Below are 123195 nucleotides of genomic sequence, written 5' to 3' on the forward strand. Positions count from 1 at the left end.
ACTGACAATCTCTAATTTCAAGGGGGGCTTTCTTGTTTTTTGCATTCCTAAAGCTTTGGAATGTATTTTTACAGATTGAAAAATAATTTTTTGAGTTTCTTTCCATCAGCTTACCGGCCACGTGAAAATGGCTACAAAACCAGACAGGACAGATTAAGAATAGATAGATAGATAGATAGATAGCATTTATTGTCATTGAACAGAATTCAACGAAATTTCCATTGCAGCTCCCGTGCAAAAGGTCAAATATATACAGTATAAATAAGCAAACACACAATAATAATAATAACAATATATACAACTAAATTAACTAAAGGCACTCAACCACACCAAAGAAGTAGCAGCAGGTCCAATTATGGCAAAGTACAGATAATGTGACAGTGCAAAGTGCAGAACAATATGGCCGTGTGGGGGTGGGGGATATGTATGTGTGACTGCGAGGTTATGATATGTGTGGGAGGGGGGGGCGGCAGGGAGTAATGGCTCTGACGGCTGTGGGGAAGAAACTGTTTCTCAGTCTATTTGTTGTAGTCCGTATATTCCTGTACCGCTTGCCTGATGGCAGCGGCACAAACAGTCTGTGGCCCGGGTGGCTGGGATCCATGGCTATGGATCCAGCTCTCTTCTTGACCCGGTCTGTGTAAATGGAGTCCAGGTCTGGGAGGGGGCATCCCACAATGCCTTGTGCTGTTCTCACCACCCGTGTCAGTTGTTTCCTCTCCAGTGCTGTGCAGCTGCCATACCACACAGTCATGTTGAGGCAGAGGATGCTCTCGATCATCGCCCTGTAAAAGTTCACGAGCAGCCGTGAGGAAAGTCCAGCCCGTCTCAGTTTCCTGAGGAAGAAGAGCCTTTGTTGTGCTTTCTTCACCAGGTGGGAGGTGTTTGTGTTCCAGGAGAGGTCAGAAGTGATGTGGAGGCCCAGGAACTTGATGTTGTCCACACGTTCCACCACTTCTCCATCTATGAGAAGGGGAGTGTGAGCCGTCCTCCTGGACCTTCTGTAATCCACAATGACCTCCTTGGTCTTCCCTGTGTTCAGCACCAAGTTGTTGGCTGAACACCACTGAGTGAGCTGCAGAATCTCCTCTCTGTAGTGGGTCTCGTTGTTGTCTGAAATGAGACCCACTACTGTTGTGTCGTCCGCGTACTTCACGACTGTGTTGGTGGGATGGATGGCCACGCAGTCGTGTGTAAACAGGGTGAAGAGAGCTGGGCTGAGCACACAGCCCTGCGGCGTGCCTGTGTTGAGGACCAGTGGGGACGATGTTGAGCCACTTATTCTCACCACCTGAGGCCTGTTGGTGAGGAAGTCTCTGATCCAGTGGCACAGTGAAGCGGGCAGCCCCACCTCGAGTAGCTTCAGCACCAGCTTGTCTGGGATGACGGTATTAAATGCTGAGCTGAAGTCTACAAATAGCATCCTGACGTAGGTGTTGGGATGCTGCAGATGGGTCAGGGCTGTGTGCAGAGTGATGGAGACAGCATCCTCTGTTGACCGGTTCGCTCTGTAGGCGAACTGAAGGCTGTCCAGGTTTGCGGGGATGAAGTCTCTGATGTACCTCAGAAGAATCCTCTCAAAGCACTTCATGATCACCGGGGTCAGAGCGACGGGCCGGTAATCGTTCAGGCTGGTGATGGACCTCTTCTTCGGTACAGGGATGATGGTGGAAGACTTGAGGCACTCAGGAACCATGGCGAGCTGCAGGGACAGATTGAAAATGTCCAGAAACACTCCTGCCAGCCAGAACAATGTCTTATTTACAACTAAGGCCAGGCAAATAGCACAGAGAAGGGAGACAAGTTAGCCCTGGTTAGCCCTTTTTTGGGGCTAACCAGTCTTCTGTTTCCTTTCCCACTTCCATGTATGTTTCTGAGTGTGGGTCATTTACTCAGCTCTGTATCAGATACTCTCTATCTCCATTTGATGGGCAGCTGGCGTACATTGAGGTGAGATAGCTCTGATCAATGTCTTCGATCTGAATGCACTGACAGGTACTAACACACTCACAGACATATCCGTCATGATTAACTGTTTTTCTTTGTTCCAAAAGAAAAGATAAACTTAGAGTGTCTCCCTGACCCACTCTGAATAAACCATCTGTCACAATTAATGCTTGGAGGATTAACTCTAAATGCCTGCCTTAATTCTTGACAAGCTATGAAAGTAGCCATAATTATAATTTATGACACTGTAATTAAAGGAGGTCTGAAATCTCTTCCACAGCCCTTTTTAGTGTTATGTTTTAGTGACATTCTTTTGATAGGACACATAAAGGTGTTGAATTCTTGGAGAAAACTGCAAATTGCAACCAATATTTTTCTGTTTCATGGCTCTCCTAATCAGATACCAGCTTGTTAACTGGCTGCTCTGATTTAGTAACATCATTACAAAGGCTGAACGTCTGCTTCACTGAGGACTTTGGCTTTATTTAGCTGTAAAACAAAAAAGTGATCTACTTATAACCACAATTTATGTTTTGGTGAAAGCAGAGGCACATGTTTTAGCCTCCATTTTACATGGAAATTTTGTTTTGTAAATTGTATGCCTGACTTTGTCTACTTTTATAACCAGATTTCACTGAACCATATAATAAAATATGTGCAGGTTCTTATATCACAGATTGTGAAGGATGGTTCTATTTTCTTTTTATATTTATGTCCATTTATGGAAAAAATTATTTTTGATACTTCTGTTCTTACAGAAACCTGCCCCCCTACCGTCACCTGTCCACTGAGAGCGGTCCATCTTCACTTCCTTGTGTGTATGTTCTAGTATCACTCACAGATCAAGGCTCTGATTTAGTGATGGTACCCCTTTTCAACAGCTGCTGTGGAAATTTGCTCAAGCCTCACAAGCATGTAAAGGTGCACATGTATTAAAAACACCAGCAATTTGCATTAGATGAGCATTTGTCAAATGCCTCCAGGGTGAGACCCTGAGAATATCAATCCACATAGAAAGACACTATTCCTCTTCACACACAAAAAGTGTCAGCCAAGAAAATAGGCAAAAAGCATAAAACTGTGAATCAAGAGCAAAAAAACCCCCAGAATGAACAACTATCCCAGTTAAATTCTGTACAGAAGATACAAATCACAAAATTCACAAAAAAGAACAAGGTCATGATCTGATATTTTTGGAATAATTTGTAAACAAAAGCTGCCACTAGTTGCTGAAATCCTGGTCCACTTCAAACACAAATGAGTTTTACTCACATTCTGCTGATGGTTTCTGTTGTGGGTTTCATGTGTTATAAAGTACCTTGTAAATGTTAAGCATGAAAATAACAAGACTGGAATTGTTAGATCAATACCTTGGTTCATAAGAATTATAAAGTGTTTCCTACAATTGAAGACATTGCTCTCATTATGAAATGTATTGTGGAAGTATTAGTGAATTCTGTAAAGCCTCTTACTTTTTGTTTCACTTAGTGGTATAAACAGGGTCTGCATCAGTAAACTATTTTCAAGTTTTGCTATGAGTTCTAATGAGTATGAAAATATTAATTTGTCTTGTTTTTATGATAACAAATTCTTCACTTGTACAACTTTCAAAGCAAAGTCATAAAAACAAATCTGCTTAAAAAAAGTCCTGGACACTCTTCAATGTCTCAGTAGGAACATTAATAACTTCAGGGCATTTATTAGCTTTAGTATTAAAGTGTTACCTTTGGAGAATAAAAACAAACTTTCAACTTTTATATCCTGATCAGACATAGAGGGAATAAGCGAATAGAAAATAGAGTTGAACAGGAACAATGGAAGGTCTCTAGATAAATCTCTTTGTCAGAAAAGCCTTTTTGCTGTTTATTGGGATAGGATGTTTCTTCTCCTGAAAAATGTTACTTCTCGATGCTACAGTTTATCAGACAACAGTGGTGCTGACTAATAGCATTTCTGTCAATGCCTGAGCTGGATCCTCTTTGTAGCTAATATAAGTACAGCTAGGCTTCTGGACTCACTAATAGGCCACCATTAAGTCAGCCAGTTTTGCTTTACAGTTTCAAAATCTTAGAATATCCTTGCTTTCTGTATCACACTCCTGTACCAAAGGAATGTATACTAGACTTATTCAAAACCAATTAATAAATTTACCAAAAGTCATGGTTTTTGTATATTTAACTGGGCTGTCTCTATAGATGGTCTTTCTCATCTTTTAGGAACCTGATTATGGTTGAAGGAAAAGTGAAATTTGTTACCATCCCACTTCTCAAGGTCAATTGCGCCAAGAGCACTTTGCTGTTGTCTTTCTCTCCAGTTTTGGCTCCGTCTAATACAATTTCTGGTTGCATTTTTGGATGCAGAGTTATACTGTGCTGAGAAATATTGCTTTTTCAAAGTACTCCCAAGTCCAAGTGAGTATTTTGATTTCATGTTGGTCAGAAACACTTGTATGATTTAGTTTAGTATTGGGAACGGTATCCTTCCTGATAAAAACTGAAGTACCAATCACTGACCATGTGTGACTCCACACAAGCAACAATGTTGTTACCTAGACATTCCAGTAAAAGAATACCATTCTGTAAACATCATACTTAATATGAAGCCCAGTTGTGAGATAAATTAATACAATTAAAGATAGCTTTACTAAAATCCTTTGACAGACTGTAGTGTTTCATCTTACCTGATGGACATTTTTTGAGGAATAAAATGCAGATGAAGATGGGATACACAAAAAAAAGAGGAAAAAAGAGAATTTCAGTTGCAAAGGGTTTATCTGACTCTTGGCCACAGAATGCAGAAGGCCGTTTGTTGCAAGCACATATTTTATCTACCCACCACACAAGTTTGATAAATTGTCATTTTGATTTCAAGAAGTTGAAAAGAATGTTGGGTCAGTTTCACTGATTTCAAAGAAAATTCTGACAGATATGCCTAACAGGTATGCCTAACTATTGCTGGAAAATGATTAAAACATGGGTTCTTCTTACTCAAGATAAATGACAAAACAGGAAGGGAAATGTTCTAGTGGGTCTTTTTAATGTAACAGATATCCGTCTGACATTGTGGCTATTTTTAACAGCCCTTTTTCTGGTCTTTTTAGTTGACACTCACCAGAACCGACTCCTTCCATTTACATCCAGGAAAACATGGAAAGAGAAGCTCTTCTACTTCATCTAGTCCATCAGAGCGAGACACTGAGACAGACTGGGCAGGAAATGTTTGAAAGCAAAGGAAAAACACTAAAAATTACTCCATCACCCATAACATCAGTCACTGCCCTCCTCACGCACAACCTAAAACATTCATGCAGCCATGCCTGTCTGTTGATGGCTCTGCTAGTAAATTATTTACCAATAGAAATGTCGAAAAGTTTAATTGCAGAGAAGCAAAGCTGCTGGGATGAAACTTTTTTTTTTTGCCCTTTTTAAAATGACTGCTACTTGATTGACATGTTCAGATTCTTCAGCTGTCTGCACCTATACAAAAAAACTGTAATATTAGCAACTTACATACAGCTGCGCTATAAGTGAATGACATTTTTGTGTGTATTTGTCAGGTACTCTATCTTCTGTGCAGTCTTGGGTAGTATGCAGAAAATGTTGTATGACTCTCGGTCAACATCTGGCCAATTAAAGCTGTTTCTGTTTTATACAAAAGTAGGACATATATTGACTGTAGCTTTCATACTCCCATACATGCAACTTCAAAGTCTTGTTATCCAAGGATGACTGGGAACAGAAAAAAATAAATCCAGACTGTTTTGTTACAAGGGTTTTAGTGACATTAGCCTCTATACAGACTCTTGTGAGTTAATTAGCTTGTTCTTTTGGTTGCATTTGCAGGGAGACCTAATTTCTGTTTCATTAGAAAAATAATAATAAAAAAAAAAGTTAAAAAATCTTTGGACAGAATCAGCGCATTTAGAGTTCATGCAAATAAGCAGAGCAAATGTTACTGACCTAAATGCTACATTCAGTGGGAAGCAGAGATAAGGGACTCATTATGCATTCCTGTGGCATCCTCCACTTAGTAATTGAACTTGTTGTTCTTGGTCAAGAATATTGATTCACACTCTGCTGTCTGTTTAAAGCTGTTTAGGCATTTGCATTTAATGAGCTATCTACATAGGGAAACATCTAATATTATTACCGAGCATAATAGCTTGGAAGTTGAGCTACACTGAAGTCATAATAGCAGTATGTATATCAAGAAAAGAAATAAACAGTTTGCACATGCTGCAGGATAGATGTCAGGAAAGGAACGTCATTGTCGCATCACAGGATGAGATTCCCTGTACGAAGCAGAAAAATCTCTCACTTACGCTGCACATCCACACATTCCCACTGTTATACACACATGCTGTCCTCCCTCCTTTGAAGTGCTGCATCACTAGGCTGTAATGGAATTCTATACCTGACTGCTGACTGGAGGCTTTGGAAAAGGGTGGATGGGGAAATGGACAAATGGAGAGAAAAATGTAAGAAGTGGTATGGAAAAAATGGGGGTAAAAGTGACAGTGTGTTAATACATATAAAGTAATTAACATCCGGCTTGCACTGGAGGTTTTGTGTGATTTTGTTTAATTGGCAATATACTCTTGATGTAACAACATTGGTTTAATTTGTGTCATGTATCACTACAAAGGTTTGTCTTTTTCTGATGTCTGTGTTAAAAAAAAACAAAAAACCCAGCTCACACCTTTCCAACAGCTCTCTGGGGTAAGACGCAAGTGAACGCAATTCATTCCTCCTTCTCAGGCCGTGTTTTATCTGAGACTAAAAAGGGTATTGTAAATTACCTTTTGATTCGTCCCCTTTTAATTATGCAAATAGACTTCATTAGCTGCACTGACTCTAAAGTGTTGTGAACTATATTCATTAGTTTGTGTAGATCTGTAAGAGTGTTCACTAAAGAGTACTCGTGTGTGCATGGTACATGTTTTTTTCATAGCTGTGAAAGTATAGAACTGATCAGCGATTTTGCACTTTTCAGAATATTGATTGATGATTGAGCCATGATGCATCAATAAAGACTACATGCTTTTAGCACAAATTTATCCAATGCATAACCAAAGGTATAGGCAACTATACAGAAGAGAAAATTGTGTGCTCTTTGCAGACATCGACACAATTTGTCAATGTATTAACAAGTCATTATGGAGAATAAAACAGGACAAAAAACCTTCTTCAGGTTATAAAAGCGGACTTTATAATTGATCTCTGCCTGTAATGCATGTTTGACATTGCTGCAACTGATTCCTAATCTTAAAACACAGTAAACTATAAGATATGATGTAAAATGCTGTTTTTACTTTTTCTTTTTTTATTGGAAAAAAATAATTCCTCTTTTGTAAACAGCTTCATTTTTAAAAATTGAGCAATCCAGCAGGGACACAATGTCCTTTCCTGGTCAAATCAAATACACATGCAAAGGATTTCCTGACCACTTGTACAAGACCTGTGCAGAAGTTATGCAGAAAAAAATAAAATAAATTATCTGACAGTATTACTCATTTTATTGCACGATATGTAGATGGTCTCTCTGCAATGATGTAGATTCACTCATTGCTGTATGCCAAATACTGTAGGAGGCTACCATGGCAGCGGATTGAACCTATTTCTGATTGTTTTACCTTGGAGCTATGTCACCCTAGATGGAATCCATAGACTGCATCATTCAGCCCAATATGGTGAGGTGATGGTTAAGATTTGAAAAAAAAAAAACAATAATTGAGACCATGATAACTCAGCAAAAGTAACTTACTGTACAAAAGCAGTATGTATGTAACGGCATCAGATAAACTACACATCATGTATTTACCAGAATCTGATCCTTCACAACATGTACTGAATTTCTTCAAACTCGCACCTATATAAAATGTTTTTCAAGTCCTATTTCAAAATAGGAAATAGTATGGCATCAGGTTTCCTGACATAGTGACATGTTTTTGTGATTTTAAGGAGTGTTTCCATACTTTATCTATGAGGACAAGGAGCTGTCTGAAAGGAAATATTTTTCACTTTCTCTCCCCTGCTTGTGTCAACTGTGATTGAGGTGGAAGGTCATATTCAGAATGCAAAGTGAGGACAACAATAAAAGAGTGCACATTTCTCATGGTAGAAAATCTTTATGGGCATGTTTGTGCTGGCATATGATTAGGATAATATGAGACGCTGAAATGGAGCATTTCCTGAGTTCAAATGATTTGCAAGTGATATGCAAGGACATAAGCTAACAGCAAGTCTACTGTCACGATCTTTTGAAATCACAACCCGAAGCTAAAGTTGAAGTAATTGAAATGCTACTATAAGTTTGCAGGCAATTAATACATTTTTAATTGATAAAAAAAAAATAATTGTGGGTGAAAAAATTCAAATAGTAAAACGAAATGAAATTCAGAGCCAAAGATTTTGCTTTTAATAAAATTTTGAAAAATGATACAAATTTAATGTCAGCTATGAACAAATAAGATGAAACTATATTACCTTTGCAGCTGTGTACACATTTCCTGTATGATTCTTCCTATGCTCAGATTCCTGCTGTGATAGTATTATTTCCTACCTAGCAATGCCTGCTGCCTGGCAGGGGACAGAGCTGGTCTGGTACTTTTGATCCAGGTGGTCCATCATGATTTCATCAGACAGATGATCCTCATAAATGTGTATGCCTACATTGGTAGTAAGATGATTAGCAATTTTCCAAAAAGCTAAATAAATAAATAAATGTATAACCATAAAAATTTTTTATGTACGTTAAGGAAAACTCCATTCCAGAAAAAAAGAAAATTTACAATTTGTTTGACTTATAATAATTGGCAATTAGTGTGTTTATTACATTCCTTGGCACCTAGCTCTATGCATTTAAAGTTGGCACCATTACTGATAAAATACTACACAGGGATTTTACTGTAAAAATGCTTGTGCTTAATACGAATAGTAAAAAAGAGTTATTAGCAAATAATGTAGTACAATTGTCACACAGTCAATGAATCCTGCAAGAGTCACTGTGCACTTGGACACAAGTATGGAGAATAGATCTGGTGTAGTAGATGAGATTAGATAGTTCACCGATCATCAGAGACCTAAGAGAAGAGAGAAATTTGCCAAGTTGAAACTTCAAATTAAGTTTAGCTAAGCTACTGTATTTCTTAAAATAAAAATTATCTGGCAGGGGCATCTACACAACAAGTAAAAAAAAGCTAAAGCAGAGCTGACTAGTTTTAGAAAGCCTTGGGTACAATATTAATACCTGCTCCTTTTCTCCATAAGCAAACCTTTAAAGCACAACAGTTCAAGTTAAAACCTCCTAGTCTGCCGTGTTCTTCTCTTAGACTGGAGAAAGCTATATTATTCTTAATATAAAACAACTTTTACAGATGACATGGCAATTCTTCTTTGTTAAAAAAATTCTTCATTCTCCACTGGAAAAAAAACATTAACTGTTTGTTGCATCTTCAATCTAACAAACCATTAAAATGCCACAGAATTACATACAGCTATAATTGAACATCACAAGCCTTTCTAAAAAGATGGTAATACCTCACCCACTGGTATTATTGAAAGTTCAAGAATAATCTCCCACGGGGGAACACAGGGTGAATTTTATGTAATTCCATTGGTTTGGAAAGAGAAATTTGCTACCTTAGTCATGTCAGTACAGAAATCAATCTCAGTTTAAAACAAATGTTTTTGAATCTGAAAGTGAAATCTAACTGAGAGCATTTTCAGAAGCTTGCAGATTTGAGCACTTTTAAGGCTCTGTTAAGTTGCCCCCATTTATGAAGGTTTTCTTGGAGAAGAAATATCTAGGAAAAGACCATTGAATGACAATGAAAGGGTTGTCTTGTAACAATGTCATTACGCTGTTTTATCCCATGGCAGTGGCTAGCTATTTGCTGTCGTGATAGGGAACACAGGCTTTTGCATTGAACAAAAACATCTGCATAAATTGCAGGCTGCATCTACAAAACATTACCCAGCTTGCTCTCATTTAAAACATACAAGATGAACAACAAGGCAGCATATCATTGGATTGGACACGTTGTCAAAACAATAATTCTTTTCACTCTGATGTTAAATTTAATTAAAAGCAGCATTTGTTGTTTTTGTTGTATTTTTTGTTAATAATCTGTAATCGACATTTAGATGTCAGACAATTTAGGTGTGAAAAAGTGCAAAGGGACAATCATCCCTTTTTCAAGTACATCAGTGAAATTCAGCTACTTGTCAATGTCAGCAAATTAGGTTTGAAACTTTAAAAGAATAAGTTGTGTCTGAAAGCTTAATTCTAATTAACTATACATTAGTCAGCATATTGCTGTATAAAGTCAATTTTGTTTAGTATTTTTCAATGTCTTTCCTGCTCTGTTTTTGTCAGAAGCAGACTTTCAAAAACTGCTGCTGTGCCTTTTCACGTATCTAAAATAAACCTTAGCAACGTCGGTCAGAGTAACTCCTGTGTGGTCCAGTGTGGTAATGCGTTTTTTTTTTCTTTTAGCATGTTGTTCTGTTGGTCTTTTTCTTTGGTTCACAAAGAAAAGTCCTACAAACTTGGGGTACTTTTTTGATGTCTGTATGTGGACTGGGATCTGGTTCAGAAGCTTTCCTTGAAGTTCAAAATATTTAGGTTGCTATATGTAGTCTTTGTCTCAAAGGGAGCAGTTTCAATCAGGACAGAAAAAGAACACTATTTCTTTTTTGTCAATGTACAGAATCCTAGAAGTAGCCATGGTTTTACTAATAAAACAGAAATGTGTTAACTGGCTCCTTTTTTGTACCCAAAACAGCTCAAAGTCATCTTAAAACCAACATTGGTCCCAAAGTAATAAATACCTAATTACAGCTAATACAACCAATCATATATGTTTAAATACCTGGTGGCTTCATGGTGCAATGAAATAACACAGTATTTCATTGCTACACAGTAACACAGTCCTTATTACAACTCACTCAATGATGAGAGTTGAGAATGCTGCAGTATCTGCTATTATTTTTCCAATTCTTCCTTTTCCAGACAGCAGCAGCCTATATGCAGCTCTGGTTCAAGTTACCACAGTTGAGAAAACGAGTGATGCTCTCACAATACATCACCTAAAATGCATATAGCTTTGTTGTTTGTTTCTCAACACACACTGCATATAATCTCATAATCAAGACTTTACTGCAGTCTTCAGTAAAGTTAAGCTTTTCTCCTCTTGCTAACAGTTTACTCTGTTTACAGCTGTGGCCTTTTTCCTAAGTGGTAAGATAACATTACTGTCTTTGCAGAATACTCTACTGTACAAATAATCTGACTTGTGCTATATTTCAGTTCAGTTTCACCTGTTCTACTGGTGTCTAAAAGGAAATTTAAACACAAGTAATAAGGTTTATTTAAAGGGAAATGTATTATTTTGTCAGATAGGTGGTATTCACAAGAATTAGGCCATGTAGATATCTGAATTTCATATTGTCTTTGTAACACATGTAGTGAGTTTATATCTCTGTGTCATAAACTCAGCTCTGTTTTGAGCTTATATTTACAGCAGAAAGTCTTATGAGTTTCCAGTACAAACTGCAGGTGACTGCAATTATGCAAATTAGGTCATTAAACTAATAAACAGCATCTGTAAACAACAACACAAAGACACGGCTTCCTCGTTTCCTCCCTTTGTTCTTTCTTTCTCTGTCTCAATTAACTTCCTCTGTCTTTCAGTCGATTACTTCTCTCCATCTATTTCATATTTCCAAATTTAACTCTGTGGTCTTTTGGTCTTCATGACAAGTGTCTGAATTTTAGAGAACCCTTTGAAATCAAAAGAAGAAAACATCCGCTTCATCGCAACAGCTAAATAAACAGCTGATGGTGCAGCATGGGAGCTGAATGAGTTTAATGAATAGACTCTGGCAACATGACCCAGATCTAGTTTCAAGACTGTCACCGTGCTGCTTGCAAAAAACCAAGCTGACAATAACAATCATCACCAACAAGTCCCATTAATTACAGCAGTGGCACTCCCGGTCTCCATTCTCAAAATCGACCCGAGCCAAGTCCCCTGTGTCTGCTGTGGGAGTGTGAGAGATATCAGCGTCTGTCTCCTGCTAAATCCCTTTCCTACTCCTATCTCCTTCATGTTCTGTAATGCTCTTACTCCAACTTGGCGTTGTCCCACCCTCACATCCTTATTGCGCCACACTAAATGTCAACAACTGAATATTCATCACGGTGCAAAAGCCCCTCACTTCTGCCACACTAAACCTAATCACAGACTGGGAAAAACAATTGTGTCATCCCCTTTTGCAGACAGATTAGTTGCAGATTTGAATATTACCAATTACCAACATTACACTAGTAATTTGCTAGTTCTTCGCCTTATTTTCAGCTCAGAGAGATTGGAAAGCATTTTTCTTTTGTAACTAAATAAGACTGACAGTTAAAAATGGAAACAATGGGGATGACTGATGAGAGAAACTGTAACAGAGATGTTCAAATAGACAAAACACTGCTTGTTTTAGCTATTTGATAAAACCAGTCTGTTTTAACAAGCAATCTTTTGTTATAGGATTCATAAGTGTGTTCTAAAAACTTCAGTACAATGGGAACATAGTAGCATGCATAGTTACACGGCAAAACAACATCAAGCAGGCTATAAAAATAAATACAGTTGGACTCAGCAGGTTTCTGTCGAAAAACAGAAGAAGCAGCGTTCTACAATGAGCTGCAGAGTCAAGAAAAGAAAAGCTAAACAAAGTAATTGGCTAAAATTGGAGTCAAAACAAATGACATTTTGTTTTATTGCATTACATAAATCATGGTTTATATTGAGAGTGAATAATCAGGACAGAAATACTTTAGTAGTATTAGAGTCTAATTTTTTTAAATAATACATGAGCAACACCATCAATATCACTGACCACAACACTAGCAACCCTACTTGCTTCATTATATGCCAATCTTTTAGTCATATCTCAAACAGCTCTGGAATGACTAGCCACCCCGCCCTCCATGACAGAGTGATGTATTACCTCAGCTTGTTGTTGAAAGCATTGAAGCTTCGCTAGTTCAGTCTCTGACTGGTACAGAAAGGGAATATTTGATTCTTATTACACAACAAAGTTTCAATTTGACTTTTCGTTATTCCCTATCATTTAATTCCATTGTTCTTATGTTGCCTGTTCTGACAGCTTGGATAAACATTATGGTGGGTCTGGTGTGTTACATTTGTTTTAACAGATTCACCTACAATCTGTAGGTCAACAATGACCCCATTACATAATACATTTCACTCAAAGGATATTAGTGCTTTGGAGTGACCACAATTTTAACTTGCATCTAGAAAATCTGTTTGGGGGACTAAATATCAGGGTAATGGCACGGGGTGGCTCCCAATCAAAAAGACTTGCAATCACTGGAAACATGCAAAAAATTGGTCAGGTGAAGGCAAAAGAATCAAGAGTTTGATTACTGTGATCACAATTAAAAGTTTTAAATATATAAATAACCTTTGATATGTTAAAAATTTAAATTTTATATATAAAACAATATTTTTTGTGTGCTTTTGAGAAATGCCTGTCCCATTTGCTATCAAAAGCAATCATGTTGGTTGAATGAAAATTGTTTTAAATCTAAATATGCCACTGGAATGAGTTATGTTTAATAAGTTAGCATATTGTTGAAAAGCTAATTTATTTTAGTAATTAATTTCACTAAGTACTGTTAATCATAATAATTTTCCACTTGCAACTAATAAACATGTAACCACTACTTAACCGAATGAGCAATGAGCTCAATATAAGTTGGGGTCAACTCAAGTTTATTTCCCACGACCCACCAAACACCAAAAATAAATAAACTCCAGGTAACACCAATTACCAACCAATAAATGGAAAAAACTTAAATAGTCCACCCTCATAGAAATAAAATTAATGTTCAAAATCAGGGTAGTTTTCTAACCTCTTAGCTTTACAGCTCATTTAAGCAATTGTTTTATTCAAGGAAAATGCAGATTCCAGTTAGTCCTTCAGTATAACAATTCAGTCAATCATCTCAGTCAATGAGCACATAAGTTGTCAGTCTTGAAAATATTCATGAACGAATAGTTTGTGAAATGAAAAAGTTTAAGGAATTGGGGGTCCCATTTTTTTTCCAATAAGCTTATCTGTTGACCAAGCAAAGCATCCAGCTTCAGCAGGACGAGACTCTCCTCCACCGGCTCGCTCAGGTATCGGCCATACAAAAACAACAACAAATAATAAAAATAAAACAAAACAAACAAAAAAAAAGTAAACAACTTGCATATTGAGCATTAATCAATCATGCGGGTACATGGGAATCAGTAAGACGTAAACCAAAAACGTCCACTATTAAATAACTTTTTTAATACAAGCAACCTCAAACATATACATTATGTATTCACAATACATACTGAACTAATAAAATAAAATGAAAAAACGAAAAAAAATACAAACGACCTAAAATGAATCAAGACTTTAGCAGAGCAACTAACATTAAAAAAAAAAATAAAGCATTTAACATTAGCAGAAATGGTTACAAACATCATTATTTCACCATCAAATAGTTTCGTTTCACTTAGCTAAGTTACTTACAGAACTACACATCATACTCCGGTTGTTTTTTGTTTGTTTGTTTTTGTTTTTAGTTCAACAAAAACTTAGCAACGTTAGCTCTGGCTAGGTAGCCATGCTACCTATGTAAACTGCTGAAATATAACAGCAGACTCACCGGAGAAAACCCAGAACAGACTGTACATTGTCCAGTTCAGCATAGGCGGGTTTCTTTCATATCACAGCAGCACTCATGATAAGTAATTCCAATAAAGCAAGCTTTTTCTACTGGGTTCTACTTGCAGAAAGGGCTCCTTCTACGGAGTCCGCTATTTCTTTTTCTTTAGTTCCTTCTGCCCTACATTTCTTCCCTGACCGACACAGGAGACGGTGGGTATAGTGAATCCTACAGGACATTTAAAGAACTAACAAAATTAGTCAAACTTACAGACACATCAGCACAGTTTAAAATACATGATGTTTAAGATTAGAATATTACATCAGATCAAAACAACTTAAGCAACAACTGTGTGCTTAAGTTTTTGCTTTTTTTAGTCAACTGGTTGGCAGTCTGCAGCAACAAGGTGTGGAGGGTAAGTAATGCATATTCTCCATATAGCTGTTAATATAGCCTTTGTTTTTAATTATAATTTTTCCACTGACAGCTAATACAAATATGACCTTTAAGATTAGAATACTAAATCATACCACTGAAGAAAAAAAACATATTTGCTGCAAAGCATTATTGTCAAAAAGTTATTTTAGTCTGACAAACAAGGCTAATTGAAATTCATAATATAATGTATTGAATATAACTGTACATGTAATTTTTGGCTTAGCTTTTAATACAATTAAGCAGTAAGATGTGCTGATTTGGAATCTGGGATTCCTACCCCCAACAATTAAAAAGCACTGCTTGACTTTGCCTCAGTGTGTGTGGACAGGATTTGCCTGAATTGCTTGCTTTTAGGTGTGGATTTAATGAAAATGAATATATCAAGACCACACGTCTCAGCTTCAATGGCAGGTATAGATTAGAGGTCATCTTGTCTCCGTGAGTCATCACCGCAACTTTAATCACTGTGACTCATATTTAATGCTCATTCAGGGGCGACTAGAATAGAAATGGAGGCAAGCACCTCCTTTTCAGGTTTCCAATGGCTTGACTGACACAGTCAGGGTTGGGGTTATCTGCCTTATTATGTGTGTGTGAGTGTGGTTAGCAGGAGGTGTGTTTGAGGAAAATGAAAGGTTGAGACTACCATGTAAAGACCCCTTGGGCTCGTGTGGCTTATCAGTCTCACACACACATTCTTTTCTTTTTCACACACCAGCTACCTCCCACACAGACCCACATACACAGTCCATAGAGTTATATGTCACTGTGGTCTTTTGAGTTCATCTGTAACCTGCTCCAGTCTGCTTTGTTCTCTGAGTTGCCACATTATTTTTAGGTCATTACTTTGTGTTAGGATCACAAAGCGCCTCCTCTCTAATTTCTTTCTTTATACTACATTCTCTCTGTTTTTCCCATCTTCTCATGTCAGGATGAGCATAGCAAAATGACATACCTTCAAAGTGCAATGACTGGATGTATAATACATAGCTGGAAGCTGGAAATAGGAAATGTTTCAGACATTACATAAATGTCAGTATGCAAAGGATGTAGCAAAGCACAAAATATTCTAAAGGACATCAGAACTTTATGGGTTCAGTTAAAATGTTAAGTTTTGATTTATGATTGTTAGTTGAATTTAAGCAATATTTACCAATGTCAACATTTAACAATTCAAATTCAAGCTGTTTCCACTTATGCACACATAAACATTAATGATATCATCGTTAATTCATATTGAACTGGACCTTTCTTTGAAGCTACTATAGCTTCAGCTTTTCTGGGAAGGCTCTACATAAAGTTTAGGAGAACACTTGAAAAATTATTTTAAGAAAGCATTTGTGAGGTCAGACACTAATGTTGAACGAAATGCTTGGCTTCCATTCTTTGTTCGGATCCATCATAATGTTGCTCTGTTGGTTCGGATCAGGGCTCTTTGTTGTTCAGTCAAGCTTATTTCATCCCAAGCTTATGAACTTGCTTTCTGAAATGTTGAACAGTTGTGTCGGATCTGAAGAGACCATTTCTTAGCATTTCAGTCAGAGTTAGGTGGTGCAGTACCTTTCACAAAAACTGAGGTCCTGAAAAACAATTCCATTGTAATTCTCTCTGCGTTGACTTTTGCACAAACATTGCAGTCAGGCAGGTTCCATTCTCTCACCAACTCACAAACCAAGACCTTAATGCAAGGCAGAGAGGATTTATTCATCACTCCAGAGAAGGATCTGTACTGCTCTGGAGTCCAGTTGCAGTATGCTTTACACCTCCTTAGCTGATGCTTTGCATCACACTTGTTGATGTGAGGCTTGGATGCATCTGGTCCATTTCATGAAGCTCTCTGGTTTTCTTGAACTAATCTGAGAGCCAAATGGCTCTTATTGACTACAAGTACTGTAGATGGCAATCTCTGCACCACTTGGGACGCACAGAAAAAGGGAACATTTGTGTGTAAATAGGCTCTGGACTATTCTGCATTCTTAGCTTTCTCTGGAGTTTGCTTTGAACATTTTTGGTAAATAAGTCACTCAATGAAACATTGCTGTCATTCCTACTTTGTTCAGAAGTTCAGAAAAGCATTTAAATAAATAGTATGAAATGTTCAATTTTGAAAGTCCCTCATATCTTCATCACCAGATGAAGAAACAGATGTTGGAAAATCCCATGGGATGATTGATAAGCCTGTGACTGACTTACATAAGCACTATATGGAGTTTACTCAAATACTACTAAAATGTTAGTCAACCCACAATGTATAATCTTGTGCTAGTCAGTCCTAACTGATAAAGATTCATTCACCTCGGCATGCACAATGCTTGCTGACAGCTTGTCAAAACATATAAGAAGCAGTGGTATTTCTTGAGTCACACCTTTTTAATCTGGGCAAAAGTGGTAAAGTGTTAGTTCACACACCATGAAGTGTTAATTTAAGAATAGGTCATTTTGATGTCTGATACTTCTATTACAACTGTTAGAAAAATTATTCTCTTGGTTCATTTACTTATGAGTTTATTTTACGAGTTATGTTTTCATATTATTCTTTTTATATTATTATTCTCATATTATTATTCTGTTTTATGTTTACTTAACTTCTCTCTTTTGTAGTACTTTATTAATCTTTTGTAGTACATTGTTAACTTTGCTTAGGATGTTTGCCTGGAAGCTAAAAACGTTAAAACATTCATGTGTTATTAGCTTCATGTGAAACTGATTAGTTGTGGTCAGCCACATGCCCTTGTAAGGGCATGTCCACAGAAGGTTCCACAACATAAAGATCGTTGGTCAATTTTCTGTGTGACTGTGTGAAGAAGCCCAGCCTCCTTTTTCTATACAATATAAAGAGGAATGCAAAGAAAGATCTGGCAGAGTTGATTCCAGACAGTGTTTGACAGCGATTTTTCGTGTCTGTTTTCAACTCTCCTCTTCTGCAGAAAGGTAATCTTTGTCTCTGGTTGATTCTTTGCAGGCTAGGACATAAAATAAACCTATCAACAACAAACTAAAGAATGAATTGTACTTCACCTACAATTTAGCCCAGTTTTTTCTAATGTAGGATGTAGGTTGTGAAAGGTTACAGAAGTCAAGCAATACCATTACAGAAATAGAACATGATTGTTACTCTTATGAGTTTTGTGCTTGTTGTGCTTACTTTTGACCAGGTCATCTTTTAATTGGAGCATTAAAAGAAAGCTCCCAAATGGAACATTCAGGGACAAATTCGTGAAGATATTTGCAATTGCAAAATGTGTGCAAGCCTGATTACTTTATTGATGAAATAGTGTGTCCCTGCGCTGACACAGTTTGTTCACAATTAAATGAGACATTGAGAATACACTCAGGAAAAAGACTTTCAGTAGTTATGCAAACGTGGCTAATTACAGCCAGAGCAAATTGCATTCTCAAAGACTAGAGTTGTTTGTGTTATGCAGACTGGATGGGAAAAGGTACTGCTGACAGCCTGGGGGAATTGTAACCTGCTGAGCTGTTGGCTTAATATGAGTCAACTCAAAACAGATATCATTCAAATATTTTTTTTTAATTCTGTGCATTGTATGTTTATTTAGAAACAGTTTTCTGACAGTTGAAATGAAAGAATTGTGACATAAATCCTTGAGTTAGATGTTTTCCTTTCCTGGAGGAATGCCTTCAACAGGCAAGATCTAAGTCCTCTGTTATTTTCAACAATAAAAAGTTACAATGCTGTGCTTGTGACTGAAGAGAGGACCTGATGGGATTATCCATTAAATTGTTTGTGAATAAAATGCAGAAATAAAGCAAAAACCATCAGCAAAACAGTAGTAAAAAAAAAAATGAAGAAGACTCCATTCTTCGCAATTGCTTTGCTGCTGCTTTTTGAGGCAGCTACTTGAACTCCCCGCTAAGTTTTCTTTCAGGGCTTTTCCAAAACTGTCATTGTCTGTTCAAACAATCTCTGCAGGCTGGGGGTTTGTAACAATTACGTAAGATGCAAGGATAGTTCCGCAAGTCATTCAGCTCTTGATTCATTACCTTCCCCTGGTCATTGTTCTTTCTGTAAGGCATCCAAATACTGTAGCAACTTATGGCTTTTGCCGGATGCAACATCTGCTCTGGCATCTGTTGTTAGCAGCGACTGTTTCATCACCCCTAACCAGAGAGCACACTCAGTAATTTGAACATCATGTTGATTTTTTGATGATAGTCACAGATGATTAAATTTATGCTCCACAATAGTGCTGATGACAGATTTGTTAGACTCCTACGACTGAGCTGCACCTGATGCCTCGCTTCAGCACTGGTGGTAAACGACTTTGTGTAACTTTATTCAGCACAGAGAGAAGCACACTGTTAGCGGTGCTGTGGAAGAATTTCAACAACACTCACATGTCTGAGTTGTGATTGAATTCATATACACCCTGAAAAACACCTTGTGAGCAGTTAACAGGAAAGCCTTAATGCTGAAGCTGTCATACTCTGATGTTAAATCCTTTTTGCATATTTTTCATTTTCTCGCTTTTATTTCTTCCCACCTGCATGTACATGTCTGAGAATCCCTATTTGGTGTTTATTTTTTAATCTTTTAGCCACAAATACTAATGATCTTTGTGTGATCTGTGAAAATTCACACAAAGACATCTGTTGCTATGCTCGTATCTCTATTTGACAATACCCTGCGGTAGCTAGTTTAAATGGTCAAGTTCTGTCATTTGACCATTTCTTTTGTTTTCTAGGCACTCCTTTGTGGTACTCTTCATCTCCCTTTATAGCTTAAGGTAGCAGCTAGCATACAAGCATTATCAGTGTAGGCTTTACCAGAAGCGATGTTGTGCAACATAAATAACCTTCCAGCTGACAGTGAGTGGAATAGTGTAACAATATTTATTATTACAGTAACAAAGGTTTGAAACAAATAATTTACCTCGAGGAATTTTTGTAATCGATTTGAGGAATTGTTTGTAATCAACTGAATAACTCAGCTTGCAAGCTTGTCATATTCTTGCTTTAACACTACAATAAGCTTATTGTAAATATAAATATAAAAAGCTTTTAAAGCCTCAGGAAAATCACCTGGAGTGTGAAGGCGATAATAACTATTAGAGTCTGAAGGCCTAAAGTGGATGCACCATGTTTTATATTTTAAATAATAATCTGGCCACACCTCTTTAACCACTCATATATTCAGCTCCATCTATTTTGCTGGCAAACATAAAACAACACCAAATTATTAGTCACTGTGAAAATGCCCTACTTGCTGCCTGTATTACTTTAAAAAAGAAAAATAAAATTCAGTCACAATCTCCAGCAGAAAGATATGTTTGCCAGCCTAATTAGTCTTTTGGGAATGTGCTGCAAACATTTTTTTTCTTCACCTGTTTGAAAAAAATCTGAACTTATAAGCACAGTTTATCTCTAAACAGACCAGTTCCAAGCTGCTAAAAATAAGTCGGTGATAAATGAGTTCTCAGTAACACATCACAAAATACCCCGGAGGAAAGAAATATTTCAGCTTGTTTGCAGCAACATGATGAAACTTATGAGGTTAACTATAAAGTAATTACCAGTTTAATTAGTGATTATGAGCTTTTTTTTTTTACTTCAGGTTTTCTACAGAAACAGATTTATTCAACACTACTGACATCAGCGATTAATCTATTGAAAAGAAACTGCAGCCGTGTGACACTGTAAGGGTGGAACAAAAATACAAATACTCCTTTTTTGAAAGGTTTTATTCATTTCATATAATACTGACACATGTACTCAATAGCAGTTAACAGGCGTTTTTAAAAACACAGATATTAAAATTATTAGAGCATAAATTTATTTCTAGCCCCATTAATTTCATTCATTCCATACTTTCTCTTTTGTTTTTTTTAATATGTTTACATGTTTCAATATACCATAACATCTAGTTTGTATTAGTCTAACCTCACCTCTGTAAAAATAAAAAGCAGAAAAAAGACAAACTGCGTTTTAAAAAATGGCATGTGGTAAGCCACAACCCGCTCATGGTATAATATTGTTACAGTGTAGAAAAAGAAAAGAATAAACAAGAAAAAAAAAGAGATCAAGGATTATTTTTGACAGCATTAAGCAGGTTGTATGTGGCACACGTAAATTTGAATATGTCACCAATACTACATGAGGCAAGTATTATGGATTAATAGCCATTTTTATGATGTTTTGTACTTAAGGGCTCTGTTAAAAGGATTCTTTATAGTTGTTCCAACAATGTATGATGAGTACAACTTACCCAGAAACATCAGATAAGCAACAGTAGCTTCTGGAAAGATGATCTATGTTTAAATCATAGAACTTGTTCATTTTTTCGTAGCATGAAAGGATTGTGGGTAACATAGTCCTTTGCTGTAGATGATCCAGGAAAGTCAGCCATGTTTAACGCGATGGCAAGCAGTGTTAGAGTCCTGTTTCTCCAGCCACTAGTTCCTGGCTGTCCTTGGAAAGATTAAGCAATTGCTGGTTCCACATAGAAATCCATCTGAGTGCACATCCTCAAAGGTTGACGAGTTCATTGTGCTGAGTAAATAACTTTGCCGAGTACTTTTCTTTTTGACTTGAGATGAGCAGGACTATCGGGTTACCTACAACAAGGAAAAAAGATGGAGGTAAAAATCACAATCAACAGTCTTCCTGAAAAACTGAATAACATGTGAAGATAAACATCTACAGATGGCGTGCACCTGCACTGATGTTCGACATATTGCAACTCAGGGAGAGTGGCACAATATTTAATATCATCCTACTAGTTTTTGTATTGGTGGTAAACTAAAATAATTTCATTATCAATTAATAGTATAGAACAAGTGGGCAACAGTGACTTAAGTCCTTACACAATTGAATCTTATCTGTTTCTAAGCTGAAAAAAAACAATTATACCCCAGTGAGGGTTGGCGGTTTCATCCTCCAGAAGAAAGTTATACATTTCTACTGTTGCCACATGTTCGCCTAGTATGCGTGACTGCTGCAAAGTCAGTCAACGTAGTGATCTGGGCAACAAACTCAGTTGTAGTATATCCAAGAATAAACTGGTGTTCAAGTTATTAAATTGTATTCCCTCTATGTGATTGATTTGATAATATATTTCTGAATCCAAATACTCTTAACATACAGCAAATGGACAAAATGTACTTAAATTCACCACTTAAAATGAGTTTCTCTGATTTCACTTTTTATAGGTAAATATGTGAGTAAAATTAATATTACTCTTCTGTTTTATGAACTACTAACATGTCTCCAAAATTCCAAGCAAAAATTGAGTATTTATTTGCAGAAATGGTCAAAATAACAAAAAAGATGCAGTTTTTTAAGACCTCAAATAATGTAAAGAAAACTAATTCATATTCATTTAGAAACAACAATATTAATATTTTAACGCAGGAAGAGTTCAGAAATTAATATTTGGTGGAATAACCAGGAGGTTTTCAGTGGGGTTCAGTGCAGTGGTCTCTTATTTTTTTTTCCAAAGCTGTAAATAAAAATACTAAATTTAAGAAAAAAAACCCCATAAATATTCATATATCTAGAGCAGTCATGACTGTAGCGAATCATGTGCACAAATGAATATGAATGTGAATGTGAATTGTGCAAAACAGATCAACTTGATTTGTGAGTTTGACTCAAGGCTTTCACTGCACGTTCACCACTTGCTATGAACTACAACAAACCAACTTGTGCTCTTTATTTGTTACAAGTTTGTAAAATTATACTGCGGATGTTTTGCTTAATCCCTTTGTACAGTAAAGTTTGTTGCACAAAATGTGTTAGTTTTTTGGGTTTTTATAAATTGCTCATTATATTCACATGAGATGGTGAGTTTTTTGGCACTCAAGCAAAACCTTGGCACATGAAATGTCAGGCCTTATTAATAACCTCAAATAATCTATATGATGACTGCAGTGAATAGGGATTGTTGGTGCCGCACTGATACTATAGCTTTTATAGTCTGTGTCTTCTGGCAAGAAACTAAACATGACGCAGCTTGAGATATGGCAGCCGGCCCAAGCTACCTCATTTTCAACACCTGGCCGTCTGCCACATCATTACGTCTATTTGTTGAGACGGCTGCCCTAATCACTCTGTCTCCTTATCTCATCTGACCATCTGTCCATTTTCTTGCTTCGTACTTTCACTTCTGGTCCATTTCAAGCAATTTGTTGCCAAACAAACACAGTTCACTGTGCTGGAGCAAGTAAGAGACCATCTCTGTGAGGATCTGAAAACTGCGTCTCTGTTTTGAGTTGCCCAGGCCCCTAGACCCCCTCACACCCTGGGTCTCAACACATGCTGTTCCCCTTTTGCTGCTTCTTGAGGGAGTCTCTCTTTTGTTCTGTCATCTAACCATGAGGCAGCTAACAAAGTGCAAGGACTTGCCTTTTCTGAGAGATCTCAGAGTCTGGCTTCCTTTGAGATGACAACTGAAAGTATTCTTCTGCTCTACATGGCTTCAGGCCACCTTTCCTGGGTCCATCGCCATTGCCTTCAGGCATCCACCCTGCACCTGATCAAAGAGTCTGCAGGAGTTTGTTGTCATGCCAGTTCACTGTGCAAGTACAATGCAGCATTTCTCTGCCTGCTATGTTTTACTGTGCAAAGTCATAACTCCGTTAGGTGGTCATTCATTGCCTTTAAAAAGCATGTCAGTTTTTGAGCCCTATAATAAAAAAGCACATTTAGGTGCTTACTTTTCAAAGCACAAAGAAGGTGCTTGACTGTCATTTAATGTTTTTTTTTTTGTTTTTTTTACCATCTTTTCTCTTGGCTGCATTTTAAAATCTTTTGTCCCTTACAATACGAGATGTTACATCTGTTCTGCTGCTTCACTTCACCTACGGGATCTGTTCTAATTGTAACTTTCACTGTTAATTTTCACAACCAACATATCTCTGACAAAAAATGTTTGCTGTGCCACTAGATCATAGGACACCTGATGAGAGAAGTCCAGCTGTAGTCCAGCTGTATCTGCAGCTCCACATGAATTTCTTAGGTGAAAGTTGTAGTATAATTTCTTTATATTTTAGTGATGGAGGGTCCCTTACCTCCATCACTCAGAGGAGTTTGAAGCTGCATATTTTCCTCCCTCAGCCTGTAGCATTTTAAACTTTACAAGAGCAGCTTAATGAACTTTACGTTAAAAGTTCTAAGTTGTGCCTTATTGCTATACATCTCCGGTTTGATGTCTCTGAGATATTGTGAATTATTTTAGCCATTTATTTTTTGTCGCCTGTTTCTTTTCAAAAATGTGATTCCGTGCTTTGGATTACATTTTCACAAGAGTTCATTGTTTGCCAGGTCTTATATTGCCACTAATGTTCTGGCTGAAGAGGCTAATGGTTTCATTATTTTCCCAAAAATAACAGAAAAAAAAAAAGACGTCCTGTAACATTTTTTGATTTGTTTGTTTGTCTGTGTTGTTTTGCACACCCTTGCCTTGCAATCTGAGACAACTTCGTGGTTTGGTAATGTGGCCATGTCTGCTTGTTCATCCATATGATATTATTTGGCATCGATCGAGCTGTCTCCTGTCTCCTCCTCTTACCCTCCTCTTCTCCACCTTTCCTTTGCTCCCGGCCAGGGACACAGGGACAAACACAGAGAGTTATCCCCCCATTTCTGTGGGGTGTTGAATAATGTTGTAAGCCTGCCATTGCCACTTATTTTTTCTTCACTTGTTATTTTACTCTCATTTGTCTCCAGGCTCCCTTTTTTTTCTCTCGCTGCAAACCACATCGTCCCCTTTTGCATTTTCCTCTGTCTTTCATTTATGTACCATCGTCAATTTCAATTTACGACCAGGTCTTAATAGGACTATAAGAGATCGTTCGATGCTATTGATCTGGATGCCAGCACATTTTGACCTCACCATACAAAAGCAAAGCAAAGGAGAAAGTCATAAAAAAAAAAAAATCACTGTTTTTGTCATCGGAGAAACACAACAGCTAACACTCTCAAATGAAGTAGACACAAATACAAAAAATACATCACAAATTACTGATCAAAGAGCCGAATTCAGGAGACTGCAAATATTTGTGCTCTTTTAGGCAATTGCAGCATCGACGATAAAGCAATGGCTGGTTCGGTTTTGATCTTGTTAGGGAATTATGAATGCACACCTTGGGGCGGACAGAACTGAATTCAAAGAAAATTAAGCAAATAAAAAAATGCCCTTTATAAAGCCAGAAATTATATCTGTTTTATATCTGGTCAGTAGATATTTGTCTCTTTTTGAGAACTGTTAAAAGATATACTACAAAACTATTCTTACCACATAAACCGTTCTGCATGTTGTCAATGTGAGCCTACCATGTACTTGATTTGGATTTGATCTCGTAGTTTAGCACAAATTAGTGCAGAAATGGGGGGAAAATAATTAACTAGATTTAGGTTTGTGAAAAGATTTGAAGCCTATGTTTCATTTTCTTTGTACCACACAGTTTTGTGTTACTATTTGTTTGTTTATAATAAAATCTTAGCAAAATATATTGAAGTTGGTAGCTGTATTATATCAAAATATAAAAAGGGCATGAAAACATTTTAAAAGAGTGCACACATTCCCTCTAGCTCTGTAATACTATTTAACTTGTCAAGTTTGTTCATCTTGTGCTCTCTGCAACGTAAAGTTGAAATCCGAGAAACTGCATGATCATAAAGAAAAGGATGGATGTTGATGTGGAGAAACTTCTTTTGAGTGAGATAATTTCCTTTGCTGGATGGAAAGTTGGCATAGAAAATAAAAGTATGACAACCCATCATAGGGTGCCCATATCTTCTGAGTGTTTTAGTGAAAGCCAGGACTGGAAAGAACGTGCAGATTGTGTATCTCAAGCTCTTCCAATCACTCTGTTTTGCCCAAAGAGACACATACCCGACCGCTCTTCTCTGACCACGCCTTCGATCAATTATTTAGGCAGAAAACAAAGGTCTGCACCCGGCCATTAATAATGGAGGCTAGCAAAGGCACCGAGAAGGATGGAGGTTAGAAACAGAAGCGTGAAGTTACAGGAGGTGAGAATCACACACATATTCTTCCTATGACAGAAGAAGGCTGCAGGAGGTGGATCGGGTCAGTGAAAGCCAGTGAAGCCAGTGAAATGGGGCAAAGAGGTGCAGACGGATGCTGGTGAACATATGTTCACACAGACACACAAAAAACAGACAGAAATTAGACCTAGAAAAGTCTTTGCACACATAAAACGTACCCTGGAAACACCATTCCAGGACATTCTGTGCTGTTGTGTATCCAATATGACAAGTCAGATGGCGTGCCAGAGCGGCGGGGGGGGGGGGGGGGTAGGGCAAGTGAGAGCGAGGGGATTTGTGATTTTCATGTTCAGCAAGTGTGTTGGATGCCCTATTCTTGATGAGCTTATTATTTTTTTATTAAAAATATCTAATGCTGGAGCAAAATGGGAAAAGTAGAGGCAAAAAATGAAAAGAGAGATCTTGGAATGAAAGAGGAGGAAGCGGTGAAGGCGTGGGAGAACAGGAACATGCTCTAAATTAATAAAGGTGTAAAAGTGTGAGGCTACGGGAAAAAAAAGCAGGTGTATATTTGAGGGAGAACACCCACCTTTGTGGTCTTGACTTTGTTGCCTGTGCTGCAGCTCCATCCTGTGAGGTCCGGTAGAACCTTGCACTCCTCACCTTCCATACACGGCTGCATCTGACACCACCACTTTTGGGCTACAATGGAGGCTGAAAGAAGAGAGAGGTGTGGAAAGTCTCAGAGGTTTTGTTTCTCAGTCATGTGCTTTCATGTGCACTTTTTTCTTCTTTCTTTCTTTTTTTTCTTTTGAGAGTGCATTTGTGAATTTTGACACAACACTCTCCTGAGCCCAGCTTCCTTATAATCTTCACAAAAGGAAAAGTGTTTCTAAAAAATAAACTTGCAATCCAACTCAGCAAGTTGAATTTTGGGCACACCAAGAGTTTGGGTTGATAAGATAAACACTTGGAGGCAAATTTTTTATTGATTAAAATAAGACCTTGCAGTTGAAAGTGCCACTGAAACCACAAATGAACCAGCTCAAATGTGAAGCACTGCATATGAAAAATTTAGTCATTGTGATTGCTTCTTATACTAATTAAAGACATTTTCTAGCACTTTCATCAAGAAAGAGAAATCTGACATGTCTTTTGTCGTTTGATATATTTTATCCCCTAATCCCCAGCATGTCGGCGCAGGTGGCAGTGTTGACATTTTCAGAGTAAAAATTTCATTATTATTACTATGCAGCCATTAGTTTTTTATACTAGTTATAGTAAGAAAAACAATATATATATATTGTTTTTTTGGTTTGCCACTGAGGAGGCAAACCTTCTCAGTGGGTCATTCCATTTGTTTGCCAGAGGATGGGGAAATTTGGTCTTCTTTAGTTTAATTTGACCATTTCTTTAATGTTTCTTATTTTTGGAAGTTAGTTCAGTTCTAATATTTATTTAATTTAAAAATTTAGTAATGTGTTGACCAGTATTTAAGTTCTTGTGTGTTTATTTACCCCCTTGTGTGTTAGCAGTGGTCTGATCATCCACTATTTAAGTTCCCCTCATGTCCTGTTTTGTTAGCTCAGTTTTGTGCTTGAGTTCTTTGTGCTACTACCTGAGTTGTAGTTTGTAATGTTGACCTCAGTTTTGGGCCCAATCCATCAACTTTTAACTATATTTGGACTTTTTGTAATAAATTAAGAATATTTTTAGGAATCCATTCAATGTCTCTCTGGCTGTTCTGTGTAAAACCCTCACAGATGGAGATAGCAGATCAAGTAACAAGAATCTGCATGTTATATGACTTAAAATCACAACAAAATTCCTTAGTCTTTGTATTTATTATTATTATTATTCTTTTATCATTTGATGTGTACTGATGACTGTGACGATAGCACTTGACAAAATGTAATGTCTGCTATTGGTTTCCACAAATGTTGACTACATGATGCTTTTGTTTTTGATGATTTTCACTACATAAAGCACTTTGAACTGTCATCTTGCTGAAATGTGCTATACAAATAAACTTTACCGATTGATTGAAAATAATGGATGCATTTTCTGTAACAATGTTATAGAAGAACTAGTTGTTTTTGGACAATTGCTTTAAATTTTCATTTTTATACAGAAAAACTGTACTGAAGGTTTTTGTACTATGAAAGCAGCATACCAGCTCAGGGCTAGTCTCCATGCAACTAAAATTACATAAGATTCAAGAAAAAAGGACAACATGAAAACCGAGATTTTGTCAAACAATCTTAAATACTTTTAGAAACAATTAAAAAAAAATGCAGGAATTAAGAAGTGGCTACATGTTAATCACAGAAAGGGCACATTCGAAAAATGTTTTCCGACATTCTTCAGACTCATTTTCTTTCATTAATCCTAACCACTATTAGTAACTTTATTGGTGTTTTTTAAAGATGTAAGTGTGTTTCCTAGGTGTTTTGTTCAACTAGAAAGTTTTCCAACTTTGTTGTTTACTGTCTGGAAACAGACACTGGCCCCTCCAACCCTCAGTGGAGTAAATTAGGCATAGCTAATGGATTAGTGGTGATGTGAAGTAAGTGCTTCTCTGAGAGTAAATCAGCATACAAACATGTTGGAAAAAAATCTTACTAAGCTGCATTTCACTCTTTGTTTTTAGTTATCTTAATAAAAATGATTTACTTGATGCGCTTTGGATGGACAGATAGATGAATGTTTTATAAACAGCATTATATGCCATAATTTCATAATTTCCATCTGTCCATTATCTTCCGTGGGGGGTTGTTCTTGAAGACAGCAGCCTAAGCAGAGTGATTTTCTTCACCGCAGCTCGTTTTGGGGGAATCCCAAGTCATTTCCAGGCCAGCCGAGAAACATAGACCCTCCAGCATATCCTGGAAGATCCAGGAATGTCTCCTCTTTGTGGGACATTCCAGGATTCATCCTAAGCAGATGCCACCTAAACTGATTTCTCTACATGTGGAGCTTTGAACATTTGAAAGTTGTCACAAGTTGGTGTCAGAAAGGTTTAAAAGGGAATCCAAACATGTCTGCGGGATGCGGGTCTCCTGCATTATAAAGGCTTTCTTCTTTCATGTCGTAGCAATACCTTGTTGCCAGTTAATGTTGTTAAGCTACAAAGAAATTTCTTTCTAAGAAATGTTATTTTATTCTTCTGTTGCCTCAACAGTGACAAGCTTGTCCCTTTTTTAGCTTGGCTGAAACATTTCCTTAAAAATGCTCCTTCAACAAACGAGTGCTCTCCTGACATAACAGAAGTTCTGCCTTGTCCTGCATTTGTGATCAAATGCTGACTTTGCAGGACTAACCTGCCAGTGGCAAAAAAAAAAAGAAGGTGCTTTATTCCGGTCTACATTTTGACATCATTCTGCTACAATAGGTAAAATAAAAATTTTCAGTATAGAAAATAATTGATAAAGTTTATATTTTTGTTTTATTTAAACACGTAAAGGACAGATTGTTAAGATCTATACTCAGTCTGGTCCTGGCCCTTTGGAGATCATATAATGTCCATTACTCATTGTAGGTATGATTAATAGGAATACCTATTAATCTCATGATTCTCATGGTTTATATCAAACATCAGATTACAGATAAAAATATTTAGAACTAAAACATGTTAAAAATATTGAACCGTTTACATTAAGCGTTCAAAAATTGTACAACCAGTCTCTAAAACACTGGCCTCTGTAGAACAATTTCAGTCAGGTTAGAAATCACCTAGATCTATTTCTCTCATTAACTTAAATCTATTTTTTATTATTTCAAATTTCAGGCACTATGACACATTATATTTAAAAAAAAAACTTGCTATGCGATTCCATCATACCATCACAAAATTGACCCTGGTTATGTGATAAATTGATCAATGTCAAAATGTTTTATATCTGCTATTGGCACTCATGACTGCAAAATAATGAGAAAACTTAATTGATTTGCATCACTTTGCATTAATGTACAACTATTTTCCTAACTCAATTCAGCTTTTATTTGTGGCGGATAAAGACAATAAAAAGTTTAATGAAGAATGGGAGCTGTGTTGCAAGAAAAACAAAAACACAGTTACATAAATTACGCGGCTGAAGTTCCAGAAAGCAATACTGAACACTAAAGTGGCACTAACTCCTCTGTAGCTTTACTGCCAACGCACACATGGGATGCATAAATAGACTGCTGGTAATGCAGGGTAAATGTCAGGCAGCACTGTATACATTAGTTCAGTATTTCTCCCAGACTGCAAGCTCGGCCTCTGTGCAGTGCAGTGAAATAACCAAACAGCAGCTCTGCTCCATCGTCACACCCAGAAAGTGGAAAAACGGTAAAAACCACAAACAGCATTTTTCTTCAGGACTCCTCAAACCATGTGTTCATCAGGCACACAGAATTCGCAGATTCATTAGAATATGCACAAACCTCACCATTTCGGTGCAACTTACCATCAACACAGGAGGGCATCGCCCGAGTGGTGCCGGCAACCTGGCCAGGGAAACAGGAGCACTTGACAGTTTGAGATCTCTCCTCAATCTTGTTCTTGTTGCAGCAGCGGTGGGCAGCAATTACCTCACATGTTCCTGCCTTTACGTGCACTGTGAGAAAAAAAAAAAGAAGGAAATTGTGAAAATAAGCTCTTTCCCTTTCAAATTTTAGCAACCCATAGTTATTAGGATAAAAATGCATGTGGATGGAAAATTGGACTGAATCAACTGCCTCGATTATACTGAATAATGAAATACATTTGGCAGATTGAAAAAGTCGACAACTGAGTCAGTCCAGCACAAACCATTATCTCAATTAATTCACACAAATACGGCAACAAGAAGATGGTGAAGGTAGCGCGTTCAGGTTTTAGAGATGTTCTCACTAAGCCGTACGGCCAAAAGGGTAATTTACTTTCTGAATCATCATATTCTGCAAATTAATAGATAAATATAAATACATGCACATATTTCTTATCAGTCTCATTTGTTTCCTGAGCAGCAACCAGGGCTTCAGTTAGTGAAGTCATAGTGAAAGCATAAATAAAGTCTTTTGCAGCTCTGCAAGATGCATGCAATATCTGCTAACATTTGCAGGGGATTAAAATGCTTTGTTTTAGTGTCACTCTTACATCTTTGCAGTACAAACACAGGTCGGATGTGAAAAGCCTCTTTACAGCTTTTGCGGCTGCCAATTTCTGTTTATATTTACGTGCGCACACATTTCAAACAGGCTGGCATGTGCTTAATTAACAACCAGACCAGCCCTGAGCACAAAAGTCCCTCGAGTCAGGCACAAGAGAGGGGAACAAAGAAAGGCACTCTATATTTGAAGATTTGTGATGTCAACATATGGCCCTTTCATATAAGCCTTTCATCAAATACATGAAAATGTCAAGGACAAACAATAAGGCCTGTCAGGAACTCTGTGTTTAAGTATGCAGTCTGTGTGTGTATGCCTTTACACTTGTGCAACAATTTGCACAGGCTACATACTGTAGCTTTCTTCTGTTGAGTTTCGTGTTCAGATGGGCTCGGGTTTGTATTTGTAGGCATATAACAAATGACAGTTAACATCTATGTTCAGGCTCGCTACTGTGAAAGTTCTAGCTATATGTAAGTTTTTACTTTTTCAAACAGTGGTTGGAAGTCACCGTCATTTCCATTACAAAGTATGTGCCCACGTTAGGACAAAGGGTGCATGCTGCAGTGAAAACTAAAACAAAGAAAGAAATGCCTTTGCTCTGTCTGAAAAGTATTTAACTGCAAAACATCCTCAACTGAAAGACCCCCATATGAATATGTCAAGCAGGCTAGCAAAGATTTGAAAAGTTTCCTAATTTGAACGGGTAATGGGGCAAAAGGCAAAGTAGCAGAAATGGCAAAATCCAGTCCAATTAAAGTCACAGTGGAAAGCTGTCTGTGACTGAATCTCACCCACAGTGTGTCTGCCTGACATTGTTCTGTTAGATTTTCCCTTTTGTTCCAAAGGCACCATGGCCAAAAGATGTATCTGTCCATCTGGATATCGATTCCAGCCAACACTTTGAAAAATAAAATAAAACTCTGACAGAAATTGAATATATATATATATATATATATATATATATATATATATATATATATATATATATATATATATAGCTCTGGATCAGTTTAAGAGACCACTTAACTTAAAATGATCAGTTTCTCTGATTTTACTTTTTATAGGTATATGTTTGAGTAAAATGAACATCTCTTTTTTATTCTATGAATTACTGACAAAATGTCTCAAATTAATGAAATAAAGAACAAACAAGACAAAATTTAACATAGGTTACACTAGTTTTAGATGTAATGTATGACTATTGTTGTTGTGTATCATTAGTAAGGTTTACCAGAAAATGGTAGCATGACAAACACAGAAATTAAAATTTAAGTTTTAAACAACAGATCTTAACCAACCGCTTTACAGTTTTGACAAAAAAGAACATGTTATCTATCGAACTACGGCGAGTCAATTTTGAGCTCTGGTTTCATTTTAAAGTGAAGCCCCTTTTCCTTTGTCCATTTTGTTTTAAAATGCATATGTAATAGAAAACACAGTTGACCAGCTCTTAGTCTTTACGCATACTGATGAGATAAGTTAAAGTAGTCTAAAATTAAGTGAAGGACACACTTTTAAGAGACACTAGAGTAGGAGAGTGTCCTAGTTTATGCTATTTCTTAAATGAGCTTGACAGCAGTATATGCATTTAGCACAGCTCGAAAAAATCAACACACACGGAGAAAACACCTTAATCGAGCCTCCCACAGACATACATATAGCCAACCCATTTTTAGGCTGAGCACCTGCAGTAGTAATTGACTTAATATTAGCAAAAGCAGCAGCACGCTGAGCTCAGCATGAGGAGGGCAGTAATGAAGAGGTGGGTTTTACTAGACGAATGATTTGATTACACATATTAGGGTTAATAGATGGCAGAATTTTCTTTCCAATATGGGCCATATGGTAAATTAACAGTGCGCTAAAGCTCCTTGACACAATGGCTGAGTAATTATTTTGGCACTTCTTTGCACAAGGAAGTTAAACAGTCTTTGTGTGTGGCAGAAAGGATGTAACTACAGTAGGCTGGAGAAAATCAGTGCATGCGATGGACAGACTGCATAGCTGAGAATTTAACCAGTTAACGTCTTGAATTGAGATAACAGTACTAATCACTGTAAGACTATATCCTGTGTCCAAAAGCCAGATTTCAGCTGACATGTAGAAAATAACAGCTGTGAGACTAAAACACTGATTCTTGTGATTGTTGCGAACACTTTATCAATTTCTTGCCTCCTCTCTGCTACGTCGCTTTCCTGCTGCACCCTTTTTGTTTCACCTCACCCTCCTGTTATTTCAAAAATGACCCCTTTTTTCTCTCTCAGCTAATATAGGACCCTATTTTTTTCCTCTGCTCTCGCTCTCGGCTGGGTGCAAAGCAGCTCAGCATGGTAGCAACCTATTATCCTCAATCAGAGTCCCTAAAATCTGAGACTTTTTACACTTTCTATAATGGCTCCTCTTATTCCGTACTGTGAGTATCTCTCTGCTTCGCTTAGTTTGATCCTAGTTTTTCTTCTTGGCACGATCACTTGTTTTCTGTGCCTCTCTTAACACAGCAGTGGCTGTTAACCCCATTTACTAAAGATGACATGAAACTGACAGACTGACAGATGGACACATCGCCTGAACAACCCAGAGGGGGTGAATGGGTGTGTGTGAGTCTCTGTGTGTGTAATAAATCACTTGATCCCAGCAGGGTGCTCTTTCAAATGCCATCCTTGCCACTGACGGCCTTTCTCTTACTTGCACACAGATAAATTTAAATACATGTAACTGTGAAGCAAGTAGATGGAAAACCGGATGCCTACAGGAAAAAGACAAAAAAAAACTGGACTAAAAATATTTTCAGTGATCGCTTCTTATTTTCAACTTCTATCTAATGATTGTTTTGTAAGAATATCATTATTAAAGTCTTGCTTTGTTGCTCCAAGAAAAAGGTTCCCTTCCAATCTTTTAAAGTGGCCATGATCAATCAAACTTTGGCATATTTTTAACTCATCTATGGAAATCCTTGTAGCAAATTACTTCTAGAGAAACCGGAAGAACTCAAAAATATGTACAGTAGAACAACAGTATATGGAAGACAGGCCTTAAGCTTCACAGGCAGTTTGGAAGTAGGTAAAAAACAAAAACACTTTATGGAAATTGTCAATTACTGGATTGAACATAACTGTAAAAGCAAAATATATAGAGAAAAATCATAAATGTACTCTAAAAAGCCAGACAAAAATTTTCTTGCAAATGTTAGTGCGCACAGTCTGATTGAAAAAGACATAAAACAAAAACGGGATGACTCAAGACTTTTGCACAATTCTGAATGTTCCTATTTTCCTTTTGTATGTCATTGTTATATGACTTTTATACTACAATAATAACACTTGATTTAAAAAAAAATAATTTTGACTACAACTACAAACTCAGCAGTAAGACACAGATCAGTTACAGTAATACTCTTGCAGCATCCACTTTCACTTTACAGGATATTCTCACTATTTTCTCAGATGTGAAATTAGAAGTCAGATGATACAATAATTGTGAACCTAAATAATTAGGTGTTTTCCAGTTGTTTTTAATGAGTGCCACTGACAATAAAGCTCTGTCAAGCCATATACCAGCAGAGCTCACAAAAAAACCTGGAAGCTGTCACATGTCATCAAGCTTCCAGCTGTGCATACCTGTAAGAACATGTTTTATGGGATGATTAGGATGAGTGTAATTGGGATGATCTAAACTTAAAGGTAGAGGAGTGCTCTATCCTTATCTATATCGTACATCCCTAAGTTCCTGCAGGGTGAAAATACAATGAGCCTCACATAAATCTGGCTTCCACTGGAAGAGGCAAAGTAAATAATTTTCTTTAAGTCATACAAAGAATAAAAGAAGGTCTTTTGTAAAACTCCACTTGGATCATGTAAGTTGGTAAGTCAAAAGCAATTTCTCACTCTTTTGGACAATACAGTCTTACTCTTTTACCTTTTCTTTTTATGGTATTATAGTTATTGTGTTATCACGTTTTAAAGTTTCTGATAGGAGGAGTCTTGTTAAAGCTCAAATGTCTCACAGGAATAATGAAAATACCTTTTAAAAAGTTGTTATAAATCTTCTTTTTTTGAAAGAGTTGAGCATGGTATGGTCCTGTTTTTATCCTACTAACACACCCGCAGTGGTTCTGAGTGGGATGAAGGTTTGGGGGAACGTGGGTCTCTGCCGGTACCAAGGGAGAGGGCCCGGTGGGGGGGTGTTGTTGTTTGTGTGAGTGCTCAGACCATGTCCTGGAGTGGTGAATTGAGTTGCTTTTGTGTGGCCTATGACTCTTGGGGATGTGTTGGACCAACTATGGGTAGATGTCATTAAGCAGGGCTCTGGTAAGAATCACTCCTTCCTGACCTTCCTCTGGCCTGCTCATATGCTCACCCACTCACAAACATACATAGACACACATTGATTCACCCATACACAAATAATTCAAGTTTTTGAAGATCATACAAATGCAGGTTACTATTCCACCAATGTAACCAGTCTACTTGCCAGAGGCACATAATCAGGATTTCATCTTTACATCCTTTTTGAAGAGAAAAACTGTTGTGGGACATGTCGGCCAAAAATCCCCAACATGGTGTGACTGAAATGCCAAGACAGATCACGTCAGAAAAGGAAAACTAAACAAAAAACGAATAACTCTAAATAAAACCAGTTAAAAATTATGCATATTTTTCTATTTACATATATGTAGTCTAAAATGTCTTGCTGACGTAATGGAATTGCCTTTGCCTTTGGTATATTGTTCCTACACAATTAATACAACTGGGAAAATTTCAGCCCACTCTTAAATTAAGCACTGAAGGATGTGGAAAAGAAGAATGGGAGGTATGAGCAATAGCAGGGAGTGAGATTTAGCTCTTATTGTGTATGGAAGGAACAGAAAGGGTATATAATCCTTCAAGTAGAGATTTTTCATCAACACAATTCAAAAGAAGTAGTATATTGTCATGTATTTAACTGTCACAGAAGCCAATGCAACGTCCTGTTCTGTGAAATTTGAAGCATTACCTTTGCTATCTATTTCAATCTTCACACAATAAATAAAAATGAACTACTAACAAACATATTAAGGAATATCACTGTTACAAAAAAATTTATCTAATCAGCAGTTTAATGCAATATGATGAATAATTTTAAGTGACAATACTGATTTTACTCAACAGGAAAAATAAATAATGTAAACGTTGAAAATAATTGACTTGCTTAGATTTTCTTTCTTTTTTCATTTTTGACCTCTTTCTCTTCTGCCATGGATCTGGCACTTCGTTCTTCTTTAAATAACTGACACAGAAATTACTACAAGTGAAACTAGTCTATACACCACAGTTGTTTATACACAGTCCACTTTTCACGGGTATAAATATTTAAGCATTTCCTTGAGCGGGATAGAAGAATATTCATAGAGAAAATTAGTACAGAGTGCATGCCAAGTTAATTGGATTACAATGTACATTTTCCAATGAATGTATGTGTGTCCATCATGGACTGCGTGTGTGCTAATTAGATTACATTGGCCTCTGAGATGGCACCACCATAAACAGAGCAAATTAAAATTCTGTTTCAGAATAGGCCAAGAAAATGAGCGTGGAGAGATATGGTGGAAAGTCCATTTGTCCACTTCCCTTTTCTGTCCTCTGTGTTGGTTTGCAGTCTCTGAAAGCTTTCTGCTTAAGCTGAACTCCAGCCTCCATATCTGCTACCATAGCCTCAATGTGCAGTGGTGCTTGTTAAAAGATTAAAAGAGGTGCATAACAAGCCCAAATGCAAAATATTTCTCAAGAAAATATAATTATCATTCAATTTAATCTGTTGCTAAGATTGGAAAATTTACCAATTGTAAAAATCCTGTGTCTAAGCACATAGCCAGTATTTCATCAGAGATTATGTTTTATAAACAATAACATTACTTGTTATTAATTTGTGTTAAGGGATGAGTGTTTTGTTTTCCTGGTAACAAACTGCCACAAAGTATGAATAGATTTTAACTTTTGTGTTGAATGTCAGTTTTATAATATATTTACCACCAAAGACAAAAAAAAACAACACATTTTCACTTTTCTGCAAAACTTACCAACTGCACAATTATTAAGTAGTCTAAAATAAGAATCAATTCAAAAGAGCAGAGGAAATCTTATGTTTTTTGAACAATATTTGTTGTTAATCTGTTGCTAAGAGATGAGCGTGTTTTCTGGTAACCAAGTGCCACGAAGTAATCATTTGAGTTTTACTTTGGCAAAATTTATCAAAAGTTTTCATAATTATATTAGTCGGACGTCGGTGATCTATGTTACCGTTACATTATTATTATTTTGAAAATCCAAATGGCTTTTCACTGAAGAATGCAAGACAAACACAGATATAATTAAGCCCGGTTAATGTATGTTGTATTGAAAGATTTTAATTATTCCTCACAAAATCATTTCGGTTCACATGTCATAGCCCTTAACTGCCATAAAAGCATGTTCATCGCTATATTTCAGTTAAGATATAACTGTAATGTCTTTACTGAGGGCTGAAGATTGTATTTGATAATGAATAAATCTCTTCCTTTATTCTTTGTTGTAGAACTGTCCTATACAATTTATAATATTGTATAGAAATTTTTTAAATTATTATTATTGAACAGCTTTCTCTACAGAACTCCATAAAGAGTTAACATTGAAATGTAAGTAAGTCTCAGTATAAAACAAAGCACTTCTGATATTTTGGTATTTTCACAGAAATACTTATCTACACATAAACCTGGTAGCCAAGAAGCGTACTTGTCAGTATCAATGTTACTCAAGACATGTCAATTTACACTAATTTGCCCATTTGTTTTAGGGACCAAGGAGCAGATGGGAAATTTAATCTCCCTCAGGGGTCAAAACAGCCACTTGTTCACAGGGGCCAAAAATTCTGCTACAGTAGCCTGGAGGTAAAATAACTTTCCAGTTTTATTTACCTCTATCCAGAAAACTGTGGCATTGTTTTCAAGATACCACTATTCTTCCTCTGGGAGTACCAGGATTTTCGACCTCTCCCCTGACGTACCGAAACAGGGTCAAAAGACCCTGAGTCCAAACTGACGACTCTGATGGCTCAAATTAGCATCCCTTCTTCAATTGTAAATGTGGCCATTGACCGTCAGGCCAGAAGGTAGGAGTGTGAGTAGTCCATGTTGGGGGTGGGTGCGATCTATGATGGTATCTATGATACCTACAGGAGATCAGATCTCCTGTAGTTTAGAAATAAACTAACCAAATTAATTGTGTTGATCCACCTCAAAAAAATAATGCAAAAAGTGTAAGCAAAAGAGATCTGGGAGACTTTGCACATGCAAATTTGCATGCAGCCTTTTGTGCTGTGGAGGATAAATAGGTGACTGCTTCACCTATTTAGTTCACAAGAACTAATGGCATTTATTTCAGTCATTATCTTGCGGGGGGTGACCAAGGTTCCATCACTATGTGACAGCTGGTCAGCAAACCTGGCAAGCATGATTGACATGGCAGCACTGAATGCACATGTGCTTTATCAGGCATGCATTGGGGTGCAGGAGAGACGGGTGGACTTCCTGGTTGAGCTTGCAAAAGAGTTCGGTAACTCTCATGTGAGTGAGAAGAAGGCACACAAGGAGAAACTGCTTCGGCAACAACCTTCCACACCCAGCTCAGGCAAAAGGGCGAAGTGTCAGGTCAACCATCGATGCAGGTTGCGTGTCCTGAGGCCGAAACATCATCAGTGACCCCTCACACCCCCACCATGGACTGTTCTCCCTGCTGCCCTCTGGAAAGAGGTTCCGCAGCATCCGGTGCAGGTCCACCTGGTTCCGAAACAGCTTTTTCCCACTTGCCATCAGACTGCTGAACTCTTAACTGGACTGCACTCAAAAACTGGTCTCCACTTTATACCTTGCACATATACATAGCTAAATAACTTCTATTTTACTGTCAGTCCTGCACTTTATATTTTATATTTAGATTTATATTCATATTTTATACTGTATTTTATTTTACTCTGGAGTAACCTCACAACATTGGAAGCTCAAACATTGTCCTGAGCCGTATGCAACGAAATTTCGTTCTGTATACACCCTGTGCATGCAAAATGACAATAAAGTCAGTCTAAGTCTAAGTCTAAGGAACAATTGTGCAACTGTGAGATGCGTTGAGGCCATTACCAGGGTAATTATAAGGTAATGGCCTTATTTACAGAACAAAAGCGCCTGCTAGCTAAAATCCTTCAGGTCAGTCGACCCATCTCTGGGCTCCAAAGGTAGAAATGTTAAATGACCTTTCTCTGGTATTGCGTGTGTTAGTAGTCATGTCAACAAATTAAGTTTACTTGACATGATACAACACCTAAGCATACTGTGCAATGTTTTGTGGCTTGCTCTGAAAAACTTTATTCCTTTCATGATTCAAATATTTTCTCTCTCTTTTTCTCTATGTGCTTGGTCTAGTCTAGAGACGATGGGCCTCCAGGATGTAGTAACACCTTCTCAGGCCAAAACAAAGAACGGATAACCTTAAAAAAATATAAAGTATGTAATATTTTATTGTCACAATTAATTGAACAAAAATCTAATAAGAGTTTAGTGTATTGCTGTATTTGTCAACTACTGTTTTCTCATTTATTCTTTACTGCTGCAAATATCCTGACTCAGGAGAGGGAGTGAAAGGGAACTCCACTGCTGCTACTTGGCCTTGGTTTGTCCAGATGGATGAGGTGTTTTGCAAAAAAAATGTGTAGACATAATTATTTTAAAAATGAAGTTCTTGAACACTTTTCCAGATTATGATTTTGTCTTTTAATAAACAAATTCATATGATTTACAATATAGATCTATAAAATTGGTTTCATTTTGAATAACAAGTACAAACATTTTAAATTGAATTACATTCAGTGAGGTTCAGTTCACTTTATGAAACAAATATTAAGTAATGCATATCAATGAAAGCTATTTACACTGAAAACTGCAAAATTAACCTCAGTGACCTCTTCCTGGAAAACTTATGACGAAAACAACAAAACAAAAAAACCCCCATAAAAACAGGAAGTCTTTGTCAGTGTGCCTAAATCTGTTAAGGCAAGATCAGAGACATGGATAGGGTGCTGCAACAGACACATGTGACTTTTCTTCTTCTGGATGGCAAGCGAAGCATTACACAGGGTGGCCTGCAGAGAGTTGTGACGCTTTCATCCACTGTCCACTCCATCGTCCAAGTGGGTTTACAGGGCTGGCTCAATCGACGACTGCTGCATCACTACATTGGAATCACAGTGAATCAAAATTAGGTAATGGTTCACATGAAATTAGTATTGCAATGTCATGCTGGTAATACTTTGGTGCAGATTATTAAAAATAATTATATTTACTCGCCTGCAAGTAGTCATGGTCTGGTGGAATCTCCTCCAGAGCAGACACCTGGGCAGAAAGTTGGTCCCACCAGAGAGCACCACTGACTGCCTCCAAACCAGCTTCCCCCTCATCCTCTTCCACAGCTTCTGCCTCATCCTCCGGTGCCATGACTTCACCGGCCCCGAGGCAGATGTTGTGAAGGATGGCGCGTGCTGTTATGACCTGAAAATAGTGAGAGAAGCAATATATATATATATATATATATATATGGGGGTGGGGAGGGTGCATATATGTATGTGATACACAGAGACACTGCACACACAGAAACACTAGGCCAGTACTTACATGTGGTACAGAGGTGTGGTGCACCTCCAACTCTTGTAAACATTTTTAAAGGAATTTTGCTTTCATATCTTGCTTTTCACTCTATAACAGAAGGTGCTTTTGAATGATGATTATTGAAGCGCTGGGCTCCGAAAAATGTAAAAAATGTAAAATCTGTTTAGTTTACACAACTAAAAACGTGTATATTTCAGTCAAATGTAGAATTAAGGTTATTATTATACACACGTTAATAACTTTTAACGTTATAAGTTTAATGTTAATAAACTGTTCGTTTTATTAGCTACACAATGTACAGGCTATGAATAGAGAAAAATAAATGTATTTTACCTGAACGTTTTCTTTCAACCGGAGATATAAAACATATCTGCGCCGACGAAACAAAATCATTAACTGTTCAAATATTATATAGGTGGACAGAAAACAGCAGATCACATCGTTCTCCGTCGCTTCAGTTCAGTGCAGCTGAAAACGTGATTTCAACCCTGTCATGGTTACCAGGAGACATAAGTTATGCTGAGGTGGGGGTGGGGACAGTTGGTGAAGTAGGCCTGTACGGATTCACAATTTGTTTTCTTCTGGTCTTAGTTTATTCCCGGTCTGCGAAGAACCCGTCCTAGGTAGACCGATCCTTCGAAGGATGCAAACTCTGAATTCGGACACAGCTATTAAGTCCATGTTACTCAACATGCTTGTGATTCTCCACATGCTATTGAGTACATTGTAGCTTACTTTAGCATTCATGCTCATTTTTATCATCAGAACGCTGGGTTCCCGTTTAAATTTCTTCAGAAATCTTCTATTTTCTTACTAATATTTGAAAGAGAGATATAAGTGGTTGTGCCAGTTCACACACAGAAAGACCCAGCAACACTTATTTTCTAGTTGTCTGTAATTTCTGCAAAGGCAGACAAAAGGCGGTCAAGATGGAGCTTAAAAGAATAGAAGCTCTGAAAACAAATATTGCTTATACAAGAGGTTTTGAAATCACCTGTCTTAGTAAAATAAGCTTCTAATACTCCGTAAGGCCCTGAAGAACTGCCTCCTCTTATAAACCAGCGTGTGTCCACCTTCTGCAAGAAGCAAGCTTAACAGGTTAAGACAAAAAGAAACATAGGTTAAGACATATGTGCAGAATTAAGCTAATTCTTCCCTTAAAGCTGAATGCCTTTTTATTGTATACTCTCAGTGAATTGTCCTGCAAAACCACAGTTTTGATGTTACAAGAAGCTATGACTCGCATACAAGAGATCATTGGTAAAGATCCAAGTGACAAGTAAAATGAAACAAAAGCCAGGCTTGTGCAGATATACATCTCATTATGCATATCACATGGATTTACAGAAAGCTTTTCTAAGTAGGAGAAAATGCTTCTACACACACAAAATCTTTTTTTCCTTCTCTGCTTCAGGCTCAAAACAGAACTTGAAAGTTTGATCTATTTTCTGTTTGAATACTTTCTACTTAATTGTTACCATGTCATGCCATGTTATTTTAAAAGCACTTCAAGAACAAGTATAGCAGCTGACCAAAATGCTGTACAAAAAATATGAGAGAGAACAAGAATAGATCATAAAAACAGCTCATAGTTACCACACAGCAATATAAAATTTTAAATATAAGAGGAGCCTAAGTTACCAAAACTGCAAATGCTCTCTCTCTTCCCTGACATAAACACTTTTTCTCAGAATATACAGTTCTGAAAAAAGTTAAGAAACGACTTAAAATTGTCAATTTCTCTGATTTGCTTTTCAACTTAAAACTGGACTCCAAGGATGCTTTTCATGAACTTCTGGATGATCAACCTGTTAAATACCGCTCCCTCCCAAATCAAACAAATATCTGTGATAGTCCTGCTAATGGACGTATGACCACCTTGTGCCAGATTGTTTTTCACACAGCAATATTGGGCTCCTGATTCCTCTGCACAGATTTCCTTCACTCCTATTGCCGCTTAGACACAAGAACTATATCTCCACACCAGCAGCATGGCTAATGTCCTGCTAAATCACAGAGGATATTAGTTCATGCGACAGGGTGAGCCTGGTGACACATGGCATGTCCTGACTTATTAGCAAGCCCATCAGCACTGCCGCTGCTACCCCATAGCAGACGATTTGTACTAATTTGTGCTGCAGGCAAGATATTAGGGCGGTGAATTGGATATAAATTGTTAATATGTTCAGATGAATTAACATAGCATTACCACTCAACCATTAACCTGAAGCAGTGTGTGTGAGGGCTGTAAACCCTGTGTTCATTTTTTCCTTGCTGACTAATGGTGTCTTTTCAGAAGCACACCTACATTTCCTCCCTCATCCGTATTTCCACGTTATCTTATTTGGTGTCTCTTCACCCTCCCAGTTCGCCTCACAGGTTGGAAGTTTGTAGAGTACAGGAATATTTGCATCCTTTTTTTCACACACCAGTTGCCCTTTTTTCTCTTTACATTGTGGTTAGCCATAAGCTATTTTTGTCACTTTCATACTGGTGTCTCCTTTCTTTCTCTGCTTTCTCCAGCTTGTCCTTCTGTGGAATACTGGCAGATCAGCAGAGAAAGACATACATGATTGTATTGAGTCCAAACACCCCCTCCTGGGTTTTTCTCTTTGTCAGTCAGGGAACAGAGATGGATCTATACCACAGCAGCTTTGTTGATGAGGATTTCATTCTGTCTGAATTCTGCCCCTGTCAAAGGAATAAAGATGGACACTCGTAAACGTCAAGCTGTGTATTTCACTTTCAGTTTGTACGTGCACGTGTGTGCGAGAGCGCAGACACTGAGTTATGATTGTTGGGTATACGGCTCTGAAGCAGTGTCATTTCACAGATCGTGACAAATGGCTTGCTATCAACCTATTTACTTGCACCGAGGAGACTGGACAATCCCATAATTTGCAGCATACCCTGCCCAAAGTCAAAGCACACAATGCTGCATGTCTCCTGAATCCAAGATTATGGATTGTTGCATTGCTTTTAGAACTTAAGTTTTAGGGAGAGTACAGCAAGTCGTCACTCAAAGTAGTGCAGCAGCAAGCAAGTCCAACACGACAAAGCTTTTTTGTTATCTAGATCAGACATTAGATACTAAGCTTCTACTTGTCCCTCATACTATCGATACATTTTCCTTTTTTTCAACTCTCATCTTTATTTTAAATCTCCAAATAAATCATTTCATACCTATGCAATTACACAATGGCATACAAATGTTTTGCATTATGACTTATGTGTTGTTCAGATAAAGTTCTGAAAAAAAAGTTCAATGTGTCATTGAATTTAACTACACATAATATCAGAAAACTCTGATTTCGATTTATTTTTCTTCTGATCCCTAAAGAGGGTCTTACTCTCTTTAGAGAGCAAGACCTAAAGAGAGTCTTGGTTACTTAGTAACCAAAATAACTAAGTAACTTCTTGCTGACAAACTGTCCAATGAGAGCAAATGTACAGCATAAGCAAAAATAAATCATCTCTAAATTGTAAAACAATGTACAATTTACTTTACGTACATTATTTTAGACCTGCCAAAAAAAAAAAAAAGATAATCCAAGGACATTTGGTTCCTTAGCGAAGAAGCAAACCAGCAGAAAGAAATAAAATAGATGTTTTAGATTCATGCCAAAAAATAAAAATAAAAATACCTGCAGAAGAACCTGCTTTTAATACAGAATTTACACTTTTTGGTCAAGACATTCTTTTGAGTACTTTTTAAAGACTCCATCATCCAGGAAACTAATTTGAGTTCCTTTTGCTGCAAATGTTGTCTTTTTTATCCCCCTTTCACAAAGAAACTACCTGACATTATGATGACTACCCTTGACACCTTGACAGCTACACAAACACATCTGAAGCTTCATTCAAATGATGCTGGAACATAATGACACAATGGATGTCTCGGATTAAAGTGTTTTATTCATAATTCAAACACTTCCATTGGCTGTTGGACATTGACAGGTCATCTGATGAGCTCTGTGATTGGTGCGTTGAGCTCATCTGCTCCAAACACTTCCCTTCTGTTGTGTCAGCACTTTCTCTCAAACCGCATTCATCAGGACAGATCATTACATCCCTCCTCTCCTTGGGTCTCTTGCTTCTTTCTGTCTCTCATCCTATCCCTCACTACGAAATGAAAGGGAAACCCTGGTGTGTATGAGCCAGGCTCGCAGCAGAGCCAGAGGTGGAAAGATGAGAGGAGTGAGAGAGAGGAGAGATGAAGGCAAAGAAAAGGGAATAGAAAAGACAGGCAGATGAGAAAAAGCACAGCCTGCACAGACTGTAAATGCTGTGAGGGACAGAGAGAGTTTGTGTTGGAGGGCAGATTGGTCTCTGTTAGAACTCCATGGGGAAGAAATTGAAGAACCAGCAATGCTGGGTTATTAATGCAATGAAATTAAAGCCTATAGACATGCCTTGTCTTGCAGACACACTAGGTGAGTTCTTTTTAAAGAGGATGAAAGAGGTGCATTTCATACGTGACAGACATTTCTTCTTCATTCATTATACAAAACAAAAAATAATGAAGTGAATCCACCCAGCCTATATGTCCACTTAATTCTTGAAAGACTGAGAGACACGGTTGCCCATTGTCAGTGGTCAAAGAGTGGGACACGGGATACACATCCATGTGATGGACGTTTCACCAGTCCATCACATGAACAATGCCACACACTGAGACCAAAGTAGCCTGGTAAAATCCAGCCCCTTGTTCTATGGTGTCAAACTGCATTCCTCGAGGGCTAGAGTGCCGTAACTTTTAGACATATCCCTTGTCCCAAACACTTGACTGCTTGGCTGCATCGTTTAAAGTACTGGAAATGCAAAAGTGTTTGTGTTGTCTGTGTGTTCAGGTTCACTGTCAATGTTTGCAGGGTTGCAAAAAGAAAACCGATCAATTTCCTTAATGCCATTTGTTTTCTTGTTGTTGTGAGGAAATCATAATATCCTCAGTTAAAGAGTTTCAACTATTGACCACTTAGATACCTTTAGACAAACCAGGGTTGACTTTCCCTCCCATTGCGCATTGTTGTGCAATGGCTGCAAACATTTGCTAAGGAAAGTCAAACATTGCACAGGAGGAGTGACATTAACAACATCGGTCCCTGCTGGACTGCTGCACTGTTATGGTTTATTAAGGCACTTTGCTAATGCAACTCTCGGCAACAAAGTTGACTTAAGCTGTTCTTTTGTTGCTGTGAAAAGACAAGAACAGTTTAACTCACCCGGTCACATTACCGAGTTGAAGAATGGACAACAACAAAACTTCGCAAACATGTCATTTTCCACATAGCTCCATTCAGCTCTGGCAGGGGTCTAATTAGCTAGGGGAAGTGAAAACACCTGAGTGGGTGAACAGGCCATTAAAAGGCCCTCAGTGTCGTCTCTACACCCACGCTGGTGTTTTCACCTACCTTTGCCAGAGGTAGCCACAGATCTTTCTCAGGACTGTGTGGGCACATGCAGACAGACACCTTCCTGACTCACCTTTTGTGTTTTAACGAGAAACATCTTTAATTTCAGCTCAGCTCTGCCCATTTGGAGCAGGAGGCTAATCAGCAAAATAACTGCAAACGCACCTGTGTGGGTGAGAGCACAAGCTTGGACTAAAATAAAAGAAAAAAAGACAATCATGCTTTTTTTTTTTTACTGCACCCTTTCTGTGTGTTCAGTTCTCTTACTTTACACTTTGGTAATATCCACCATTTTTTGTTGAAGGGAATAATATCCCAGCTACTGCTGCAGAGCAAATATGCAGTATTTGCTTTTGGGCTGCTTGTATGTCTCTCCTCAAACACACCTGGGGAGACATTAAAGAGCTCAGCTGCAAAAACCTTGCTGAAAATGAGGAGTAGGGATCTTTATGCATATTTCATCATTTCCACAGATTAATTACAAACCCCATTGTAATATTTTCAGAGCAGTTGAAGGACCCGGGAAAATATTAGGATATGAGTGAGCACATTGAAGTGGAGGCTATGTATTTCTCTTAATTTCTGCTCCCTACCCATAGAAAAAAGGTTTTAGAAGGCCACAGTATTGTTTGGCACCTTGTTGGTGCAACATGACCTTTTACAGAGAAATCTTGTTGTTTTCCTTATGCACAAAAAATAGTTGATGTACAATTTAATTTTATTTTTTAAAAGGACATCCGTTGTTAAATTACATTCAAATTCTGTAAGGGAAACACTTGAACTCTTTTACTTAACATTCAGTAAAATTATATACAAACTGATAAAGATAAATGTAAGCATACCTGTTTTTATGAAAAATAAATTCTCAGAGGAGAGTAATAAAAAGACACAGCACAAAGACAAACATCTTATTTTGTGATATCTTGGGAAAGATGGAAAGGAGCTGTGACATGAATTTGTGGAGATGAGTGATGCATATTATATTGGATGTAAAACATAACATGAAGAAATGTATGTCTTTGACATGCAGCACTCATTGCAGATGTGCCTTATCCAAACTTGAATTAATATTTATTAAAAGGGGCCTAATGGATGTGCTGCAATGGTGCAGGGGTAAAGCACAAACCATGCATGGGGGCCTTAGTCCTAGGTGCAGCTGTCACATGTTAGTCCCGACCTGATGACATTTGCTGCATGTCTTCCACCTCTCTTTTTACCCATTTTCCTGCCTGGCCACTCAAATAAAGCCCACTAGAGCCAATAAAACCTTAAAAGAAAAAAGAGGGCCTAATGGGGGACAGTTGGTAAGTAAATGTTTTCTAACGTCTGAGGAGTAGTGGTAAACATGAGAATGAGACAACGCTAAAGTCCAGAGCATTTGAGTCGAGAGGAATTTCACAGCTGCTAAGGGATCTTGAGAAACTTTATTTAACTTTAACCAAAAATCAGGACTCAAATTGGTTAGATTTGGACCGAGCTAACACTAAGTTTCTCATTCCTGTAACAAAAATAAAACAAATTCAGAATACAGTTCAGCATCAGTTTTTTTGTAGCCTTCATTCCTGCTGCAATCTACAACACAATGCAGCTACAGCATATGGTGACTGCTGCTGTGAGCCACTGAAGCACTTACAGGTGGCCAGTCTGATAATAAAATATAAATGTTTTACCAGTTTTGTGTTTAGAAATCTAAAGCTTTTTATTATGGAAAAAACAAACAACGTACTTACATAAACACCACCGCAGGACAAAGTGGGCCATAAGCACGTTAAAGCAGAAGGTACCAATGAAGCTGCGATTTTTCTATTTGATAGTGTAAACCATATATAAGTCATCTCACATCCATTTTTAAGAACATTTTTCTGACTCAAGGATACACAGTCCTGTATTGATTCACTGCATATATAGTAAAGATACATTAGAAAGACACAAACATGCACACAGGAAACAAAAAAGTACAGAGCAACAGAAGGCCAGGAGGGGTGTCCTATTGTTTCCAGACTCTCTCTCTTAGAAATGAAAAAATAACATGAGTTTCTATTAATCTGAACCAAAGTAAGCATAAAACACTCAGTGAGGGCTTGAGTGATTGGTGCTTTAATGCAGCCCACAGAGTATTTACAGTGGTGTTCTGCTAGGATTAGTTGTGTGAGAGGATTAGTGAAGCTGCATTACTGCTGTTTTATTTAACTCACAACAGCAAAAGACTAAAAATGAAAGCCTCTTAAACACATTTAGGCTACATGAGAGGCCTGCCCAAACGTTTAGATAAATCCAATGTTTTCTGCGTCTTTAAAGGCTGGCACCGGAAGGAAACACGCACATGCTTTTTTCACGCACTCAATTTCCTGTTTTGAATCTATAATCTATTTATCGTCTTAAAATTACCCCCAATGTTGCACGTGTGGCGCTCGGAAACACCGTGGTCCTTTAGTTTAGGCATTAATGTTGGTGAGAGTGCAGCATGTGCAGATAACAGGATCAACAAAGTGCGAAATTTACTGAAAGAGGATAGGATTAATGCAAGCAGATTTGTTGGAGGGCGGGGGCACAGAAAAAAAAAAGACAGAATAAGGGAGATTTGCAGATGCAGCACAATAATGCTCTCGTTTTCTATCACACTCTCTTCCCTCACATCAGCATTGATCACAGTGCATCAGTAAAGTAAAGAGCAACTCATCCATCAGTGCATAGCCCTGGAGCTGCTGTTAAGAATACTGAAACGATTTTCCATGGCAAGCCGTCATTTGTGCAAAATCACAATCAAATACACTTAGTTTACAGCATCAGCATGAGCCTTACCCCATCCAGGCTGAAGATCCGGCTCGTCCAGGGTAGCGCATAGGATAACGTCAGTGTTTTATTGTTTTTACATCATTTATTTACAATCACATGTAGCCGAGGGCACCAGAACATTTAGCCGTACATTAAGCTCCTCCAGATTATCCTTTTCAATTTGACAAATGCCTTTTGAATTAGTTTATTTTCAGTGCAGTCACCATAGTAAATCACTGCAATTTTATGTTCTCAAAATCCATTTATAGAGTATGTGTCCCTTCTTCCATGCCAATGAGTCACAGTGTGACACTTTGTAAAGAGCAAACAGGGCTTTGAAAGGCTGCTTTTCTACTTTTTCTTTTTTTAAATATTAAAATGATTCTCCCACCCTCAGGGAAAAACAAACCAAAGATGTCCAAGGTAATTTTTTTTATGATATAAGTGCTTTTCAAATCTATTTTTTTTTTATTGCTTCATGCTTTACAGGTAAAAGACATTGAACAGAATATGCTCATTATAAGTCAATATTTGCAAAAGTACATTGCCTGTTTTCTGCACCAGATCCACAATGCAGATTTCACTAAATTCATCAAGTTATAAATATGAACTTAACCAGATATATATAACTTATACCTATTTTTGTGACGGGTTGCGCTTGACTCCTATTCAGCCACAATCAAAGCAGGCGCAGAAAGATGAAAGAGCAAGAAACATTCCCACTTAATTATAATTTTAAATTCCAAAGGTAATCACACCTTTGTAACAGCCATCAGATTGAAAGATAAGACAAGATCACAGAACAGGTGTAATAGGATGAAATTTTTTTATTAAAAAAGCAACACTTTATTTTTCTTCTCTTGCTAAATTACCACCATCTTTTAACATGGAGTAATTTCTGCATAATTTGCATGACACAAACAGCTTTGGTCTTTGCAAATCCAGTGCTAAAGACTCCGGCTGTCAAGAGGAGAAAACTTTAATAAGAACAAACCAAACATGGCTTACAGAAATTAACACAGGGAGAATCCGAACAAGGAGCAACAACTGGGAAACAGGTAATGCGATGTGTGCAAGTGAATAGGGAGCTATGTATACCCAAGTAGAGATGGAAGTGACAATGCCCACCTAAAACTAGTAGGTGGGCAAATGGAAACAGCTGAGGGGAAATGGAGGCAGAGAATAATCAGGTGATGGAAAACACCTGTGAACAGAACGGCAGGCTAAGACAGGAAAAAATACAAACCCAAGAGCCAGGAAAAGGAAAACTAAATGGGAAAACCTAAAACTAACATGAATCTAATAAACCCAACTCTAATATACAAATAAGAATCCAAAAAAATAAACACTTAGGGATGAACTGTTGCTGCATTGCACTTGTACTCAGTACTGGAAAATTCTGACTTCCTCATCAGAAGAATTGACTGAAACGCCTGGATTTCCCACAGGGAAAGGGGAAGCCACTCCAAGTACCCCTAGTTACCACTTGGGAGATTGACTTCGCTTTGCAACATGGCCACTCTTCATATCAACAATAGCAACATGTGGTGGAAACATGTTTATTTCACAATACGCAGACATGAGAGCACATCTAAAATGAATGTTACAAGTAGCGCCTGCAACTCTGAGCAAATTAAGAGTGCCTTTTGCTAACGGAATGCAAAGCTTAAATGATGTTTGAGAGTAACATCACCCGTAGATCAGACTGCAAAGATATGGACTGCAAACAATGTCTATAGGTGTATTTAGAAAAAGCCAGCAAGAAAACCGAAACGTCTGAATTTGTTTGTCTTTATCATTATGAATATACAATGCATGTTTTATGTTGAGAGCTACATGTCACTGGAAACCACAGAAATGCCATCATTTCTGTGGTTTCAAGATCCCATAGTGATGTGGTCTGCAATGATTTGTCCTTTTGTGAATGGCTGTAGTCGCCTTAAAGAGGATATCCTTTGTGGTCATTTCAAATAGAAACAAGTATCTTCCCTACTTCTCTACTTTTTCAGTGACCAGGATAATATGGGTTGTTGCAAACGAAAGAGGCCTCTTAAATCCACGAGAATCTCAGCGATATCTCTGCTCATGTTTGGCAGACAAACTATTGCAGGATGAGAACATGAACTTGCATCCTCACACTTTTGTACTAGCATACGTCAGGCTTTTATCTAGACTAAGTATGTTATATTTATTATTCATATAGTTTCAAGCAAGCCTGCACAACTGGGAAACTCTGAAAAAAGGCATAACGCAGAAGAGAAGCACCACTTGGGACGGTACACACCTGAACTACAAACACTAAAAAAGCTTGAGGTACAGAAGACTACTGCTGTGTTGTGATGCACAGCATAAAAAATTAAATCACCAATCTTTTTTCTTGCGTTGCACCGATTAAAGTGTGTAACAGAAAAGTTGGATGGATACCTGCCATGGATGGAAGCCAATCTACTGGATTCTAAGATGTCTCCTAAAATTAAAGATAAAAGTTATTTGCAAAGCACCCTCGGCCTGAAGAGAGCTCTTAAATTGACAAAATGTCAGGGGCACTAAGGAGGACTTCTAGTGAGTTTTAGGTTTTAAAAGACGAACAGAAAGGAGAAATATTGTCCATAAAATGGATAGAGCTGTGCTAACAGCAGGCATTGCTCCTCTGTCCTGTTTGATTTTCACATCCTTGGCTCCCACATTTTATGTAGGTTGTTTTGCCAAATCATGCAAATTTATACAAGAAGGCAAACACTGTAAAAGCTCAGAAGCTTGGAAACTGCAGCTCAGAGAGGGAGTTGCACTCCTTAGGTGGCGCTCGGTCCGCCCAGGTGCTTTGCACAACTGAATGGCTGCTATGGGAGGTTTCTCACATGAATGAAAGGTACCACTGTGTTTTTGATGAGAGGAATAACATAACAACATGATGTAAAGCTCAAAAAAGTGAATTTTACGTAACACTGCGCCTTTAAAGGAAATATCCAGATCAAAGCTAACACTAGTGTTCTTTATGTTACCACTGAAGGTCAAGTTAATACCATCTGGAGTAAGTGACTGAGAAAATAATTTGTTCTTCAGATGATCTTGTGAAAAGACAGCAATCTCTGTCTTGCCAGAGGTTAAAACTAGAAAATTAAAAGTCACAAACACTTTTATGTCTTGAAAACATGCTAGTACCCTGATTGATTAATTGGCTTTACCAATTGGTATTGACACTTATTATTGGCAAAAATATGTGCAACAATAGCAATAATGGAAAGTTTTACCATACAGTGGAGGAGTTTTTTTCCAAACTAAAACACAGACTTTCTGTTTTGGATGTGTCAAGTACCACAAAGCTTTATGGCTAAAATAAGGTCTTCTAGTCATTTTTGACCGTAATAACATTTATTTACACTGCACTGTAAATAAATACATAAATTATACTGCAATGCATGTCTACTGAAAGGGGGATCCCGATCTCAATGTGACTTTCTTATGAAACATATCCAAGAGCACTTCAGACGCAGAGTTGGAAATTCAAATGCATACATCTGTAAGTCTGTGTTCCAATGAATACCAAAGACTAGTATTGTACAAACACATAAGAACAAAAGCGCTGTGCCACCCACCAGGCAAATACCTCCAGAGAACAAATTGGAAATTGAATCATAAACTATAAAGAGTCAAGGTTGAGTTCAGCTGCGGAAGAAAAGAGAGACAAGATAGAGGTGGAGAGGGGAAAGGAAAGAACGGCTGCATTAAATAAAAGTTCAGTCTTTTTCTCCTGCACCTGCAGAAATTCACGCTGTGCTACCTGATTGAAATTTCCTGGTTTAATAGCTGTGAAATAAAGCAAAAGTTAGAAAGAGGAGGAAAGGGAGAATATGAAACAGTGGGTAAAGAAGAGGTAATGAGAACAACACAGGAAAGAGTGGAAGTCTTAAAAACTTAAATGACCATCTGATAAGTAAAAGGAATTGTCCTTAGTACAAATGTTAAAACAAAAAAATTAAAAGGAAAGGAAAGGGATTTTTTAAAATCCCTTGGTATAATGGTTGGGGTAAGATGGGCTCTTCTCAATAATTCATATACTATTGATCCAATTTGATTGCAAGTTATAACCATTTTCCAGTATACATAAAAACTCCTTGTTGTTATCGTTAGAGAAGATCAGGAAGAGCGGTTCAAGAAAATAAAAAAGGCACTGGAGATCACATAACCACAAACAATGCAGAATACCATCCGTGAAAACACAACATGTCAAACCATGTAGCATACAGGCTACATCAGCAGAATTTTCACTGGACAGCAAACCTTTCTGCTAAAAAGATCAAAGTCAGGCATCACTCTGGAGCTAAACATCAGCTGACATAATGTGACGTTTTGTATTTGGTTTGGCAATTAAATTAGGTCTTATATTTGGCTTTTGTTGGTGTTTTTTTCATGTTGGTTTATCCCTATAAATTAGTTTCCAAGAGTTGTTTTAGTTTTTAGTTCTCCACATCTTTTCAATATATCTTAATACAAGTGTTTATTTGCATCCAGTCTGCTTTCTTCCTGCATTAAATGGGGTCCTTGAAACCACCATTCCACAGTGAGTCCAGGGTTTTTTCTGAAAAATAAAAAAATAACCTTACATGTCCAGTCCAATGGATCCAATAAGGCTGTAGGATAAACAAATTATTTCCTTTTGCTGAAGGAACTACTGATTTACAAGACTGCATCTATGCAGAATTAGCTTGCAAGCTAAATGGTAATGATTCCCACTAATAAATCCAATCAGAAGGCCCCAATGCGGTAATCTCCCTGCGCACTCAAAGGAAGCTTTTTATTTACACCAATTAGCTCGTGACTAGAACTTTAGACACAGGGTGCTGCAAATGATTACCGTGTTAGCTTTCAGTAAAACTTTCTTTTAACACCGCCCACCAAAAACCTAAAAGGTTTACGTCATACAGCAGTCTCAAACTCCATCCCGCATAACCCAGAGTCCTGCACCTGTTAGGTGTGTCCCTTTTCCGACACGGTTGAATTACACGGTGAAAGTGCCTCACTACCTTGAAGTCAAGCTCTCCAGAGTCCTGTTAATGAGCTAATGTTGGAGCCAGGTGTGCTGAACCAGAGAGACATCTAAAAGTTGCAGGACTCTGACCCTCGATGAATGCAGCTTTAGATCCCTGATATAGTACGATTGAATACTGATGGGCAACAGTGGGGCATTTTTTTAGAAATACTAATTTATCATGTATTTAAATGAAGTAGCAGCATAGTTCATTTAGTTGTGATTGAGCCTTCAGTTCTAAAAGTAAATGACTGGCAGATTTTTAAAAAGTAGGCAGTGATGTAAAAGTGAGCTTTCTGTAGCTCTATGGCCACCATATAAGCATGTTGTTTCTTCAAGACACACCTAATATATTTTGGTTTTCTATCTGCTTGGACTGATTAGGTATTAAATGTACCTGTACCTAATCAGGTACCAAACTTGGTTTTTAAAGTGTATTAAAAGCCCATTAAGAACGTTGGGCTTTAAATACCTTGACCCATTTGACTTTGAGTTCATTATTAATTATTGTGTGTTTTATTGTTGCTGTCCATTTCTTGTTATTTTGTAGATAAAATATCTCACCAACATGAACTAAAAGAAAAACAAATGTTTTCTAACTAGTAATTTTCAGGTTGCCTGGGGACATTTAAACCAAATGACTGTTTTGAGAATTTCATACAGTTCTAACATTAATTGACTTTTTTAGTTGAATTGTTAATATACAACATGTAATATAATCTAGAGATCTGTCAAATTACAGATGCAATATATATAAGATAATATATTTTTTTATTAGTTAGTACTTCATTTTAATCATTCAAGTGATAAATGGTAAGAACTGAGTAGACTGAAATATTTTAAAAGTATATATATATATATATATATATATATATATATATATATATATATATATATATATATATATATATATATTGGTAAGACATACTAGTATATAAAATGTACAAAGTATACAAGTACATAAAAGCTGCCCTAAGACAGGCACAATTACTGCAGACTTTAGTCACAAAGTCGTCAGATGTTTGTGAACTCGACACAATTAAGCACACAGACACTCGTTTTCATCACAAATGCAACATTTGCAACATTGTACAACCCTGTGGTTTTCAAGATGGGCTTTTTTTATGGCAGTATATTTGCAAGCCTACAGGAGAAGCATATCAGTCAATTTCTTGGATATCTTTATCTTAACTTGTTGGGGTATTTGAGAAGAAGCATTTGTGATTGTGTAAAGTAAATGGAGAATGTGTAAGTTATATTTAAAGCTTCCAACTCATCCTTAGTATGTTACACCAGCATATTCCGCATTTGTTTATTTTTTACTGTGGATTTTTAGGCAGAGGCCATGAATCATACTCCTGCAAGCAGAGTGCATCTTAGTGTCTGTCAGGCTTCACCCTTCTACTTTCATAAGACATACATTTTTCCTTGCTCACTTAAAAAACCCAGAAGTAAACACACTCCCTCCCTGCTCTGGATATAAAACATTTTTGCAGCGTTGTCAACTTCCTATTCAATATTTCAGCAAAAAAAGAAAAAAAAAAAAAACAGCTGTCTTGACAGAGAGAAAAAAATGTTTTTCCATCCCTACATTTTTTTTTTAAATTTGTGAAGGTATTGTGTCTGAGAAGAAATGAGCACAGAAGATTATCTCGTGTTTAACCACAGAAGGTCAAAGAGTCCGTTATGAGATGCATTTCTAGCACATTAATAACTACATGGCTTAACACTACATGTGTACCAAGGACACGCTGATTGGCGAAGGTGAAAATATGCAAATTCTGTTGCATTAAAACTTGTAAACAAGAAAAAAGACGGATTGTGAGCCCAAGAGAGTGAAAGCTTGAGGCGATCTAACACATAATTAGGATTAAGAAATGGACAGATTGTAAATAACATGTTTCTCTGAGTAATAAAAGAGCGTTAGCTAGAAACCAGTATGACAATATGCAACGGCCTTAAAATCAATAACTGAGTAAACCAGAGTATGCAAACAACACCCACGTAGAAATGAGCAGGATGTGCAAGCTTCACACAGAAATTCATCCATCCGGATTGGTGGGCTCATGCCCATCTCTAGCGGTCAACAGGTCAGCTTTTGTCTTGTTTTCTAAGTACATAACTTTAAAGTCCTGTGCACTACAGATGAGAAACACATGGATTGAGTTTTAACATAGTAATTAAATACGATGTGACTAATGGCAATAAAAATTCAAAACCTCTGTTATTTATTCTAAAATCAAATATGGACTGGTGTGAATCCTTCATGTGAGAAAGTTAAAACATTATACTGTTGAATTTGGCAGCAGCTCAGAGAATGGAAAGCTACAAACTGTGCTGTTGACAGGGGGCAATTTCAGTGAAGAGTGGTGGCAGATTTCTTTGGATGCAACAAAGCTGCGACTTCTCTCCACAATCGCCCCCGGAGCTCTCACCCTGTCTCTAAGGATGAGCTCATTTACTCTATGGAAAAAGCTCATTTCAACCATTTCTTATGAGGACCTCTTTCTTTTATAAAGCATATGTCATGATCATGTGTGATAAGTGAGGGCAACTGTGACTCAGTCGGAAGATTAGTCATCTTACAATCTGAAAGTTTTGGGGTTTGAGTCCAGCTTCCTCCTTCAACATGCCGATGTGCCCCAGGGCAAGACTCTTAACACTAAGCTGTCTACAAATTTGTGTTTCAGTATATGAATATGTACATGTTTGTGAGTGCAATTGGGTGAATGTGGCTTTGTGGTGCAACACTTTGACTCATTAGTATCACTGGAAACGTGCTACACAAATTCAGTCTATTTAAACCACGGCCGTTAATTGAGAGCTTTGGTCTTGACTCAGAGAGACTGACTGAATCAGCAGCTAGAGTTTGTCTAAAAGTCTCCTCCTCTTATCAGTCATAACCAAGACACCTAGATACTTAAACTCCTTCTCCGAGGTAGATAATGAATACTGGCAGAGAGTGGGCCATCGTTTTTTCCAGCTGAAAAGCACAGCCTGAGATTTGACTATGAACAATTTTAGCGTACACTAAAGATCACTGCTTAAAGAAGCCAAGAGAACCACACTGGCTGGCCTCCTGCAACTTTTACATGTATCTCTACTCCAACACACCTGAGTCAAATAATGAGGTCATTAGCAGGACTCTTGAGAACTTGACTGCACTTAGGATGTGATTCAGCTATTGGATTCAAGTGAGTTGGACCAGGGAGACATCTAAGAGTCGCAGGACACTGGCCCTCGAGGACCAGGATTGCCCACCCTTGTCCTAGGGCGAGGATGAAAATTGTGATCCCCTAAAAGTAAAAGTATCCTTCCTAGCCCTCTTGGCGTCCCCATCCTCCACGTCTCATTGAGAAGGTTTGCCAACCACGCTAGGCTCACAATGTCCAGAGTCTCTCATCTGCTGGCAGCAATGGTGGTTCTGTGTTTATTTAAATTCACACAATGTGTTTTGTAGTGTGAATCATTAAAATGTTTGTTTTACAAACACACACACATCAAGGCCAGTTTGTTCATTAAAATATCAAACATGAAAACAAAAACAGTTTAGTTTTAGCCACAAATTTCATTTGCAATATTTTTTATACTAAACACTAAATACTTGATGTAACTCAATGTCTTTTGACTCTTTCTCACTTACACAACTGTACATGTTCTCCATCTCTTGACCATCTCTTGACCATTGAAGTGACTCTGCAAGGGATTGTTTGAAGGTTTGTCAGCATGAAACATTTCACATTGGGGATTTTTGTAACTTGAATTTTTCACTAGCCATATGGAGCCATGTTGTTGACCAGGCACTGAGTGCAGCTTTGCTGTGGAACAGCCACTAAAGAGGGCAGACAGCTTGTCTCCGCAGATCACATTTGTAGATAGCCTCATTGGCCATGCATGAATGTAGACATATGTGTGTATGTGTGTGTGCATGAGGGTTGGTGGGTTGAATGTTTTGTGTGTTTTTGCATGTGCATTCATATGCACTTTGGTCTAAATGTCCCTCTGAGCTTGTGTAAGGGTGTTGTAGCACCCGTAGCCCCCCTGTGCCTTTGTCCTCATATCTCTTTTTCACCTTCTTGGCAGTCACAATCCCTTTCAGAGCAAGTCAAGTTCTCACTGGCCTCTAATCAGAGGCAATGTATGGTGACGGCAGGCCATAGACTGATAATCAATGACTCGACAGTGTGTGGTGAAGTGATCAGCGTAATCGCTGTTCCGCTTTGCTTCAAAGTCCAAGCCAAGCTGTTTTGCCAAGACTATTGGCAAAGCCACTAAGGCATTTAACCAAGGCCTAGCCTTCGCCTTCAAACAAAAGCTCTTCATTGAAGAAAATCTTTAGTACTCCTAAGGCTTTTTTTAGAGTTCTAAATACATTACAAGGGATGTACAGTTTAAAACGAACAGATGGAGCCGCAACATGAAAAAAACATGATGTATTTCTCAATTCAGTCTTGAAGGCTAAATGTCTGGAGGATGATAAAGGAACAAAACTTATACACACGCATGTATTCACACTTGTACATGTGCTGGAACTTAACCACGGAGACTCTTTTTTTCCCATCTCCATCGTTCTGATGATATTGGTTACTGTCTCACCATAGAAAGCATTGCGCATAAATCTGCCAAAATTATGCTTACATATTTGATATTCATTTCACAATTTCAACCATAAATGCTGGCATGTGTAATAGTCAAATAATGAACCACAACTACAATGACACAAGGAAAAATAAGAGGTCAGACACGTTTAAATACATATGTAGGTGCATAAAGTCTGTCTTGTACTTTGTTTATAAATGAGTTTATTGTTGGTAAGTATCTTGGAGACTCTGGAAACATTAATTTAAATGATCACGTTAATGTGGGGTGTATTATCCTGCGAGAGTAGGAGCTTATTTGATCAGGTTTACTTTGAGAGAGCCAACTGAACTAAATATAACACTGAAGATTGCACTTCTGTTGTGCTACAAGGTGGAATATCAATTTGGCAAGTCATCTCAGGGTTGCTTGCTCTAGATATTTGCACATCCATGTAAACCAGTTTGGAGCTGACAAAAAGAGCAATGAATCTCAACTTTAAAGAAGCCATCAAATACACAAATGAATGAATCTGTTTTTGTGATAAGAGGTTGTGGCATCTATTTGGAGATTAGAGAAAATGTAATTCCTAATTACTTTGCCACTGTTTTGCAAATGGTGTATTCAAACTTATTTTCTGCTATCTTGATTCAATGACATTCTGTGAAATGTTTCCTGGTTAAAATGTGATTGAACAGTTCAGTAAATATGTAAATTGTGATGTGAATATGAATATAAATATACTGACACCATACATAGCCTAAGAGTATAGTGCTCCCATGAACTCTTGATAAATGACAAAGCTATATGGAAGGTAGACATTTTAATAAAGGAACACAATTATCATTAGTTTCTAATCTTATCTACTAACAGGGACAGACTTTTAAGTAATTAGTCTCTGTGTAGCTACACAAGGATCAATTCAAATCTGCAAAGATATCTCATACACCACCACTCCAAATATTTTACATATTTCTCCTTTTATTTTATTTTTATTGGGTAAGGAGGCCTTCTGGACACCTCCCCTCGTTAAACTAAGAGAAGACCCAGAGGAGGCACTATGTTTCTCGACTGGTCTAAGAGGAGCTGGACCAGTTATTTGAGGGGAGGGTAAAGAAGGCAAAGCAAGTGTTGTAACATGTCAATGTTTTTTCCGTAGCTATATTTCTAATATATCCTTTCAACATAAAATTTGCATTTATCCTGGTCATCTACACATACAAGGAAATCAAAGCAAATTCATCCACAAATGTGGTGATGAGAAAAATATTTAAGACATTAAAAAAAGGATTGGCATTTAAAGCCAAGAATCCGGTTGAAATCTGCCAGTATATTAAAAATGCATTCCTGCTATTTTCTAGAAAGAAATATCAGCTGGTCCAATATTAATTGATGGCCTACAAAAAAGATTTTTATTTAGTCAAAAGAATAATGAAGGGTTGTGTAAAGAAAAAAACACTTGGAGTGAGCATCAGAAAACCCTTGCAATACCAGGAAAAGTTTTTCCTATGAAAAGAATAAGTATAAGAATAAGAACAAAACTGCAGTAACTTCTATGCACAATCGGTGCACAATACTCCACTGCTAAAGAAAAACACACACTGAAGCTTAAGGAGAGTTTGTAGCACATGATTTGAACAAGTCAGGTAAAAAGTTGAACCCTGTGAACCGATCTGGAGGAAGATTGGTTCTGCACATCACAGATAAATTACTATGCCAAAAAGTCAAGCAGGCTGTCATACGGCATGCAGTACTGGCAGACAACATATAATTGAAGGCGGGATGAATTAAGCAATATGTTGGGAAATTCTTGATAATAATTTAAAGATGAGTGTGTTTTTCCAAGCAAGTCAATAATCCCAAAAACACAGCAAGGGAAACTCTTAGCCGAACTCAAAGAAAAACCTGCTAGAATTGCCCAATCAGTCGCCGGAGTTGTATCCAAATGAACATCTAGAAAAATCAAAAGATCAGAGGGGGATAGATTTTAAGAGGTTTTTTTTCTTAATTATATTAATACACTTTGGTGTGTTCTACTGACTGCTTGTAAAAATATGCAGATAGGCAATCCACACAAAACATGAACAAAAGGAGGTTGTTTGTTTTTTTGTGTTTTTTTTTAATCCACTTTGCTGCTTTTGTTATATATATATAAAAAAAAACATCCCAATTTTCTCCCAAACCCTTTTTGCATATGGATGAGGGTGGTATTAGGTCACAGAAAATCTCAGTTTTGCCTCAGTGAAAGACGTAATAAAAATGTGGTAGGGAAAATTCTTAACTCAACCTGAAGTTAAGTGGATAATTCCTGGTTTGCTTACAGGTCCAGATGAGTTTCTGTTAAAAGAAGAGATGCACATTTGTCTTCAGAGCTTCTGTGTATTTAAAATGAGTCTATTTGCAGTGAGGTTAGAGGTAATTCTATTTAAAAAAATCACCTATACTTTATTTTCTCTGCAACAAAAATGTCTTCTACAACCTTTTGTCCATTTTAATCCTTCTCTCAGAATTTTTTTTGTTTGGCTATTTTTTAAGCACAAAATCTGTTTCTTACAAGCTTGCAAATCTATCCATAAGATATGATTGGTCAAGCAACTACCAATAACATCCTCAATCAAATTTTTAGCTAAAGTAGTTGCGCAATATTTAAAATGTCAATACATTCACTCAGTTGTATTAGGGATGTGTGTTCATGTATTTGTGTCTGTGTGTGTATGAGTGAAGGCATTGACCTTGGTGTGACTCATCTGTGTGTTCCATAATTATTTGATTACTTGTCTGTTTTTCTGCACCTAAACAACATGCACCTGCATGGTGTTGTTACTCCCTGATTACCAATTACTCTATAATCAATCAACCATTAATGGGAGCACAAACACACCGCTGTAGACCTTGTTAGACAATCAGGCTGAAGCTCCAACTTTTTATTAATGGCCCTAAACAACACTGTTGAAAAGAAATGCTAAAACATCAGTTGAATATAAAACTGTTTAAAAGAAAAATACACAAAAAGTAGAAGCACAGATGGATAATTGATTTAGGCAATATATGTCTTTAAATAGAGGGTATCAAGTATTTTCCAGGCACAAATCAAGTAAATATGTTACCTTCAGTTGTTATGAAAATACTACCTATATGAAACGCGACTCAAAAGACATGTGACATTGCATCACAGCCATATCTCGCACCTTAAAATCAGCACCTGTCTCTTTAAGAACCTCATACCGTATCTGACGCTCTGCCTTCAGCATGTCATCACAGAAATGCTTCTCCATGCTCTCCATTGACAATTTTCACTATTTTTCTTAGGAGCGTTGTAGTTTGTATGACAAGCTTAGCAGATGCAAAGTTCCACCAGATGTTTGCCAATTGCGACTGCTGCTTGTCTGGTGGAGCTGGAAACTGCATCTCTAAGGAGGAGCTATAGGAATCTAGGTGGTGTATTGCAGGAGCAGGTGTTGAGACACCCCTGAATAGCTGCCATAGAAGATTCAAGGAATCCTCAAACATGCATGAATGAGTCAAAGCAACACTCCAAGTGTGTCATTAATAATGGAATGACATTTTAGCATGATATAAAGATCAAAATTATTCCGTAGAATATCCCCCTTCATACCCGGGACTCCAGTTTAGTGCCTTACCTACAATAATTAGTAACAAAGTCAAATAACTATCTTTGAGAAGCAAGTTTTAAATTTTATTCTAAAACGTAATTCAGCTTTTGGATGAAAATCAAAAGATTGCTGTGCCAAAGTTGGCTCCCCATTTTCTCTCGATCCTAACGGTGCCTCTGCACCAAACACATGCTTCTACACAAATGCCTCAAGTAGCAACTGTATTTCAAAATTATGAGACAAATTTCTTTTTGTCTTATCCTGTCACTTTTATATATCTCACACCTCCTGTTTTCAGTGCTTTCACTTCTTTTTGTGGACATCAGCACATCAATGAAAAAGCTTGGCGAAGCACCCCACTATGTGAAAGCCTCTTCCTCTTTTCAACATCCTTCCTTTTATGAAAATATTTGCCCTTGCCTTGTCAAGAAAGTCTCTTTGAGAACACATGATAATGCCTGACAGGCAGAGAACAGGAGAGTCGATCTCACTCACAAACAGACACCAAACACACACACGCAAACATAGAGAGATGGTTATCGGATTCCAGCAAGTACACAAATTCACTATACAGATGCATAAACTCATAAAGATTCATGTTACTAGGCAGTGATAAGACTCAGAAATTCTCAATTTCCTCACAGAACATCAAATGACTCATGCATGTCTCCCTGAAATGGATTATTTTAAAAGAATTGAAGAAAAAGAGTCTGGTAATATCCTATGACGGGAAGCTACTAATGGACCAACTGGACAAGGTAGAGTTTGAAACATAAAACATGCTGACAGCACTACAGAAATTTTTTTTCAAATTTATCTGGTAAAGTCTTGGCTTCTGAAACTGACTCAGAACTGAGCAAGTGAAGGGTTGATTAGAGAAACGTCTCACAACAGCTTGCTGGCATTCTGGCCCGTTCCTTCTGACAGAAATAACGTAACTCAGGATTGTAGGTCGCCCCACTCCCACGCATATTTTCAGATGTGCCTCACAGATCAGGGCTTTGTGATGGCCATGCCAAAACACTGTCTTTATTGTTCTTAGGTCACTTTGTAACCACTTAACAAAACATTATTGTTATTGTCCATTTGGCAGATCAATCTTCGCCCAAGATTTTTATCTTCCAGGCTGATATCTTCAGATGTTGCTTCAGTATTTTAGTGGTATGATGGTTAGACATTCCCATCTTGTCTATACTTGCACATAATTGTTTGAGCAGATGAACATGACACCTTCAAGTATCTGGAAATTGTTCCCAAGGGTGAAGCAGACTTGTGCAGCTCCACAATTCCCTTCCTGATATCTTGGCTGATTTTTTTCCCACTTTGTGTCAAACAAGAAACAGTGTGTTCCAGATGTAGCCTTAAAATACATCCAAAGGTGTGCTTCCTAACACCACCTCTTCATTGTTAACTCCAATTAACTCAAATGTGTCAGTGCACCAATTAGAGGTTTTGAAAGCAATTATATTCCCCTTGGGACAGTAATCAGTCTGTATGTATGCTTCTGAATTCAAATAAAGTGACAATAATTCTTTGTGCCTTTGACTGACAGAAGGTCTCCTCACTATGAACATAGACTCATAGTGTCAACGAAGGAGAAATGCTACAAAGCAATTACTTTATGAAAGCATAACATATTTAAGCCGTCTCTACATCTCGGATGTAGTAAAACAGGATGTGAATGCAGCAGACCACTTCACTTCCCATAATATCAGTTTATGATCCTTTTTCATTTTCAATTTGACCACTAGATCATAAATTTAAGTGTTAACAAAGACATGGGTAATCGTTTATGCAAAATGATACATTTAATTGTCAACTATAAAATTATTTGAAATAGTATAGAAAAAAACTATGTATAAACTTAACAGTCTCTGTTTATTAAAAGAAACAGCATAAACATACAGTAAAAAAACCTGGAATTGATATTCAGATGACAAATAAAATGTGCTGCCAAGTGGATGAAGTTTGTGATTGTCAGCACAACAAGGGTGATCCCTGAGCAAAGATACTAAAACTTTAAACGAGAAATGAACTGCAGAGTTGCTAAGACGCATCCAGGCTCAGTGATGCAGTGGCGCAAGAAGACCATCACACAAGCAGAAACCGCAAACAAATAAAGCTCACCGCTCCTTTTGCTGTAACCCCCGGGTATTTTTGAGTGTCACCTCTGCCATGATTGGACTGCAGAAGCACAAAAGCATCCTGAGCTGGGCAGGCCATTTAGCAGGCCGACTTGTATTCCCTTTCCACTTATTAAATAACTTTTTACTGAGTGTTCGTCCTGGCAAATGGCCCCTGCGATCCCATGTTTCACTGGGGATCTGACCTCGACATTCCGTCGGGTGGAAACAGTCTTTTCACTCCAGCTTTACAACACGTAAATGAAATTGACCGGAGAGGCGCCCCACAGAGGTAATCTGCAAAAGATCCAATACTGTAGGTCCTGTAAAAGCATGCTTGCTGGCTGACAGGAATATTTACAATGAGGACACACACAAACAGATAGGAGGTAGAGATCCATTTACCTGTATGACTTCTGTGTGCATGTGTGAGGGAGGTCAGACAAAGAGATAGCAGAAGACTCCATACACCTACTCCACAAATCCAAAGACCCCGCTCCCGCATTCTGTAAGAAACAGATGAAAGCAGACACCATCAAAAAACGAAATGCATTTTTTTTTCAATCTACATTGTACGCAAAAAGAAAAAACAAAAACACACATATGCAGCTGGAACATTGGTTACTCTGTTATAGAGAGATGCCCTGTTCATATGTTTTGTTTAATAAGTGAGGCAACAATTTTTTTTTTTTTCTTTAACTCTCTGTTTAGGTATAAATCAAAACTTAAATTAGACATTGGCGTGTAAACATTTTGTTTTAAAAGTTGAATATTTAAAAGAATTGTATATTTATTGTGGTGTACATTTTCACATGACTATAGGCGTCTCCTTTAAGGCGGGTGAGGTTTTGATTTCATAAAACAAACAAAACTTTACACATAAACATTTTGAGCAAAAACAATAGGTAACAAGATATGCCATACAGATACATGTATTTGTTTTAACAACTTAAAACATTGGCTAATAATTACATGAAGAATAGTATTTTGAGATATTAATGCACGATGAAAACATTTTTTTCCTTTCTATTCTCCAGTATGCTGAAGCTAAACCAGTATCTCTTGCAGCAATTAGGTATTTTAAGAACAGATTTTGTTTTTGTGTGACATATTACTGTAGGTAATGCACAATGATGGGTACAAACCTTCAAACTGCTGCCAACCTAAATTTTGTCCTATGTTTACCCTGAGCAAGGGGACGCATAGAAATAAAGCGCTTTATATTCCGGGCACCAACTAGGACATAAACTTCCACAACAGGCAAACTCTCTGTCTGCACCACCAGGAGGGCCATTTAGTCTGTGTCTTTGTGTACATTTGTGTGAGGAAATGAAACGAAAAGAAATAGGATAAAGCAAATATAGGAGAAAACATACAAAGTGACAAGCGGCTCGCCATCTGTTGTATCTTCCACATGATTTATTCTCACAAACAAACAAAAACAAAGCGCTGTAGTAGTGCTGGGAGGATGTAAATCTCATACAAACACACTTCTGTTCTGTGGGTTCTCTTGCTTACATCGAAAGAGAAGCCACATCCACAAATGGTAGAGTGGATTATGTTTTGGGCTTTTCTTGACAAGTAAAGTCTAACTAAATGTGCTATTGCTTTCACTTCAGAGCCTCCTGTTTAATTATTAAAAGAAAATAATTAAACAGGCAGGTTGCTTCAAGACAACTGGCTGTGTTGTCTTGATGCATATTTTGCAATACACTTTTAAAAAAACCCAGTTTGCACTATTTCAGAAATAAGAAATAAAGTTATGTTTAATTGAAATTTAAAGTGATAGATCAGACAGACGTAGGGCTTATTTCTAAAGTGAAAGAAAAACAATGCACAAATTTTTAATATTTCATTTATTTTTCTTTTCTTTACAAATATACACACCAGAAATTTTTGGCTTACATTTGTATTCTGCCCTTTATCTGACACAGCTAATTAAAGTCCAGGGCAACCAGTTGCAGTTAGAAGTCACCTAATTAGAAAACAGAGTTAATCTGTGTGTAATTTAACTCGACATAAACTTAAGAAGTGCCAATGCATATCAGCCTGGGTATAATTGTTTAGGGCACATCAAGTGTGTAAAAAAGGTGCTCTGGCAAACTCAACAATGAAACATGAAATAGCTGCAGCATAATGCTGCCACCACCATCCCATAAATGGGGAAAGCCATTCCTGCTATGGGATGGTTTTTGTTACCAGGGAAGCTAGTCAGCTGATGAGAACACAGAGAGAGCTGCATTGCAAAACACTCAGAAAACCAGTCAGCGGTTTGAGACCGTGACAGGGCATGCCCTTCAGGAAGACAGCAAACCAAAACATTCAGCCAGTGCTCCAACCAGTGGTGAGATCAGTGGTTTTTAATCCCAGTCCTCAGGGTCCACCGTCATTCCTGTTTCACTTTTGTTTCTGCTTAAGCACATCTGGTTCAAATAATTGCTTTGCCTTCCCAGTATGCCATAAACGGCCTCTGATGATGCCCGTTAATCACCCATTCATTTAGGTCAGGCGTGTAGCAGCTGGTAAACACCAAACAAATGCAGGACAGGTCCTGAGGGTCAACATTCAAAACCCCTGCTTTGGATCAAAGCATATTCTGAAGTTGAAAAGGCAAAGTCAAAGTCCTGGCTTAAATCCAACAGAGGATTTCCATCAAGACTTAAAGGTTGATGTTCGGAGATGAACAAAAGAGGGTAAAAATATTAAAACTGGTAGAGACATATCCCAAAATACCATCAAAATTCCACATTATATATTTAGTTTTCACTTGTCTGGCACATTATTTCTTGCAGCCAAGCAACAGGCAGGGAATCGTGAGGGAAATAAAAGGAAACAATGTAAAAAAAAAGAAGCAAAGTGTGAACATGTTTTGTAATGTTATGTCAAAAGTGCTTTTTTTAAAGTGTGTCTAAAGATAGAACCAATACACTAGATGTTTTTTATGTTTAACCTCCATATATATTTTTCTTTTATAATTTTGAATTTCAGAAACATTCTGGCACACAAAATCCCAATAAAATACACCAAAGTTTTTAGTTGTAATGGAAGAAAAGGTGAACAAGTTCAAGGAGTTCTGAACCCTTTTCCCAGGCTCTGTATTTTGTCGCCGTTTAAATGTCTCTCTTAGCGCTGATTTACTTTTCCTGTAAACTCTGAAAAGGTGCCACAGAAGAAAAAGAGCACATTTCCGCGAAACACTCTTGAAAGGATTTGTGCCGATTTGAGTAAACCAAACTTTGCGGGTCTGTGAAAGTGAGCAGATTAACTCTGTTGTGGATGAGATTACACACACCTGGCCGGACCCAAGTATGAGGATACGAGTTCACCCCTGCACACGCACAGTGTTCAGACACACACACTTTCTTTGTGCATGCGTTTCTCTTTGCCCTGAGGAAGTGTGTGTTAAGCCCTGGCTTGAGTTAGGAGCTTGGTGCATGACTCATCTGGCCATTACAGACAGGCATTTTTTAGCAATAAAAAGCTGCACAACTAGAGAGACTAGACCAAGGTTTTATGAAGTTAGAGTCCATCACACATTTGCCGACAAACACATACAGAGTCAAAAACTGCCACCACAGAAAAACCTATGAAGTGATTAACAACATTCATCTCTTATAGGCTCTGCTGCTAAACAATGCCGATGTTTTGACATGTAAGAGACCCAGCTACGGATTGCTGCAGGTGCCACTGCCAATCGCTTTTCATAAACCGAATGCATTGTCTGTTTTCCTCTTCTCTCTCGTTTGTTTCCTCCTCTTGTCTCCTCCGGTTGTCCCATATCACTCCCTCTACTCTCACCCTCTTCTTACCATTCCCACCTATGCTCTGCAAGAAGTAAATAATTAGGAAACAAAGCAGAAACGCTGCCAGCTTCCTCCCCAGCTCATTTAGAACCACAGCGGTGTTTGTGATCATGCAGTGCCACTTCATTATGGCTGGTTGTGGGTCTGTCTGCCGCAGAACAAGTGGGTGTGAGATGCAGAAATGGATTCAGAGAGCGGGGTGGGGGTGGGGGGGGTGTAGGGAGAAAGAGGGCGTGTGTAGGCGTGTGTGTGTGTGTGTGTTTGTCACTGCACAGAAACAAGGGGGTTCTAATCAATAGCATCTAAACCGCTTGAGTCTTCATCAGTATCAGACTCCGCAGCCAATGGTGACTCACTCGTCAACAAACACACACAAATCTGCACCGACTCCAAAAAAGCACTTTTCTGCACCGACAAACAAATACAAAGAGAATTTGGGAATCCAATTTTACGGTAAGTGCTTGTAAACAATTGTGTTCCACTTGTTTACATCTGATTGTGCGTTTCTGGTAGCGCCTTCGGATGATGCAGTCACCACAGTTCCTCAGCTGCTCTGATCGCATCCTGCGGTACAAATGCAGGCAAAGAAAGCAGCGTTGGATGTTGTGACCCTTTATAATGTTGCTTTCATCAACTGAACACAGAAGAGCAAAAGAGAGAAAAGAGAGAGAAGCAGTGTTGGAGGAAGAGTTGTGCTCTCCAATGATTTCTGCAGTCTGTTCCATCTCTTTAATTAGTCCCGTTGGAGTGCCCTCCCCGCTCCATGCGACTGATCAGTTTCCTCTTCATACTTTTGGTCTGTATTTGAATGTGTGTAGGGGTGGGCGTGCGCGTGTGTGTAGGTATGCACCTTAGCTAAAGCCAGACAGACATCTCTGGGGCATTTGGGCTCCAGTTAAGTTCCCTGTGGTTGAGAATAAAATGTAGTGGAATTAATATTCAAGGAGCTTTCACTCTCAGAACCATTTGTAAAAATGGGATACCTGCTTTCTCTGTCTCTGTAGCAATTAGCAAAAAGTGATTCATCTCACACAACATGCAGTAGAGAGCAAGACACGACACCGCATAGGGCTGAAATGATTCATTGTGTTCTGAATCCCCACTAGAGCGCATAGTTTGATTGACAATATTGAGTCAGGCAACAGCTAGGACAGCTAGTTGTATATTGGGGTCCTTAACATGTGCTACTTCATGCAGAGTTTTCATTTCTTTATTGCAGCTCAGCAAGCAAGGAACTTTGTATGCGTGACTGAAAATTGTTGCAGATACCATACAACTGGTTCTGTAACTGAGATGGAAAGTCCGAACCTTCATTAAACTCTGCTAAATTAAGAGCTCTGCTTCCATGTCACCTCTTTAATCTTCTCACTGTAGATGAGGAGCTAGCAAAACGGTCTCAATTTATTACACATTGAGTAACTCGAATAACTTCCGTAAAGCAAATCTTGTGGCAAAAATCTTTCATCGAATGGACTGCTTAGGAAATATCATGACAATCATGCTTACAAGTGGCTCTTTCACAAAACTGTGCCACGAAATATTCAGAAAAGGTCCACCTCATACACTACCGCTGATTGTTCAAAGATCACAGCTTGGACCACCCATGTCCTATCAAAATGTCAGCTTACAAATAAAGCAGCGATTACAAAACCTAAGGTGGCATGGAATGAAGCACAAATGTATGTCACATTTAACACTTGTAGTCAATTATTCGCATAGCTCTGTCATGGTCTGACTTACCGTTTCAAGTGTCAATCATTACGACACTGTCAGTATGTCACTCTGTGGCTCAGAGCCATAAGTGATGGGTTGACTTCAGCCTACTGTTCTGTGTATGCATATGAGTGGGACTAGGGATAGCAGTGTGCATAACACTGATGTGCATGAATATGAAAGATGCAAGTGCATCAGTAGATCATCTGTAAAAAAAACAAACAAAAAAAAAGAAACACAGTTTTGGGGATAAATCCAGATGCATGTGTTTTCCCATCCTTATATCAGTAAAATTTCAAAATCCTCCCTGGTTTCAGAAACCAGATTCACTAATCATTTTGTGGATTAAGCCTCTTGATTAAATCTACTGTTTACTAGAGAGTAGATATACCTCACATAGGGTGGCATAGCCTGAGGATAAAGGCACATGTCCCAAGGCTTTTGAAAGTGTTTGGAGCTGCGTCACTAGTGGCAGATCCGGGTTTTGATTTTTAAGTGAACTTTTGTAAAGTTGTTTACAATAATAGTTTCCTTACATGTTGTAGAAATATGTCACATCACTCTGAGCCTGTTGGGAACTAAGTAAGTGAACCAACTGGTGCAAGCCAACAAGCTAGTCACACATACACAGTGCAGCTTTAGCCTTGCCAACATTTGAGTGAAACATTTGATGCTGAGGTCAGTTGTACCTCAGCATCAAATGTGATAAATCCCCATGCTTTCAATGTACAGTAGTCGACTGAAAACTGTCGACGAGGTGGATTGATGTGCCATACATCTGGTAAGCCAGTTAGCTTCCCTCAATCTTAATTTTATGATGACACAAGCAAATTGAATGTCCTGACCAATCATGAGAAAACTTGGCCTTTATGGTGGAAAATGCTACGGAAGGTATAACAATTCACACAACAGAATGGTCAAATGGCTCTGATAATTTTGTCTATGCACCCCAATTTGCAATATGCTCAAGAGAGAAAATGCCAATTTTTCCAACTGAAGATGTTACAAAGCTTTAATAAAGTTAGCTTTCATGAATTTCAAGGGCAACAGTAGTGAAATCCATGTTCCACTTTCTAATTTTAATTCTCCTGATGTGGTGATTTGTATCTTCATCATACAGGTTTATTAGGAAATGTCACATAGACTATTACAGATTTGTTTGGGATGCTGTTTCACTCCACTCACACACAGACAGAGGGCAACAGTAAGGCTGCGTAGTTATTCTTATTATAGTAGCTGCTTGGAGTCTAGTGAACATTATTCCATAAATACTCGGTAGGCTGGCAGCTAAAGGCAGAACTTTTACAGTCAATAAATTGGGGCCTGTGAGGGCATCCTGCAAGTAAAAATTCCTATCTCATAGAATATATTGAGTGACACAGACAAACACAACTTGTTCCATGCTGAAGTAGTAAAAAAAAAAGCTGGCAACTACTTTAAAAGGAGAAAAAATGAGGCATGTGTGCAGGTATATATTTTTCTCCTGGATTTTATTTCACTAGTAGGTAAGGGTGTGGAATGAGATCTCCTTATATTAAAAAGCAACAACATTTCTCATCAAAGCAGGTTTCAAACAGTTATATGGCTGCTGTTGGTATGTAACTTCATCTGGTGAGGCAATTGCAAGTTATGTAAGCCACAGATATGAAAGGTTTGTTTTATACCCCTCAGTTTATTTGTGAACCACCCGCATCTGCTAAACAATCAAAAGCCGCTTTTCGTGACAAAAATAAATAAATTTGTACTATTATCAACTTATTATTGACGTCAGTCCTCGCAATATTGATAATATCCAGACCATTCCAGTCATATTTACATGGCAGATTTGAAGCCACAGGAGAAGCAAGGTACGTACTTTGTAAATCATATTATCAGCAAGATAAGATAAAAGATTCTAGGTAGTGTTGTTTTAAAAGTGAAAATGAGGATTTTAAAACAGATTAAAAACTGTAGAGAACATTACCCAATATGATGTTTAACAGCAACTTATTCTGAGCTCAGTAATCATCCAAGTCTGGAAATGTCAAAAATGACCAGAAAACTGATTCTGATAAATGTTAATTTATTTGAACACAAAGAGAAGTACTATATAATATCATGGTTTTTCTAATTTGTTTTATGAAAAACAGCTTTAACTTCAGTACTAGACTGAAACTATTAAAATTTCTTTTTTTTTTTTTAAAGAAAAACATTACAATTTCTAAATAAAAACAGGTCTCATTGAATGGTAGTGTAGTCAAAGAATGTACTTTATCAATGGCATAAAGAATTGTTTTTCTTCAAGTATGTAATATTTGAGGAAAAAAAAATATATCTATATATATATATATTTTTTTTTTTTAAGTCAAAATACACAACTTGGCCAAATTGGATGTATATAGTCTTTTATGATCTTTTTGTGGGGACCAAAAAAATTTGATTTTTTGTTTTCACAATATTACTGGTAAAGCCTCAATCTTATGAACCCAATATTATGTATCTTCTTGTATACATCCTTGAAACTACAGTGAGTTTTACAAACCTATGAATGACGAGCATGTTCGTATCTCGACGTGAAAGTGGAAAGAAAACTATTTGTCTGAGAAATCTCTGCATTCTTCCAAATTAATGAACAGGTTTGTTTGGGAGACAGAGTTAGGACTCCAAGGACTCTCCAAACCTAATTGCGACCTCGAGAGATTTCGCTTGATTAGGCTTCCCTGATCCTGCCAGAAGCATGTCCATGTGTTTCATTAATCAAACCCACAGTTTGGCTTTTGCGGATAAATTGACTCAATGTGACCTGTAGAAAAAGCCAGTGGCTTCAAATTAAGCCTCCAATTTAACTAGAATTGTGGTAACTCAGCAATAACATGGTGGGTGGGTGGGTATGGGTTCGTGGGTGTGCTCGGGTGTGTGTGTGCATGCATTCAAGCTTGAGAAAAAAAGAGATAGATCAAAAGAAGACGAGAAAAAAATGTGGAGTTGGAAGCTTTTGGCCATTTACCCTTACTATTCCTCAGCCTTTTATCCATCTCTTACTAGTTAACAATATTCCATGACCTGAGCTGAGTGCTCATCACTGTCTTGACATTCCCATCTTTCAAATCAGCTTTTGCTGCTGCCGCTTCAAGTGTGTTCCCAACACATCCCCGAAGCTTGTTTCGACCCAAGGGTGTCACACTCCATTCATCTCGCCGCTCTCTCCTTCTCTTGCCCCCATCTGTGCCTACCGATCGCTGTGCTGGCCTGAAGTACTCACTGCACCGGAAGGTACAATCCTGATGTCACCAACAATCATTTGTGTACACACGACACCGCTACCCCTAAAACATCCTCGGGTCAAACATGCTCAAAGGTTGTGCACGCACGTCGAAGCAAGTGGCTGCTGCAGCACGTCTGCTGACTGTGCAAATCCAGGTGGTAAACGCAATAGAGCTGTCCGAGCCTTTCCCTCACCAGCGAGTCCAACAACATCCAACAATAAAGGAGGAGGAAAAAAAATGGAGCTGCCATCTCTCACCTATGACCATGAGTTACACCATAGCTGTAGGCTGACTTAATTCTGTGAAAATAACATCAAAGTCCCTCTCTCTGTAGAATACACGGCACATGGCTTTTTTTTTTTCATATGCATCTATTCCACTTTTGACTACGCTTTACTTTTTTTCAAGGTTCTTGAGCAATGACGGGGAGAAAAAAAAATCTTTGAAGTAAACAAATGCACAAAGGAATCTTTAAAGCTTTGGAATTGAAGAAATATATTAAAGGAAAATGCAAATGACCCTTGGTGCTGTTGAAGAGAGAAGTGAAGCATCTGGAATAAGAGAACACCGACACACACACACACACACACACACACGCACACGCACTCACACACACATATATATATATATATATATATGCTTTTATAGTAAAAGTTTATACTATTACTATAATAAAAGTAATCCAAGTGGATAAAATGACTTCATCAGTTTGATTTCAGTAGAGGTTTTCAAGCCTTTGAGCCAAGTGACAGTCATGAGCATTATGCTCTCAGGATGTTCTTCAGTCCCATTCTTAGAAAGCCAATTTTTCTGGAACACCTTGAAAGATTTCCTTCATGGGGTAATTGTTGCACCCTGTGTATTTTCAACTCTCTGTACTCATTTTCAGTTGCATCCCCTGTGTTTCATACTTCATCACTTTTCAAAAAAATGGCTCTATTTAATAAATCTTTAATTACAGGATATTGGTGAAGTTAACTATGTAAGGTCAGACCATTTATACTCACAACCACCAAGGGGGAAATTGTACCTAATAGATACAATAGATTGTTTCTCCTTTGCTATGGCAACCAGGCTGCAGTTTAAGTAACCGACAAGAAAATTGACTGATGTAGTATACAAATGAATCTTTGCTGAATTCAGTTTCTTTGCTTGAATGACAGATATCTGTAACTTCTTTTCTCATGGTTGTTTTTTTTAGTTTGTATCTGTGTTGCCTCGTCACTGGGGAAGAGCTGGGATACACAGGGCACCAACCCGTCTTAGCACTCCAAAGTGTTTAGACTCTGTCAATTCAAATTAAAATCAAGAACAGGTTCGAACAGTAAGCAAGGGTGGAAACTAACTGGTTAAATTTAGTCATGTTAGTGGAATTAAGCACAGTTTGTCTGTACTTTGCTCTTTTCTAAGTTGTTTACAAAGTTTCAAGCTGCATCTTTTTGATAAGGTTCTTGGTTAAAATATTTAAAATTCCATTTATTAATGTGTCTCATTGATGGATTTCAAGCACTGGTTATTAGAAAAGAAGATCAGTGATCAATGAGGTTAATTGACTGCAAAAAAATTATTTGGAATGTCTTTTTTGGGACTAGATAAGAAAAAAATCAAAGAAAATATCAGGTTGATTGGTGATACGAGCTGGTAAAAGCAAGGTAGTAATAAATAGTGCCCAAGCTACACCCTCATAACTCTGTTACTGTCCTGAATACCTAAGCAGAAAAAAATGAATCAGATTAACAGAAATGGGTACTGGCATATCTTATCTTTCTTTCTTTCCACATCACTCTCTCACTAACAAAAAAATAATTCGTGAACGAAATTGAGTCGCCTCACTGAAGGCTGCAGTCCTCTCTGGTCTCATTCTGTAACTATAATCTCCTCCAGTTCAGACCTATTTCTATGCCCTACATGCATAATTTTGTAAATGAAGCATCTGCTTGGGTGGTCCCTGTAGGCCAATGTGTATCAGGCTCAGCCGGTACACACAGGACTACACAGCACTATTTAAAATTTGTTCTAACAGAAGTCCCCGAAATATGTAGAACATGGCAGCTATGCTTGTCAAACAGCCAAATTCAAATTAAACGGGAATCTTTAATATACAAATTTGGTAAATAAAGAGGTGAGGAGTGCATGAAAAATGACTTTGAGTTAAATAAAAAAAAATGAGAAAGCATTGTTACAAAGGTAGTAATTTATCATATGAGGTCAGCAGAAACAAATATTTAATTGTGAATGATTTTCTTAACTGAAATCACATTCAATACAGGAGCAGGATTGGTAAACAATACACAGATAAATATTTTTGATAAAATGGTTTAAAATCTAACTAGGGAAGACTTTCAAGGTGCCAAGGCTCTTGTTTGTGGTTGACAAGCTTCTTTACTGGTTCATGATGGTCTGGTACAACACCGCTAGAGCGGAAGACTTTTTCTTAAAGTGGTCCCAACCACTTTGTCTAGTCGTTTTACACAGGACAAGTGAATCCTGTAATATGATCTATTTGCTCAGGTTATCTTTGGCACCGTGCATCCCTCTCGTCTTGGGAAAGCCTCGGGATTCACCAGAATGGCCTTAAGAGTTTTGTTTTAGAGAAGGATGTCTAGACTTTCCTTTTGGAGCGGGTACTCCTGCGACCTGATCTGGGGTAAAGGAAGTAAAAGCACTGTTGAAAGTAGATCCATTAAACCTTCTCAGCTGCTTTGAAGTGTTTTAGCTTCACTTTCAATTGTGTCTCTGAAAATAAGTGTTGTTTTTTCACAAGTGCTAAATTACGCACTTATTTTGTTAGAAGTAGCTTGCTCACTAGTTAAAACGTGACAGCAGCAAGGATTATATGTCTAGAAAATGACACATAGATTCGTCATGATTTATAGTGGGTGGTGCAAAAAAAAAAATTTGCTAAACTTTAGTGTCAAATCCACTTCATCCTCATTTTGAGACAGATTAAAAGAGAAGCACTGACTGAAGTTGCACTAACAGAACGACCTGCTGTCAACTCCATTAATGTTTTCCTCTGCTCATGTCTGCTCCTCTCACACTTTATATAACTTTGTCTCTCCTCCACGTACAACTCCTTGCACTCTGTTTCTCCTCACAGTCTGGTGCATATAACTTATGCATGCTGTTTTCATGCAGGTTGCCAGAATTAGGTGTGTTGTCTGTGCGCATGTTCCTTAAATGTGTGCGTGTGGTTTTATGTGCAAACATAGTAAGCATTTTACAGCCGGCAGCTGTAGATCGCAGGAGATAAGTAATGGTGTATAACTCATGGTAATAATGCGGCAGGAAGCTGCAGATAAGGTCAACATATGAAACTGTGGTGGATGGCAAACTGCCCAGACACACACACACATAAATGAATGAATTCAGACACATAACGACGCACCCCACTGATCGGTAAATCATTTCCCATTCACTATCTACCCTATTTTACTGCAGCCTATTATTTTGTTGATTGTTTACCTGAATGCGCCCATCCTGGCTCACCGCTTTTCTACTGCATTTGTCACTTTGTCTTCTGTACTCACCCCTCAGTCTAAGGCTGATATTGTTAGAGGTCAGATGAGATGAAAAAGAGGATCTGTGATGAGTGGTTCTACAATCATTTGCTGTAATTGTAGTGTTACTGAAGCGTTAGCTGATAATAATGTGCAGGTTTTATGTGTGTGTGTAGGGGTGTGTGTGTGTTCTTCTTGTAATGTGCAACTCAGCTCCCCGTAGATGCAGTTGCCATATCAGCAACCCTAACAACAGATGGACTCCGGTTACACACACATGCATTAAAAGCCCCATCACACTTTTATTGTACCTCAAAGTAGCACAATTTAAAATGAGCATGTAACGCAGTTTTGAAAACTTAACCCACCACAAGCGCTTGTTTTTTGATCCAAGCAGAGTTGTATTTCTATACAGTATGGAAACTTCAAACAGAAATCCTTCCTGTCGCAACAAATTTCACTCAGCAGGAACCTCTTTAATGTTGCCAGTATCTTTGGCAGATGTGGGGACTGGCAAAAAAACCCCTCCTATCACAACTTATTGCCAGCAGATCTGTATGAGCTATTGACTTTTTTTTTACACTTTGTTTCATCCGTCATGATAATAGAGAGCCAGAGCTGCATGGCCAGGCAGATCAGCAGCTGGGATGGAAAGAAAGCAGTGCAGGCAGATGGTCAAAGAAACAAACAAAAAAATAAATTGTTTTGTGTCACTTTTTAAAATTTTATTACTGCATGTGTTTTTGACCAGATGCAATAATTGTTTTGGTAAAATCTATTTTAATTGGCATTTTGGCATCTGGTCAAGCAGTGTTTCAACACATAACCATCCTTCTCCCAGTTTCTCTTACATTAAATCAGACAGGGTTTTTGTCTGCAGGTTACCAAACCAGTTATATTTCTCAAATACTAAAACAATGTTGGATAACAATTAGCTAATTTTTCTTACTTTCTTCAAATTAAAAATTTAGTAATTAGAGAAACCCCAGACAATGAAACAGCAGATTTGTTCGCCTCTGATAGGTTAACTCATAACAGTTTATTTAGTGGCCTAAATATGTTTGAATTTCCTATTGACCTAAAACATGATTGCAAAAATTGTATATCTTTATTATAGTTTTCACCTAAGCAATGCATTTTGGGCTGATTGTGCTTTTAAGCTATAGTGAACTTCAACCTATAACTAAACACAAGAAGTCAAGATCTTGAAGGCTGATTGAGACAATTGAGAGATTTCATGTCCTGTTATCCAGGAGATCTCTGTTAAAACAAACAAAGGGTCTTCTGTTTACTGTATTAGGTATGGCTAACAAGCAATAGCAGAGGCTAATGCAAAATCGAAGTAAATTGGAAAATAACGAATGGATGCTTAAAGTGAAAATGAAGCACCTTTAAGTCTTTATAATCTTTCTAGTATATTTGACAAAATGTTTTGATTTGTTGATGTTTTGATCAAGTTGAGTAAACAACTTGAGTTACAAACTGAAGCTCTTTTGGTTCGGCGTTTCCAAGCAAAAAGAGCAACCTCGATGTAATGTGTTGAGGCATCCCGTTGTCTGGTGAAAGTCTGACTTTGTTTTTTAAACTGAAAAATCAGTTTCCTCTTTGATTGCTCCATAAACCGTTTGTTCCTGATACATCAGTGTGTGAGCAACTTTGCAGAGCTTGGAGTTTTCTTTACTCAGCAACAACTTCGAAGGGTTTTATCACTGAAGTTATTGGTCTTTGGGGTTTCCAACCAGTAAGACGCCGTGAAGAGCATGAAGAGCATCAGATCCTGGTCACAAGCTGATTTCTCTCCACACTTATGGCTTTTTAAATAAATATGCAGAAAAATTTGGCCTTTTTCTTAGTTTAATTTCTCTAGATCATGCCAGAACTCCCCACATTGTATTTTTAAAACATTAGACTGGTTTAAAATCAATGTAAGTGAAATGATGCTTTTATGACCTAATGCTCTATATTTGTCCCAATGAGTCATCCATTTTGCATTGTAATATGTTTTAAAAGCTGCAGAATTGTAACATGTGTGACAGTTGTGGTAATAACACCTTTTGAGTTAAACCATTCCCATGCCTCCGCCTGAGAGCGATTTAAGTTTGCAACATCCTGCTAATCGAAGCAGATGTTCCAGCACCATCACTGTAAGCTGACTAAATCATTCATAATGCATGGGCTACTGCTCTGCATGCCTACAAAAACAACACACTGTCTGTTGCCAAGGATGTGTTTTATACTGAAAGAAATAAAGTTAAGATTCACAAGTCAAATTCTGGGCTACATCTAAAAGGAGGCTGGGCATCACTACATATCTTCTACATGCGTGAAAGCGTTGTCATGTCTTTTTATTTTTTTATCTTCTGTGTTTGTGAGAGTGTATGTCTGCCAGGAAGAAAGACGGATCCACTCAGACGATGTGTGTGTGTGTCTACTTGGTATTCCAGGGTGGCTTGTTGTGACTGTGGTTTTCCACAATTCTTATCAGAGCTGTGATCACAGAAAACTGGTCTGGTCTAATAGAACACATCCCTCCCTCACGCTATCAGGGACATTCACTCACACACAGACACACACACACTCAGAGATGTCCCTCTGATGGCGACTCCCTTCCTCCGATCTAATTCAGTCGGCAGCACAACACCGAAGTGTGAATACCCAAGAACACGAATGCAATTTGGAACAATCTGAGGTAAGTATGTCTGCCTTAGTAGTCCTGCTTGTAGCCAGCAGAGAAAAAAAGTCTGCCTGGGGATGGATAAAACAATGGCTGTCTTAGAAAAATTGAAAACAAAGTCTAAAAAATGCTGTTGCAAACACAACACAAAGCGCTGGGGAGTGAAAGACATGCAATATTCAGTGGAGGAAGCAAAAAGGTCGACATTTTGAGGATAGGTGGTGGTGGGGATTTGGGGGGAAGCAAATGGCTGCCAGGTCCGGCTTGAGTTCCCCTCTTTCAGCTTGCGGTTTCACCCCTGAGATGGAAACACTCCTACCAGCCTTTTATTGAGAAACAGGGTAATTGACAGGCCAGTGGAGCAGTGTGCAAAGTTAACATACATATATATATATATATATATATATATATATATATATATATATATATATATATATATATAAATTTATATTCTGTGTACTCTTGGCTGAAGCTGTGCTGAACTTGTTTAATAGTGATGATGATGTTCATGCTGGAGAATGCATCAAATAAGAAGAAGAAAAAAAGTGATGAAGGAAACACTTTGAGGACTGAAATCTTGTTCTGAATCTGGCTTTGCTTCATTCTGGGAGATGTGTCCTAGTTAGTAACCCACACGCAGCAGCAGCAGCAGCAGTATTCAGGCTTGATACAAACACACAAACATTCCTACACTACTAATGAACAGACTGCTTTCTCCTTAGGGATTTCTCCCCCCCCCCATATGTTTCCTTTTCTCTCTATATACCTTTAACAGATCCTTCTACCCCTATCTATTACCGTTCTCCTGCGTTCCTGTGACAGCTTCTCTTCTCCTGGGATTAGACATTTGACGTATTTCACTCATATACACACACGCACAAGCACACCCCGCACAAGTTGACAAGTTTAGACACTAAACACAGACGCAGAAGAATGTGATTTAAGAAATGTGCAAAGTCAAGTGTCTTTCTTCAAAATACGCCAGCAGATATGTAATGAAATAAAAGTGCAATGCAGATAAGTCAAACAGAGAAAAGAAATCAACTCAAACTGCAGATTCAAACCAGACGTCAGCTGCATTTATTAATGCTGAGCAGATCAGAAAGCACATCTATAAATGAAACACATCAACTCTCCTCACAATAATGTGTGTGTAACATTTGATAGTAATTTACAAAGCAAAAAGCAACCCTTTGCCATTGATTATGACGAGGACTATAATCTCAATTAGGACACAATCTTAGAGAAAATAATAATCATAAAACGCTTGAACAAAGTCCACACTTTTTTTTTTCCTAGTTGTGCTGTAAAAAAATGAAATAGTTTCAAGGTGGAAAAGCCTGCAGGGAAAGAAATGTCCAGAAATCATTCAGTTAAAAAAAAAAAAATCATTTAAAAATGTGACTTATTACATCCTGGTATTTAGCTCCGTTTGAGAGAAAATCATTACATTCTGACATTTGCATTTTTTTCCTCAAAATCTACAAGAAGCCAATTCCAAATAAAGCCTTATTTGACAAATATTAGCTTCCCCTCTGAGTCATAATTGTATGCTCCAACCTGATAATGCTTTAATTACTGCTGCCTTTGCTGTGATCTCTGGCAGCTTTTAGTCTGTGAGAAGATTGGCACAAACCAGTCTGACGCTTCCTATGAGTGACTCTGTTTTCACCTCTGAATCTGCAAATTAGGTACACAAATAAAACTATAATTCCCAAACATCACACGCGATATGAAATCTGTGTCTTGGATCAGCTCCCTGATTCAAGACATATTTATGCTATTCCTTTTCATGCCACTCAAAGCCACTGCTCTACAAATATGTGTTTTAATAATCCTCTAAAATTCTCATGGACTAAATTAGAGAATGATTTAAGTGTTTTAAGTCTACTAAGTATAGCTATCTAGGTAACATGTTATACTTATATTTAGCTACATCACAGCTGGGAATGCTAATTATAACAATTGAGGAAAGTACCTACCAATCACATTTTGTTCAGTTTTGTTAAGAAAATCACTAAACATCTATTTTTGACTTTTCTTATGCCAGTCTGAAATTATGAGAACTTTTTTTCTTGTCATTTTGCTTTTAAAAATGCAATCCATCACTTCTAAACTATTATTTCTAAATAATTGGTCTACAATGAATAAATGAACCATTAAAAAGTGCTTTTCTTTTTTTTTCACCAGCACAATACCACAACAAACTGAACCACATAGAATGAGAAGCACTGGTCTGAGTAAAACTGACCTAGATAGAAAAACTGCATCAAACCAAACAAAGGCCAATCATTCCAAAACAAAACCAAAACAAAACCATCACCATCACACACCAGTGACTGTTGAGATAAAATAATTCACTTTAAAGACAAAGAAATCAGTAAACAACTTTTTTAAAGAAGGCACAAAAAGTTTGGAATTAGAAAAAAGCTGGGAACAAAATAAAATGAGCACTGGAATGTCAATTAATACTCTGGTTTTGGCCAAACCTGAGTACGAATTTACTTTCTTTTTCTTTTTATAAATTAGTTGGAGCTTATAACCTTAAAAAATGAAATCTGTGGCAATAAACATAATTTTTTTTTTTTTCGACCAAAGGAGGAGTGACCAAGAGTCCTCACACAGTTTTAGTTATTACAACTAGGAACTCCTGTATCAGGCCCAAAATCTGAGTGCAGTGATGGATTCAGAATTGAATTTTCAGAGACACATAAAGATAATTATAAAACCGACCTTCTATCTTCTGAGCAGCATTTCCAGGATTAAAAGACTTATGTCCCTGCAGGATGCTGAAATACTCATCCACCTGTTTATTTTAGTTAATGGATTACTGCAACAGTCTCTTCTTTAAAAAAAGAATTGAGACAACTGAAGTTGATCCAGCATACTGCTGCTCACGTTTTTACTAAGAATATAAAGCACATCACCTCAGTTCTATAGCTCTTACACTCGACGCCTTGTAGCTCAAAGAATAGACTTTTGTTAGTTTATAAATCAATTAATGGTTTTGTCCCAAAATTCATTAAAGCCCTGTTATTGTTGCAGACCTTCCATACCACCAAGGGCCTCTTTATCTACAATAAGCAAGAACCAAACAGAGAAGGAGCATTTAGTTTGTGTTCTGGAACAAATGTGTTTAGCATTGTGTGACTCTTCTATTTATAATATTAATTAGGATTTTCTAGGCTGATTTTTCCCTATTTTTGGTTATTATGCCAATACAATGTACTGTTTTTAAAGCTTTATTTCTATCAAGCAATTTAAATCATCTTGTTACTGAAAAGTGCTTTGCAAGTAAACTTGAACCGACTTTTCCCAAAAAAAAAAAAAACGTATAACAATCTGTACACAAAGAAAACTGTTGTATTCCTTCCTTGTTTCCAGTGTTGTGAGCTTAACCTACCCAGGTGATAATGACACAACCTGGTAGCTGATGTTAAGTTTAAATCAGGTCTTTGTTTTGTTGGTCATAATATACATTGCCTTATTAGCCCACCTAGTAAAGATGGCTAAAAACCCTTAAAACCCTTAAATAATTTATCATTACTACATACTGCCATACAAACATTTTAAATAGAAAATAATGACCTATAGTTATTATTTATGTGCATATGTTTAGTGTATGAAACAAGACAGAGATTGGACTTGCTTAGTTTCCAATTGGGCATGACTTTAGGCAAACATCAGAAAGCAGCACATGCTTTTATATTCTTCCAAAGACACTGAGAACCGTGCTTAAGTGCATGGCAACCTGGACTCTTTAAAATACCAGAATATTTTAAATAAAAAATTAACAAAGATCCCTAATGTTATATGTGTTATATACTCACATTTAACAGTACAAATTGTTATATGTGAACACTGAGCAATGTCCTGCTGGCAAAAGGTGCTTGTAGAAAGTTACAAACACAATAATTGTTGCCCTATGGATAAAATGCCAATAAATCAAATGATTGTGTCCCTACATTGTAGTTATTTAGCTGTAATGACAGATGAATTCATTTTAATGATTTTTACTCACATATGCCAGAGGTGTGAACAAGTGCAGGATTGGTAGGTAAACTTAAGAAACCTTCTGTTCAGATTTCTCCTTCACACTGGTAACAACTTTCTTATCAGAAAGAGAGTATGCAAGACGCAGAATTTATGGTTGGTGTTTTGACTTGACATCAGGTGCGTCAGGTGTGTTAAAAGAGAACTGCATTCTATATTACTTCACCACCTGTGCACATGCATTGCTTATTATTGTTATTACCAGGGTTTTTCCTACTGGTTCAAGTTAAATCATCTGCTTAGAAATAGGCTTACTGTAGTCTCTTAAAGACATATCAAGAAGCAAACATGTATTACTGTAGTTCTACTTGTATATGCAAAGTGCAACGAACTGTGGAAAAATACAAGCTTCCCTTCTTGGGCCTTTTAAACAAAAGCATCTCATTATTAATTTTTTTTCTCAATAAAAATGTGCATTGTTGCATAGCAGAAACTCCCTGCAGAGACAGTTTTGCATTTGCCCCTCACTGATTTCTTGCTATCTTAACAGCTGTAGTTAGCTGGGGGGTGCCTTTCTCTACTTTATGAAAATAACAGCTGAAAAACAATGAAGGAATCACTGGGATATGAAATACCAGAGCAAGTAAAATAGAAATGCTTGTGTGCACCTGCAGTAGAAACCAAAGTTTTCTGTTGTGTGCGGGCGTGTGGAGGTGTGTTTGTAAAGGTGGGGCCCATAATTAAACCTGATTCCCGCTGAGCTTTTCAAGAATAACACACTCAGACTTAACCCATTGATTCACATCACCTGATTAAGCCTGATTACAAACTGCTGTCCTCTGGACGACAACAACTCAGATGTGCTACAGAGCACTCACACATATCTGACTCTCTCTCTTTCTCTCTCTCTCTCTCTCTCTCCCTCTCTCACACACACATCACAGATTTCACACAGCCAGCTCCTGATAGCATATTGCCAAAATAAACAGCATCAGTCCTGCCAACACATAAATCTCTCACTGCAACCACCAGACTCAGACTCACACCTGATTGTCACACCTACACAAACACCCCTCCGTGCACAAACACACCCCTAGACACACACACCCAGAGATACCCTCTCTCTCTGTAAACACATCTGGCAGGCAGAGGTGTGCAGAGACCCACAGCGGGGAAAAGAGGATCAGTGGGGTATTGATATTACAAGCACACATGCACGTATCTCGTTTTTCTTTCCCCTTTCCGCCGCTCACTCACACAAACCCGGAGTCTCCCCTCCGACAGAGATGCAGACTGTTTCTGACAACCTGATTTCCTGGCAGCCTTCGTCTCCTCGCCTCTTAATCCAGGATGTAGGAGGTGGGCAGAGTTGACTTCTGAGACCAGAGTCTGAAATCCTCTCATATCTGACCTTTAACACAGCCAGACTAGACCAGGTAAAGGTCTACAGCTCCCTGGTGACACGCACGGATTTGATACAGCATACTGAACCAAGCAAGAAAGGAAAAGAGGAAAAGACAACGGTGCACAGGCACAAAAGGAGAATGCTTGTGGGGTTTTTTTTGTTTTTGTATGATTGCTGATACACTAATATTAAAACTGTCCTACAATTAGCAAAACACCAGCTCCAATTTGCACAAATATCAGCACATAATGGTAAAACACAGCCACCAGTTGCACATGCACACAGGCGAGTAATTATCAGGTCGAAAAACACTCTGAAAAGGCAACAGGTCATCTGTCTTCAACAAACATTCATAGATATTGATGAGGCTGGGTTTAATGTGAGAACAACGAGAAGAAAAGGAAGAAATGTCATTGGCCAAAGGGTTATTGTCAATGTGCCAGGGCAATGTGGGGGTAACATTACGCTTTTTGCATCCGTATCACAGAATAGAGTCCTCCATCATCAAGCCAACTTCGGTCCTTACAACACTGAGCTCATTCTTACATTTTTAACAGATTAAGCTACATTATGACACAAGCAAACCAGAATCAAATAAGATATTGTTGTCTGAGACAATGTATCTCTTCATTGGTATGACGGGGTTCACAGCAACAATCACAATTTACACTAACCACCATACTGCCTCTTACTAAAACCAATTGATGATCAAACTACATGATGGATCTTTTTGATATTTTGATTACAAGAAAACAAGTTTAAAAAAAAGCATATAGTTTTGATGAGATGTTCTTTTTCCCAAATAATTGAAGGCATTATGCTAATTGTTGTAAGCGCACAAATATTGTGAAGTGTTTTGAAAAACCGGATCCTGTTTTCAAAATTGTGCAACTGAAATAAAACTGTAAATAAAAACCTATTAGTTTCTGGTAAAAATAGATTTATTTCCTGTTTTCCTTTTCGTTTTATAAAAGAGCTTTATGACAATGAGACAACACTGCTAAAATTCTAAAATTCTTTGATACATTTAGAGTATTCACAATGATTTCTATACATGTTTCTGAATTTGTATTAGCAGAATAAAACCTTCAGCTCAGATGAAGGGCCTTTTAGGCCTTTTTGACAGACTGCTTTAAAAAAAAAAATCCTTGATAACCTGCCAATTAATTTCCTTAAATGGCAAAAGAAATAAAGTGCAGAAAATCATCTGCAGCTCGGCTTGTGAGAGATGTGAGTGAGTAGCTGATGGGTGCTGTGGTATGGAGCTCCCCGAAGCCAATATGCAAGAACTCTTTCATTTCATCCTACTATAATCCATACAGTGAAAACAGCACTGCTGTCTCCAGCGCCTAACTTTTATAAATCGTACTGTGTTTTCTGTTATTACTGCTCCTAAATGTTTTTTGCAGTGTTTAAAAATGTTATGCCTCAATAGGTATAAATAGGTAGTGCTATCTCTGCCTTCCTATATTGTTCTTTGACCATCAATATAACAATGATGAAGGAAATAATACTACAACAGTCACAGTAAAAAACAAGTTCGGAGATTGCAGGTACAGGAATGGACAAACTAAGTACAACTTTAATGCTTCTACAAGATTTAAGAGCAAAAGTAGCAGCACGGCGCTTCTAATCAAATGACTTTAATTAACTGATTGTCAGCGACTGTGAAAAAAAGTGGGAGGTTTGGCAATATGTTGCTCTAGTCTAGTAACTGAAAGCCAATAAGTCAAAGACGAATGACTTTAAAAAAAAAAAAGTTCTAGTAGCTGCCCAAAGACCAGAGAATGGTTACAAATCTTTCTCCAAACTGAGCTACATCATAAGAAAAAATAGTGAAAAATATTTAAGACTGATGCCAATCATTGGGCATCAATCAATTTACGTTGGGCGGTGCAATGTTAAGGAAAATTGCACAAAAAGCATTATCTGAATGGCAAGAATGACATTGCCTACTATGATAAAATCACACTGTTAGCAAACTGTCTTTAAAATTAATCTCCAAACATCCATCCTTATGTTACTAAAATTACGTCAAGAACACTAGAAACATCCCAATGAATGTAAAAATGTATAATTATCTAGGTTATTTAGGTATTCATATAGTTCCCTTTGTAGTTTATATTGTTTTAAAAAAGATACAAAATTATTTCTGGAAACTTTTAGATTGGTGGAAAAGTATCCCCTGTTATGGCACAATTACCACTTGTTTAGTGGGACTAAGCCTTTTACAAAAGACACCTGGGTGCAAAGTGTCATTCGTGTATTAGATTATTTAAATGGAATAAACTCATTGCTTAGTTTCTTAGATCTAGTTGGGTGCTACAGAGTCTCTGGGTAATCTTTATTTCACTTCTTCAGACTACATTCCAGCAGTCTTAACCCACTCTGCTGGAGCCAGAACGAGTTAAGTCGGTGCATTGTTGAATCAATAGTTATACCACCTCTCTGCAGTTTCCTTCATGGCTGGAGGTTCAGCAGGGAGCAAAGATTTCTAATTTGTGCCCCTTTTTAATTAGAATCGTCTGATATTGTAAATGCTACACAACCACCTTGTACTTCTGTAAAAGTCTTTAAAAGATTCAAATTAATGTGAATATTGCAATGCAATTAGCAATAATTGTCAATACTGCACATTCTATTGCACTGACAATTGCAGATATGTGAGGTTATTATAATGATGAACATTAAAATTAATGTCTGCAGAACAAATTGCAATATTTGCTGCTTCGGTTTTTCTCTCCTATGAAATAATCAGTTTCATGTTACAACATTTAACATGTTTTGCTACATTTTTTTGATATTTATTCACCAGCAACAATCGCCCTCACTATAAATAATTTCCATGTGGCTTTCTGAAGATAATATGATATCTACTAGAGGGAAAAAGGCCCCGTTTTGTTAAGCTTAAAACATAATTACAGAGCCAAAATTAGCAGATAACATCTTAACCAGTTTAATTGTTCATTATTATTCCAAGATTTGTGACCGTTTGTGGTTTCCAAGTTGAGGAAATCTGACCAAAGAACACAGTGTGTTGAGCGCTACAAACTTTTCAAAGTTATTTAAAAAATCACATTCTTATCAGCAAACATCACTGCAGTCTCCTTTCAGATTTGCACCAGAACAAACAAAGAAGCCAAAATTGAATTTTTCACAGCAGCATTTTAGATTCAGCTGCAGGCAGTGACGTGAGCTGCTTGGACAGCCTAATAAAGAAAACACAACATCTCAGCCCTTAAATAACAAATGCATTGGCGAGGATGGATGTAGTTGTTGTTTTCATAATTGTTTTCATAAATAATTCATAAAAGAAAATAGCTTTAATTATAGGTCACACAATTTTGTAGCATTAAAAGTTTCATGGCAGCCTGCCCTCACAATGAATCAAACATCTGACCTTTTGATCTACAAGCATAGACTGAACTTCCAATGATTATTTATCTTCGACCACAGACTTGGACAAATATATGGTCCATGGGCCAGTTGTGGCCTGAGGTCATAAGAAGATCCAAAATGAAACATGAATAATGAGCACAATTGGAGCTACACCTACTGGCGGTGGCCAAAAATCGTATTTAGGGTTCTTTATCAAATATATTTTGAGAAGAATTGAGTTCAAGCCATCTCTTTATTCTTCATTTTATTCAGACTCAGATTTATCTTTGGCTTTGCACAGCGTTGTGGTCCGTGCCACTCTCTGGCCTGACAATTCTCCATAGTTATCTGTGACCTGAAAAAGGAAGATGAGGACAAGCTTCGACTTACCCCTGACACTTGCCACGCAGGTCCACATGCCAGGGTTGTCATGTCTGTCAGGGTCACAGTGAGTCGGGTTAGCTGGTGTCCAAGCGGTTTAATCTTCAACAGATTCCCACCACCTGTCCCTACTGGCGTCTCACCAGGCCCCACAGCCCGACAATCTGCCAGCTCCTGTTGTCACGTTGCAAAGGATTCAAGCAGAAGATCCAAATTGTAGGTGAATGGATGGGAGTTGCTCGAAACCTTTATCTACTGTATCAGTTCTGCTTTGTTCAGCGTATACAGTTGGAATTGCGGGTGACCCACAGGCTGTACTGCTGCGTAAAGTGTGTGTGAATGCATGAATGTTTGCCTCAGGGGTCGGGGGGATTTGCTCTGGGGTCTTTGATTACACGCTCACAGCCAGGCTCTCAAAAGAAGCACAAATGCTAGATTTCCTTGCAGCAGTATTATAAGGATTCCAGTCAAACCTCCCCACCTGTTGTGTGAGGATCAACTTTTCAGTCCAATTGTTATGGAGATGTATAAACAAAGTGAAAGCCATTCATCCGATCATTTTTGTTTGCTGCTTTCAAATGTGTGGAGGAAAATTTGTTATAAACAGAAATGGCTTTATTTTGTCTCATCGCCCTCCACTAATAAAAAAAGAGAAATATATTGTAAAGAGTCATACAAGCTATTTCATGCTTCCACATCAATACCTGCTCAATGTTTCTTCAGACAGACAGAATGCCCTGATAACCCATGCAACACAATTTACACCACTGGCAAAAATGTATTAAAACCTTGTAAATTCATCTTTTACTACAGTAGTGTGACTGAAAAGGGAAAGAAAAAGCCCAATTTTCCAATTTTACTCCTTTTATTCAAAATTAATAAATTTCCATGGGGACTGAGATACCTACGGTTGATTTCATTTTGTCAAGTGAGTTATTTCTGCATTAATTTGGATATAAGTTTTGAAGTTTTATTTTTCCCCCTTTTCAGTTTTCTGACAATGATCACTAGAGTTTTAATTTATTTATTTAAGTATTTTAAATAATTTACAAGGTCATGCAACCTAACAAGGTTTCCACTTGTTTTTGGAAGAGAGGGAAAAAAACCAGGATCACATGTCCTCCATAATGCTTAGCAATGAACAGAGGTGTTTATTCCACCCAGAACCACCTGCAAAGTTTGATAAGATATTAGCATGATTTGACTATCCCCAGAGTACTAGTTAAAATTCAGCACTGCTTAGCAAGCTCCCTCTGTTTACATTTGTGGCGGTGGAGTAAAGAAAAAAACCTGTAAACAACAAGATGGCACAGATACCATCCAATGGTGTTACAGATATCTGCAGTCCACAAGGCGCCACTCATGGCCGCCATGGTTTTCTTTATGTAAATTCCATTTCACCTCTTCTCAGCGTGATGTGATGGTAGAATAAAAATTATCTTGGCACAAGGTTGGAGACCATGTCTAATATTAAACATACGCTGCTGTAAAACACGGATCAAATTAAAATATAAATAAGAAAAGGAACGTAATAGTTCCATTGTCACTTATGAAAACAAAACAAAAAAACACCTTTCTTTTGCTCATCCTTATCAAGTGTTACAATTAGTTTTGATAACATAGCCTTTCTTTAGTGTATCTTATGCTTGGGAAAAATTTACACATTTCCTTTAAAAATAAAAAAAATTTATTTTAAAAATCTATTATCATACCACCATCACGTGGATTTGGTCATGTTTCCAATTTGGGAACTATACAGACTCCTTTACTTCATTTTCTCAGCTCCCTTCAGAAAAAGACTCAAGAAAGATAAATAAAACAGCAACTAAATAAAATGGACTGTGACTATTAATAGGAATATTCATAGGTTTAATTTAGCATCTCACAGTATAATTGGAAGCCTATTCTGAAGCTTTATAAAGCTTCTTCATTAACTTTTATGGCTCTTAATCCAGTTAGATTTCAATTAGAGTAAATTGAGCGAACTTTAAGTGAGACATGTGTGGATTAGAAACCAGGGAGAGAGAGATGAGCACACAGTTGAAGACTAATAACACACACCTTGCATTCAGATCAAGCCACTTATCACAGTGACTAATAATATCCCACAGTGGTATTAGGCCGAGCAACAGAATTGTATTTTATTTTTCCACACTCTCGCTGAGCGGTGAAAGTTACCAGACATGCACACCAGCAGCGCTCCGCACAACTGCCAGCAGAGCACCGTCGTCCTGACTCAACATTATCACACTGTGAAGCAAATGAAAGGCCCGTGTTTGTGCTGCACTCATCCAACATTTGAAAACAGAAGGGCAGAGTCAGACAATCGGAGAAGGCGGATTAAAATAGATGAGTGTAAGACAAGAACAACAGCCAAGAAGAACAGAGCCGTGGGGAGAGGAAGACAGACAGAGGGAGACGGCGGAATGCTTAGTAGGTGGGGACCACGAAAAGCTTTTGTTCTCTCAACACACAGGGTTAGTGAGGCAGCACTTGGCAGCTGCTTCAAAGCAACAACTCTAAATCAATCTTTTATGGCTTGTCCAAACAGACTCTGGGGGACACATACACATGGACACAGGAAAGGACACCCCCGCACGCACACACACACACAATAGAAGACATTTTGTATCATCTAAGATGTATGCTGTTGGAAGACAAGACAACTTTTCACTTCCTATGTTTGTGCCTGAAATCAGAGAGGTTCAGGTTTGATGTTGACAGTGTGCTCGTGTGTGACTATGTTTATGAAAGTGTGTGTGACCAACTCCGTGTTTCTTTAATGAGCTCGGTTTACACACTTCGTTAATTGGCTGGCACCGCGGAGGACTGTCCACGATCCACAGAATGGTCTCCCCACACACACGCACATGTGCGCACGCCCACCCCGGTACGCACACACACATCTCCATTTCACTGTGCTTATTTATTCATGCATTAGTTAGTTTGTTCCACTAGGTTCACTTACCGGCATCTGTAGTAATTGCCACTATATTCTCTGCATTGATTTGTTCTGTTGACATCAACTCTGTGCTGAGTGCTCGCATGCATACACATTCACAAACAACGTGGAAGAGCTTTATTTTATTTATTTTATTTGCTCAATTGTCTTTGAGAAAAGAAAAGAAAAAAAAACGCAGCCTGCACAAATTGTATTCTCAGTCAATTTATCAATCCATTTATCCATTTACCGGCTTCTCCTGAACATGTATTATTTTCTGTAACAAAGAGACAGGTGAGAGAGCAAGAAGTGCAAGCACTCTAATTAAAGTGTCTGGTGGGTGTAAGGAGGGGAGTAGTGGGGGGAAATGGAGGGGGCAGTGGGGGATTCTAAGATTTCTCCCAGCACATCCCTCATCTCTGCTGGCTGCAAAAATAGCATCAGCCCCACAATCCCAGGCAATGTTCTGTGTGCTCACAGCTCAGGGCTTGTTTCTGATGAGCCATAGGAGGTATGGTGGAGAGATTCTGCTGTTACTGCACAACAAACACAGCCGGCGAGCCTGCGGACTCAATCTGCGTAGGCATTTTGTTACAGCTGGATTTAATAAGTCCATTTAGACAGGACTGGGGATGTGCATAAGAAAGCCATTCTAGAAAAAAAATATATTACAGATGAGGAAACTCATCGCAAATTTGTGTCTATTGGTTTACGAAGCATTGTGTGTGTGTGTGTGGGGGGGGGGGGGGGGGGGGGGGGTTTGCGTGTGTGTGTGTATGTGGGCAGGCTGGACAGGAGGTCTGCAGGGAAAGATAACTGCTCAAATCTGTCTTCTCCTTCTCACTCACACCCTTCTGCTTAGACCTCTAAAAGCTTACCCCTAGGCTTACCCTGCTCACACACACCCACTCGCATTCATGTTGCACAGAAACCTCGTAAACACCCCGTCACCAAACTCCCATTTTATTCCCTTGCAAAACTTTCCAAGCCAGAAAAAATAAATAAAAACGCATTTTGGGGCTAATTTGAGAGATACCAAAATGCATTACTGCAGCTTCATCCAGTCAAGGAAAGTATCCATTAATAGGACAAAGCATGATTTTGCAAGTCCATGAGCATACATAATATATATTTTTGGAAATATATGCACAATCGCAATCATTAACAGATTCAAAATGATATGAAGCTGAACTTGTTTAATATTGAAGTTCAACAAAAGTAGGGAAAGTGGTCTTGAATGATCTCCAAAGACAGGGAGTTAATTAAGCTAAAATGAAATTCATATTTTATCACAAGTCTTTCCTATGTGAATAATCACTCAGGATTTCTCTTTTAAAACTCCTTTTTTATTGCCTGTTTCTAAAGTCCTTCTTCTTTTTCACTGCCCTGCTGCCCTCCTGTCTCTTCTTTCTCAGCGTAAACAAACAACTCTCTGTCTGATGGATTTTCATGACACCGTGTCGCTGTGTATTTGCTCCTCTTTCCCAAAATACGCACGGGGCGAAGAAAGACCATGCCATGTCAGGAGATACTTGAAAGCGCAAGGTTTCCATTACAGCTAAGTGTTAAGAGTCTGCAAAAGAAATCAGTCGATTTAACAACTGAACTCTAAAACCTGAGCCTCGGACGTCGGGGCGCGCTCTTCCGTCATGCGGCTTGACACGTTCAGATCAGTGACACAAACTGTGATCTGGTAAACTGATGTCATGCATGACAAGTGGATTAAAGTGACCAATGTCTTTATCCCTGTTTTCTGTTACTTGTCAATGACAGAGCATTTGTCGTGCAGCACCACGGACAGATCTCCCACTGCTCGGTGCGTTGAACTGGTCAGAACGATGGACAGTTCCTTAAAGTGCAGGTTGTTGACACAGGGATCTTTAACACCACTCCCAAAACATGTAGGGCCCTCATTACCGCATTCAGAAAGCATGCAGGTTCTGCAGAAAATTTCCACCTCAAGGATCACAATAATAAAGAATTCCCCAGCTCACAGTGAGATCAGTCCCACAGGCACATAGCATTAATTAAGACTCTTTAATTTTCTTCCAGGATGATGTTCCCTACATAAATTGTGTAGCTGCTAGGTAATACGTTGGTGATAAGATTTTATGGAGAATGTTGTAACGAAAGACTTCATGATATACTACTGTCATCAGACGGCCTTGAATCAAGATTTAAAGTAGCAGTATTTTGTAAAATTGACTTTTTTTAGCTTTACATCGTGTTATAAAGTTATTCTCTCATCAAAAACATACTTGGAGTGTTGCCCTAGCTCCATTTTTTTCAGAGATTATCTGTATAATGCTATACTGTCGCAACAGTTTTGGCAAATATGAAACATGTCAGAAGTGGCTCTTGAGATGCCAGTCTGCATAAACTTTATGCAGTAAAGATGTGTGGGTAAGATGGAAATATTAGATTTGATTAGATTTTCTCCAGAAGTTGGATAGAGTGCCTGTTTGCTTTGAAGCAAAATGACATTTCTACTAATAATTTCTTCATCACAAGTCATGTCATTATCACAGAATTTTCCAATATCATAGCACATTGCAAGCTTTTTAAATATTATGCAGCCCTAATTTCATAGTGTTTAGAGATACCTTTTTTTAACTGTCAAATAAAAACATCTTGATTGAATGATAATAATTTCAAATTTGCCAGCGGCGTGTTATTTTGAGCTGAACTGTGCAATTATTTCTCCTATTCAAAAATTAATATTTTGTCATGTCCGCAGAAATATACTAAAAGCTAAGATTTTGAGAAATTACCATCTTTGAAAGTGTTGCTTAAGAAACTGCTGGTTTACATAGGGAGGGGCTTATTTTACAAAATATCGAGTATATTTAAAATATCGACAAGGTTAAAATATTTTGACCAGACAATAAAAAGCAGTCTTTCTGATTTCATTCCTCTCCGTTGAACTGCAACTGCAGAAGAACACTTCTGGGGATACCACAAGTAAGGAAAATAAGGAGAAAGCTGTTAAACCAGTTCAGCTCCAGCTAAAGCAGCAAAAAAGCTGCCTAGATTCATGCATAGAGAGGGGATAAATATGTTTTGCTACTTAATTGTAAACTAGATCCAGAGCATACATCTTTATTAATTTAGCTCCATAAAGAAAATGTAATCAAAAAATATCTGAGATATGTTTTTAAAAAAAGTAAAACCTGAATCATTTCTGTGGCCATTCTCTTTTTAAAACAAGAGTTTTAAGACCACCACCATTACAACTGAAGCTCCTCTTTGTGCCCTTCACTGCCACAGCTGCAGCCATCAAGAGGACACAAGGCTGGCACAGCCTCATCGTATAAAGGCAGGGGGAATGCTAATAAAGCTGGATTCAATCAAATTGAAAGCAGTCTTTTGGTAATTCATGCCTTTAAAATTAGAATTCTTGTTGTGCATTCAGAGTCTTTCTCTGTCCAGCCCACACATACACACGCACACAACTGGCCGAGTTACTGGCTCAGCCTGAAAGAATATTGTGTTACACTCTGAGAGACAGACGATTAAAACCCGTTTGACTTGAATAAAGCAGAAATGCTTAGGAAGAACAGGATTTTAATTATTATTAGTGTTGCACGACATCAGGCAACTATGTAATTGGGATTCCATTGCTAAAATTTTGCATGGCTATCTGAACTACGATTCATTTTTTTCTTGTCTTTTCTTGCTTAACCAAGAAGCACTGTCCACACCATCCTCCATAACCCTTGGTGTCTCAGCAGTTTAAAAAATAACCCAAATATTTGGATTAAGCCCTATTAGAGAGCATCCAACTGGCCAAATATGTTATCGGTATGTACAGATTGAATGCATTACACTTGAAGTATTGTGTCATACCAAATACTGCCTCCAAGTAATCCTTTGAGATGGTGATTCTGCACACACTGATAAGACAGCTGAGATTGAATGTATTGTGCAGTACTACTTATTGTAGTGCAAATGTTAGATATTCACTTTTTTCCATGTTCAAAATAATTTTGAATTTGTATTACACAAATAAGTTGTGGTGTTTTAGTGGAATAGATGTATTTTTCTTCTCTCTGTTAATTGACTAAAATGTATTTTCCTTGGACACACACTCCACAGCCCTGATGTCCAGCTAAGCTTCTAACTTATGTAATATATCATCATTTTCTTTCCTCCAAATGTCTTCTTCTGCAATTGACTAGCACTGAAGCTTTCAAATATGTCCATAAAATCAGCATTGGGTAGTTTTATTTAGATCAGTTATTTATTTAAATATTTAAAACATTAAGGCTTCAAATCAGCTCAAGGAACAGGTATTTTCTTGCACACGTGCAAAACATTGATTTTTGCCTAATGTATGAGGCCTCAGAGTGCTGCAGCTAATGGCAGTTTCATAATATTGGACACATTAGGATGGGATTAGTAAGAGAAGCTGCTTTTAGGATGTGATCCCTGGGAGGAGGGTGTCGGATAGTGCTTGTATTACTGTCATCCCTATCTCTCTCTCTCACACACAGAGAGTGTGTGTGTGTGTGTGTGTGTGTGAGACACACACACACACACACACACCCTGACACGCAGGTTGTCCTACAGCCTTGCTGGCTTTTCTCAATAGCATCTGTGGAGGAACATGACACACTGAAGCATCACCGACAGTAGCTCATATTCCTTTTCCAACAAGATTTTTTTTTTTTTTTATCTCATCTATTTGAGGTGCTGGTGTAAAACATGTTTGGTGGAAAAACAGAAAAGCTGTGCTGGAAGGCTGAACTTATAGAGATTAGAAGAGGTATCCCTCAGCTCCCTTTAACAAGGTGTTTCCTCTTTCTCGTCAGACTGAATCATTAATGACTAAAGCTTAAATTTACTTCATTACAGAACGTCTCTGATATACACATGCTTATAAAGTGCTTTACAAATGTTTTAATGCTCTCTCACATTTTGTCATGACAATATATTTTTGGAGGAATTTTTTTTGCAGTGGACCAACAAAATATGACACGATTGTGAGGTAGAAGGAATCAGACATTGAGATCTTTTACAAATAAAAATCCAAAGGTTCTGTGTGTTTATGTGTTTAGTCCCACAACTAAATACTTTGCAAAAATGCTCTCCCTAATATTACAAATATTGTTTTTTAAAATTATTTTCGCAACAAACAAAAAAAATCACATCTACCTGTTGTCAGGTCTATCTTAAATGGATTTTAAATTTTAAAGACATGTTTTACTGGGTTAAATAAAGGATACAAAACATAAACACATTAAAACATCATAATATTTGTCATTCAGGTGACAGCTATGTTACAAGTAGCAGCCAGTTGCAGTCAGTATGGCTTGGAATAGAAAATGTCCCAACTATTCTTAAATCATTTATTTGCCAGCATTTGGGTTTCAACTAGAACAAATACATGTCGACAAAGCGACAGACAAGACACTAACAATTTGTTAGTGAAAATTGTTCAGACGCTGAAGGAACCAGAAAGCATTGCTAAAATGCCCAATGGCTGGACGTCTGCTCAGTGCCATTGTCCCCGGTTCGCGCCCCGGGCCATTTACTGCCTGTCCTCTCCTTCTCTATATACCCATGTTCCTGTTCAGCTACTTTTGAGTAAAGGCCTAAGAGCTACACAAGCTTTTAAAAACTGCACTGGTAAGGTCTGAATATATTCTTTATAAAATAAAAGTGTTCTAAAACAAAAACAACAACAAAAAAATTGTGTCATAAAGTTCTTTCCTGTAGAGTTTGGTTAGGTACATGTAAATCTTGAAAGAGGGAAAGAAATTAAGAGACAACTTTTTTTTATCAGTTTATGCAAAGTCTTTTTCATTGTGTTCAAAATGTACACAATATAAAAATAACCATCTCCCACACTCTGAAAACCATACAGCTAGTGATGATGCAGAAAGTCTTATAGGTTCCACTTGTTGCTATGTGAGTATAAAAGTAACACAATCTGTGTTGGTTCATTTCTCCACCATCTCCTTTATCTGTATTATTATCCCTGCACAAAACCACCCATCAAACTGCAATAATTACTGCGGCGTGTGTTTGAGCTCAAATATACCCAACTACAGTATATATAACACTTTATATTGGATTCATAATTGCATAATTAGATATAATTGCAGGCACTGCGGGCTTGCCTGACAACCTAATGAGGCAGCTATAAAATAGCTGGTGGTTCCACTTGTAAGAAAATAATCAAAGACTACAAGATAAAAGGGTATACACAGATAAACACAGCCAACCAGTAGAACAGGCCCTGGGCTACAACCAAGCACAAAAAGGGAAAATTAATAAAGAAAGATAGGACAGAGAGGGTGAGTGAGAGATTTTACAACAATCTTTGTACTCAATGTTGTCTGCGTCACTGGTAACTAGAAATGAGCTGGAAAACTGGCTGGTGACCAGAATAAGGATATTTTCAACTTGATTGGACCTGGATGGTAAGTGGTTGTTTGGAACGTGAACAATCAGTTCTTTATCATTATAAATAACATTTATTCTTCTTCTTCTTCTTATTATTATTATTATTATTATTATTCATTAACACAAAAAGCTTGTCAGGTAATTATCGTGTAACTATTTTCCAATGGCTTCTTCCATCAGAACCATGCACCAACCCACTAAATTCTGGTTTATCTCAAACTGGTTTATTAAACATTTCAATTACTTACATGTTCTTCAAAAGTCACCAGATCTAACTCCAACAGAGAACGTTTTGTAGAACCTTAGATCTCCATCAACGATGCACAGCTGAAAGATATACAGTAGCTGCCTGATGCTATCATGTCAATATGGACCAACTTCACTGATGAATGTTTTGATCCCTTATTGAATTCCTGCCATTAAGAATTAAAAGACTTATGCAGTCAAGAAGGAGGACCAACTTGATACTAGCAAGGAGTTCCTTATAAATGATCTGTAAGAAAATAGTAAGTCTCCATGGAATTAGCTGCTTTAGCAATTTATGTCTCTGTTTTAATAAAATAGTCTCTCTCTGTCTGTCTTATCTTATTCTTATATTATAGTCTGAATATAGGTCAAAACTTCACCGATCAGCCACATAAGTTCTGATCAATGTATTTTTAATAATGAACATACAATTATGCCCATTATTATTCATAGTCCTGGCAGATTTAGGTTATAAGTTATCTTTTAGCATTATCAGCGTGTTTCTTCTGACTGGAAGAATATTAACATTTCAGAGCAGCCCACACTTTCCCAACATGCATCTGATAGAATATCTATGAAAGGAGCTAAACATTTGGATTATGGGAGAGAAAGTCTTCCAACCTGAAATGCTTCAAGCTCATCTAAAACAAATAATCAAAATGTCATTAGAAACACACAAAATGCTGGTCAGCAATTATAAGAAGGCTTTGTCCACTGATTACTGAGAAGGCCATAAATAAAAACAGGAATTATTATTAATTAAAATAAAATTTAGAATATTTTCACATTGCTTTATTATCTATTGAGAGATGCTTCTGTTAGCTCCTATGAAAAACAAACCTTTTGGTTTGTTTATATTCAAATATGAAATTAAATCTGAATTTGAAATGTTTGAATAATTTTGGGCTCAAGTGTGACTTCCTCTGCTTCTTAAGATGACCCCAGAGAGTTCCCTTCACTCTTAATAAAAGTGTAGACAGCATACACACAGAGACATAAAAACAAAAAAACAGTGAGCCCCTAAATTGAAGGCCTACCGGCCACAGTGACTGATGCCTGGTTAATGATGAAGAAAGCAGCGCAATTGATTCATGTGTGACATAGCTCTGACTCCTGGTTAACAGCTCTTCTTTGCAATTAGCCATAATGAGTCAGAACTGACACTGCCAAAGATACAGTGCCTGCATTGCTTTGTTTATGACGGCTGCAGAAAGCAGGACCACCTCTCAGCTGACAAACTGGCAGAGAGTCCTGTCACTGCTGAGTCATTAGCAAAACCTATGGCCACGCCAAAATCTACAAATCGAATTGCTTTCCTAATAAGCCACAATATGTCACGGCAAGTGGGCTGCTGTAATAGCAATGATAGCTCACCTGAACATCGTGAATTTACCTACCTGCATTCACTGCCGTTTCTGGAATGTGGCCAGTAGTCTGTCACTGAGCCCTGGCATTAAAGCAAACACATCCTTGCGAAGACAAATACCACTGAAATCATTACAGAAAAGGAAAAACAAAAAAAAAAAACACACACACACAAAGCAAAACGAAAAATTCTTAAATGTCTTCAAATGCTTTCTTTAAAGATTTAACATGTTTTTGTGTACCTGCATCAGCAGTCCTACTGTGCCATGCAGATCACCTGGAAATTTCTTCAGATTTATTTTCTTGAAAAATACACAGTTGCTATAAAGTGGGTAGTAGGACAGTCTCATTTGAGTTTATTCTTTGCAGTTTATTTTCAGACAGACAAATTACCATCACAATTAACAATGCAAAATGTGGCCTTGTCAAGCATGTGAACATATTGTTTATGAATGACAAAATCTGAAGATTTGCCCAGTGGAGCTCCCCTAACTGGCCATTCCAAGTGTTAGTCAAAGTCTGTTTCTTTCAAATTGAAGGCTTATTGACATCCTCCAAAAACCACACATTCGTTACATGGTAACTTGATCATAAATAAGTCAGTGCTGTGCTATTAACCTTCTAAACAAAGCTTACAAATGCCTTGGTTTTGCACCAAACTGAATGTAATAGGTGGAATAAGTAGCAGAAAGTAATGCTGAACCTGTATTAATTCTTGAATTTTTCACTAATGGACTCAGTGATGCATTCGCTTGGATGAAGAAAAGTAAACTTTTTAGGAGAGAGAGGGGGAAATTGGAGGAGGGTTTGAGAGTGAGACAGACAGTGCAGAGTTTGGCCAGGAGAGATGGCTATTAGCAGTGTAAATGAAGGGAAACATGTAATGACAGGACCCCTGAGTTACTAACAAGGGTGATGGATGATGTTCAGCTCAGACATGAGGCAGTTCATCACTCACCTCAGACTTAAACAAACATAAACACAGTCTTACAGCTTTTCTGCTCGCACTAAATTACAGCCCTTTTTCTCCCTTATTAACCTTCTACATAGCCACTTCTATTGTAGCCACAAGACATTCAGCATTGTAATGTGTGCAGCTCAAACACACAGGCCTCACAACACTTGCACTCAACAAATGCACCACTATACTTCAGCCACTTAAAGAACAAGACTGGGTTTTCAATATTCTAAAGTATATTAATGTATACCAGATAGATTCCAGAAAGAGAAACATTTATCCTCCATCATTAGATGCTTTTAAAAAAAGAAAGGCATCCATAGTTCAGGCTGCTGATGGTGGAGTAATGGTGTTGGGGATACTTTCTCAACACTCTGGGCCCTTTAGTACCAGATGTGCATTCCTTAATTGGCACACAGCTTACTTGAGTATTGTTGCTTGCTGTTTCCATGAGTTTATGACCACAGTTTTTTCATGTTGCAATGGATACTTACAGCAGAATAATGCACCATATTACAAAGTTCAAGTCATGTCAGACTGGTTAGTGGTTGACAATGAGTTCACCGTACCCCTAAGGCCTCCAGGTCCACCAGATCTCAATACAGTTTCAGATATTTAGGATGTTGTGGAACAGGACATTTGCTTCGGGGGTATACAGCTGAGAAATATGGACCTGCTGAGGGATGCTATTATGTCAACATAATGGTCATAAATCTTAAGTCTGCACCACAAAAAAAAATAATGGCAATTTTGAAGGCAAAACTATCTGGTGCTAGCGTGGCATACTTAATAAAAATGCCTGTTAAATGTGTATTAACAAATAGCAATCCCTCTCCGGCAGAATGTCAAAACTTGAACATTTAAAACTGCAATATGCAACGTTTTGAAAATATATATGTTTTTTTTTCATATTTGTTAAAACTATCAGTATGAGACAAATAATCTGTGGAAAAAAAAATCAAGGTCCTCTGCCTTCTCCCAGTGCTGCCAGCGTTAATTACAAAAATACACAGTTTGGTCAGCAATAATCAATCAGAGGTAGGAGGAGGGTCTTAGTGGTGTCAGTCATGCTTGTGTATACCTTGCTATACCCATCCCATTGTACTCTGCTACACTACAGGCTCTTCCCTATTGCAGAACCTGCCATGAATCCAAAGGCTAGTTAGCATGGCAACCAATGATGGTGGAAAAACAGTTTTTCAATTAGCGGTAAGTTGTTTCTCCACCATTAGTAAATTTAGCAGCGAATGCATGAGCATAATAGACAGCGCTAAAACCTTCCTCCTGCCTCTGATGGATTGTTTCTGACCAGGACTGGTGTATTTCAGGCTTTAAGCATTACAGAAACATTTTTAGCAGTGGACTCTCTATGTAAAGCTAACATTTTAGTTTGCTTATGCTCAGTCTCTGATGATGACCCACTCTGTTGTGAATGGTCACCTGAGTGGTCATAAGAGGCAGCTTCTCATTCTTTGCTTGATATGTGCCAAACTAACCAGTGGAGACAGAGTAAGTGGGGAAGGTTAATGTTAAGGTTACCGGAGTCTGGACTACACTAAAGGTTTCCAAGAAAGTATGTTCTATTCAGAAGAGATGCTGGCTTTGTAAATCTGGAGACTCTTCATGTAGAAAAAAAGCATATATAAAAAAAAATTTGAATTCAGATTTAAATGTCAATGATTTATATTTCGCTCTACATCTTTAATTCAATTCAGAAATACGTAATTATTCCCAAAGGAAATTATATATCTTTATAAGTGCATATTTGTCTTGCATTCTTTGCTGTTTAATTGCTTTTACATCGAAGAATCCTAGAGCCTACAAAGATTGTCATTAAAAACACTGCATTGTGTTAAATTAAAGCTCAATATTTCTCAATGATGCTCTTGCTCTCTATTCTGGTCTCCTCTCCGTCATTGCTGCGCTAGTCAAGGGAAGCGGCGTGGGGCTTAGAGGTGCTGGATAAACATTAGATCTGCAAAGTGCTTTTTCCCCCCAGTCTGTGTACCTGGGTAATAGATGCAGTAATGGAGTTTGTTCAGGCTAAGGTAATCCTAGAGTTGTAAGCGCAGCATCTGATGCTGTTTCTCTCTTCTGATGTCCTGTTCCACAGCAGGCACTGATGCTGTTGCAGCTGTCACTGTTACTGATCCACACAAGCCATTCTGGAGCAAAGCAAAAGAGTGCATTTTATTGTGCAAAAGTGTATTGCCTGATGGAAGTATTGGGTGCAAGAGCAAGCATGTCTGAGCAAGTACATGTGTGTGAGTGCCTTTGTAGTTTTAGCGAGGCAAGGATGTAACGATATATCGCTGTTTGGATGTTATAAGTCACCTTTGGGAGGAGGGATAAGAACAAGGCTGGGGGCTAAGAATGAATTTACGGGGTCCAATCTCCCAGAAACAATTTCTTTACGTGGGTTACACACATTTAGAGTGGCTACTCGTCTCTGATGGGCCTCAACTGACCACAAACAGCTTCTGGTGATGGCCAATGAAATACAGCGCAACCTTTTATGGGACATGCTTTTTATTTCTTTCTCTTTATCCCTTGTGGACTTGCTTGTCTGCTTCTTTTCCATTATGTCAAGGTCTTTCATTTCTGTTTCATTTTCACTCAACTCCATTTCTCTTTTAATTAAGCAGAGGTTAATATATTTAGGTGGCCATAGAGAAATGTCTCTTTTTATAGGACACAAGGTGCAGTTATTGTAGCCTGGTAAAAACCAGCCCCTTGTTGTATACTTTGCTATCGGCTGTAGAGAAATGATTGCTTCCTGGAGGCGTGGACTGTGTTAAAGTGTTACATGTTACCCAAAATTTGGCCAGGAAGTTTGTAATGCGACAGTTCGACGCTTTAACGCCTACCAAAAATTGTGTGCGCTGAAAACAACGTGGGGAATAGAGCCACAACCTCTTAGCTAGCAATCAAACAACTTAAGCATTCTTCCTATTCTGACTTTCTATTTTAAGTGCTCAATATTTGGAAGAGTGACAAACATGTTTGCTTCCTTTGCTGCAATTGCCAAACTACTGCCACGGCAGACTACAATTCTAAAACAGTGCAGAAAATCAACATCTTGGTTCACAACTCCTCCTTCTCTTTGCTGATTCACCCGGTTGAAATTCAACCATAGAAACTGAGCTCTGGTTGTCCCAGACAGAGCACTGAAAGGAGATGAGAACAGAGTGGAATTGCGTAGGAAAGCAATCGCCAGGCTACAGTTATCTACTTCTGTTTGGTCTTTTTCACGCTGTCTTCTCTTTTAATATATTCCCCTTTTTTTGTTGTCTTTCTTTGCAGTGGAGCCTTGACATTACTCTTAAGGCCCAAAAGGCTTATTGGAAGAAAAGATGGATAAAGGAAAGAGCGGGGGAAATGCTGCAAAGGGAGTTGTATCTGTGCGTGTGTGTGTGTGTGTGAGAGAGAGAGAGAGAGAGAGAGAGAGTTAAAGGTACACAGAAAGATATAATGCAGTGAAATACATATATCAATATCTTTCAAAAGATTAAATACCACATCATTTTGTTAATATATTTCTTAAAGCTTCATGCAGAATGCATAAGCAGTGTGTAAACAACTTCTTTTCAAATGTCCATACGAAGATTTTGAACCAAAGGAGAGGAATGATAATGATATATCCAACTCAAAAAATAATATATTACACGACTTTGGGTTTACAAGACAACATTTTTAAAAAGAAAGAAAACTAACAAATATGTAACGTTTTTTGTTTGTTTGTTTGCTTGTTTGGACAAAGAAAAAACATATAGATTGCTAACTGTGTCTTAACGAATCTGTTATCTGAATGGAATAACTAAATCCAGGTTTGACAAAGCCATGCTTTTCAGTTTCTATGCTTTTCTGGTTCTAAGGTGGTCCTGACTCTAAATTATTACTCATAATAAATTACTAATTATTATTTGAAATATTCTGTTTTTAAAACAGAATTAAGGCTACAAAAATCTCAAAACATACTTTTTAAAATCTCTGTTCAGTTTGGATTAATCCATCAAAGATTTTATCAATCCCAGTATTAAGGACGCAATGAATAAATAATGTCCAGACTCATTAAAAACTGTGAAGCAGCTTTTAGTGTTTATCAGTGTTAAGAAGCTTGCAAGCAGATGCTAACTCATTAGCAGTTACTATCATTATCATCACTAGCAGTCATTGTGATTGTACAGTACTTAAAAAAAACATTTGTGTCTTGTCTGTCACTCTGTCAGTGTTTCTCTTTTTTCCCAGTACTTAAAGTCCTACCAAAAAAACAGGTTACCAGTAGTGAAGGATTCTTCAGTGCTTTTTGTATTTTCCCAACCAACACTTGCAGACTCTTGTAACACTGTAATTACATCAAAATCTCAAAAATACAGGGTATAAATTTATCTTCATATACAGAGCCTATAGTGGATAACACTCGTTTTGTTAAGTGCAGCCGATAAAGTAACTTCATGAGACAAACTATGCTTTCACTACAAATTTTCAATTGAATGGCTAGAAAAATGAAAACAGCCAGGATTTTTCCAGTGCCCAATCTCAGCCCGTGAGATTGGTGAACCCAGAACACCTTGGAGCGGGGCGTGGGGGGCGCCCGCACTGACGCGGCTCAGGGATTACGTGACACGCAGCGCCGTGCGCAGTGCCCTACAATGCACTGTAAGCTATGTAATGTGTTTTGAGGCAGTTGACCGAAATCCCGGACGATTTTTAAATTCCCCCCGGACATCTTTTTAGGTCTGAAAAGTAGGACATGTCCGGGAAAAAGAGGACGTCTGGTCACCCTACCTTAACAAAAACGTAAGATTTGAAAGAGCTTGTTTTTAGCAATGTTGCAGATCCTGTTCAAATCTAGTTTTATATTTGTCTTGAATGGTCATAAGTGGACAGATCCGAGTGGGTCACTTTACACCTGGCACTGAAATGCATCTCCACGTGCTTCTCCAGTGACCACATGAGATCGGAGCTACTTCCCCACTCTCTATGCAAATAAACAGATATGCTACTGTAAGTCACCCACTTCCAGTCCAATCCCACACGGCATTCAGTGATGCCTTCTATTTTACTGTTAAGTTAGAGGTGAAAAGTATTTCAGATTTGTCTAAGTAAACATAGAATTTTAATAAACACTTTGGTGATTTCAAGGTAAATATGCTCCAAGGCTGGCAAGTAAATAACACACAATCCAGAACATAATCTGTCTGTGAAATATGATAGCTAACAACAAGGATATGTAATAATAATGGTATTTGTACCAATCTTTCACAGATGGACATTACTCACAAATACATTCTGATTAAGAACATATCAGTTACAGGCAATTGCCATTTTTACCCAGAGGAGGGTGCTCATATGTGCTTATAATGTGCTTGGTAAGTACCAAAACTGATTGGTGTTTACCAAGAATGCCTGATAAAATCCAAAAGCAGTTGGATTTTCTGATGAAAGAGCAACAGCAAATCAGTGTTAGGCAAGCCTAATGGTAATAAAAGCATGGCTAAGGCAAGTCTTTTGTACATTTAATGTAATTTCTTAAACTCTGGCCTCATCAAGTTTGCAACTTGTCATACTTTATCAATATCTGATAAGAGTTCCCCAGAAGCTAAATGAACACAAGTGAACTTTTCTGTCACTATTAGCTGATGACATTCATGTCATTAATACTTATTATAAACCATTTATTCAATGTGACTCAGTGCCTAGTGTTCTTCCCAAATATGTTCTTAATAACAACACATTTCCAAACCTTTGCAGCTAAAGTAAATTAAAAATAATCCACAAATATTACTTGAAAAAATTCAATCAGTTTTCCCCCCTACAATCTTGTTTTTAATCTTGTTTCCCAATATATTTGCTCCCTTTTCAACCTCTACCTTTTCTCATTGCAGCATTTGTCTGCCTGTGATTAATAATGCGAGCACAAAACCAGAAACTGTTTATTGAATAAGCTTGTGACACTAACAGTGTATTGTGATTTATTTTGTTCTGTGGCTGCATTAAAAATACATTTGAGCCATTTCTGAAAGCTACCAGTGAGTGGCCACATATTTCTTTTCTATAATGCATTTGAGTATCTCTCCATAAACACCCAGAAATCCAATCCAATCTTTGCAGCTGTTCCGCTTGCCACCTCCCTACTGCGTTTCCTTCCTGTCAGTCAAGTCTGAAAAGCATGTCCAAAGATTATATACAGTTTTGTTCAAGTAGCGGCATCAAAGCACAGATGCCCTTGCTTTTGTGGCCTGAGCTGAAAATAACAAGAAGGATGTTACACAGTGTAAATTCTCATATTCTATGCCTTACAAAGGCATTCTTGCCACTTGAATTTTTCTGCATCTTGACACATTACAACCACAAAGTTTGTTTTTTTTCAATAAATTCACAAAATGTTGCATAATCATGAAATGGCACATCAAAATCTAATGTCTACCATGTATTTGTAATTAGCCCCATTTAATCTGATATCCCTATATCAATTCAATTGCCTTCAGAACTAACCTAAGTTCTAAACAGATTTCAGATGTGTGTAATTTAGTTCCACAATAAAATTATTCTGTGAGGATTTGACATGTTTGTGAACAAGCAGCATCATAAAGACCAAGCTATACACCAGAGAGCTCAGAGATAAAGTTGTGGAAATTTTAAATTATATTGTAAAACTCTCTCCTAAGCATCAAACAGTCTCACAAACCGATGTTCAATCCATAACTGAAAAAAGTGGCACACCTGCAAACTTACAAAAAAAAAAGATTGTACACCTTCTCTTATTGGGTGAGCCACTAGGCTGCTAACCTTGTGGTTCTTCTCTTTGCCAAGGCTGCAAGAACAAAAATGACATCATTCTTTTCTGACAGCTGTGGTTTGATAGTTCTTGCAGCTTCTTCTGGACATCCCAACAGAGCTTTTTTCTAATGTGATGCCCATCAGGTACACTGTGACGGGTAAGAAATGTAAAGTGGGCGTGCTTACTACACTGACGTGTGCTAGAGTCACAGGTCCCAATGATGTTTGCACAGGAAACATCATTGGGAAATGAAATTATTGTTCTCACCACCTCAAGTAAAGGAAAAAAATTCTGGTCTTGTACACGCCTCAACTTTAGGTGTTCCAGAGATCTATCATGTAAGAATATCTGTTTCAGTCATGCACTTCACAACCCTGTACTTTACGGAGAAGTGGCAGAAAAAAAGTAATTCTAGACACAAAGGTACCACTTGCAGTTTGCCTCGAGGTTTGCAGGGTGCACTATCAAACATGTGGAAGAAGACAGTCTAATCAGATGAGAGCAAAACTGAACTTAGGCTCTAGGTAGAATTCTATGTATTGAAAGAAAAACTAGCACTGCACAACATCCCCACCCAGAATGATGGGAGTGGCATCATCATGCTGTGGGGGCAAGCTGGTCATGGTTGATGGAAAGATGGATGGAAATAATTGCAGGACAGTCCTGTCCTGAAAAAAGTTAAGAGCCAGAAAAAGAATGATGAATAATTTGGATCAAAGTCTTAAATGTGTTAAAATGGCCCAGTCAAAGCTAAGGTTGTTACATCAAATCTAAATAAAGTTACTGACGTTTAGCTATACTGTGACCAAACGTGAGAATGTTCAAGAGTAGAGATCCTTAAATACATTGAATGGTAACTCAATATCTATAAGTTAACGTGTTTCAAGAGCTTCAGATTCAGGTTTGGATATAGGAGTGTGTCGAAGAAAGACGGTGCAAATAAATGCATGACTACCCAGTCCCATCTTTTCATACAGCTCATATCTGTAGAACAAATCAACTAAAGTGATAAAGAACCGAGGCAGGCCGGCTCTGCCAACAAATACATAACACGTGCCCGCAGACGCCATACAGCTACCTCACCTGCGTGGCAATGAGAGTGAGTGCACGTGCGCTCATTTGTGTGCGCGCGTGCGTCTGAGTGGGGAAGAAAGAGCGAGGGGAGCTTCCGACAGGCGCAACACCTGAAGCAACCGCAATCATTTGTCTTCTCTGTAAAATCACCACCGCCTAAATGAAGCTGATTCCAGGGCAGTAGAATGCTTACCCCGCACCCCCATTTTTTCCCCCCAGCAACTCTTCCATAAAATCCCCTCCATTTATAGTCCCCTAACACGGCCAGAATAAGATGCAATCCGTTCCATTGGTAGACTTAATAGACTTAAACTGGAAAGCTGTAATGCAGTTTGTATTCATGCAGAGCAGATGTGCGGCGTTCATGACTTTTATCACGCTCACTTTCCAGGCAGTAAATAAAAAGCGCATAAAACACATCCCCTTCCCTCCCTCGGTGAAGTGCGGAGGTTACCCAGAAATCCATACCTGTTGGTGCGGTGTGGTCCTGTTCTGTTAACCCAGCAGGTGAACCTCTTTCCTCATAGCCACTCCACTATCCGAGACGCAGGAGATTCTCGCATGCCCTCCGCGCTTACACCGTGAAGCGGCTCCTTTCTGGCACAGAGCAGGAAAGTTACACCATACCATCCACGCGTCGGAATATGCGGAGATAAGGTGAATAGACAGGAAGCTCTGACCCTCCTGTCTTGAAACCAAGACTGCTGCCCTCTGCGACCGATCCGCTGCTGAAAGAAGGATCCCTGAAAGTTCCGTTTCTCCTCTCCTCTTTTACACAAGAAAGTTCCCTAAGCCATGTTAATATGATGGAAACGCCCTAACTGGGCTTTTATTTGGCGTGGGGAATTTTCTTTTTATTCCTCGAGAAGAAAGTGAGGAGACCGCAGCCGGTGGCGGGACAGAGGTGCGATTGTGTCGGGGCGTCACGCAGACTGCTGATGCGCTCCTGTTTGTCCTGCCTGGAAGATGTGGAGCGTTTGCTGTAAGATGTTATAGTGGTGCACCGCCCCCTAGCGGACTGATGTGGAAACGTGTGTCCATAGAAGCAAGGCGTATGCAGCAAGCCCTAAACGATACTGTACACTAATGTGACTAGAGCCAGATGGGCTGCGCAAGGACGTGTGGGATACATGATATTATTCATCATCTGTCAGTGTATCCTGGTAGTCAGACAGAAAGAGGCATGGGCTAAAGTCGAAACACAATACAAACAAACACACACACACACACACTCAAACTAATTTAGGTGCATCAGGAATGCCCCGAGGAGTTTGGATGCTGGATACAGTGGGGGTTCTTGCCCTGGGCAAGAACCTCCTTTTGCTGCCCAACACACATCAGCACACGCCCACTCAATAAAGAGCCTTCTTACTATGTAAATGATCAGATATGCTTATAGCCAAATACAAAAAACAATTCTCATGAATTCTAAATTCGTTTTTTTATTGTTTGTGTAAAGAAAATTTAAAAAAACGTTTTCTCGTTTTAGCCACAATGGCACTCATTGCTTTTGCTTTCATGTAACCATACAATAGTTTTTTGATGAAAGTTCTAACTTTAAGAGGTCTAATGCTAAGAAAACACATTTTCAAGTAGAGAATTAAGATTTTATCATTTCCAAATAGTTCCAATTTAGAATCCTGTCTTCCAACAATAATTAAATATGTAATAAGTATGAATGCATACTTCTAAAAAAAAAAAGCCCCCAGCTAAATACATCTCAAATTTAGCACAAAATAATTGGTTTCTAATGTTATACCAACCAAGTTCAATGCCCTACGTTAAAATTGATATTTTCCTAAGGTGCTTAGATGATGTCCATGACAGTTTAATGAAAGTATCTGGTTAATTCTACGAACATCCTGCAAGGTTACAAGAGTTATATATAAGTTAAATGAAAGATTCATTCAGTACCAGGTAACTTGCATAAAACACTCAACATATGTTCTACGGATGCATCTGGCAAACCAATGAAACTTTCATGAGATTAGCTTTTCATTCATTCATTTCATTTTTAGGTTTCACGATAGCATCTGGTATACCGTAGTAATAATAAAAGATGGATGAAAGTATCTGGCAAGTTACCTACACATTCTGTAAAGCAATAATCAACAGCAATGAAAGTAACCTCTATGTTCTAAATGAATATGGGCTGCATCACGAGCCCATATTCATCATCATAGAAAATTAATTTGGGGCTCATTTCTTTTGCAATGTGGCACCCTGGATGTGCTGCCCTGGGCAGATAGCCTTGTTTCCCATATCAAAAACTGCCACTGGTTGGACTAAAGGAAAATCCTAAAGTCTGTGACCTATTTAGATGTTTCTGTGATCTGTATGAGCGAGTCCCTGTCAGCTGTGAGAAGTTCATATTAATCTGATCTCAGCCTAACCAACATATAAGGAGCAGAGTGACAGATTGTCACCATGCAAACAGAAGTGCCTCCTTGTTTTCATGCGTGTGTTTTCCACTGGCTGAAATGACCCTCGCTGCCCAAAGAAGTTTACTCACAACAAATGACTTTCTCCAGACTCTGGCCGCTGCAGTTCATTTGAAGAAGCAAAGCCGAACCGGGCTGTAAAGCGCGACTGCCTGTGTTGAACAGGAGAAACGGACAGACAGGAGCCGACATGAAGTCACACCGGAGAGACTCCTGTTTGTAAAGCACAGTACAAAGCACGGCTGAAGTTCCATATGTGTTTGAGATGTAATCAAGCTGATGATGTATGGTTGCCCACACATGTGACAGAACAATTGATCCGAAGACAGGGCTGTGATTGTGCACATGTGGTCATACATCATTTCACCCAGTGAGCTAATCTGTTACTGTGACCAAGAGTGTATATCCATGATGTCACATCTCCTTGCTGCCCTATTTCTTGAACTTTCAACGCCCTCCTCACTGCTCTCTCTTTTCTTTTCTTTTTCTTTTTTTTTTAACTTTTTTTGCCTTTTGATGATCTTCTCACTGTGCTTCAAGGTTCTTCTCTTTCTCACCGAAGTTACACTGTTGTATCTCAGATAACCTGAATAACCCAACCAGGGGATTATTCTTCTGTTCTGCTCCCTGGCAGCACAGTTAAACGTCAGCATGTGGACCGGGAGATAACAAACAAGCGACTCACATGCATGCGACATCCCAGAGCTGCTTGGAAGCCCTCAAAAATCATCCTAATTCACTTGGGATTGGTGGCATTTACCCACATGCAACCTTTCCCTCACATGTACTCACACTCTCGAAGATGTACACCACAGTTGATGGCCTCCCAGTGACTCACAAAGGGATTTAAATGTGTGCCAATCGGAGACCTCTGTGCATTTCTGTTACAGAATAGATAGTCAATTCTCTCTGAGAGAGGCTTTGCTGATCACATGACAGCCTTGGGGCAACATGCTGTGTGCGCGCACGGAGTGGCATAAGCAAGCACGCACGCACACACACGCCGCCATGTGAACATTATAATAGAGAAGCTCAGAATAGTCCAATCAAATTCATTTGTCATACATTTCCTTCAGTCAGCTCACTAAGTCAGCTGAAATGGAGACAACTGCTACAGGACCAGGAGATAATCCGCAGAGACATGGGGATTTTACCACACGGCTCTGTGCTAATACTCATAATCATCAGAGCAATTAATTATAATAGACAGTGCATTGTTTGGCAGCTGTCAAAACCTCAGAGGGAGAAGTTTTTTTAACAAATAAATAACATTTCAAATAATGAAAGACTGATTTTCTATTTTTATTCATGTCCGAAAGAAAAAATTGCTCAATGCCCACCAGTTCTTTCATAGTTGTCACAGAGCTCTTTGGTTTAAGGCTTTGTTATTTTTGTGAGCATTTACAATAACAGCAAAGTTTTGCTGTCTTTGTAATTTTTCTCAGTACAATTCTAAAAAAAAAGTACAAAGTCACCACTCTTTATCCTTATGAGTCTTTGCTCCATTGACTTGTTCTGTATGGGAATTAAAATCATGATCATTACTCTAAATTAGGTAAATTCATAGCTATGTAAAAACATAATAATATTTTTAAAACTATGATTGCTAAAAAAAAAAAGACTTGTTAGGAAACATAAATGAAATAAGAGTCAGAGTTTTTTATGTTTTTCTTTTGCCTTTTATTGTTGCTTAGTTAACACAATCAGGAAGAAAAAATATTTTATTTTCCTTTTTCAGTATTTTTCAGGTCAAGATTGTTTGGCATGTTATACAGCTGATATATCTTATACAATTCGGGCCTAATTATTCTGAATACGCATGTACATATCATAAATGGCTAAACAATGTCATTTCATTCTGCTATTGTTCTGCAATACATTGACAATTTAGGAAAAATTAGGCAAATTTCTTAAAGATCTCACTAACTGGACATTTTGCTAAACGTTACGATGTAACTCCAAGTTATATGGTAACTTCACAACAATAAGCTGACATGTCCATATACGGAGAGACATGTTGTCTCCAGGATTGCAAAAGTTCCAACATTAGCATGTGAAAGACAGCAACTGGAAGCTATTTATGTCACTATTATTGTTACTGGCTGTCTTATTTATTTTATGAGCAGTTTTTCTATCTAGTCTCCATCTCTCTTTCCAGCGACGCCTGCTGTCTTTCTCAATGTTATTCTCTTTTGCAGTTACAGTTCCTTGCAAAAGTATTTAACTTTCTCACAGTACGCTTATTACAGCCTCAAACTTTAATGCATTTAATTAGGAGTTATGTAAAAAAAAAAATTATATACAGGATAGATGACTTTAAAAAGTTTTTGCAGAGAAAATCTGGTAAGTGTGATGTGCATATGTATCCATTTTTCACTATTTAGTAGTGCATTCTGTTGTTTTCTAAAACCAAAAGCTCCAAGTGTGTTCAATATATTTTCTGCAGAAGATCAAAGAGGAATGTGCAAAAAAACAAACAAACTCAGAGCTCAAATTCTGCAACATTATATGATTATCACAAGAAATAGCAGTAGATACTTCCATCATAGATCACATAATTTGAGTTTGGTCTAAAGACAGAGATGCCCTCAGCAGAAAACACTTTATCTCAGATAGCAGCAGGGGGCCTCCAGCTTAACTCTTTCTCTCCCCCTGCTCTGCTTGACTCATTTCACTCAAAGATGTAAAATGTTCAAACGAAGTAATTCCTTCAAAGACATGATGAGCATGAAAGGCCACTCTCCACCCTCATTCTTAATTGATGGTCTTGCATCGCAGCATGAAAGCTGCTAAGTCTTGCTCGAGACCCTCATTAGCAATAACTGCACTACAGTTAGCTCCATTAAAATCACATTACAATTTTCAGACACACCTTTCACTCCTCCGCTTTCAGCATCATTCTTTCACGTTTTACATGTCATCTGCAGAGTCAAGTCCTTTCATAAAACAATCCTCTCTCTCTTTTTTTTGTTCTTTTCAAATGTTATCTGACAACTGTGTAGAAGAATGATCATCTTCATCTCTCCTCTTCACCTGTCTTTCTTAAGAAAGCGTCATGCCACACCTCCTACCTTCCTGTGACTGTTCAAACCACAGCTATAAGTGCCTTTCTCCAGGGGAAGCCAGTCCACGTTAGCTTGTGGCCTGCAGGCAATTGTTAAGCCTTCGTCTCCAGAGCCATCTGACAGCTTGATTGACAAGATGAAAGAGACGCGATGGCAGCACCTGGCGATCATCCAGGAGGACCTCTGCAATGATGCTCTGCTTGCAGTTTTCAAACAACAGCTGCATTTTCTTGTTGTCATGTCTGCCTCTTTCACTATTTTATGTCTACTATCTCATGGAGCTTTTTGCAGAAAACAGTCGCCAAGATCCACATTTTTAAGATTGCTAATGTGGTGCTACATCCACTGCCCTCTGCTTTTTAAAACACTTTCCACATTTGCATGGAAATGTTTGTTTGAGTATATGATGAACAATACACTCAGGTTCCTCAGATGAACCTTATAGAAACCAGTGGCTGGCAATTACTTTGCAAGTCATATGTAAGTTCCAAGTTTTTCCGTTCATATCTCTTGTCAAATTCTAAGTTATTGTACCAAACATGTAACCTGACTGCAAAATAACAAATTTCCAAAAATTATTTGTGCAGCTTCATTGACGTACCTGTTAGGAAGAACAAGCAGAAAGTGGACTTGAACTTCAAAACACTTGTAAAATCTGCTCTGCTGTTGATTTCCACACTAAATATCATTACAGTACAAAAACATAGAAATATTTTTTGTCCTGCTGTTCCCATGCCTGAAGTTTGCAGCAGAGGGGATTATTTTTTTCAGATGAAAGAACTCTGGGTGCTTCCAATTTATTTCGAACGATCCTATCTTCCCAGGCTGTTCCGAACAAGCTGGGGACTGTCTTGTTTTATATCTTTCTGCTTAATCAAAAATGTTACAAAAAAATAAAACACTTTTCTTCATTAACTTTGTAAAAGTTTATAACAAGTCCAAAATTCTCAGCAATTTTCAAGTGAATACAATAGTGAGTGAAAAAAGAAAAGAAAAACAGGAGAGATGTTACATTGCTCAAAGCAACTGTACATGATTTTCAAACCAGAAATCAAAAAATGCCAAAGACTTGTTAATTTATTTTTGAGCTCTCGGAATCATTCAGAATACTCATCAGTGTATCAGTTTACACCACCTCAAGGCCTCTGTTTTTGTCTAAAAAGTAATGCAAGCAATTTCAAATATTAAATATTTATATTAATATGAATATTAATATAATATTAACATTTTTATATTTTAATTTTGATTAATTCTATTGCCGCTGCCATTTCCTCAAATTGTCTTGTTTCTGTTTTTATCCCAAAATTTTTTAACGAAGCCGTAGCACAATGTGGCAACAATTAGTGTGTTTCCTGCTGAGGTGAAATGTAAAGGTACTTCCTGTACAAGTTCCTGCTAATATAGACCTCACTTTAACAGACGTGCTCTGGATCTGAGAGGAGAAAATAAAAAGAGGTTAACAGCACTTCCTGTTCTTAAAATGGCACTTCATTCTGCCTCTTTGTCAGGTTGTTCAGTAAAATATATGCATCGGAAGAGTAGGGACACCTTTTCAGGAACAGATTGTCCTCTTCAAAAATACACCAACATTGGGCACAGCGGTGGCGCAGCCGGGATAGCGCATGCAACCCATGTACCGAGGCCTCAGTCCTCAACATGGCCGTCACGGGTTTGAAGTTTGTCATAAACTATGAAGTGGACACAGCAAATATCCTCTAAAACTACATGTTGCATTCTTTGACATTGTTTCCTACAGTAAAATTTAAAAATATATACAATTTTATTTTCACTTCAGTATTGCACACCAATTTGTTTCAACACATATTGCTGAGCAGATGAAGCAAAGGAGTCGCTTGCTGAAGTTGCGAGACATAACTGAAATTATCTATAAATGTCTTTGGTAAAAACTGGTAACCCTCTTTCCTCTGATAAAACCTAGACTATTTTAGATTCAGGTATAAGTTAACTACAAAGACAATCATAAAGAAAACACATTTTGTCAAATGAGCTGCTTTTGGAAGAAGAAGAAGAAGAAGATGACACCTCATGGTGATGATATCAACGGGGAGAAGAGTCAGTTATCCCGCAGGTGGAGAAAGATACGCAAGCCAGCTGGATGGCTCTCGCTGTGCAACTTGAGAGGGTGCGAAAGGACTTGTTCCCGAAGCTTTTTTAAATATTCAGTGGTGAAAGCACCCAAACCAAAAAGGTATTTTAAGAAACATCCAATATTTATTTTGTAGATGTTCAAACTCAAAAGCAAGCATCTTCATCTATTTTTCTTTTGCTCGTTTTCTATCGTATCTTGTCCACTCACCACCACTAATATGAACAGCAGGACAACAAGGTCATGTGTACATCCATCCATTTTCTGTACACCCTTGTCCCTTAGAGGGGTCACCAGCTAACGTTCCGGGCGAGAGGTGGGGTCACCCTGGACAGGTCGCCAGTCTGTCGCAGGTCATGTGTACAATCTGCTGAAATATATGCCTTGTATTGCACCAGCCGCTTCAAATCCAAAAGCCTTTTAGGAAAAATAAAACACACACACACACAAAAATCCTGGATTACTTCGTTCCACACTGCCTATTTTGGGATAGCAATATGACGGACTTCTTCTCTAAATCTTTTTTAATCCTCTCTCATTCTCTGCTTTTTTTCCTTTTTTCTCTCTTTTCTTCTCTAAATCTCATAAACAGCTTTAGTTCTTATCGGGTTGGGATCAGATAGAGGAAATAAAATGGTGGAGGAAAAAAGTTTTCCGCAGATGCGTTTGTCAAGTTTATGCTGAACTTACGTAGAGAAAGGCGAGCACTAGGAACATTGGGAAGTATTATCAATGCCCTATGAATCTATGGATCAACATACATAAACTGGATTACACAAACACAAGCAAAGATCCATGCCTTTAGCATACTGAAGCAGCACGGTTACGTTTCTGACTCGCATGGAATGCAATAAAACTTACACTATTTCTCAAACAGAATTCTGTCGATTCTGTCCTTTTTTGTGGTGTTTTTAAAAAGCCTTTCAAACAAAGTCATTCAAATTTAAACTGTCTTCTAACTGCGATTCATCCCAGCCAAGCAATGCTGTGTGTGTCTATAGAGATGTCGCTGTGGGAAAAAACAGCCGCTGAAACTGCTTCAGCCCACTGCTTGAAGACACTACACTGCATTCATTCATTTGTCCTCCTCGCCCTCCCACTATCACACCCTCCCACCTGCTTCCCGACCGCCTCACTTACTCCCCCCTCCTCCCTCATGACAACACACCCTAGTGATTAATGGCAAACCTGCACTGACCACTGGCCGCACGTTTGGGAGCATTTTAAATGAGCGGCAGCAGGGGAGAATTTCCACAGATTTTTTTTCTCCTTTCCCCAACAGTCTCTTTTTCTCAACCGACTTAAGCTTACTGAGGAAAATACACCAGAGGGAACCAAGATAAAAGACACTTTAGAGACAAGAGAAACAGGAAGCCCACATTCTCTGCTACTAATAGCAGTGTTTTGAAGAAAAATATGCTTCAAGCATGAGTAGGAGGTGGAAGATGAGGTCGATGGTTATAAATGTCATAATGTGGAGGAATGTGATTCTTTCTACTGAAAAGTGGCCTAGTTTTGTGTTTTTAAATCCCAAAACCTCCTGTGTTCTGACAGAAGGCATGTAGAAAATGGAGTATATTCAAACTAGTCTTGTTCAAAGTATTATCTTATGTAAAACACTTCACCATGAAGGCTTACACCGTGAACGATAAACACACATACACATGGGTAGATCTCAATCTGTGGCATGTGAAGGCCCTCTAGTGGTCTAGCAGGTCCTAACTTCTATTTTCAGATATTGCAGTGAAGGGCTTTCCAAAGTTTTCAGCTTCTGACCCCGAAAATGAAAAACTGAACCCAACTCTTGGTTGAGCATACAAGGGTTTTAAATGCTGCAGTTCATCAGACAAATTTTATAACCGTGCAGAGTAAGCCAGTAAGAACAAAAAAGCAGTTTCCAAATGGTAATTTCATTTATCAAGGCAGGTGGAGAGCTATTCAAAAAAGCCACTGTGAAAAAGTAATTACTCCCTGAAACTAATAGGTGCTTGTGCAGCAAAAACAACTGCAAATGTATTTTTTATATATTGTGAAGAAATTTTGGTTCACTTTTCTTTGCAGACTTTCTTTTTAATTTAGTCACATTGGAGGGTTTTAATGCATGAATGGCTTGTTTATGGTTATAGCACAGCATCCCAAGTGTTTTAACTGCACTTTGGCTCGGCTATTTCAAAACCTTCGTTTTGAAATAAATTCTGTTTTATTTATATAGCGCCAATTCACTAAATATAGTCTTGAGGAACTTAGCAAAAAAGTATTTCAATTAAATCAGACATACATTCTAATTGATCCTAGTTAGCAAACAGTAAGGTAAGCTTAGTTAGTTATTCAAATTAGTTTAAAAAGACTTCTGAATCCAGCAGATTGCATTAAGTCATTCACTTGAAGCAGTCCAAACACCTGGATGAGCCTGGATCTACAGTAAAACAATGGCATTGTGTCATCTACTTTATAGCAATCACTCATACTGATAATTCATGTTGCAATAGTGGAAAGAAAAAAAACTCCGCTTTTAACAGAAAGAAACCACCAGAAAAACCCGTCAGAGTACGAGCGGCCGTCTGCCACGACTGACTGGAGGTTTGAGAAGACAAAGCAGATGCACAAGAAGAAACAGGTGAACTGATGTAGAGTAGAGTTACTGTCTAGCTCATAAAAGTAAAAAGTTAATATCAGAAGAGGGAGAATGATTAGTTGATGGCAGTCTACCGGAGGACATTAGAGCTTAGCCAGTCGTTGGAAATTTCTTCCTGTTAAAGGAGAATTTTTCCTTTTCCACTATGCTCGGTATGAGGGATTGCTGTTGAGTAGACAACACAAACCAAGGATGAGTTTTTATCTGCTTAGATAAAAACTTTTTAACTACTGTAATTTGAATAATTGCCTGAGCTTAATACTGTATATTGTTTACTATAGACCTTGCTGTCCTTTTCTTGTGAGTGTTAACTGTAGTGTTCATGTAACACCACTAAGTGTCAGCATTTCCACACAGTTCAGCTTATCGCTGATGTAAGGGTGAGCTGAGGACATCAAGTAAAGCAGCTCCTGAGTAAACTTCCTGAGGGACGTGAAGAGTGACTCAGTGGTCCACATAAGCCTCGAGCCTGTTTCCTTGTTCTCTGTGTTTACTGATCCATTTAAGGGAACAGTGGAATGAGATCATAAATGCCAACTTTAGTTTCCACAAAGATTTTATTGATATTTTCATTTGCCCTGAGGGAGAAAGCAGAGCAAGACCAGAGAATTACAACAAAATGAGCCTCAAGAATCAAAACGTTCAGTCATTGTGCAGTTTCTGATACAGGAAGTCCTTGTGCATCATTGGTTCATTATTCTTTCAATTAAGTCAGGGGTGGGCAACTCCAGGCCTCGAGGGCCGGTCTCCTGCAACTTTTAGATTTATCTCTACTTCAACACACCTGAGTCAAATAATGAGGTCGTTAGCAGGACTCTGGAGAACTTCACTGCACTTAGGAGGTGATTCAGCTGTTGGATTCAAGTGTGTTGGACCAGGAATAAGAGTTGCAGGACACCGGCCCTCGAGGACCAGGATTGCCCACCCCTGAATTAAGTCTTTATTTTAGGAATAAATTACCACAATAAGCTATGAGGGCAGCATGCCTTAACAGATATCAATACAACAAGAATCAGATATTCACATCAGAATTTGCTGGGAAAATTTCAGTGCTTTTGCAGATGATAATTTTCGATAATTTTCCACAAATCCTGATTAATCTAATCAGTTTATTTGAGTGCAGGCATGCCCTAATGACATAAAGGGCTGGATCACTTTTTATTATCTGCTTTTAAACTGAAAAAATACAAGAATTCAAATCTTTTAACCACAAGACATTGTGGCCAAAAGACTCTGTCTGGCATTAGTTAGCCTCCAGTAACAATGTAAAAACAATTGTTACATATATAGTCGGGGTTAAATAACTAGGAGATGTCCTTTAAATTTCACATTAAAATAGCTTTCTAGGACATCCTTCTTTTACTTTGTGACACGGAAAATGTGGCACAGAAAACTAGTCTATGCATTTGTTAATTCAAGGCTGGTACAGTACAATTCTTCGTCATCAGAAAATCTCCCCGAACATTTGCATAAGGCCTGATCTAAAATGCTACATTGAAAGTTCTGAAGAAAATTATAAGGAGAGCCATATATTTCTGATGTAAGCTTTTCTTCATTATTTATCTGGGAGAGAACTTATAACTCCTCTTCTAACAACTAAAGCCCCTAACAGAACCAAATAGAAATAGAAAAAAGACTAGATTTAGCACACTGTTGGCAGAGCAGGAAAGATTGTAAAAAAAAAAAAAAAAGATTTTTTAGCTTGTTGAAAAGCACTCTGAGGTTTTAAATTAGCAATTACTTTCAACTTTAAATGAGAAATTCATATTTTCATGAAGAGCAAGACTCACGACACATTTAATCTGCCACATTGACATGTGTTATGTTATTTTATTTTTTATTGTGTTCATAAGTTGATGAAATAACTGACAGTCAGATTTAGTCCAGTCCACAGTGAGACTGTTGTTCAAATGGAGTATTAGTAGTTTAATCTCTGGCTCAGGCATGTCTCACAAACAATTTCACTTTGAAAATATATCTCTCAAATGTGTTTTTCTAATGCATTGTCAAGCATTTAATTCTTTGTGCCAGTATTTATAAAATTGACTCCAGTACCCATGAGCATTTTCTCAAAATATATATTTGTTTATTGATGCCTTGCATACAACTGCTAATCAGACACAGGTCAGAACAAATATTATTAGGGAAACAGGTCTAAGACATCCAGCAATTCCACAAAAAAGACCACAGACTGCAGGACATCATAAGGAAGATTCAGAGATTTGCGTCATCTCTCTCGTTCATTTCATTTGCCTTTTTTTCTATAACTGACCAAATGAACTTGATCCCTTTACTGACTTTATTAGTTAATGTTGACGGTGCAGGAAAGAATGTAAAAACATGTTTTTGACTTGTTGAAAAGTCCGCAAGTGTTTCAACTTCTGCGACATATGGAGCAAAAGTTGTTTTCAAGTCTTTCAAGATGTTTAGCCGAGTATGAGGACAATTTCTAAATGATCCCTTACAATTGCTGCTCACACATACTTCACAGCAGGGTGTATCCTGCAGGAGGTATGTTTTTAGAGTATGAAATATGAGGAAGAGGAGATTTTGTTGCCTGAGCTTGAGAATCCTGGGGAAAGGCAAAAACAAGCTATGAATTTTTCCTTGTTTTCTTTACATCGCATCGAAATTGCAATAGAGACATTTCATGACATTTGTTGTGTTTTATCAGCGTGTTTCTAACTATCCACAAAAGCAAGGAAGCCAATGAAAAACATTACAGAAAGTACCCAGTAAGGGTGTTTAATCAGAAGGAATTCATCACAAAATCTCAGCAAGAGCCAGAGCAAATTGCTGTAAATATTTGTATCCACAAATTCAATAGAACATCTCTTATGTTGCATCTAGGACTGAAAATAGTCCCTAAACATAATTTAATAGCAATAGAATTTGTTCAGTGGCAGGAGAAGTAACTCTTCTTCCTTCAGATATGGGATGTAAATTTAGGACATGTGGGTCAGAGCGACCCAATTTTCAGATAAATTGTTCCGCAGTGTGTTGAATTTTGTAGAGAGGAATGTAAAACCATAAACTATAGTCATTTAGCACAGTTAATGTCTTATCTTTGCATTTACAACCACTCCACCTAGTAGAATGAGCTATTATTGGTTGAAAACAGCAAGGAGCAAGCTTATACAACTTCTGGTCAAATTTAATTTCCTCTGCATCACTGATGTAGTCACCAAATAGTTTGTAAACATCATTGGGCGCACTATTGAAGTGACTCCTGCTGTTAATGATTTACACAGTATCCTTTGCCAGTAGGACAGCTAGTAAACCAGACAGATCCTTGGCAATTCGTCTGTGCACCACCCATCTAGATTGTCCATTCTATTGCTCATTTCTCCTCTGGTCACTACATATACTTTCAATCAGATTCGGGTCCGAGAACGTAAAGGGACACATAACGTTTTTTTCTCCGATTAACTTATCCATGTTGACCAGCCATATGCTTAGATCATCATCCAGCTGAAAGTCCCACTGACAACAGCGTTCAGTTTACTGATGAGTTTAATCAGATTTTTTATTTAAAATATCAAATAATTAATGATACCACACCTTCAAGAAAGGTTCCCAGAGTTTTTTGAAGAGAAAAAGGCTGATAACATCTACCATACTTGACAATAGGCATATAGGTATTCATTCTTTGATTCAGGTCAAACGAAACCAGTGCTTGTGGTTGAAAAGTCCTATCTTAGCAGAGTCATCAAAGGACATTGTTGCAGTTAAAATCTAAGTAGAGTTCAGCAAACTGCAAATTTAGACTTGTGATAGTAAGATAAAATGTGTTTTCCAGGTATGCCCCTCTAACAGCTGATTGGTATGTCGATAGTGACTCATTGTTGTTATGGAGACCTCATGATGTCACTCTTCTCTAACAGCAACAATAGGATATTTTTATTTCCTCCCTTTCCATATTTTCTTTTGTCTGTGGTCCTTGGCCAAACTAGCCAGCTGGTCAAAAAATTAGGCCTCCATGACATGTCATATGTACTTTCAAAAAGTAAAGTTATAACCATAAAGGCCAACTGAGTAAAAGTACCTTTGTTTATTATAAACTGTTGAGATTATGTGCTTTTATTTTGGTAACTTCCTTGTGAGTGTAGCTATGGTGACGGAATGCAGTTCTACATGAAAAGGTTAACCACAATACACAGAAAAGGATAGCAATACAATACAAAGAATAAAAAGCAGCTCAATTTTAGTTTCAGTCGACAAGAAAAACAGGTTAGTAACCAAGATGTTTGAGTAACTTGGAATGTTTATGGAAAAATTTATGGTTGGTTGTATTAATGAAATGGAATGAACTAATGTAATCGGCATGCAAAATTACAGAAGGTGATAACGATTGTAATTATTATTTGTCCTTGTCTTACTCCATTGGTTGATGATACTGACATCTTTATTAAATCATCACTTAACCATCAGTTCTGAAGTTCTCAATATTGACTGGATCCTACAATAATAATAAAAACATTTGCTACATTTATTTTAAGGTTGTCAGAGTACCAACAACTGTGGCACAGGTTATTTTGTTAAAGGGGTAGAAAAATCTACTTCTTTGAACTTCAGATCATGCTATAACATCATTTTCTCATCAAAAACATGCATGGAGTGTTGATTTGATTTTGTAATGCATGTTTGAGAAATCCTTTACGTTGTTTTGGCAG

The 123195-nt window shown here is 37.9% G+C and overlaps 1 protein-coding gene across 1 annotated transcript; it reads right to left on the reverse strand.

Annotated features, from left to right (window-relative positions):
- Positions 1 to 20789: 20789 nt before the first annotated feature.
- On the reverse strand, positions 20790 to 109221 carry LOC102228911 (protein FAM19A2-like). Its single transcript, XM_005808634.2, has 5 exons — positions 108743 to 109221; positions 64812 to 64912; positions 30525 to 30674; positions 26666 to 26790; positions 20790 to 21680 (listed from the first exon to the last, which is right to left on the reverse strand). Exons 2-5 carry the CDS (start codon positions 64909 to 64911, stop codon positions 21669 to 21671), a joined length of 387 nt encoding a protein of 128 aa, XP_005808691.1. The 5' UTR covers position 64912; positions 108743 to 109221; the 3' UTR covers positions 20790 to 21668.
- Positions 109222 to 123195: the final 13974 nt, after the last annotated feature.

Source organism: Xiphophorus maculatus, chromosome 1 (genome assembly GCF_002775205.1).
Source record: "Xiphophorus maculatus strain JP 163 A chromosome 1, X_maculatus-5.0-male, whole genome shotgun sequence".
NCBI lineage: Eukaryota > Metazoa > Chordata > Actinopteri > Cyprinodontiformes > Poeciliidae > Xiphophorus > Xiphophorus maculatus.

What these genes read in the sequence shown, in the direction of transcription:
- LOC102228911 (XM_005808634.2), bottom strand. Translation starts at nt 64,911, where the DNA reads ATGCGGGAGCGGGGTCTTTGGATTTGTGGAGTAGGTGTATGGAGTCTT. An exon ending in TGCACACAGAAGTCATACAG is followed by an intron (nt 30,675 to 64,811) that starts GTAAATGGATCT and finishes TTTTTCTCACAG; the next exon opens with TGCACGTAAAGGCAGGAACA. An exon ending in GATGCCCTCCTGTGTTGATG is followed by an intron (nt 26,791 to 30,524) that starts GTAAGTTGCACC and finishes CTCTTCTTTCAG; the next exon opens with CCTCCATTGTAGCCCAAAAG.